The following is a 133,954-nucleotide window of genomic DNA, read 5'->3' as shown; positions in this document are numbered from 1 at the left end:
TTTTTTAAGACGGAGCCTCACTCAGTCGCCCAGGCTGGAGTGCAGTGGCGCGATCTCGGCTCACTGCAAGCTCCGCCTCCCGGGTTCACACCATTCTTCTGCCTCAGCCTCCCAAGTAGCTGGGACTACAGGCGCCCACTGCCACGCCCGGCTAATTTTTTGCATTTTTAGTAGAGACGGGTTTTCACCGTGTTAGCCAGGATGGTCTCGATCTCCTGACCTTGTGATCCGCCCACCTCAGCCTCCCAAAGTGCTGGGATTACAGGCGTGAGCCACTGCGCCAGGCCTAAAATAAAAATTTTTTTTTTTAAATTTTTTTAAAGGACAGGCTAAGTCCTTTGTAAAATGTCAGTTTGGGTTTGCTCTGATGTTTCCTCATGATTTTTGCATTTTTGGCAGTAACAATGGAAAAATAGTACTATATTTCTCTCAGAGCATTATATTATGAGGCCTATGATATTGACTTGCCCCATGAGAGGTGGCATTAACTTTCATCAGCTGACAGGCTTCTCCACTGTCAGATTAACTAATAATGGAATGTATTAATTAATATCAAATTAGTGAGCCAGGAGCAGTTCTGCACATCTGTAGTCCCAGCTACTCTGGAGGCTGAGGTGGGAGGATCCCTTGGGGCCAGGAGTTTGAGGCTACAGTGTGCTAAGATCATGCCTGAGAAGGGCCACTGCACTCCAGCCTGGGAGACAAAGTGAGACTCTGTCTCTAAATAAATAAATAAATAAATAAATAAATACTTTTTAAAAATCAAGTTAGTATTTGATATACTCACTATACCAAATATGTTAGTAGGATATACTCTGCAACTAGGTCTACATTTATTAACTGTAATTGTATTGTAAGGTAGCACGTTTCCTTTTCCCTTGTTTATTTATTCATGTATTATTTGTATTTATATGAACTCATGCATTCTACTTGAATCAACGGATTACAATCTGTTCTTGTCATTATCTATTCTGAGGCTCAAATAGCCCCAGATTTGGCCATAGGTAGTCCCATTGAACAGCTTCTTTGATCGAATCCAGAATAACACACCATACTCCTTGGGTGGCCAGCATCCATTTTTCCCTCTTCCCACCAACAGCAGCCCAGATTTTAATGTTTATTGTCAACCAAGTGATTGGGTTGAGATGGACCCCACCTCAGCCCCAGGGGTATGCCCTGCTTAGCGTGAGCCAATCAGTGTACCCCCATTATTCTCCAGGACACAGTGACTGGTCTGAGGGTGGGCAAATGACGTGTGAGAACTGGCCAATGAGAACTGAGGAGACAGCTGATAGGCCTTCTGGGAAAGAAGCTTCCTATCGCTTTCCAAGGGAGCTCTCTCTCCCTCTGATGGATGCGCTGTAAAGATGGTGAAGTGTGGACCTGATGAAGCCATTTCTGCTGCCAAGAGAGAAGCGAACCTGAACACAATTTCAATATACAGAGGTGGGGAGAACGAAAAAGTGCAATAAAACAGGACTGGGGCTCTAGTGACGCCACACATTTCTGGATCATTCTGTGCCTGAACATATCTGTGGACTGGTTTTTTGAACCAGTAAATTACCTTTTTTAATTAAGCCAGAATGGGCTGAGACTTCTGTTGCTTGCAACCAAAAGGGCCCTAAATGATACACTCCCCCGAAACAGCAAAGGAAGGCTGCCTGTGGCAAGAAGCAAAAAGATGGGTTTCTGTTCCTTTTCACCAAAAACAAAACAAAAAAAACCTCTAACGCTGCTGGTCTCCCCCACTGGTCTGAGAGCTTCTGGGGACATAGCCACTGTGTGCCCCGGCCTCTCAGAATAACGCATGGCTGTGGTGAGTGCTCAGTAAGCATTAACTGTGTAATGCTGTTAAGGTTGTCTCGTTCATCGCTAAATCCGTAGCATCTACAACAGTGTATGGGACACACGACAGACATTTATTGAAGGACTACACAGCCTACCCCAGCATGCCACTGACACCCAGCCCTCAAATCCACCAAAGGAGAAGAAGCTGCGGCTAAAATCTTGCTTGACACTTTATTCTCCTGAGACGGGAGCGCAGCAGAGGGAGTCGGGGAAGGGAGACTGGAGAGTGGATTCTGGACCGAGGAAGCGAGGAGCCGGCAGAGGTTGCTGAGGTTCCCGGGATCTGAGGACAGGAGCCTGTGCTTCTTCCACAGGACAGGGTGAGAGGGCTCAGAGGGAACCTGGAGCGGAGAGAACAGCCAGCTGTGGGCAGATGTGGTGGGTCCCCATGGGGAAGCAGGCACTCAGAATGTTACTTGCTTAAGGTCTCGCAGCCACCCGTCCCTACTGAACACACCCAGTGGCACATCCTGGAAGCCAGTCGGCAGCCTGAGCAGGTTGTGGGGCCTTGAATAGAAAAGCCACAAGCTCCAATGACAGGAAATGGTGGGGACCCCCGATCTGCTAGCACAGAATCCCAGAGCATTGGCAAGTGCCAGCTGAGCTGCCAAAGCCAATCACCAAGGCCCCTTTCTGGCCCCACTTCCTACAGCCCAGTCGTGTTCTCTCCAGGCACAGCCTGGGCAGTCATGGAGGGAAAGGCCTCACGCTCCCCTGCCTGAAGGGTTCCCTAGCCCAGCTCTCAGGACCCAGAATTGTGGGGGAGGGTGTGGCCCCAGTTCCCGACCCCAGGGGCCCATGCTGGGCTGGGGATTGGAGTTTGACTGAGGGTCTGATGACCTTGAATAGCCTCAGTCTGAGGACATTTCTCCAGGGTCAGGTCTACACACACGGTGACCTCCTTCAATTCTCATTCCAATCTCAAAAATCAGGATTGCTATCTCCCCTTCACAGATGAAGAAACTGAAGCTCAGAGAGGTCAAGTTATTTGCTTAAGGTCACACAGCCAGGGAGAGATGGAGACCAGATTTTACTCCACGACCACCTGTGTCTGAAGCCCAAGCTCTAATCAGTATTTCTCAAACATTTCTAGCTAAAGTCCATCTGCTCAATTCTCCACACTTTCCCGTGCTGGGAGATGGGGGAGTAATGTGTCCTAAGAAGGCAGCTTTGATGTATCCTGGGGGAAACTGTCTCCACCCCTCAGGAGGCATCCCTGCTGTCACCTCTGCACTCACCCATAGAAGGTTCACACAACCTGAGGTCCACACAGATCTTCTGGGCAGTTTCTCCGGCCAGGAGGCCCTGGGTAACTCTAGGCTGATACCTCCTCATGAAATTTTTGCAGACGTCGCGCCATTGTGACCTCACCATCCTACACACGCGGGCCTCAGCATTGGAAATGCTTCTCTGCAGCAGCAGAACCACAGTGGACATGGTTATAGGGTGAGTCCTGCGCAGCTCTGCCACCCTGCAGGTTCCAGCAGCCCTAGCAATGGGAGTACTAGGTGCGAGGAACTGGCACCTGGTGCCCATGGAGCCAGAGACTGTAGACACAGGGCTGGGCCCCTACTCCCACTCTCCAAGGCCTGGCCCAAGCCTGGTCAGGTAGGGCTCCTGAGACAAGGACAGTTAGCCCTGCTGAGGTCTCAGCCCCTTGTCCACCTGTCCCCTGCCTTCTGTGTGGAGAATGGTGCCCGTGGCTGCCAGGCACACATTAAATGCTCTGCCATGTAGCTACCTGGGTCCAGGACCTGGCTGGGGGCTACAGCCAGAGGGGGTGCATAGAGAAGACTGGTGGGGGTGGGAGGTGTGGTTAGAGCTTGGAGTCTTGGCTCATTTGGTTTTAAAGTCTCTTTTATGCCATCCCAGCGGGGGAGGATGAATCTGGGTATCCAGGGTTAAGTGTGAGCCTGCAGTGCCAGGATGCTAAGAAGTTTCGGGGAGCAGAGGAGAGGGAAGGAGGGAGAGTGAAACAGTAATTCTTGGTAGTAACACAGTCATTTGTTAAGCATTCACTCAGTGCTGGATGTGGAGCTAAGCACATCCCAGCCCTCAGCTCTTTTAAAAAGCTTCAGCAGCCAGGTGCAGTGGCTCACACCTGTAATCCCACACTTTGGGAGGCCAAGGCAGGTGGATTGCTTCAGCTCAGAAGTTGGAGACCAGCCTGGGCAGCACAGTGAGACCCTGTTTCTACAAAAGTACCAAAATTAGCTGGGCGTGGTGGCGCACACCTGGAGTCCCAGCTACTTGGGAGGTTCAGGCAGGAGAATTGCTTGGGCCAGGGAGGCAGAGGTTGCAGTGAGCCGAGATCACACCACTGCACTCCAGCCTGGGTTTAAGAGTAAGATCCTATCTCAAGAAGAAAAAAAAAAAAAAGAGCTTCGACAACTTGCGAGATAGGGACTATTATCCATCCCATTTCAAAGATAAGATAACTGAGGCTCAGAAAGTGGAAGTGACTTGCCCAAGGCCGTGCAGCTTCCAAGTAGCAGATCTGGGATTTATCAGTCCTGACTCAGGTCTCTTAGGGAACCAGCTTCTCAAAGCTCTGCCTTGGACACAAATGTTAGGGCTTTAGGGGAAGATTCCTAACTTCTCTGGGACAAGCCCTCTTTGAGTATACATGATGAAAACCGTGTATACTCTCTCTGACTTACACAGTTCCAGATAGTCACAAACAATTTCACAAGTTCTCTGAAATTCATCCACAGACACATGGGGACTCACAGATTCCCTTCTAGGAAGCCCTCCCCCAGGACCACTGTGCAAGGTGACCCCAGGCTCCCTGATCCCCGACCTGGTCACAGGCCGGCCCCTCCATTGAGCAGCAGACAGGAGGCTCTGTAGCCCCTCGGCCTCACCTGGGTGGGCTCATTCACCATAGCCTTCAGTGTCTGGATTATCCTCAGACAGATCTTGCAGTCGAAGCCCAGCTCCTGCATTTTGATCAACAGGTCACCCTGTCAGGAAAGAAAGCCCCTATCATGGTCTCTCAGACATTCTGGGAGTGCGTGAAAGTGACCAAGAAAGGGGCCCTTGGTGTTTCTGAGGCTGGCAGGAATGTCCGTGATCTCTTCCCAGAGCATGGATACACTGAAGGCCTGAACTGGCTGCCTGGACCCTGCCTGCCTTTTTGCTTGTCTTAGAGGCTCTGAGACACCCCAGAAACAGCCTCCCACACCCCCAGTACTTTCCCAGCCCTGCACTTGCCCCTCTCCTATTGAGGAACTCCCAGGGGAGTCTACCTATTTGGGTTCTGCAGCCCCAGGCTCTTTGGAGGGTGAGACCCCGGAGGATCCTCTTGGGACAGTCTACCAGGTATCTGTAACCCTCCTGGCCAGACATGAATTCGACAAAACCAGCATCGTCAGAAACAGCCCAGCCTCCACTCCCACCTCCTGACCATTAGAGAGCTCCAGCCCTCACCCCAGGAGCCACCCAGGGAGGAGGGAAAGGAGAGGGACTGTGGCAGGTAAGCAGAGAGCCAACATGTACCTGGGGGCCCTCCTGGGCCAGGCACGGGCAGGATTGCTCCTTGTCACACAGGTGGGCTGTTGCCACTTCATAGTACTCAGGGCTCAGACGAGAGAAGACCAGACCTGAGGAAGAAGGCACTTCAGCTTCCCCTCCGCAGGTGGAAGGAGAGGGAAAACCCATTCTCCTGGCTGGTGGGAGTCCAGGAGGTGGCCAGGGCCTCGGACAGGGGCTGGACCTTGCAGAGGGCCAGGATACCTGTCCACATGCTTTGCCCTGGAGCCGCTCTGACCCACTCTCAGCACAAACACATGTTCTCACTTTCCTTCTAGAAAGCCAGGAGGGCGGCAAGACTTTCTCTTCTCCTCTGTTCTGCCAGCAACACAGATTTGGGGGTCAATTTGTCTAGAAACTTCCCTCAATCTCCTTTCAAGAGATTTTCTTTTTTTACCTTCCAGCCAGATGGCCCAGCCAAATCCACTCTCCCTTCCAGAAGTGTCCTTGCCCTTGGGGTTCACACTGACCCCAAGGCCTGGGAGACAGCAGGGTACAGGGGGCAGGAAGTCTGCCTTGAGCAGGGAAGAGACCCCGTTCTCTCACCAGCCCTGCACAATCCTAGACAGTGTAGGCCTGAGGAAACGCAGATCCACCGATGAAGGCCAATGGCCTTCACCACACAGATGCGGAGGCAGGGCCTTGGGAGGGAAACGGGGGGGTCTCAGGCCACACAGTGTGGCCAGTAGAGTTAGGACCAGAATCCCTGGCCTGTCTCTCCTCCTTGGCCAGGCCACTGACAGGCTGGGCAACACACTGGGCTAAGCCTGGCTCTGAGGGGAGGGCCAGGTCTCCATGATGTGGGAGAAGGCTGGGGAGAGGCAGGGGCACCTGGGTGCCCACAGAGTCCATGCTCCGGGTTCAGCCAGCCTGAGAGTGCAAGGCTGGGAGGGCCATCAGGATCGATCCCGAGGGGAAGACCTTACCTGGGTTGCCCAGGAGCATGGCTGCAAGGAGAAGGAGGGCCCAGGTAACCATGGTGGGGCAGCTGCTCAGATGCCTTTCACACTCTGTTTTGTGGGCAGGGAGCCTGCAGCTTAACCTTTCTCAGGTCCTGCCCTTTTTGTATGTCATCTTCCCTGTGTCACTGGGTTTACCACAAATACAAATACTAATTTATGAAGAAGCAGGTCAGTGCAGTGGTAGCCCACAGGGTTCACGCCACACCCCACTCCCACACAACTAGAATGCCGGGTTGCTGGAGGCCAGCAGCTGCCTGGATGCTTGGGATGTGCTAATGGAGGGAGAAACCGCTTAGTACAAGTATGTTCCAAATACTGCGTGGGACATACTTATACTAAAAGTATAAGTGAGTCATCTCACTTGATCCAAAACCTATTTTTAAACAGCTTTTTAAATTTAACAATATATCACGAACATCTTTCCACATCTGTAAATATAGATCTTCTTTATCATTTCCACTGGTTACCTAATGGTTCCCTTTACACATGAACCATAGCTGGGGTCCTGTAACTCTGGGACTCATGTCCCCTGTAGTACTTCGGCTTGAAGAGCAGAGGCCGGGAAGCCTCTCCAGGGGCTCACCCGGTAGTCGAGTTGAGTGATGTGAAGGCCTTCTTCAGACAGGGTGCCTCAGCATCTCAAAATGGCAGCTGTAGCTCCTCCAGGCTACAAGGCCTGTTCATGTGGAAAATGGAAAGAGTGAAGCAGAAAGAGATGGTACTTGTATAGGAAAAACATCTTTCCCAGGGACCTTCAACCTCCATCTAATTGATCTGAACTGTGTCACATGATGACCCTGGCTGCAAAGGGCAATAGGAAGGGAGTCTTTTGCTGGACCTTCACTGACACTTCGTTTTTTGTTGTTGTTTGTTTGGTTTGGTTTGGTTTGGTTTGGTTTTTCTTTTTTGAGATGGAGTTTCACTCTTGTCACCCAGGCTGGAGTGCAATGGTGTGATCTTGGCTCGCTGCAACCTCCACCTCCAGGTTCAAGTGATTATCCTGTCTCAGCCTCCTGAGTAGCTGGGATTACAGGCGCATGCCACCACGCCCTGCTAATTTGTGTGTTTTTAATAGAGACAGGGTTTCACCACGTTGGCCAGGCTGGTCTCAAACTCCTGACCTCAGGTGATCCGCCCGCCTCAGCCTCCCAAAGTGCTAGGATTACAAGCGTGAGCCATCGCACGCGGCCTTCATTGACACTTTGAACAAAATTGGTATTCTGTTAGGGAGGATGAGGGAATGGGAATCGTATAGGCAATGGCAGTGTCAGTTACTGCACGACTTTTTTTTTTTTTTTTTTTTGATACAAGGTCTTGCTCTGTCGTTCAGGCTAGAGTGCAGTGGTACAATCACAGATCACTGCAGCCTCAACCGCCCAGGCTCCAAAAATCCCCCCACCTCAGCCTCCCTAGTAGATGAGACCATAGGTGTTTGCCACTATCACCCCTGCTGATTTTAAAATTTTTGGAAGAGATGGGTCTCCATATGTTGCCCAGGCTAGTCTCGAACTCCTGGACTCAAGCGATCCTCCCCGCCTCCAAAGTGCTGAAATTATAGGCATGAGCAACCATGCCTGATTTTGCAGGACTTTTTGATAAGGAAACATATTTCGGGAAGAATTGGTAGGACTTTGTAGCTATATGATTACAAGAAAGAAACAAGAGAGAGGTGAAATATTAGTGAAATATCAGGAGGCTGAGGGACTGGCTGTGCAAATTAGAAAAAGGAGCTTGTTGGTGAGAAGTTGAGTTTGAGGTATTGCATTTGTGGCTGGCTTGTTTCCCCAGATGTAAATCAACTGCTTGAGGGCAGGACTGCCTCTGCCTGTCAGGGTCTCCCCACCATGCCTAGAACAGCTCTCAGACCAACTGGCAAACTCCTTTTACCTCAGATGAGGAAAGCAGGACTCAGAGAGATCCAGTGAATTACCCACCAACACATAGCTAGGAAGGGAATGGTCTGTGGATATGAACCCAGACCCTATGACTCCAAAGCCCAAGTTTTCCCCCAGCCCTACCCTATCTCAGTCTCCAGGTTTTCAGTGCAGGGCCACAATCCTCTTGAGGCCAGCTCAGGCACTACTCCCCCGTCTCAGCAGGCTCCCTCTCTCCTGAGCACTTGTAGACCTTGGTCTCATGTGTGAAGACCATATTAATGGGCAGAAAAGGTCTTGAAAGGTGACTCATGTCTCTTTATTGTGGGAAACTTGGTGAGACCAAATATTGCAGTGAGTCCTTTTCTGAGGTGTTGAGGGGTACGTGACAAAGCTCACGTAGTTAGTCACAAGTCTCCACCCAGGCCTCTGGGGTCCCGTGTGATAAGAACCTGGGGTCTTACCCAGTTCCCACCCATGGTACCCCGGGAACTGACCCATTGCAAGTCAGGACCAGGCCCCAAAAAAATTCCTGTGTGAAATACTGCCTTCTGTATCTTCTTCAGAAAATCTTCACTTACCCTAAAGTCATAAAAATAGCCTCTATGTTTTTTTCTAGAACTTATAATTTTAACTTTGACATTTAGGTCTATGACTCATCTCAAATGAATGTATAATGTGAGTTGGGTTGAGGTTCTGTTTTTCAACATCAATTTCTTGAAAAGATTTTTCTTTTCCCATTGAATTGCTTTGGCATGTTGGTTGAATATCAATTGACTATGAGTCTGTTTGCGGACTCATTTTATCAACTACTACTGCAATAATAATAATATTATAATCATAATAAAGCAATCCAATTTTTTAAATGGGCAAAATATTTGAACAGGTAATTTGCAAAGGAAGATAAGAACAACCAAAACATTTGAAAACCTGCTCAACATCGTAAATCACAAAGAAATTCCTTTTTTTGAGCTGCAGTCTCACTCTGTCGCCCAGGCTGGAGAGCAGTGGCATGATCTTGGCTCACTGCCACTCTGTCTCCTGGGTTCAAGCAATTCTCCTGCCTCAGCCTCCTGAGTAGCTGGGATTACAGGCACATACCACCATGCCTGGCTAATTTTTGTATTTTTAGTAGAGATGGGGTTTCACCATCTTGGTCCATGGTCTTGAACTGCTGATATCAAGTGATCCACCCACCTCGGCCTCCCAAAGTGTTGGGATTGCAGGCACGAGCCACCATGCCTGGCCAAGAAATTCTGTATTAAAACTCTACTGAGATGATGTCATCAACATGACAGTAGCCAAAAGGCGGAAAGAGCCCAGGTGTCCATTGACAAATAAATGGATAAACAAGCCAGTCATCATGGCTCAACCTCTAATCCCAACATGTTGGGAGGCCAAGGTGGGAAGATGGCTTGAGGCCAGGAGTTTGAGGCCACCCTGAGCAACATAGTAGAACCCAGTTCTACAGAAAAATTTAAGAATTAGCTGGGCATAGTGGCATGTGCCTATAGTCCCAGCTACTCAGGAGGCTGAGGTGAGAGGATTGCTTGAGCCCAGGAGGTCAAGGCTGCAGTGAGCCAAGGTCATGCCACTGCACTCCAGCCTGGGTGACAGAGTGAGAGCCTATCTCTAAGAAAAATAAAAATAAAAATTTTTTAAAATGCATAAACAAAATGTGCTGTACATATACAATGGAGATGGAGTACGATCCAGCCAAAAAAGGGAACACAGCTCTGATACATACTACAACATGAATGAACCTTGAAATAATTATGCCAACTGAAATAAGTCAAACACAAAAGGATAAACATTGTATGATTCCACTTACATAAAATTTCTAGAATAAGCAAATTCATAGGGACAGAAAGTAGATTAGAGGTTACCCAGGACTGGAAGGAGTGGGAAATGAGGGACTTAGTGCCCATTGGTTACAGACTTTCCATTTGGTGTGATGAGAATGGTTTTGGAAATAGATAGTTCCAAATAGATGATTCCACAACTTTGTGAGTGTAATTAATGCCACTGGATTGTACATCTAAAATGGTTAAAATGGTTAATTTTGTTATTTATTTTTATTAGTATTATTTTTAATTGACAAATCATAATTTTATATATTTATGGAGTACAATGTGATGTTTTGATATATGAATACCACTTAGAATGATTAAATCAAGGTAATTAACATATCTATTACCTCCCCTATCAGTTTTTGTGGTACACATTTTATGTTATATGTATTTTACCACAATAGAAAAAAAAATTATTTTAAAAGGCTGTTCAAAGAAAATGAAAGAAGGAAGAATAAATAAGTAAATAAAAGATTGTTTGCAGAAGCTTTTTCATAAGAGCCAAAAATTAGACATAAACCAAATGTCCATCAACAGGTCAATGGATGAAGAAATTAAGGTAGAGCCATGCAATATTGTACACAACTTGGCAATAAAAAGGAATGAACTACTAATACATGCAATAAAATGAATAAATCTTAAAAAAAAAAAGAAGAAGAAAAAGAAGCCAGATATGAAAGACTTCATTCTGTATGATTCCATTTATATGAAGTTCTTGAACAAGCAAAATTCATCTATGGCAAAAGAAATCAGAGAAATGGTAGGAGGTGGAGGAGGATGTGAGGGTTATTGGGCTGGCACCGGGATTTTCTTAGGTAGTGAAAGTGTTCTATATCTTAATTAGCTTGTGAATTGTGTGAGTGTGCATCTATCAAAACTCTTCAAACTGGACATTTAAGATTTAAGTGTTTAGCTACATGTAAATTATATCTCAATTCTAAAATTATCCAAAATTTTCTTTTTTTTTTTTTTTTGAGATGGAGTTTTCCTCTTGTTGCCCAGTCTGGAGTGCAATGGCACGATCTCGGCTCACCGAAACCTCTGCCTCCAGAATTCAAGCTATTCTCCTGCCTCAGCCTCCCGGGTAGCTGGGATTACAGGCATGTGCCACCACGCCCGGCTAATTTTGTATTTTTAATTAGTAGAAATGGGGTTTCTCCATGTTGGTCAGGCTGGTCTAGAACTCCCCAACTCAGGTGATCCGCCCACCTCGGCCTCCCAAAGTGCTGGGATTACAAGCGTGAGCCACCGCGCCCAGACAAAATAAAGTTACAATTTTATGACTCCCAATGAACAATATCAAATACTTCCCCAAAGGATAGTATCCATTTACAACACTGCCAACATTGTATGAGAGTTCCCTGAACTCTCACCAGCATTCAATATTATCACACTGTGTATTTTACAAATGTAATGAGTGAAAATCACACCTATTTTTATTTTCATTTCAATTACTACGAATTAAGTTTAATATTTTCCCAGGTATTTGTTTACATTTACATTTATTTTGAAATTGTCTTTTTATGGCCCTTGCCCAGTATCTATTGGACTCTACTATGTTTTTTAATTTGTAAGAATTCTTTATTAATAAATACATTAATGTTTTGATATATTTGCTACAAATATTTTGTCACTTCTTGATTGACCTTTAAATTTCCATAAGGTTCTTATGCATAGAAAGTTTTCATTTTCTATAATCAAATATGAATATTTATTTGTGACATCTTTTCTCAGTTTAGAAAGTTGTGATTGCCTCTTTTTCCCTAGAAAATAATTATATTTTTGCTAATTTTTGCAGTTAGACATATTTTTTAATGTGACACTTTAATCCTCTGGAACTGATTTTAGGAAGGCATGAGGTGGGATGAAAATGTATTCTTTTCAAATTGCTATTCTCTTAATCTAAAGGTATTGATTATATACTTTCCCCTCCTCTCCACTGATTTGAAATTGTTCTTTTATTGTATATTCAGTTATACATAATAAGATCAAATTCTGAGTTATCCATTCTAATTGACCCAGATATCTAGTGTTCTATTAACATTATCCAATCCTGCAGTTTTCTTCTTGATATTTTCCTTTGATATTCCTTTACTTTTAAATTGTACTTTGAGTAATATTTTATATACTATACTTTATATGCTAAAAGTATATATAAGGTATAATATTTATATACTAAATATTAAATATCTACTAAATGCTAAATATAAATTATTTTGACCAATATATCAGATTGTAATTTTCACTTTAAATTTTATTATAACTAAAAACTAATATGTAAAAAATTCACTTCTTTATAGTCACTCTTTCAGCCATGATCATAGTATAACTTTTTTTTTTTTTTTTTGGAGACAGAGTCTCTGTCTGTTGCCCAGGCTGGAGTGCAGTGGTGCGATCTCGGCTCACTGCAAGCTCCACCTCCCAGGTTCACGCCATTCTCCTGCCTCAGCTTCCCAAGTAGCTAGGACTGCAGGCACCCGCCACCACGCCCAGCTAATTTTTTATATTTTTAGTAGAGACAGGGTTTCACCATGTTAGCCAGGATGGTCTTGATCTACTGACCTCATGATCCACCCGCTTCAGCCTCCCAAAGTGCTGGGATTACAGGCATGAGCCACCGTGCCCGGCTGTTTTTTGTTTGTTTGTTTGTGTGTTTTTTGAGATGGGTCTGGCTGTGTTGCCCAGGCTGGAGTGCAGTGGTGTGATCTCGGCTCAGTGCAACTTCCGCCTCCCGGGTTCAACTGATTCTTCTGCCTCAGACCCCTGAGTAGCTGGGATTACAGGCGCCCACCACCACACCTCACTAATTTTTGTATTTTTAATAGAGACTGGTTTTCACCATGTTGGCCAGACTGGTCTTGAACTCCTGGCCTCAAGTGATCTGCCCGCCTTGGCCTCCCAAAGTGCTGGGATTACAGGCGTGAGCCACCGTGCCCAGCAGATCATAGTATGACTTTCTATTTTTTCCAAGTCATCTTTTTTCTCTCTCAATAAAGTTTTAGGAAGAGTTCTCCAGTGCAGGGGAGCTGAGCATCAGCCAACCTGGGACTCAGACCATGACGCTCCTGGGTGGCCAGGGAGTTGGCGGGGGTTGACGGGGGGCATGAGACTTCAGAGGGATGTCCAGCTGGGAGCAGATCCCTCTTCTGCTTTCTCCCCAACTTGTGCAAATGACTCAGAGCTTATTCACGTGACATTGTGATATAACAAAACAAAACGCCAGGGACTCAAAATGAGATAATTAAAGGCGGTAAAACAGAAATAAAATAGGGAGATAATCAGCCAAGAAAGACCCATGGGAGAAAGCAGATGATGGAAAATAAAGTGAAGCAGCATTTTACGGTATGTGTTTCACCAGACTTTCTGAAATTTAAAACACGATGGCCCTTTATTTAGAGAACTGCTCTTCTCAGCACCAGTCACAGCAAACAAGCAGTCCTTAGATGTTAACTGTCTGATTGCACTTGGGAAAATATTATTAAATAGCCTCACCCTAAGAATGAGAAGAAAATATACCTATCAAATTTTATGGAACATTTTTACATTTCACCAGCATCCATTGATCTCTTAGTTTTGGTAAACATTTCCATTGTCTCCTATTTCAGGAATTCTGTACTTTCAGGCAGTAGGTTTACTAAATACCACATCTGCCTATTTACTCAAATGATATCCTTTACTTAAAGGCTTTTTGCATTATCCAGTTTTCCTAATAGTTTGTATAGATGATTGCCTGAATTTCTCGAAAACCACCAAATTTCCCTTAAGCATCAAAGTTATTTTTATTTCTTTGCAGTAATTTCAATTTAGATTTCAGTCCTTGCTTACGTTTTGGGAGACCCAGCCATCTGCCAAAGCCTGAAGGCACAGAATGTTTATTCTCATCAATGTCCTTTCTATGTCAGCATTCAGGGTTAGTGGCTGTCATTTTTCCTGAAGATTTTATGGTTTTTATAACCTCTTTGTTACATGAGTTTAGGATAACTTTCTATATGAATGAGACTATCCTATATCTTCTTCCCTTTCATCCCATTCTAGATATGCTGTGAGCTCTAAAAAATTACACTTGCCCAAACTCACTGTTTTCTTGGTACCTGGTTGCCATTTGTACCACTTCAAGTAATCATCCTTTTTCTTAAGGTACAGATTCCAGCATTGAGATGAGTTCCCTGGTTGTACTTTGTCAATAGTTTCCTCATAGCTACAATGTATTGGTTTAATCGTCACAAGCTTAATTTAGGAGACATCGAATTACCTGTGGATCCATTTGTCAACTGGAAATGCTGCTTCCTTCCATGTACAATTTATAATCTTGAAAATTTGCTCAATAAGAATCTGTTAATATGTTGCCATGTTAAAGTGAATTAAAATTTACAACTACAATAAGACTCATAATTTTATGATTGAAAAACGATGATGAGTCAGGATATATAAAAAACAAGCCGAAGCCTGAGGCAGTTGGGCACACACCTGTAGTCCCAGCTTCTCGGGAAGCCCCGGAGTTTAAGAGCAACCTGGGCGACATATTGAGACCCAGTCTCAAACAAACAAACAAACAAACAAAGAAATGGACGAAAGCCTTTCCCCTCTAACTTTCCCATCTCTTCAGAATGTATCTTTTGGGGATATGGTATTATTTATTAAATAGTATTTTATTTTACAAACAAAATAATTCCAGCCAATCATGGTGACTCATGCCTGTAATCCCAGCACTTTGGGAGGCTGAAGTGGGATGATCACTCAAACCCTGGAGTTTGAGATCAGCCTGAGCAACACAGACCCCATCTCAAAAAAAGTTTTTAAATTTAAAAAATAACTCCCAGAACATTTGTTGCGCCTGTTCAGGGACATTGTATATTATAAATATGAATTTGCTATGTAAATATAAAATTTACTGCCAACTTTATGATATAAACTTAAATGAACATTTTAATCAAATTGAAAAACAGAAAACAACTCCTCAGAAGCAGCTTGCCACCCAAAATATAAACATGAGTGAGAAAAGCAACACAACGAAAAGCCTTGGGCAACTCTCTCATGCTCCAATTACCTTCCTTCTAGCTGGACTCCCTCAGGCTGAGAAATCACTTCCATTGTCCTTGACTGTATTAATTTTCTATTATTGTCACAGCAATTACCACAACCCTAATGGGTTAAAATAACACCCGTGTATTATCTGACAGTTCCGTCGGTCAGAAGACTGGGTGTGCTCAACTGGTGATCACAAGGCCAAAGTCAAGATGTGGGCTGGCTGGGCTCTAACCTGAAGGATCTGAGAAGAATCTGTTTCTAGGTTCGTGCCACATTGTTGGCAGAGCTCAGTGCCGTGTGGTTGCAGGACTGCGATGCCCCTTTCTGTGCTGTTATCGGAGGGTCATTCTCAGCTCTAAAGGCTGCTGGTATCTCCAGGCTCATGGCCCTGTCCATCCCTTCGAAGCCAGCGATGGTGGCGTAAATCTTTCTCAGGCTTCCAGTCTCTCTGAAGGCCCCTCTGCCTCATTTTCCTGTCCCCCATTCCACTACACCCACACACACACACTCTTACATATACACGCAGACACACACACACACACAGACACACTCACATAGACACACACTCATATAGACACACACATAGACACATACATAGGCACGCACACACACATATGCATGCACTCAAACACACTCTCACATACACACATACACTCACATACACACACACACTCTCGCAGACACATTCACATAGACACACTCGCATAAACGCACACTCACATAGACACACACTCTCGCATAGACACGCTCTCACACAGAAACACATTCTCACATAGACACATACACTCACATAGACACACATACACACTCTCACATAGACACACACACGCTCTCTCTCTCACGTAGACACACAAGCCATTGCCTCCTCTGTCTTCTGCCTGGATCCCCAGTCCTTGCTTCAGTACCTACAGCTGGAGAGCCCCTTCTTTGCTTTCTCATTCATGCATTTATGATGAAAATTTGTGGGTTTTCCTCATGAACGTGTAAGGAAATATTTTACGTATTTTTGACATTTTTATGTACTTACGAAAAGCGTAAGAAAAAAGAATATAAGCCCCCACTAGTTCGTAGCCTCTCTCCTCAGAGGAAAGAAAAACTGTTAAAATTTTCTTTTCTGTACCTTTCTGTACAAGCATGTGTATATATGTTGCTCCATTTTAAATTACACAATGTAAAACATATTCAGAAATGCGCACGAAACACAATGTACAGCTCAACGGTTTATCATCAAGCACACATCCACGTAACCACCCAGGTCAAGAATGCAGCCAGCTCCCCAGAAGCCCTATCATCTTCCCTCCCAGGGACCACCCCTTCCTCCTTCCCTAGGGAGGACTTCATGGTAATTGTGTTCTTGTTTTTCTTTATAGTTTTACCACCTGAGCACATACTCTTAAACTCCATAGCTCTGTTTTCTCTGGTTGGTTGGTTGGTTAGTTAGTTGGTTTTGAACTGGAGTTTCACTCTTGTTGCCCAGGCTGGAGTGCAATGGCGCAATCTCGGCTCACTGCAACCTCCATCTCCCGGGTTCAAGCGATTCTCTTGCCTCAGTCTCCTAACTAGCCGGGATTACAAGCGCACACCGCCACACCCAGCTAATTTTTGTATTTTTAGTGGAGACAGTTTCACCATGTTGGTCAGGCTGGCCTTGAACTCCTGACCTCAGGTGATCCACCCACCTCAGCCTCCCAAAGTGCTAGAATTACAGGCATGAGCCACCATGCCAGGCCTGTTTTCTCTGTTTTTGAAGTGTATATAAATGGAACCGTACAGAATGATTGTTGCATCTGACGTCTTTTGATCAGCATTCATGTATGAGATGGTCCATGTTGTCGTATCTTTGAGCAGTCTGTTCCTTTCTACTGCTGAGCAGTATTCCATCATATGGATATTCCACAGCTTATCCATTGTCTTATCCATGGATATGTGGGGTGTTATCAGTTTTGACCTACTTACCTTCCTTTTTTCCAACTTTATTGAGATATAATTAAGGTACACTCACATGCACACATTTAAAGTATATCACTTTACCAGTTCTGACCCATGTACACACCCATAAAACCATCATAGCAGTCAAGACAGTGAACACATGCATCAGCCCAGAAAGTGTCCTTGTGCCCCTTTGGATAGATGGATGGGTAAGTGGATGGATGGATGATTGAATGGACGGAAGGATGAGGTCAGTCTGCAAGGAAGAAACAAGAAAGAAAATCTAGATGATGGGTGAATGGATGGATGGTTGGAAACAGCCCCCACATGCCATAGTTTTTGCTCATCATTTTGGATACATCCCCTGGGTGGATACATCCCCCGGGATGCCTTTTATTTTATTTTATTTTATTTTATTTTATTTTATTTTGAGACAGATTATCACTCTGTCGCCCAGGCTGCAGGGCAGTGGTGCGATAGCTCACTGCAACCTCCACCTCCCATGTTCAAGCAATTCTCCTGCCTCGGACTCCCGAGGAACTGGGATTACAGGCATGTGCCAGCACGCCCAGTCAATTTTTGTATTTTTAGTAGAGACAGGGTTTCACCATGTTGGCCAGGCTGGTCTCAAACTCCTGACCACCCGCCTCGGCCTCCCAAAGTGCTGGGATACAGGCATGAGCCACCACGTCCTGCCTGGATGCCCTTTAAAATGGATGTTACACAGTTATGCATCAGCTGACTCTAAGGGCCCATTCTGGGCCCAGGCAGCCTACTCACCCTGGAAGCTTGCTGGATTATTAAGAAATGACAGGCCAGCCAGGCTTTGTGTCTTGGACAGAAGCTCCTGAATACAGCGCTATGGTAAACTAAAAATAGATAAAAGTGTGAGGGCTGACTTGTTAAAGTAAAAATTGCATATATTAAGACATACAACATGATATTTTGACAAACATATACATAGTGAAGCATTAGTGGAAATGTAAATTAGTATAGCCATTATGGACAACGGTATAAAGGTTCCTTAAAAAATTAAAAATGGAATTACCATATGATTCAGCAATCCCTCTTCTGAGTATATACCCAAAAGAAATGAGGCTGGGCACAACAATTCACATCTGTATTCCCAGCACTTTGAGAGGCCAAGGCAGGAGGATCACTTGAGGCCAGGAGTTCAAGGCCAGCCTGGGCAACATAGCGAGACCCCCATCTCTACCAAAAAAAAAAAAAAAAACCACTCCTGACCACACGGCCACCACCATTTGTATCAGGCTTTGGAGTATGACACAAAGGAAAGTCAGTAGTTTCCAGTAGTTTCCCCGGGAGTTAGCAGACCTCATCTGAACTGTCCATAACTCATTTCTCAAGTTCCTAGGCTGCAAGAGAGGCTCAACCTTCACCAAAACCTCTGGTTTCAGAAGTTAACCCTTTACATCACCCTTTCTCCCTCATGCACAGGCTTTCTGCCACATAACTTCTCAAAACTCTCCCACCCCAGAACCTCCCCTACGTGGGTCCCTTCCTTTGGGAGGCTCCAAAGTCACTGGCAACTTCCCTGTCTGACTTTCATGGTTGATGACAGCTTGGATCCAGAGGTCTTAGAACTGAGGTTCATATATGCCCACTCTGAACCCTCACCTGGCTGTGAGCCCTACCCGCCTGCCTTCCCCACCCTCCCACATATCAGCTTCCATCCCAGAATGACCCACATGACTCTGGCCTCCGCTGCAGCCTCACTTGGCTGCTGGCTTCTGTCGCTGGGTGTCCTGGTGCCTGACCTTTACCACAGCCCTGTCCTGGTGTTTGACTCGTTCCTGATGTGAAAAGACTGGGCACTCTGCTCTCAGCTTCCAGAACTGCATTCCCCAGCCTGACCCTCCATCTTCTGGGATTCCTGCTTCCCCCTCAGGACTGTGGATCCACACCAGCCCCTCATCCTCACAACCAAAACAGGACAAAATCTACACCAGCGAGAATTGTTTTATAAGAGCTTCTTGTTTGCTAGTATATTTGACTGGGAAAGGAAGGTTGGTTTTTTTTTTTTCCTTTGGCTTAATTTTTTTCTTTGGCTTAATTTTTTTTTCAAAGTACAAAGACAATGAGTAATGACCACATGTAATTCTACCAAGAAATACCATTATCAACAAGCTAGTATACATCCTGCCAGTAGTTCTCCGGTGTTTCGTTTTGTTTTTTTCTTTTTCATTATGAACCTAAGTTTCCTGAGGCATACCAACCTGTGTGTAAATTCCGAGTGGTGACATTTACCCTTATTTTACTGTCTCTTACCCTGTGGGCCATTGCAGTACTTTACATCCCCAACAAATTGCCCTTCGATTATGTCTGCAACTTATTCACCAAATCAGACCAGTTGTACTGTGGCAGTGCCTGGCACCACCATCTGGATAGGCACCAGCCTATTTCCCAGGATAATTGGTCCCCAGGGTGCTGTTCTCTCTGCACTGCCACCAGGGCCTGCTGGATGTGGCCATCTCTGCCAGGGATGCAGAGCTGGGCTGTGTCCCCTAGTACCCTGGAGGCCCCAAGGCAGCTAGGGTCTATCCTGATATGAGAATGTCTCCCTCTACTCTGGTTTCCCAGTCTGTTAGGCCATTTGAACCTACATGTCCTGGAGCTTTTAGCTGAAGCATCTCCTTCAGCATTTACTTGCAGACATCCTGTCACTGGGACTTGGACAAGAGCCCCTGGGGGCTGGGCTGAGGGCAGACCTCCTGTCAATTTTCAGAACTGCCCTACTCCCTGCTCAGCCAGAACACTGGGGCTCTGCTACAAGTGGAGCTCCAGCCTGGTCGGAGTCTCTCTCAGCAGTTGCTCTGATAGCCTTCAGGATGGTGCTCCCAACCAGTCTGCAAAGCCTCTAGACCTCAGAATGCAGCCCTCGGTCATGTTCATTGATTGGGCAAATACTAAGTGAATGCTACTCTGTGCCAGGTACTCCACCAGGCACTGAGAACACAAAGATGAGTAAACACGAACATGGGGCCTGCCCTCATGGAACTTACTTTCTTGTGGGAGAGAAGACAATGATCAAATTACAAATAAGTGGGCCCAGCATGGTGACTTACACCTGTAATCCCAGCACTTTGGGATGCCAAGGCCAGCTGATTACTTGAGGTCAAGAGTTCGAGACCAGCCTGACCAACATGGTGAAACCCCACCTCTACTAAAAATGCAAAAATTAGTCAGGTGTTGTGGTGGGCACCTATAATCCCAGCTACTTGGGAGACTGAGGCAGGAGAATCGCTTGAACTTGGGAGGCAGATGTTGCAGTGAGCTGAGATTGTGCTACTGTACTCCAGCCTGGGTGACAAAGCAAAACTCCATCTCAAAAAAAAAAAAAAAAAAAAAATTACAAATGAGTGTAAACAGTAAGAAAGAACAGCTTGTCCGGGCATGGTGGCTCACGCCTGTAATCCTAGCACTTTGGGAGGCCGAGGCAGGCGGATCACCTGAGGTCAGAAGTTCGAGACCAGTCTGACCAACATGGTGAAACCCGGTCTCTACCAAAAATACAAAACTCAGCCGGGTGTGGTGGCTCATGCCTGTAATTCCAGCTACTTGGGAGGCTGAGGCAGGAGAATCGCTTGAACCCAGGAGGCAGAGGTTGCAGTGAGCCGAGATCGTGTCATTGCACTCCAGCCTGGCCTATAGACCTATAGAGCGAGATTCCGTCAAAAAAAGAAAAAAGAAAAAGAAAAAGAAAAATTGGGGGGGGGGGGGGGGGGGGGGGGAAGGGAGATTAAAATGTTGTAAAGCCCAGATACGCTGTGCTGCCGCCTGTAATGAAGGAGCGCCTTCCTCAACAGGTAGATGGGCCCTGGGGTGTCGAGAGACTGGACCCTCTGGTGTTCCTTTAGTTCAGCAGAAAAAGCTGCCCCAACTTCTTGGGGTGCAGCGAAGTCCGCGAGAGGCAAGGTGTGGGGATCGCGCTGCCCAGGTTGGTGCATCGCCACCTGGCTCCCGGGCGCCACCTCCCGGTCCTGCTCGGAATTGCACTCTCTGGCAGCCTTGTGTTTGGGTGTGAGGGTTAAGGCGCCCTGCCAGGGTACTTCCTGAGCAAAAGTTAAGCCTGTTCCTTCCCAACTGGAACATTTAACAGCCAGGGAGAGACCCCAGAATTCTCTTTTCTCCTGGCATGATGATGGGCAGTGTTCAAGATGACCACCGCAAGTCAGCCTGTGCCCCAGGGTGACTGTGATGAGCGGAGTCCCTGGCCATACGTGATGGGCCTGAGCCTGGGCATGGGACGAAGCTTTGTGGCCCTGAGCCACTACACTTAGGGGTTTCGTGGTAATTTCCTGGAGACAGAGGCTCCTGGTGGCTGAAGGAATGCCTTTGTTGTGTTTTCTCAGACAGGTGGCTTGGTGAGAGCAGGGCTGCTGCCCCTTCTGTCACCCACCCTGTGCCTGGAACAGTGCTTGAGCACAGAGCCACGGCCCTCCAGATTCAGCGACCTGACCCCATCTTCCTGGGAAAACACTTGTTCCTGCAGGAATGGCAGCTGGAAGCCTTCCAGTCAGAATCAGCTTCTCTTTTCCTGTTGAAGCCACCATCACTGCTCCCTTGTCCTAAGGCAGCTCAACTAACGAGGTGCCCACTGGGCCTTCTCTGCTCCTGCCTCAAGATGCCTTCCTCAGGATCCACATTTTCCCTCCACACTTTGCACCTGTTCAGGGCAAGCCCTCATCATGCCCCTCAGGACTCCACTTGAAGCCTCTTACTTCAGGGAGAGACCAAGAAGAGGGGCCTGAAGCATTTCCTGCAGAAAGGAGACCCAGCCCCTGCCAGAGGCCTGTGTGGGTCTCTTATCTCCTTAGACCCGAGCAGTTGGAGGCTGGGCCAGAAAGGAACAGAAAGGAACAGAAACCAACAATGGGCAGGAATGTCCTCCAGCTACAAACTATAGGCGCAGCTACAGCCAACAGGTGCAATTTTAGGGACATTTAAAAGGGTCACAATTCCACAAACAAAATGTGGTATATGCACACAGCCTTTAAAAGGAAGGAAATTATATGAGATGCATGATACCATGGATGAACCCAAAAGACACTCTGCTAAGTGAAATAAACCAGTCACAAAAAGACAAATACTATATGAGTCCATTTCCAGGAGGGACATAGAACAGTGAAAATCATAGAGACAGGAAGTCGAATGATTGTCAGGGCGTGGGGGAAAGGAGAGTTAGAGATGCGAAGTAGAATGATTGTGAGGGGATGGGAGGAAAGGAGAGTTAGCGTCTCATGGGCACAGAGTTTCTGCTTGGGAAGGTAAAAAGCATTCTGGAGATGGATGGTGGTGATGGTTGTGCATCAATGTGAATGTACCTAAAGCCACTGAATGTACACTTGGAAATGGTTAGGAGTCTCACTGTCTGTCGGCCAGGCTGGAGTGTAGTGGCGCGATCTCAGCTTACCACAACCTCTGCCTCCCAAGTTCAAGCAATTCTCATGCCTCCGCCTCCAGAGTAGCTGGGATTACAGGCGCCAGCTAGCATGCCCAGCTAATTTTGGTATTTTTAGTAAAGACGGGGTTTCACCATGTTGGTCAGGCTGGTCTTGAACTCCTGACCTCAGGTGATCCACCCACCTCAGCCTCCCAAAGTGCTGGGATTACAGGCGCAAGCCACCGCTCCTGGCCTAGGATGCAAAGTTTAGGTTATGTGTATTTTACCACAAATGAAAAAAGAAAAAGATTCACAATTCCAGTCAGGAGAAAGGCACTCTCTTCTACACTGCTCAGAGGAGATGAAGTCAACATGACATCTTGGGATACCTATTGGCAGTGTGCATTAAAATTTAAATATGCTAGGCCAGGCATGGTGGCTCACGTCTGTAATCTCAGCACTTTGGGAGGCCAAGGTGGGAGGATCACCTGAGGTCAGGAGTTTGAGACCAGCCTGGCCAACATGGTGAAACCCCGTCTCTACTAAAAATACAAAAATTAGCTGGGAATGGTGGCAGGTGCCTGTACTCCCAGCTCCTTGGGAGGCTGAGGTGGGAGGATCGCTTGAACCCAGGAGGTTGAGGCTGCAGTGAGCAGAGATCGTGCCACTGCACTCCAGCCTGGGCAACAGAGCGAGACTAGCACTAGAGCTACCAGACAAGTCCCACTGTCTGCTTGGACAACGTAGATGAAGCTGTGACGTCTGGAAGAGCTGTAGCCTTTTCACTGCTATGGAGGAAGACTTGGAGGGTCCAGACAGCAGAGGCTGAGCACAGGGAGAAGCCAGATCTTGGTGACATGATTTGCACCCATGGATAAACTTTGCCAGCAACTACTTGATCAACTTCCAGATTTTTCAATTACATGAACCAAAAATCCTGCTCCTGCTTTTCTCTTTGAGACAGAATCTCACTATGTTGACCTCGAACTCTTGGGTTCAAGTGAAAATTCTCTTTCCTATAGGTCAGTTTGCCTCAAGTTATCTCTGCTTTGTAACATAAAAATGCCAGATACACTTACTTTTGCAATCACAATTTAACTAATTAACACAAAAACAATAAATACATTCCCCAAGGTCAAATCTTCTCTTACCAGCTTTAAGAAAGCCTGAAAGTTATTTTTAGTTCTCCCTTTGCCCTCAGATATTTCTGGCTTTTGAATAAAATATGAAAGTGCCATGTTGAGCAAATTCTTACATTAAGCTTGTCCTGAATGGGGTTAATATATCAGGACTACTTGAATTCAGAAAATATTTCTGAGCCCCAACTATGGACAAAGTCCCATCAAGGGTGTGATAAGAGCTGAAGATATCGTTAGATGCAATTTCTGCTGCAGGGGTCAATGAGGAACAAACCTGTCTTCATGAACAGCACCCACTTAGGAGGGAAGCTCCTTGAAACGAAGCACATTATCTGGTTGGTTTACTGCCGTTTCTCCGGTGCCTGGATTAGTGCCTGGCACACTGCCAAGTATATATTTTTATAATTGAATAAAAACAATAGAAATAAATAAATGAATGGAACCATTACTTCTTCAGGTTATACCAATGTGGATTTAAAAATGGAGTCAATGCCAGAGTCAAACAACTTGAACTTCAGAAGGGTCCCTTGAAGTTGTTAGTGGAACAGATTTGTTTGCTCTCTCCTTTCTTGGAACCCAGGCTCTACTTGAAGGGGCAGGGCTGGGCTGGTAGATGACAAATGCCATAAAAAGGTCAGTTCCCGGGCCGGGCACAGTGGCTCAGCCCTGTAATCCCAGCACTTTGGGAGGCCGAGGTGGGTGGATCACCTGAGGTCAGGAGTCTGAGACCAGCCTGGCCAACATGGTGAAACCCCGTCTCTACTAAAAAATATAAAAATTAGGCTGGGCGCGGTGGCTCACGCCTGTAATTCCAGCACTTTGGGAGGCCGAGGTGGGTGGATCATGAGGTCAGGAGATCGAGACCATCCTGGCTAACACGGTGAAACCCCGTCTCTACTAAAAATACAAAATATTAGCCGGGCATGGTGGTGAGCGCCTGTAATCCCAGCCACTGGGAGGCTGAGGCAGAAGAATGGCATGAACCCAGGAGGCGGAGCTTGCAGTGAGCCCAGATCACACCACTGCACTCCTGCCTGGGCAACAGGGTGAGACTCCGTCTCAAAAAAAATAAAAATAAAAATAAAAATTAGCCGGGTGTGGTGGTGCACGCCTGTAATCCCAGCTACTCAGGAGGCTGAAGCAGGAGAGTTGCTTGAACCCAGGAGTTGGAGGTTGCAGTGAGCTGAGATCACGCCATTGCACTCCGAGAGCAGGTTCTCCCAAGAGGCTCCCAGGCTCCCATGCTCCTTCCCAGCAGGCTACTACAGCAGGAGGACACCGGCCAGAACCAAATGTGTGTGCATCCAGGAGGGGGCATGGGAGAGGCTCAAGTTGTAGCCTCCAGGCCAAATGGACACCCAAGTCAAAGTCTGGCAGTGCTAAGAGCTCTCCCAAAGGACAGATAGTACAATGGCAAGAGGGAAGAGATTGGGTTCCAGGTCAGGGGAAACTGGGAGACCTCCTGGAGGATGTGAAATTTAACCTGCACAAAAAGGATGCAAAGTACAAATTCACTTCCTTTCTTCCTTCCCTCCCTCTTTTCTTTTTCCTTCTTTCTTTCTGTCTTTCCTTCCTTCTGCCTTTGATTAAGATTATTTGGGCTGCACATAACAGAATATCCAAGTAGAAATTATATAAACAGAACAATAAGGGCTCGGGATTGGTTATATCAGCATCTTGGCCATGTCAGGGCTCTGAGCGCCTTCTCAGTACTTCTTCTGTCTCCCCCTTCTTGGGGCAAGATGGCTGCCATGGTTTCGACATCCCAGCCTTGCATGGGAATGTCCAAAAGAAAAAACAGGCACTTCTCCTCATCTGTCTGCTTTAACCGGGATGAAAACATTCCCCGGAAGGATCCCCCACCATGCTGCCCCCAGACAACTTGTGTCAGTCTGGCTGACCAGAACCCAAACACACGCTTACCCTAAGTAATTACCGGCAAACGGAGATGGCGTGGCCAGATCACGATGCGTCCACAGAGTGAGGCCACAGAATCAGCTCTCTGAACCAGAACAAAACTTGGGTTCCATTAACGACGAAGAAAGAAGGAATGGCAGTTGGTTGATTAGGCAGCCACTATGTTCCCAGCACCATGCTGGGGCCTGAATCAGCCATGAGCAGACAAGCACATTTCCTTCCTGCAGGGAGTGTCCAGTTAGGGACAGAGGGAAAGGACATTCCTGGCAGGGAAGATGAACAGTGAGCTTTCATCAGGGCCCTGGGGGAACGGACATCTGACAGATGGTGAAAAAGGACAGCCCTGATGCAGGAGCCAAATGTCACCCATCTGGGACACTTACTCAGAGAATATTCTGCACTGAGATTCAACACTCAGATCTTCCCCAAGGCCTCTACTGCAATCACACTTTTTGGTCATAGAACTCATGCACAGCAAGAGTGACTCGAACTGTGCCTGCCCCAAATCCAATACGTCCAGTGTTCAATTTGGATTTGGAAAACAGAGCCTCACATCTTGGTGTAGGGAAGGGGCAACACGGATGGGCTGCAAATATGGTGGGCAGCTGCATGCATTTCCTAGGGCTGCTGGAACAAAGCACCACAAGCTGGATGGCTTCAAGCAACAGAAACGTGTTCTCTAACGACTTTGGAGGCCAAAAGTCTGAAATCCAGGCCATGCACGCTCCGAAGGCTGTAGGGAAGAACCTTTTCCTGCCTCTCCTCGGCTTCTGGCGGTTGCTGCAATCCCTAGTGTTCCTGGGCTTGCAGCTGCATCACTCCAATCTCTGCCTCCATAGTCACATGGCACTCCCTCTGTGCCCCAATCTCCGTTTCTTTTAAGGACACCAGTCATTGGATTAGGGCCCACCCTAATGACCACATCTTAAATAGATTACACCTGCAAAGGCTCTATTTCAAATAAGGTCACAGTCACAGACGCCTGGGGTTAGGACATCAACATATCTTTTAGAGGACACAATTCAGCCCACAACAGCAGCATAAAGAAAAGGGAATTCAAGGAAGGTCAATGTCAACATTGCCAGTTCCTCCCACCAGCTGTTCTTAATAGAATCCAGCTGAGCTTGGGGAGACAGAGGGAGGAAAAGAGATGATCCCAGTCCCCAGAGATGTTCAGGGCCAAAGCTATTCGGGCTGCTCAGATACAGACCAGGGAGCAGGAGATGTGGGTTTGGCTGTCACTCTCTACCAAGCTCCCCAACACTCTGAACCTCTATTTGTGGTGCAGAGTGGTGAACGCTCCCTGTACCAGCCCCATGCTCTCTCTTTTCCTAGGCCTTTGCATGAACTATTTATCTGCTTGGAATTCCTCCTCAATCAATCCCACCCCACCATTTGACCGCATCAATTTCTACGTCTCCCCAAGTCTCCCCTTAGCTGCCCCATCTCCCCCAGAGTCTCCCCTCCTTCTGCAGGCCTGGGTAGTATTCCACTCTGATTACTGGTCTGTGCCCCCACCCCATAGATATTAAGTCCACCAGGGCAGTGACCGTTGTCATCCCAACTCCTAGCTCATTAACCATTTTTTGGTCAAACGAATGAATTGTGAAACTGTAAGTTTCATTGCCAAGGGCCCTACCTCCCTACCCCTTCCCACGGAGAAATTCCTTCTTTTGAAAGAAAGTAAGACATAAGATAGGGCTATGCTAGGAAAGGCTGCTACCATGAGGCCTCCCGAGGGCACTGGCCTTGTATTTCTCATGGGTTGGTTCTACCCCAGAAATAGAAATTACACTCAAATAAATTCAACTGTGAAGAGTGGGGATAGGAGAGGGGAGGAAAGTCATGGGCCCTTAGGCTCAGGCCCCGAGTAGTGTCAGAAGAATGCAGCCCAAAATACAACAAAAGGAACTAAAATGAATCTGCTCTTCCGTGCATCTCTGCAAGGACATAACAGAGATTTTAATACCAGCTGTCCCATTTGGCTGATCTCTTTTGTCCCGGCCCCAGGTGTCTCAAGTCCCACACTTGACAGCCTCACATTTTCCACAGTCAAGAAGAAAAACAAGACTCTTCTCCATCCACAGCCTGGCTTATTTCTCTCTCCTCCCCTTTCTTTTTCAATTGTGATGAAATATACAACTATAGATAACATAATACTGTCTTAACCATTTTTAAGTGTACAGCTCAGGAACATCAAGCACACCCCCACATTATGCAACCAAAACCACCGTTCATCTCCAGAACTTTTCATCATCCCAAGTAGAAACCCTGTTTCCATTAGCCAATACCTCCCTGTTCCCTCTTCCCCAGGCCCTGGTAACCTCTGACCTACTTTCTGTCCCTACGAGTTTGACTACTCTGCATACTTCCTATAAAGGGAATCACACAATATTTGTCCTTTTGTGACTGGATTATTTCACTGAGCATCATGTTTTCAAGATTCATCCATGTTGTAGCATGTGTCCAAATTTCTTTCCTTTTTTTTCCTCTCCCCACCCCCCGCAGAGAGAGTATTTGCTCTCTTGCCCAGGCTGGAGTGCAGTGGCGCAATCTCAGTTCCCTGCAACCTCCGCCTCCCAGGTTCAAGCGATTCTCCAGCCTCAGCCTCCCGAGTAGCTGGGATTACAGGCATGCACCACCACACCTGGCTAATTTTTGTATTTTTAGTAGGGATGGGATTTCACCATGTTGGTAAGGCTGGTCTCGAACTCCTGACCTCGTGATCTGCCCACCTTGGCCTCCCAAAGTCCTGGGATTACAGGTGTGAGTCACTGCCCCCAGATGAATTTCCTTCCTAAAAAGGCTCAATAATATTCCTTTGAGTGTGTTTACCCATTCGTCCGTGGATGAACATTTGAGTTGTTTCTACCTTTTGGCTATTATGAATAATGCTGCAATGAAAATTGACATACAAATATCTGTTCCAGTACCTGTTTTCCATTCTCTTCAAAATACATATGTAGGAATGGAATTGCTGGGTCTGAAGGTAATTCAATATTCAAACTTTTCAGAAACTGTTTTGTAGAAAGTCTTTTCCACATGAGTTTCCACATGGGTTTCCACAGTGACTGCACCATTTCACATTCTCAGCAGCAAAGCACCTAGGGTTCCAATTTCTCCGCATCCTCTCAACACATACTATTTTCTGTTTTTTCATAATAGCCGTCCTAAAGGGTGTGAGGTATGGTTTTGACCGACCTGGTCAACATGGTGAAACCTCATCTCTACTAAAAAAATACAAAAATTCGCTGGGCATCATCATGGGAGTCTGTACTCCTCAGCTACTCGGGAGGCTGAGGCAGGAGAATCCCTTGAACCCGGGAGGCGGAGGTTGCAGGAAGCCAAGATCGTACCACTGCACTCCAGCCTGGGCGACAGAGTGAGACTCTATCTCAAAAAAAAAAACAAAAGAAACAAAAACAAAAAGAAGGAAACATGTGGCCGGGCACAGTGGCTTATGCCTGTAATCCTAGCACTTTGGGAGGCTGAGGCAGGTGGATCGCCTGAGCTCAGGAGTTCAAGACGAGCCTGGACAACATGGCAAAACCCTGTCTCTACCAAAAATATCAGAGAAAAAATTAGCCGGACGTGGTGGCACGCGCCTGTGGTCCTAGCTACTCTGGAGACTGAGGTGGGAGGATCACCTGAGCCTGGGAGGCGGAGGTTGCAGTGAGCCAAGATCGCGCCACTGCACTCCAGCCTGGGTGCCAGACTGAGACCCCGTGTCAAAAAAAAAAAAAAAGAAAGAAAGAAAAAAAGAAAAAGAAACATGCAGGAGCCAATAGACTGGAGGGCTCTCTGTTATGGTAGTGGGACCACCCTGACGAATACACCCCTGGAGGCAGCCAGCCACAAATCCCCACTCTCTTGCGCAGCCTGTCCTGATTGTATCCAAACCAGATACCACTCACTCATTTTTTAAACACATACTGAATAACACGCATGTTTCAGTTCCACCTTCCTGAGGTTCTACCAAGGTCACTCAGTTCCCAATCTTTGGTTAGACATTTTTACACAGTCTTGGTGGACTCCCATGATGGCAGCTGTGTTTGTTGTACTGACAAGCGCTTGAGGCCAACAGAAACTACATAATCCTTGTGTGTCAATAGCCACCTTGTATCCAATTCCTTTTTTTGTTTGTTTTTTTTTTTTGAGACAGAGTCTCTGTTACTTGGCCAACATTGTGCCGGGGGACCGCGCATCCCAGGGACCAGGAGCCAGGACACCCTCAGCTCAGTCACATGTTTAATGGCCTCGCACTCCCAGACTGCAGTGCAGTGGTGTAATCATGGCTCACTGCAGCCGTGACCTAGTGGGCTCAAGCGATCCTCCTCCCTCAGCTTTCTGAGTAGCTGGGACCAGAGACATGCATCACCACACCTGGCTAATTTTTAAATTTTTTTTGTAATGATGGAGTCTCACTATATTGGCCAGGCTGGTCTCAAATTCCTGGGCTCAAAGGATCCTCCCTCCTCAGCCTCCCAAAGTGCCAGGATTACAGAAGTGAGCCACCATGCCCAGCCCCAACTCTTTTCATCATGGTACGAATTCCTGCCCTGTCCACCCCCAAGAGCACTGTAGTGCTTCTGAGTATAGGGGCCTGTGAGCCTCCACTAGGGAGAGGGTTCCTGCAGAGATCAGATAAACTGATCACAACAGCTGGGGTGATAGCAACGTGCTAACTTTCTCTTTCTTCCACTGAAGATATCCTCTGTCTCCCTCAGCCTGTGAGCTTTTTCTCCAGTATGCTCTGCCAGTGGAGGCCCTGCCTGAGAGCCCCTGCAGCTGCAGAGGACAGTTTCTTTCTGCTGAACCATCGAAGCTATGCCCCAGCCCCTACCCTGAAGGAGTCCCCAGGGTCCATGGGCAGTACTTCCTGTATAGGGCTGTCTGGGAGCCACTCCAGGGGCACAGAAATCTTGTCTCTGACTCAGGGTATTTTGTTTTCTGTTTTATGTAAATGTTCTTCTGACTAATGCAAATCTTATGTCCATAGAACCAGAAGATTTTTCCAGAGGCAAAGGTAAGGAGGAGGTGAGAGTGTCCTAGGTCTGCCCTTCCAGGGGTTAAGAGCCTGGGTTAAGAGCCAGGCAGGAAGCTCTCAAGAGCATTGCTCAAGAGTAGAGGGGGCCCCAGAGGCCCCGGGAGGGGATGGGAGGGGAACACCAAGGCTGCCCCCAACCAGATGGCCCCCACCCTCCTCAGCTTCCCTCCCACGGCCTGGAGAGGTGAGACCAGGTATGGAGGCTTGAAAGCCCCTGGTTGGAGGAAGCCACAAGTCCAGCAACATGGGAGTCCGGGCAGGGAGCAAAGGAAGCAGGAACAGTCCCATCAGCCAGGACAGGTGGTAAGGCAGGCAGGAGCGTCCCTGCTGGGAAAAGGTGGGATCAAGCACCTGAAGGGCTCTCCAGAGCAAAGACAAACACTGAGGTCGCTGCCACTCCCACAGAGCCCCTATGCCCCGCCCAGCTATAAGGGGCCATGCCCCAAGCAGGGTATCCAGGCTGCAGAGGTACCATGGCCAAGTCACACCTGCTGCAGTGGCTGCTGCTGCTGCTGCCCACGCTCTGTGGCCCAGGCACTGGTGAGTCTGCCCCAGCCTCCCCTGTCCTAGGCAGCTCCACCACTCACTGAGCACTGCTCTGTGCTAGGCATTATCCCAAGTCTGTCCTCATTTTAAAGACAAGGCAGCTGGGGCTCAGAGAGGGTTCAGAGCTTATCCAAGGTCACACAGCTGGTGGGTCCGGGAGCAGGTGGAACCCAGAGCTGTCTGACACCCACATGTTTAATGGCCTCACACTCCCAGCAAAATTGGGTCTAGAGATTGGGTGAAATCAGGATGCCAGGTATGTAGCCTGGATCCTGACTAAGGTCTGGCCCCGAACCGCAGCTGCCTGGACCACCTCATCCTTGGCCTGTGCCCAGGGCCCTGAGTTCTGGTGCCAAAGCCTGGAGCAAGCATTGCAGTGCAGAGCCCTAGGGCACTGCTTACAAGAAGTCTGGGGACATGTGGGAGCCGTGAGTACCACCAAGGATGCACAACAACTGGGGATCTGAGATGAAGGGTGCTGGGTGGGCTCTGAATGGGCAGGAGGGGAGTGGAGCCCCCATAAGGGATGGTTGAGATGGAATGGGATGAGATGAAATGAGATAGGATGAAATGGATTGGGATGGATGTGATGGGATACGATGACATAGAATAGATGGAGTCAGATGAATGGGATGGGATGGGATGGGATGGGATGACAGAATAACAATGGATGGATTGGGATGGATGAATAGAAGAGATGGATGGGATGGGATGAATAAAATGGAATGGATGAGTTGGGACAAGATGGGCTGGTGGGCAGCCGCTGGTGCCTTGGAGTGCTCTGTTGGCCTCTGCCTGAGAGAGTCTCCCCATTGGAGCTGGGAGCCTACCCCCCACTCATGTGTCCTCCACCTGGGGGTCCCCTCCCTCCCCAGGATGACCTATGCCAAGAGTGTGAGGACATCGTCCACATCCTTAACAAGATGGCCAAGGAGGCCATTTTCCAGGTAATGAGGCCCAGATCCTGGATGAAGGTTGGGGCCCAAGAGATGAGGGACAGAGCAGGGAAGAGGTGAGCCCCCTAAAGGGGCCATTTCCAGGCTGAGGAGGAGGCCTGGGTGCCTGAGAACTCCCAGCTCCTCCTGGCTGGGAGTAGGTCCTGGCCCTGAGCTCAACAGCACAGCCAGAGATGGTCCTTCCTGAGGGGAAGGGCCCCTACATGTGCCCAACTACTTAACTCCATGAAACTCTTGAACTCCAGTGCCCTGGGGGAATAGGGGTAGGTCTGCCCTGGTGGGGCCTTGTGTCCAGGGACTTGGGTGGCATAGACCTCAGAGAGGCCCAGCTGACAGCCCGCTCTGGCCTCCCAGGACACGATGTGGAAGTTTCTGGAGCAGGAGTGCAACGTCCTCCCCTTGAAGCTGTTCATGCCCCAGTGCAACCAAGTACTCGACGACTACTTCCCCCTGGTCATCGACTACTTCCAGAACCAGATTGTGAGGGCTGCAAGCTCACCTCCTGCCTGCCTCCCCACACAGGCCCCTGTGCCCACCCATGGGGAGTTATACACATAGCACCTCAGCCGGGTGGACACACACACACAGCACCCCATCCAGACACATACACACACACAGCACCCCAGCCAGTCAGACACATACACACACACAGCACACACACAGCACCCCAGCTGGTCACACACACACACACACACACACACACACACACTCTGCCCACAAAGGGCCCAGGAAACTAAGTGCCCTTCAGCCATGCACCCGACCACAGCCTCCCAGGTTCAGGTTCATAGGTGGGCTTGCACGCTCACACACCCTTACACTCTCACTCTCACACACATGCTTACACACTTACTCATGCTCACATATATGCTCATGCTCATTCACATGCAATCCCGGCCACCTCCCTTAAAGTCCCCACACAGCCCTATCTTTGCCTTTTGTCCCCCCACATAGAGTTCTAAAGCACAGCACCCCCACTAGGCCTGTTTCCTCCCATTCCAGTGGTCCTGGTCCCTGAGCCCTTGGGCCAGCATGAACAGGGGTGGGCTTCCCTCCCATAGCCTAACACTCCCACCCTGTGCTGTGCCCCAGGGCTCAAAGGGCATCTGTATGCACCTGGGCCTGTGCAAATCCCGGCAGCCAGAGCCAGAGCAGGAGTCAGGGATGTCAGACCCCCTGCCCGAACCTCTGTGGGACCCTCTGCCAGACCCTCTGCCGGACAAGCTGGTCCTCCCCGTGCTGCCTGGGGCCCTCCAGGTGAGGCCTGGGCCTCACACACAGGTGAGGGAGGCCCCCACAGCCAGTTAAGTGGGGATCCGGAGGGCTAGAGCCACCTCTGAAGCCCATGAGCACTGGGCCCTGGAAGAGGCAGAGCCGGGAAGGTGACGGGAAGCTCCAGGCAGGGCCTAAGGGAGGAGGGAGAGAAAGGGAGGGGAGGAGAGCCAGGAGGACTCTTCTCCCAGCACCCAGCCTAGCCTCCACCGGATTCTCTCCCCAGGATCTCTCTGAGCAGCAATTCCCCATTCCTCTCCCCTACTGCTGGCTCTGCAAGGCTCTGATCAAGCGGATCCAAGCCATGATTCCCAAGGTGAGGCATCCAAGGCCACACAGAGCCCAGGAGGGTCCCCTGCAGCTCCCACCTCCCTCCCAACTCACAACCCCATCAGGGCCCAGCTGGCTGCCAGAAGTTAGGAGGGGAGAGAACCTTTTGTGCATTGCCCCCACCCAGGGACCCTGGGACTCAGGCTCAGGCCTGGTAGGTACCAGGCCTACAGTTCATGCAACAAACATTAAGCCCCCCCTGTATGGAGGTGCCACACCAGGTGCCAAAGTACAAAAATAGACAAGATGCAGCTTTGTCCTCCAGCAGCTCACCAACTGATGGAGAAGGATCCCCAGAGGTCCCTGTAGAAAAGTTGCTTTGATCTTTCAAGAGGGAAATTTCCACAGATAGATTCCCCATCCCTGCCTGAGTCCAGTTTGGAGTCTTTCAGACCCGCAGTAGCTGTTGTCCAATGGCCCCACCAGCCCAGGGCTACCTTGCTCCAAAATGGGGCCCAAATGAGGAAAGGCCCTCCCCTCTCAGCCTTTCCCAGATGGGGTCGCATGGGCCACTGCGGACTCAAGGCAGCAGGTGAGGTTCCTGCTGAGGCAAGTGGTTCATGTGAGCCCAGGAGACCAGCTCGAGCAACATGGCAAAACCCCGTCTCTACTAAAAATACAAAAATTAGCCAGATGTGGTGGCGGGTGCCTGTAGTTCCAGCTACTCGGGAGGCTGAGGCAGGAGAATCACTTGAACCCAGGAGGCAGAAGTTGCAGTGAGCCAAGATTGCACCACTGCACTCCAGCCTGGGTGACAGAGCAAGACTCTGTCTCAAAAAAAAAGAAAAAAGAAAAAAAGAAAGATCACTGCAGAGATCACAGTGAGAGGTGATGGGACAGGGACGGAGCTGAGGGCTGGTCTGGGGACGCATTTGGGAGGTGGGCCCGCTGCACTTGGGCATGGATGCTAGAGTGTGAGGACCAGGGAGGACTCCACAGTGACTTTTACAGACTGGCCAGAGCAACCAACCCTCTGTAATACCAGCAGCTGAGATGGGGAGACTCAACAAGAAACGGGTTTGAGTAGAAAAAAAGAGCTCCCTCCTGGCCATGTTGAGTTCAAGATGCCTGTGTAAAGTGCAGGAGAGGAGAGTCAGGCAAGCAGCTGAATCTCAAGCCTGGGGGAAAGTCAGGTCCAGCATATCAGTCTGAGAGTCACTAGCTGTGGGCCACAGCCTTTGGGACCAGACGTAGGTCTGAAGCTGGCTCCTACACTCAGCGACCCTGTGTGAGTCCCCTGCATCCCTTGGACTCTCTGATCCCCAGTGTCCTTATTTGTGAATAGCCTTGCCCTCCCTTCTAGAAGAGAATGAGGGAATGTGTAGGAAGTGCCAAGCTGGGTGCTGGGCAGAGTGTGGAGGTTTGCCAAGTGAAGACCCCATGCTGGCTTCTCTCCGCCCCCACCCCAGGGTGTGCTAGCTGTGGCAGTGGCCCAGGTGTGCCGCGTGGTACCCCTGGTGGCGGGTGGCATCTGCCAGTGCCTGGCTGAACGCTACTCTGTCATCCTGCTCGACATGCTGCTGGGCCGCATGCTGCCCCAGCTGGTCTGCGGCCTCGTCCTCCGGTGCTCCATGGATGACAGCGCTGGCCCAGGTGAACCCACTGCCCCCTCCTTAGCCCAAAGCCTGCTCTCCTCCTCCCCCTACCCTGCCCCTGCATGATGCTCTCCCTCTCTGGTCCCGCTGCAATGCACCAAGGACAGAAACCGAACGCCTCTTCAGGGTGGCCTTGCCTGCTTTCCCCCTAACGCTCACGTCTCTGGGGTCGCCCACAGGACAATGGCTGCCACAAGACTCTGAGTGCCGCCTCTGCATGTCTGTGACCACCCAGGCCAGGAACAGCAGCGAGCAGGCCATACCACAGGCACTGCTCCAGGCCTGTGTCAGCTCTTGGCTGGACAGGGAAAAGGTACAGGGCAGGCACATGGGGACTTGTGGTCAGCGCCTGTTCAAGGTGGAAGCCTGAGCCCAGGAAAGGCTTTGCAGCCAGAGACACATAGGATGGGCGAGAATGGAGTGCAGACAGGCAGGCAGGATGTAGGGCAGACAATGGTGGGACTGTAAGTTAGGGCAGAGCCTGTTAAGGGTTAGGAGTCGCCTCTGGACAAAGGGCTGTGGGCTCCAGAGACCAGCAAGCCCCCTTCACGGGCTGAGTGAGCACCAGGCAAGCCTTCAGAGGCCTGGTTATCTACTAGGAAATGAGTAATGCCAGGGCCCGCTCAAGCCAGGAAAGGGACTGGCCTTCTCTCCAGGGTCCTGATCCCATTACTGCTCCCACACTCCTCAAGGTTTAACTCACTCAGGACAAACCCATCTGCAAAAGGAGAGGGTTGGGCTTGAAGGTCCTAGGGCCCCTGCCAATACTCAGTCAATGACAGGAAATCCCCTGCTTTTTTTTTTTTTTTTTTTGAGACGGAGTTTTGTTCTTGTTGCCCAGGCTGGAGTGCAATGGCGTAATCTTGGCTCACTGCAACCTCTGCCTCTGGGTTCAAGAGATTCTCCTGCCTCAGCCTCTCAAGTAGCTGGGATCACAGGCACATGCTATCATGCTCGGCTAATTTTTGTATTTTTGGTAGAGACAAGGTTTCACCTTATTGGTCAGGCTGCTCTCGAACTCTTGACCTCAAGTGATCTGCCCGCCTTGGCCTCCCAAAGTGCTGGGTTTACAGGCGTGAGCCACTGCACCCAGACAGGAAATTCCCTTCTTAAAGCAAGATCCTGTCCTCAGGCAAGCCAGTTGATGCTCTTCCTAGGAGGCAGCTGTCCACACTGTGCTCCCTGCTCAGCAACTCCCAAGCCTCCCCACTGCCCATCACGTCTGGTATCAAGGACCAGATGAACATTAAGGTTCCTTCTAGAACTGAAATGGAGGTGGAGGGAGGGGAGGGTGGTGGCTGAGATTCCACCCCTCTGCCTCAGTCCTCCGTCTCCAGCATCGCCTGCTTTTCTGATGGAAGTCCTCCATTTCAGCCAGCTCCGGTTTGTTAAGGGTTTTAACTGCAGCCAGAGCTGTTCAGTGAGGGCTGATGGAGGAGTCAGAAGGGAGTCCTAAAGCGATCCAGAGAAGTGGAGAGGCCAGGACCACAGGAGAGTCCTGCAAAGGGCCCGGGTCCCCTCCACAGCTATGTGTCTCCTTCCTCAGTGCAAGCAATTTGTGGCTCAGCACACGCCCCAGCTGCTGACCCTGGTGTCCAGGGACTGGGATGCCCACACCACCTGCCAGGTACATCCACCCCTCCCAGTTGGTCCTAGGACTTCCCTCGGCTCCGAGAACCCCCACCCTTTGGGCCCGTGATCCTCAGAGGCCCCACTCCCCTGGGTCCAAGGTGGTCCCAGGTGCATAGGCCAGAGACTGGGAGGCACCCCTCGCTGTTTCCATGTAGAAAATCATGACAGTATGGAAAAGGGGGATGGGAAGGGAGGGACGGCCTGAGTGCGGCTGGATGTCCACTATGGGATGGGGCTGTGTTCCCTGGCCAGTGTGTGCTGGTGGGGTAGGGGTACAAAGTAGGTGTTCTGGAGTTAAAATCTCACCTCCTCAGGCTCTAAACCCTAAGGCCTGTGGCTCAGGGAGTGACCCGAGGGGTCTCCAGAGTCACACTGGGAGCACCCGCTAGGCGGGAGGTGGCGTGAGTGCTGTTCTTTTCCGGAAGAGCTGAGTGTGGGGAGCCGAGGGGCCCCAGGCCTCAGCCCTGGTGCTGTCCCTGTGACAGGCTCTCGGGGTGTGTGGGACCACGTCCAGCCCTCTCCAGTGTATCCACAGCCCCGACCTCTGATGAGAACTCAGCTGTCCAGGTGAGTCCAGGTGAGTCCAGGGCCCCAGCTGCGGGGAGAGAAGGGGGCAGGTCCTGACCATCACGGCATGGGAGGCCCTTCTGCTCCCCAAGCAGGAAGAGGCAGCTACTCCTGTCGGCTGCTCCATCCTCCCTCTCACCACGCAGCTGGAGGCTCCTGAGGGCTTCTGGTGCGCCATCAGGAAAACGCCCTTTCCGGGACCCTGAGCACTCCCCTCCCCTAGAACCCTGGTAACCCCAACCCCCAGCTCCCCACCCACTTCCCCCACTCCCCTCCCCCTGCCCCGCCCTGTCCCAGGCCTCCCCCTCAGAGCTTGCCCCAGGGACTCTATGGCCCTCAGGGTTCAATGTATTCCCACCAAGGCCAAGCTTTCCTGGGCTCAGAGAAAATCACACTTTGCTACCAAAGCTATCTCCCCTCAGATGCCAGGAAGGCCGTGATCATCTGACTCCACCCTCCTGAGGCACACTCTCTCCCTAACTGTCATGTTCTAAGTCAGAGGAGCACTTTAGGACGGAGGGGTGGAGGCAGGGCCAGATGCAGCCTCTGTGAACAGGTGCCTGGGGGCTGGGAAATGGCCCTGAGAGGGCAGGACACAGCGACCGTGGGCTTAAGGTGACCCTGAGCACAAGCTTGGTCCACTTTACAATTCTGTTCAGAGCCAGCCCCTAATATGGTGGTCATTTATTCATTCGTTCCCTCATTTTAAAAAATGTAAGGCCAGGCATGGTGGCTCACGCCTGTAATCCCAGCACTTTGGGAGGCCGAGGCAGGCGGATCACCTCAGGTCAGGAGTTTGAGATTAGCCTGGCCAACATGGCGAAACCCCGTCTATACTAAAAATATTTTTAAAAATTAGCTGAGCATGGTGGTGGGTGCTCGTAATCCCAGCTACTCAGGACGCTTAGGCAGGAGAATCACTTGAACCTGGGAGGCGGAGGTTGCGGTGTGCCGAGATCGTGCCACTGCACTCCAGCCTAGGTGACAGAGCACAACTCTGTTTCAGGAAAAGAAAAAAAAGGTATTTCTTTGCCGGGCAAAGTGGCTCACACCTGTAATCCCAGAACTTTGGGAGACCGAGGCGAGTGGATCACTTGAGGTCAGGAATTCAAGACCAGCCTTACCAACATGACAAAACCCCATATCTACTAAAAAAGTAAAAAATTAGCCAGATGTGGTGGCACACACCTGTAATCCCAGCTACTTGGGAGGCTGAGGAGGAGAACTGCTTGAACCTGGGAGGCAGAGGTTGCAGTGAGCTGAGATCGTGCCACTGCACTCCAGCCTGGGCAACAGAGCGAGACTCCGTCTCAAAAAAAAAAAAAAAAAAAATGTAGTGAGTGCTTGTGGCCAGGCCATATCCTAGGGTATGGGCCATGGCTGAGCCCTGCCTTCCTGGAGTTCACAGCCAAGTCCACTTCTTCCATCTGAGGCGGGGGAGCCAGCCCTGTTCCTGAAACCCTGAATCACAAGCCCCTGTGGAAGGCAGTGGGGAGGGGAGGTCCTCCCCCACTCAGACCTGACCCACAGGAACCAGTTAAATGTGTCCTTGCCCCTCTGATGACAGCTGGGGACCTGGGGGTGGGGAGTCACCAGGAGCCGGGCAGTCACCTTTTCCCAGCTCCCAGGCTCCCAGCCTTCCCTGCTGAAACAGCAAGACCATTGGGTTGGCATGGGAGGCCTTGGCTTCAAACCCAACTCTGCTATCACCTGGCTGTGGGTCCCCAGGCAGGACACACGCACAGTCCCTCTCTGGTCCTCATCCTCCTCAGCTGCAAAGGAAGAGCCAAGTGAGACGGGCTCTGGGACCATGGTGACCAGGCTCTTCCCCCTGCTCCCTGGCCCTCGACAGCTGCCACACTGAAAAGAAGCCTCAGATCCCACACCACCCTCCTCGCCGCCCTTCCTCGGGAGTCACTTCCACTGGTGGACCACGGGCCCCCAGCCCTGTGTCAGCCTTGTCTGTCTCAGCTCAACACAGTCCGACGCCAGAGCCACTTCCATCCTCTCTGGTGTGAGGCACAGCAAGGGCAGCATCTGGAGGAGCTCTGCAGCCTCCACGCCTACCACAACCTCCCAGGGCTGGGCTCAGGAGAAACCAGCCACTGCTCCACAGGACAGGGAGTAGAAGCTGGGCCCTGCCTCACACCCACCCCCATGCACTCAAAGACTGGCTTTTACAGCTATTTGTAATTCAAAATTCAGAAGAATAAAAAATGGGAACATATAGAACTCTAAAAGATAGACATCAGAAATTGTTAAGTTAAGCTTTTTCAAAAAATCAGCAACTCCCCGGCGTGGTCGAGGGTGGACACTGCACACTCTGGCATGATGAGATGGCGACCAGGCAAGCTTTCTTCCTCGAGATGCTCTGCTGCTTGAAAGCTGTCGCTTTGTTAAGATATAAAAAGGGGTTTTCTTTTTGTCTTTCTGTAAGGTGGACTTCCAGCTTTTGATTGAAAGTCCTAGGGCGATTCTATTTCTGCTGTGATTTATCTGCTCAAAGCCCAGCTGGGGTTGTGCACACTAGGGACCCATTCCTGTGTAATGCAATGCTTGCACCAATGCTAATAAAGTCCTATTCTCTTGTATGAGAAAGAAAAAGACACCGTCCTTTAAAGTGCTGCAGTATGGCCGGACGTGGTGGCTCACACCTGTAATCCCAGCACCTTAGGAGGCCGAGGCAGGAGGATCACTTGAGGTCAGGAGTTCAAGACCAGCCTCGCCAACATGGTGAAACCCCGTTTCTACTAGAAATACAAAAAATTAGCCGGGTGTGGTGGCGCGTGCCTGTAATCCCAGCTACTCAGAAGGCTGAGGCAGGAGAATCGCTTGAGCGCAGGAGAATCACTGGAGCCCAGGAGGGGGAGGTTGCAGTGAGCCGAGATCACACCATTGCACTCCAGCCTGGGTGACAGAGCAAGATTCCATCTCAGTAAATAAATACATAAAAAGCGCTGCAGTAGCTGTGGCCTCACCCTGAAGTCAGTAGGCCCGGGCCTACCTCACTCTCTCCCTTGGCAGAGAAGCAGGTGTCCACAGCTCCTCTTGCTCACAAGGGCTCCCAGCCTGCCCTCCGGCTGCTGCTCTCCCCTCCCAGTCTCTACTCAATGGGATGAGGTGAGGTCGTGAGGACACCAAAAATCTAAAATTAAACAAAAACCCAAATAAGCCTTAGCTTTTTTAAAGACTGAAAAGCCTCAAAGTGTCCCTTTATTTATAAAATAACTTTTGTCATATTTCTTATACATGTTTCCTGTAAGAAATTCAGAAACTACAGACAAAAAGAGAGTGGAAATTATCCACTGTCAGGCCTCTGAGCCCAAGCTAAGCCATCATATCCCCTGTGCCCTGCACTATACATCCAGATGGCTTGAAGCAACTGAAGATTCACAAAAGAAGTGAAAATAGCCAGTTCCTGCCTTAACTGATGACATTCCACCATTGTGATTTGTTCCCGCTCCACCCTAACTGATCAGTTGACTTTGTGACAATACACCCTCCCCACCCTTGCAATAATGAACCTTGTGATATTCCCCCACCCTTGCGAATGTACTTTGTACTATACACCCTCCTGACACTTAAGGTACTTTGTAATATTCTCTCCGCCCTTGAGAATGTACTTTGTAAGATCCATCCCCTGCCCACAAAAAACTGCTCCTAATTCCACCGCCTATCCCAAACCTATAAGAACTAATGATAATCCCACCACCCTTTGCTGACTCTCTTTTTGGACTCAGCCCGCCTGCACCCAGGTGATTAAATAGCTTTATTGCAGGCTGGGTGCGATGGCTCACACCTGTAATCCCAGCACTTTGGTAGGCCAAAGCAGGTAGATCATGAGGTCAGGAGATCGAGACCATCCTGGCTAACACGGTGAAACCCTGTCTCTACTAAAAATACAAAAAATAAACCAGGCATGGTGGCAGGCGCCTGTAGTCCCAGCTACTCGGGAGGCTGAGGCAGGAGAATGGCGTGCACTTCGGAGGCGGAGCTTGAAGTGAGGCAAGATCGTGCCACTACACTTCAGCCTGGGCTACAGAGCGAGACTGTCTCAAAAAAAAAAAAAAGCTTTATTGCTCACACAAAGCCTGTTTGGTGGTCTCTTCACAGGGACGCGCATGATACCCACAATCCCACCAAGCCCAGGAGAGAGCTATTGCAGGGTGTGTATTTTGACACTGAGCTTGGGGCTTTTTCAGTCCTCTCCCCGCAGCCTCTGGCTCCAAGCCTCCACGGTTCAAGCACCAGGAAGAGCTGTCTATGCAGCCTGCTCTTGGGCTAGGGATGAGACACACAACTCATTGGCTCCTGGATTTTAACTTTTAAGTAGACATTTGTAAACCTATAGCTAACTACTGTCTTTAAAGCCATTGTTTCAATTATAAAATCCAACTCTCTGAGAGAAAAGGATGTTTTAAATTAAAAATTAATATTAAAATTAAATTCAAAAATAAAAATTAAAAAGCTTGATTGGGACAATGAAGAGCCAATCTTTGGAGAAGGGGAGGCATTAATAGTTTATCCCAAAAATAGGAGTGGGAATGAGTGCCTAATAGTGAAAAAGGAGGCTTCACTCAAAAGGAGGTCAAGAGTCAACAGATTTTGGGAGGCTGAGGTAGGAGGATCACTTAAGCCCAGGAGTTCAAGACCTGCCTGGGCAACATGGCAAAACCCCATCTCTATAAAAAATACAAAAATTTGGCTGGGCACGGTGACTCACACCTGTAATCCCAGCACTTTGGGAGGCTGAGGTGGGTGGATCACTTGAGGTCAGGAGTTCGAGTCCAGCCTGACCAACATGGTGAAACCACATGTCTACTAAAAAAAATACAAAATTAGCTGGATGTGGTGGCGCACACCTGTAATCCCAGCTACTCAGGAGGCTGAGACAGGAGAATTGCTTGAACCCGGGAGGCAGAGGTTGCAGTGAGTGGGGATTGCACCACTGCACTCCAGCCTGGGAAACAAGAGTAAAACTCTGTATAAAAGAAGAAAAAAAATAAAAGATACAAAAATTAGCTGGGCGTGATCGCATGTGTCTGTGGTCCCAGCTATTCAGGAGGCTGAGGTGGGAGGATTGCTTGAATCCAGGAGGTCGAGGCTGCAGTGAGCCGTGATGATGCCACTGCACTCCACCCTGGGCGACACAGAGAGATCCTATTTCAAAAACAAATAAATAATTTTTAAAAAGAGTTGACCGGCTGGTAGGAGGACAGAATTGACAGGAAGTGGCTACACTTGAGACTCCTAGGGTCCCTGAGAAGTGTCCAACATGCTGCACCCCTGCCCTTAGGAAGGCAGGGGAAGAGAAGTCCCAGGAGGGGAGTAGCCCAGGAGTAGCCCAAGAGGAGGGGACTTATTCTTCACTTTCCAGGGTGTGGGCTTCTAAGAGAAGCCTGCCTCTCACAGGACATCAGAAAGGGTGAGGACGCTAGCCTGAGGGATGAAGCTAGGCAGCTGGCCTGAGGTCTGCTTCACAGAGAGTGTCCCCAACATGATGTGGCTGCAGAAGAGCAACCTCAACCTACAGACCTACAGGCAGTCAGAATTGGCTCTAGACAAGATGGTGCGCCCGTAAGAGCCCATGGCTGGGGATGAATCTGTGACAGATTTAGTGGATCTTGAGATGAGCAGAAATCAGATGTATAGCAACAATGGCACAAGAAGATGATGATCAGGCAAGACGAGAGACACTCCAGAGAAACCTGGACGGCCAGGGAATGCTTAGTCCCCAATGCCTCCTCTCACCACAGGGCAATCTGTAAATCATTCTCAGGGAAAGGGGAAGGAGGATTCAGTGGTGAGTCAGCCAAGAGAGGCTGAGCATTAAGAAGGGAACGAGTTATTCCGAAATGGAAAGAATATGTTTTGAGGGCTCATGAGCCAAAATGAGTTCAGCTACAGAGAAATAAAGACTATTACATTATGTCCCCATAATGAATAACTGAAATTTTAAATCCTCAACATAATCATTATTAACACGTTATCTATAATTCCAAAGCTTTCTGCGCACATATACAAAAAGATACAGCAGATCTACAAAACTGGAAACATCCTACACATGCTGCTTTGTAACCTGCACTATCCATTTAACAATAACCTTTTCAGGTCAATAAATATAAGTATCTATTATTATTGCTAATTGCCACATGACAGCTCTGTCTCCCAGGCTAGAGTGCAGTGGTGCAATCACTCTGGGGTTCAAGCAATCCTCCTGCCTCTGCCTCCCTAAGTGCTGGGACTGCAGGCTTCACATACCATGGCTGGCCCTTTGTTTTTTTAAGCAACTGTTATCAATGATTTGCGAAGAATAAAAATGCTTGCACTTACATCTTTGTCTGACTATCTTCTTAGAATCAATTCCAAGACGTGAAATTTGGGGGGGACACCTTTACTTTTTTTTTTTTTGAGATGGAGTCTCACTCCATCGCCCAGGCTGGAGTACAATGGTGCAATCTTGGCTCACTGCAAGCTCCGCCTCCCGGGTTCATGCCATTCTCCTGCCTCAGCCTCCCGAGTAGCTGGGACTACAGGTGCCCGCCACCACGCCCGGCTAATTTTTTGTATTTTCAGTAGAGACGGGGTTTCACCATGTTACCCAGGATGGTCTCGATCTCCTGACCTCGTGATCTGCCCGTCTCGGACTCCCAAAGTGCTAGGATTACAGACGTGAGCCACCGCACCCACTCTGACACCTTTACTTTTAACAGAGGCTGGATTATCAATCTGGGCTTCTGTGCCAGCCATACCAATTTCTATCCCAACAGAAAACAAGTGCCTCTTTCCACTCTCACCAAACTGGGGAATTAATCTTTCAAACTTTGCTAATCCCAAAATATATATATATAAAAATATATATTTTTATATATAATACATATTATAAATATATATATATTTTATATATATATATATATATTTTTTTTTTTTTTTTTTTTTTGAGAGAAAGTCTCACTGTCGCCCAGGCTGGAGTGCATTGGCACGATCTCAGCTTGCTGCAGCCTCCACCTCCCAGGTTCAAGCAATTCTCTTGCCTCAGCCTCCAGAGTAGCTGGGATTACAGGGGTGTGCTACCATGCCTGGTTAATTTTTGCATTTTTAGTAGAGACGGGGTTTCACCATGTTGTCCAGGCTGGTCTTGAACTCTTGACCTCAGATGATCCACCAGCCTTGGCCTCCAAAAGTGCTGGGATTACAGGTGTGAGCCACTGCACCTGACCTATCCAAAATATTTGTTTTGTTTTGTTTTGGCTTGGTTTTGTTCCTTTTTTTTTTCCCACTAATCCAAAATATTTTTAAATGATGTCTCATGGTTGTTCTAATTTGCATTTCTTTAGTTACCAAATAAACACCTCGTCACATGCTTACTGGCTATTTGTATTTCATCTTTTGTGAAATGCCTACTTAGGTTTTTTTGCCCACTTTTCTGTTTAGGTTTCTTTTTATTGTTTTACCAGTAAAAATAAACTAGGTATATTCATTTATTTACTGTCCTATACATTGCAAATTTTTCTCTATCATATATCTGGGGTATTTTTTCCATATCTATCTTTTCCTCTGTGATTTCTGGCTGTGGGGTCACGCTAAGAAAACATGAATTGAATTTAACTTCTTCCCCATGTGTCGTTCAAACTCTGGTCAGACCTTGAGGTCTCCAAAAGAGGAAGGGCATGCTGGGACCAGCTTTGAAGACATGCAGGCCAGGCCCCCAGCCCAGACAGCAGTGGTGGAAGCAAGCCATGTGTCACCCACAAAGGACCTCAAGATCACACAGGATATGACAGTCCCCAGAAATATTCCCAAGAAATAGTCCCTAAACTTTTAAGTGACAATACCTATTTTCACCATCTTGAAAGGGTAGAAAGAGACAAAATCATTTGTGCAAAAGGACAACAAAGAGAACACAGGCTAAGTACTAAAGCATTTACTCAAAAAATATGGGTGATTGGCCAGGCACGGTGGCCCATGCCTATAATCCCAGCACTTTGGGAGACCGAGGCGGGCAGATCACTTGAGGTTGAGAGTTCAAGACCAGCCTGACCAACATGGAGAAACCCCATCTCTACTAAAAACACAAAATTAGCCAGGCATGGTGGCGCATGCCTGTAATCCAGCTACCTGGGAAACTGAGGCAGGAGAATTGCTTGAACACAGGAGGCGGGGGTTGTGGTGAATCGAGATTGTGCCATTGCACTCCAGCCTGGGTAACAAGAGCAAAACTCCATCTCAAAAAATAAATAAATAAATAAAATATGGGTGATTGACTTCCAAGTGCCAAGCATTTCCCTAGGGCGGGGCACAAAAGTTTCTATCTATCCTTTGTAACTTGAGAGTTTAGTTGGAAAAACAGGCCTTAATCAAAGAATCACAGAAAAAACAAATTTTTCAGGTGCAATAAGGGTCATCAATTAGAGATATACAGGGTATTAAGGGTATGAGAGGTCATGGAGGAGAAAGAATTAAAAGGGAAAGGAGGAGCATCCCTCACAGAGGAAGCAGATGGTATAGAGGCCTCATGTCATGTGGCACATCTGAGCAATAGAATGAAGCTCAGTGAGCCTGGGGTCAAGAACAAGCAGGGAGCCGGGCGCGGTGGCTCACGCCTATAATCCCAATACTTCAGGAGGCCAAGGCAGGCAGACCACTTGAGCTCACAAGTTTGAGGCCAGCCTGGGCAACATGGTGAAATACCATCTCTACAAAAAAATCAAAACAACTAGCCCAGTGTAGTGTAGTAGTGCAAGCCTGTGGGCCCAGCTACTCAGGAGGCTGAGGTGGGAGGATGGCTTGAGCCCAGGAGGCGGAGGTTGCAGTGAGCCAAGATCATGCCACTACACTCCAGCCTGGGCGACAGTGCCACACCCTGTCTCAAAAAAAAAAAAAAAAAAAAAGGTAGAAACTTCCTGATAAATTAGGCTAGCAGCTGAGGATTTCACTTGCTATCCTAAGAGCCAATGAAGTGTCTTTAAGCATGAGATCAGAGTATGGGGGAGAAATGACTCAGGTTTGTGTTTTAAAAGATTATTCTGACTAAAGCATGGATAAACTGGGGGTAGGAGGCAAAAAAATGTAAAGAGACCTATTGAGACCACTGCAAACAGAAACTGGCAATAGCTTAGACTAAAATAAGAGTGGCAAAGGGCCTGTGCAGAAGTCTGATGGATCTTGGAGAATGACTGTGGACTATCGTAAACTTAATCAGAGTGACTCCAACCGAAGCTCCTGTCCCAGATGTATCCTTTTTTTTTTTTTTTTAACTTTTTTTGAGATAGTGCCTTGCTCTGTCACCCTGAGCTCAAACTCAGCTCACTGCAGCCTTGACTCAAGTGATCCTCCTGTCTCCCACATAGCTCGGACCACAGGTGCATGCCACCATGCCCGGCTAATTTTTTTTGTAGGGATGGGGTCTCACTTTGTTGCCCAGGCTGGTCTTGAACTCCTGGGTTCAAGCAATCCTCCTGCCTTGGCTTCCCAAGCTGCTGGGATTACATCTGTAAGCTACCACGCCCGGGGCCAGATGTAGCATCTTTATTGATAAAGAACAGCTCTTGGCACTTGGTATGTAGCTACTAAATTAGAATCAAATTGGTATTTCTCCATATCAATTTATAAGGATCACCAGAAGTCGTTTGCTTTTATCTGGCAGGGCCAACAGTATACCTTCCCAGTGTTACCTCAGGACTATGTCAGTTCTGCTCTCTAGCATAATACAGTTCACAGAGATCTTGATCATCTTGGCAATCCACAAAATATCACACTAGTCCACTACAGTGATGACACTACGCTGTTGGATCCAATGAGCAGAAAGTACCAAGCGCTTTAAATGCCTTAGTAAGACATAAATAAGAAGTTGGGAGTTAAACCCAAAAACAATTCAGGGGCCTGCCACCTCAGGGACATTTCTGGGAAGTCAACAGTATAGAGTTATGTCAAAATATTCTCTCCGAAGTAAGACAGGTGGCTGTACCTCATACCACCTCACACACACACACACACACACACGCACAATGTTTGATAGGTTTTTCTTGGCTTTTGGAGACAACATATACATTTGGACAGCACCAGTAGCTTCAGCTGGCACTCTCTCCTCCCTGGACAGTTTTGTAGCAGAGGCCTCCAGGGAGACACCTGTGAATGGCTTTCCCAAGCACACTACAAAGCAGATTTTTAATGAGGCTCAAAGAGCATACTTTTAGCAAGGTCTGGATCTCAGCTTTGGACACTGTCAGCCCCAGAGGTAGTGGCAGCTCTTTGTATCTGTTATTTCTACATTCTTTACTTGTTACTAACTAATCCCCTGTCAACTACAAACCCCTGTTGTAGTTAATAATTACTGAAATTAAACTTTCCCTGATTATAATACATGAATTTCTAGGCCGGGCGCGGTGGCTCAAGCCTGTAATCCCAGCACTTTGGGAGGCCGAGATGGGCGGATCACGAGGTCAGGAGATCGAGACCATCCTGGCTAACACGGTGAAACCCCGTCTCTACTAAGAAATACAAAAAATAGCCGGGCGAGGTGGCAGCGCCTGTAGTCCCAGCTACTCGGGAGGCTGAGGCCGGAGAATGGCGTGAAGCCGGGAGGCGGAGCTTGCAGTGAGCTGAGATCCGGCCACTGCACTCCAGCCTGGGCGACAGCACGAGACTCCGTCTCAAAAAAAAAAAAAAAAAATATATATATATATATATATATATAAAATACATGAATTTCTGTAACTGGATAGTATAATCTTCAAGATAGTATAATCTTAAAAATAGTCAAGTTTAAAGGTAAACTCACGGCTGGGCACAGTGGCTCATGCCTGTAATCCCAACACTTTGGGAGGCCGAGGTCAGTGGATCCCCTGAGGTCAGGAGTTCAAGACCAGCCTGACCAACATGGTGAAACCCCATCTCTACTAAAAGTACAAAAATCAGCCAGGTGTGGGGCACACACCTGTAGTCCCACCTACTTGGGAGGCTGTGGCAGGAGAATCACTCGAGCCCGGGAGGCAGAGGTCGGCAGTGAGTCAAGATCGCACCACTGCACTCCAGCCTGGGCAACAGAGTGAGACTCCATCTCAAAAAAAAAAAAAAAAAAAAAAAAACGGGGGAGAAACTCACAAGCTTAACTTTTTTCTTTTTTGTAATGACAAGGTCTTGCTCTGTTGCCCAGGCTGGAGTGCAGTGGTGCAACCACGGTTCACTGCAGCCTCAAATCTTGCGCTCAAAGGATCTTCCTGCCTCAGCCTCCCAAGTAGGTGGAACTACAGGCACACACCACCATGCCCAGCTAACTTCTGTTGTTGTTAGAGATGGGGTATCGCTATGTTGGCCAGGCTAGTCTTGAACTCCTGGTCACAAACAATTCTTCCACCTCAGCCTCCCAAAGTGCTAGGATTACAGGCAGAAGCCACACCTTGCAAGCTCAGTTCTGAACAATGTTAAGTTTGAGTTTACTTTAAAACACCCCAAAATAGGGCTGGGCACCATAACTCATGCCTGTAATCCCAACACTCTGGGAGGCTGAGGCAGGCAAATCACTTGAGGTCAGGAGTTCGAGACCAGTCTGGCCAACATGGTGAAACCCTATCTCTACTAAAAATTTTTTAAAAATTGGCTGGACGTGGTAGCTCACATCTGTAATCCCAGCACTTTGGGAGGCTGACAGGGGTGGATCACGAGGTCAGGAATTCGAGACCAGCCTGGCCAACATGATGAAACCCCGTCTCTACTAAAAATACAAAAATTAGCTGGGCACGGTGGTGGGCGCCTGTGATCCCAGCTACTCAGGAAGCTGAGGCAGGAGAAACACTTGAACCCAGGAGGCAGAGGTTGCAGTGAGCTGAGATCGCGCCACTGCACTCTAGCCTGGGAGAAGGAGCAAGACTCCATCTCAAAAATAAAATAAAATAAAAATAAAAATACAAAAATTAGCCGGAAATCACTTGAACCTGGGAGGTGGAGGTTGCAGTGAGCTGAGTGCCACTGCACTCCAGCCTGGGCAACAGAGTGAAGTTCAAGAGTTTAGAGAGATCTGGGATTAAGATGTGTTTATGAGTCATTTCCATAAAAAAGGTAAGTGAAGCCCTAGGCATAGCCAAAATGGCCTAGGGAAAAAGTAAACAGCAAGAAGACTGATGCTAGGACTGAATCTTGAGAAATCTCAACATGTAATAGCTGGATAAAAGAGATAAGCTTGCAAAGGAAATACTGGAGCTTCCAGAGAGGTAGAGGAAAGTGAGGACAGGGTTGTGTCCAGGTAAAGGGTGGCACCACAGGAGTGCATGGCTCCTGTCTCCCTTCAAGAGAACTTGCTGAGGCTGACTGGCTGCCTCCAGCTGCTTCCCACATCTTTGGACCTGCCACAGTGCTCATGCCAAGGTCACCCTTCTCCTAGGCTGCTAGAGCCCACTACAGAGCTGATGAATTGTCTGACAGGGAATCTTTGCCCTGGGGCTCCACACTGGCCTGGTTGAGACCTTCTCAGAATTGCACTGTAGTGAGAAGAACTTCCTATTTCCTTTCTTTCCTCTTCCCTTACTCATTCCTGCACTGCAGCCGGAGACTGCCCACCTCTGGCCTTCTAGTTAAGCACAATAATAATGTATCCCCCTGACTCAAGCATTTTTTTACTTAGAAACAAATGCATCCTAACTGACACACCACCCACAAGCTGACAGGAAAGGGCAAGTGTGGTGTCTGCCAGATGTCAGACTGTAGGGTAGTTTGTGAAGATTAAAAAGGAAAATATTTTCCTCAGCTAACCACCAAAGGAAAAGATATAAAACAAGAGGTTAGTTTAAAAACAGGAGAATATTTAATCCATCTAAAAATACACATCAGGAAATGAGGGGAACCATAGGAAAATCCTCCACCTCTAACAGACAAGAGTGAGGTTACTGGCTTTCTGCTTGCTCCAAGAATCCCAAGGCTTGATGTTTGGAAGAAATTATCTGTTCTTCAGCTACTCCCAGATACTCAGACATAAGTTACACACATCTGGAGAAGGGTTCTGCCCTGCTGAAGCTAGAAGGGAGCTCGATGCATGGGAGAAAGGAGCATCAATCTAGAAAAAAATGATCAAAGAACAGCTGGGTGACAGTGTGGGGCCATCCCAGGCAAGTGGGCTCCTGGTGCTCTGGTGTAGCCAGAATCCATACAAGCTGGGCTGGCCCAGGGAGGCCCCCAGTCAGCCTGTAGCTGAATAGCTACAGCTTCTGTGTTCTTATTTACCATCATCAGCCACAGCCCTCGGAAGCAAAGCCCTAGACGCCTCCTTCAAGCCCCCTGCTGGTTGGTTTCATCATTATCTCGCCTCTTCCAAATCTGTAAGAAATGAAAACACAAACTGAAGTCTAGGAGGCATTCAGTCAACAGATACTTGTCAAATACCTATTCTGTGCCAGGCCATGGATAACTCGTCATGCCATTTACAAACCTGCTATACTCCATCTGGAAATCTGCTACAGTGGCTACAGTCACTGAAGGGAAGAAACAGTTATCTCTAGGAGAGGTATCACTTTCTTCTTACAAAGCTATGGCTTTTGTCTCAATCTTCCTTCTTTTGTCAGGTACTAGGGCAGTTACATAAAGAGAAGACAGAGATGCTCTGTGCTCCACGGGTCAATCCAATGGAGGACAGACAGGCAAAGCAATATGGTCGGCACTAAAACAAAAGGCAAGTAGAAAGTGCTGTGGGGTCACAAAGAGAGCTCTGCCTGGGGCTCTTGGGGAGTACTTCACGGTCGACTTCTAGCCAGCCTCCCTTCCTCCTTGAAACTAGACTGCATGGCCGGGCGAGGTGGCTCACGCCTGTAATCCCAGCACTTTGGGAGGCGGAGGCGGGCAGATTACGAGGTCAGGAGATCAAGACCATCCTGGCTAATACAGTGAAACCCCGTCTCTACTAAAAATACAAAAAATTAGCCGGGCATGGTGGCGGGTGCCCGTAGTCCCAGCTACTCGGGAGGCTGAGGCAGGAGAATGGCATGAACCCGGGAGGCGGAGCTTGCAGTGAGCCGAGATCGCGCCACTGCACTCCAGCCTGGGCGACAGAGCCAGACTCTCTCCAAAAAAAAAAAAAAAAAAGAAACTAGACTGCACACTTCCGCAAAACTAATCTAGCCATAATCACAACTTTCTTTGCTCACTCATACATTTTCTTATAACTATTTTCTGAAAATCTCTGCTTGACTTTCAGGGCCATATATTCTGGCCCCAACTCACTCCTAAGTACTTCCCAACAGGTACCTGGCCCTCCAACCAAGGTCCTAACTCTATCCCTCTTCCTGCCTTGGCCCACTCCTCTCACTGGCCCCATACCCCACCTATTTGTGGCTCACTAAGCCTGTGGCCAACCCACCTGAATGTAAGCCTCTGACAGTGTGATCATCTGGGGAAGGATGTCAGTCACCTGGAGGTCTTGTAATTCATACCATTTGCCTGTCCCCTGCAGAAAGTATGAAGAGCTGGGTTAGTCTGCTCTCTAAAACCAAAAGGGTGTAGAAGGAAATGATCATAGCCAAGGTTAGAAAAATTAGAATAATAGCCACTAGACATCATCCAGCAAGAATCATAAAGAAGAGAGTACATGGGCCGGGTGTGGTGGCTCACGCCTGTAATCTCAGCACTTTTGGATGCAGGCGGATCACGAGGGCAGGAGATCAAGACCATCCTGGCTAACACGATGAAACCCCATCTCTACTTAAAATACAAAAAATCAGCTGGACGTGGTGGCGGGCGCCTGTAGTCCCAGCTACTCAAGAGGCTGAGGCAGGAGAATGGCGTGAACCTGGGAGGCGGAGCTTGCAGTGAGCCGAGATTGCACCACTGTACTCCAGCCTGGGTAACAGAGCGAGACTGTGTCTCAAAAAAAAAAAAAAAAAAGGAGGATACATGACTTCTGTGGGCCTGATTCAATTAACAGGACTTTTGATGTGTCAATCATGGCAAACTCAATTTTTTAAAGTACAGTTTTGTTTGTTTGTTTGTTTGTTTGCTATTTGGTTTGTTTTTTTGAGACAGGGTCTCACTGTCATTCAGGCTGGAGTGCAGTGGTGTAACCACAGCTCACTGCAGCCTCGACCCTCTGGACTCAAGCAATCCTCCCGCCTCAGCCTCCCAGGTAGCTGGGACTACAGGTGTGTGCCACTACAACTGGCTAATTTTTTTTTTTAAATAGAGATGGGGTTCCACTGTGTTGCCCAGGCTAGCTCCTGGTCTCAAAAGATCCTCCCACCTCAGCCTCCTAAAGGGCTAGGATTATGGGTAAAAGCCACTGTGCCTGGCCCCTTAAAGTACAATGGAGTCTGAAACACTTCTGTACATCTTTTTAAAAGGAATTTAGTGGACACTAAGGTGGAGAAAAGAGGAAGCCCTCTAATCATCACCTATGTCTCCTTCCTGCTCAGAAATGACAGGCTAGACATTCTCACTTATGAGGTACACAGTGTCAACCACTGAGAGAATCTAAATATGGACATTCCTGGCTGGGTGCAGGGGGCTCACGCCTGTAATCCCAGCATTTTGGGAGGCCGAGGCGGGCAGATCACTTCAGGTCAGGAGTTTGAGACCAGCCTGGCCAACATAGTAAAACTCCATCTCTACCAAAAATACAAAAATTAGCCAGGCGTGGTGGCAGGGGCGCCTGTAGGTCCCAGCTACTTGGGAGGCTGAGGTAGGAGAATCACTTGAACCCAGGAGGTGGAGGTTGCAGTGAGCCAAGATCATGCCACTGCACTCCAGCCTGAGTGACAGACGGAGACCCTGTCTTAAAAAAAAAAAAAAAAAAAAAGCAACAGGTCATCAAGAAAAGGTGTCCTTGGTGGACACTGTCTATCACACTAACCTGATTCCTTTGGCCTAAGAAACCAGTGCTGCAAATACAGCAAAACATATCTCACTTCATGCTTCCACGAACAAGGGAAAAAGGTTTCTAGATTAAGGCAGAAGCACCTCTGGCCGCCCACCCTGCCTTATCCAACCAAAGTTCTAAGACATGCCAAAAACCACTATTGTAGAATACAGATATTCCAGATCCTCTGGATATTACAATAGTTGAGAAAATAGGAAACAAGGAAAGCTCAGGATCACATAAGCAAGTTCCCATTCCTGCTTCAAGGACGAGTTAAGACATGAGCTTTGAAGCAGAGTACTTGGGTTCAAATCCTAATTCTACTGACTTGAGGTCAATTACTGAAACTCGGAGCCTAGGTCTCCTCCTCTGTAAAAAAGATGATACTAACACCTGTCTTGGAATTGTGTTTTAATGAAAAAAAATGAGATTTATGTACATTAAGTAACTGGCGTACTGCCTAATCACAGTAAAGCACTTGATAAACAGAAGCTAGTTAAGATTAAACCCACAGTTCCAGAAGAGACTAATCAAATGAGAACAATTTATGCTAATAATCTATGTGATATCAAATATATCAAGTACATGTTTTATCTGTTTTCAGCTTGAAATAAATTCACAAAATTTTTAAGATGAAAGGGAGCCCCTAAACCAGTGCTTCGCGAACTTTAATTTCTTTTTCTTTTTTTTTTTTTTTTTTTTTGAGACAGAGTCTCGTTCTGTCACCCCGGCTGGAGTGCAGTGGCACAAGCTCGGTTCACTGCAAGCTCCGCCTCCTGGGCTCATGCCATTCTCCTGCCTCAGCCTCCCGAGTAGCTGGGACTACAGGCGCCCGCCACCACGTCCGGCTGATTTTTTGTATTTTCAGTAGAGACGCGGTTTCACCATGTTAGCCAGGATGGTCTCGATCTCCTGACCTCGTGATCTGCTCGCCTCGGCCTCCAAAAGTGCTGGGATTACAGGTGTGAGCCACCGCGCCCAGCCACAAACTTTAATTTCTTACAAATCAGAGGGTCATGTTAAAATCCAGGCTCTGATTTAGTAGGTTTGATGGGCCTGAGAGTCTGCATTTCTAACAAGTTGATTTCTTTTTTTTGAGATGGAGTCTTGCTCTGTCATCCAGGCTGGAGTCCAGTGGCGTGATCTCGGCTCACTGCAAGCTCCGCCTCCCGGGTTCATGCCATTCTCCTGCCTCAGCCTCCCCAGTAGCTGGGACTACAGGTGCCCGCCACTGCACCCGGCTAATTTTTTGGTATTAATTAGCAAAGGCAGGTGGATCACAAGGTCAGGAGTTCAAGACCAGCCTGGCCAAGATGGTGAAACCCCATCTCCACTAAAAATACAAAAATTAGCCGGGCATGGTGACGGGCACCTGTAATCCCATAATCCCAGCTATTTGGGAGGCTACGGCAGAGAATTGCTTGAACCCAGGAGGCGGAGGTTGCAGTGAGCCAATATCACACCACTGCACTCCAGCCTGGGCTACAGAGCGAGACTGTCTCAAAAAAAAAAAAAAAAGAAAAAGAAAAGCTCCCAAGGTGAGTCCAATGTGTAGCCAAAATTGAGAACCACTGCCTTAAACTAACTACTGACAGCACTATTACTTGCAAAATCCCAAAGCCAAGGTCAAGCAAAGACAAACTGAAGGGAGCTGCCCTCTGAGATGCCAAAGAAACACCTGTTTTTGCCACTCTGTGCCATGAGACTGGGTCAGCAGCCACTCACATGATGAAGCACATGGATCCGGTAGGAGCCCTCGGAGGGCTTGCCATCATGCACGATGTTGGCAATGAGGTCATAGGTGGTATTCTTGTGTACTGCTTGTACTTCTTCAGACAAGTATTCTCTGAGATCCACATTGCTGTTAATGGTGAAAATAAAGCCGGAATAATCAGACAAAGGCTGTGCAGCTAAGGAAGCTGTCCTACACAAACAGACCACAAAGGCTCTGGGTAGGCCTGCAGAGTCAAGAAGGTCCAGGTGTGTTGGAATTCACAAAATATGCCAAAATGAATGACAGGGTTACACAGCTTCCCACATGACTAAAAAAATAAATAAATAAATAAATGACAGGAAGTGGCTTATACCTATAATCCCAACACTTTGAGAGGTCAAGGTAGGAGGACTGCTTGAGCCCAGGAGTTCAAGACCAGCCTGGGCAATGTAGTGCGACCCCTACAAAAAAAAAAAATCAGCCAGACATGGTGGTACATGCCTGTGGTCCTAGCTACTCAGAAGGCTGAGGTGAGAGGATCACTTGAGCCCAGGAGATTACGGCTAAAGTGAGCCCAGGACCACACTATTGCACTCCAGCCATGGCGACAGTGAGACCCTGTCTCACAAAACCCCCAAAAAGAAGAACTTTCAAACAGTTAAAAAGGAAAACATATAGATAGTTAACAAGATTATTAAGAGACTATTTTAAACACATAATTTTAGGAAAATATATCATTTTGGAGCCTACAAATATTTATAAAAACTTAATACGAAGTAAAATAAAAAAGATATTACATCATAAAAGTTGTTTGATGTGCTACAACTCATTACATGAAACAAAACCATGTTATTACTGAAGAGTTCACAAGAAACAGCTAATGGTGGTCACGTCCAGTTATATATCTCCCTTTGAAGTCAGACTGTGAACCTACTAACTTTTCAAATTACAGAGTTTAAAATGTAAACCATGTGGTAATAAACAAACATACAACTTTGTTGTAATTATTATATGTAGCTTCCTATGTATTGGTGACAGCTATTTGTTTCTACAGACTGACAGTGTCCCATATATGATGCAGTCAGACTGCAATAAACATTCACCATTAAGAAAATAGAGGCCAGGTGCGGTGGCTCATGCCTGTAATCCCAACACTTTGGGAGGCCAAGGCGGGCAGACTGCCTGAGCTTAGGAGTTCGAAACCAGCCTGGGCAACATGGTGAAACCCTGCCTCTACTAAAGTACAAAAAAAAAAAATTAGCTGGGTGCGGCGGCATGCACCTGTAGTCCCACCTACTCAGGAGGCTGAGGCAGGAGAATTGCTTGAACCCGGGAGGCAGAGGTTGCAGTGAAGCGAGATCACACCACTGCACTCCAGCCTGGGCAACAGAGTGAGACTCCATCTCCAAAAAAAAAAAATGGAGGTATGAGTCCTGAGTCCACGCTCTAGATAGCCAACCTGCCTTCCTGCTGCCAAAAGCTGACTTCTCATTTTCTCTTCAGCTTGAACAAAAGCTGACTAGACTTGTCTAAATGAGTATCAGAGAAGTCTTTTTTTTTTTTTTTTTTTTTTTTTTTTGAGACAGAGTCTCACTCTGTCGCCCAGGCTGGAGTGCAATGGTGCTATCTCGGCTCACTGCAAGCGCCATCTCCTGGGTTCTCGCCATTCTCCTGCCTCAGCCACCCCAGTACCTGGGACTACAGGTGCCCGCCACCACGCCCGGCTACTTTTTGTATTTTTAGTAGAGACGGGGTTTCACTGTGTTAGCCAGGATGGTCTCGATCTCCTGACTTCATGATCCACCCACCTCGGCCTCCCAAAGGGCTGGGATTACAGGCGTGAGCCACCCGCCCAGCCCGGAGAAGTCTTTATATTCAAGATTTCATGACTGAACCAAAACTGTCCATGTGGCAAAAGAGAAATACTACGTTTAATCATTTTGTTTTAGTAAACAGGAAAAGGAGCAAACTATTCATTTTTTTTTTTTTTAGTAGAGATGAGATCTTGCTATATTGTCCAGGCTGGTCTCAAACTCTTGAGCTCAAGCAAACCTCCCACCTCGGCCTCCCAAAGTGGTGACATTACAGATGTGAGCCACTGCACCCAGCCTAAAAGAGCAAACTATACTCATCTCCCAGCCACAGCAACAGACCAGTTAAGAGAATGGCTAATTACCTGAAAGTGAAACTTTAAACCTGCCCTCAAAAATCTGTCTCCAAATAAGCAGAGGGTGCCTAATCACTGTAAGTCTGATAACTCTGACAAAAATAGGATGTGTTATGAATAAATCACAGGAGAAGACAGGTATGAAAAGGATCCTTTTCAAGAAGTATGGACGATGAAATGATCCAGAATCGTATTACTCGAAGTAATTACAGCACATAAAATATTTAAAAGTGCAAGTTTCCAAAATTAGTCACAATTTGATGTTCTCTAAAAGACTGCCTAGTTAAGAACCAAGTTTTCTCTTAACTTCTCTGAAGTAAGCTTTCTGAAGGACAAACTTTTATACTGGGCCTACTCTAGGCCCATAAAAGAAAACAATGGGACAAGGAAATTTCTGTGGCAACTGAGCAGGAAGTATCATTGATACACAGTCTTCCTCCCTCTGGAGCTGCCCTTGGAATCAAGACTGCCCCTACCTACCAGGAACAGACAGATGACTGGTAATTCACAAGAGGCTAGTGCTGAAATAAAACCCTGATGCACAGACTTTCAAAGAAAGCAGCTCTGTCATCCTAATCAAGGAGGCAGAGAACAAACCTCCATGTCTCCCTATTTAATTCTACTGTCTCACAAACAAGATGTTAGTGGAGAAAAGTGGGGGAAAAGAGAAAAGAGAAAATTCCCCTGTAATTCTCAACTGCAAATGTTCTCTCTCCTCACCCTCCATGGTTCTAAGAGTCCTAGCAATACTATAATAAAATGTTACACCTGGACAAACCCCTAGGGCTCAGGCCCATCTACTCCAAGCTGCTCATTTTATCTTTGAGAGAACATATCCAGAAAACATGCAAACTACAGGTCTGAGGGCCCACCACTAAGGCAGCCTAAAACTCGGGCCTCTTAATTTTAGATACTACCTTCTTAAATGCTACGTAGAATTTAAAACTGACACTACTTCTTTCTTTCCTTCTTTTTTTTTTTTTGAGCACAGTCACAGTCTATCACCCAGGCTGCAGGGCAGTGACACCATCTCACCTCACTGTAGCCTCAATCTCCAAGGTTCAAGCAATCCCCCTGCCTCAGCCCCTCAAGTAGCTGGGACTACAGGTGTGCACCACCACATCGGGCTAATTTTTTGTATTTTTTTTGTAGAGACGGGGTTTTGCCATGTTGCCCAGGCTGGTCTTGAACTCCTGAGCTCAAGCGATCCATCTGCCTTGGCCTCCCAACGTGCTGGGATTACAGGTATGAGCCACCATGACCGGCCCAACATCTTCTTAAGTGTGAAAAACCTTGTCTCTTGAGAACTGAAAACCAACAGTCTACCCCCAAAAGGATTTTGCAGAAGTTTTCTGAGTTAGAAGGAAGCAAATTAAAAGCATCTAGTGGGCCAGGCGCAGTGGCTCACGCCTGTAATCCCAGCACTTTGGAAGGCCGAGACGGGCGGATCACGAGGTCAGGAGATCGAGACCATCCTGGCTAACACGGTGAAACCCCGTCTCTACTAAAAAGTACAAAAAACTAGCCGGGCGAGGTGGCGGGCGCCTGTAGTCCCAGCTACTCGGGAGGCTGAGGCAGGGGAATGGCATAAACCCGGGAGGCGGAGCTTGCAGTGAGCCGAGATCCGGCCACTGCACTCCAGCCTGGGCGACAGAGCGAGACTCCGTCTCAAAAAAAAAAAAAAAAGCATCTAGTACAACTCCAGTGTGCAAAAAGGTGTGATGGCCAGCAAATAGATGGGCAGACCCTCACTACTCAGGACATCTTCCAAACCAGGCAGAATTCTACTTGTCCTATCCTACTTGCATCATTTCTTCTTCTCTACGCAGGAGGACTATAATTTCCGGCCAGCAACAGGAGAGGAGATAAAACAGGGATTGCCTCCTAGTAAACATCCATCTTTTGTGGTCCCTGAAGTTAAGTGTATCCTTCCAATAAAAACTGTTATCTACTGTAGGTAGGCTCTGTTAATTGTAATCCCCAACTAAGACAGTCCAAAATTAATACTGGTAAAAACATAAGAGAAGAAATCCAGGTTCACTCCCCGTGAGAGGAAGTGAAGCAGGGTGTTACTTACGTAATAGGGAAATTGACAATAGTTGGATTCTTCTCAACAAAGAAGTTGTTCTTAGTGAATCTCTTGATACAAAAGATTAGATATGGAGGTAGCTTGGTAAGCTGGAAGCGCTTCAGAAAGTTCTCCTTATAAGTCTTATATTCCTAGAGAAAAAAAAGAAAATTATCAAATTAGTGCTGAAGTTCAGTAGGTATTAGAGCAGGGGCATGAGGTTTTCATTTTGGTTTTTGAAAATGTAATTTTGCCTCACACCGAAAGTTCACAAGACTCTTGGTCCCAGAAATTATGTATGAAGCTTAGGATGTGCAGTTTGGCTAAGGCTGACTTAAAAAAAAGGCCGGGCCTGGTGGCTCACGCCTGTAATCCTATCACTATAGGATGCCGAGGCAGGCAGATCACTTCAGCACAGAAGTTCCAGACGAGCCTTGACAACATGGTGAAACCCGATCTCCACTAAAAAAGAAAAAAAAGAAAAAAAAAAAAAGGCCGGGTGCGGTGGCTTACGCCTGTAATCCCAGCACTATGGGAGGCCAAGGCCGGTGGATCATGAGGCCAGGAGATCGAGACCATCCTGGCTAACATGGTGAAATCCTGTCTCTACTAAAAATACAAAAAATTAGCTGGGTGTGGTGGCGGGCGCCTATAGTCCCAGCAACTCGGGAGGCTGAGCCAGGAGAATGGCGTGAACCCGGGAGGCAGAGCTTGCAGTGAGCCGAGATCGCGTCACTGCACTCCAGCCTGGGCAACAGAGTGAGACTCTGTCTCAAAAAAAAAGAAAAGAAAAGGAAAAAAAAAAATATATATATATATATAAATATATGTATGTAAAGAAAGCAAGCTAACCAGGCACGACGGTTCATGCCTATAATCCCAATATTTTGAGAGGCTGAGGCAGGCAGATCACTTGAGGCCAGGAGATCGAGACCAGCCTGGCCAACATGGTGAAACCCCATCTCTACTAAAAATACAAACATTAGCTGGGCATGGTGGCATGTACCTGTAGTCCCAGCTATTCAGGAGGCTGAGGCAGAAGAATCGCTTGAACCCGGTAGGCGGAGGTTGCAGTAAGCTGAGATCACACCACTGCACTCCAGACTAGGAAACAGAGTGAGACTCCATCTCAAAAAAAAAAAGTATGTCTCCCCACTTTTTGGAGTTTCTTGTCTCCTAAATGACCTTCCTTTCTCTATACTACCCAGAAGCAGGCAGAAAGCTGAAAAAAGGATATATGAGAAGTACAAGAGGGGGTACTGTGGTTGGGCACTGGTTCACATCTATAATCCCAACACTTTGGGAGGTCAAGGTGGGAAGATACCTTGAGGCCAGGAGTTAAAGACCAGCCTGGGCAACAGAGTGAGAGCTCTCTCTACAAAAAAACTTAGCTGGGCGTGGGGAAGCGTGTCTTTTTTTTCTTCACAAAATAAAAAATTGGCCAGGCACAATGGCTCTCACCTGTAATCCTAGCACTTTGGGAGGCCGAGGCGGGTAGATCATCTGAGGTCGGGAGTTCGAGACCAACCTGACCAACATGGAGAAACCCCATCTCTACTAAAAAGTCCCAGCTACTCAGGAGGCTAAGGTGAGAGGATCACTTGAGCCCAAGACTTTGAAGTTGCAGTGAGCCATGATCATGCCACTGCACCCCAGCCTGGGTGACAGAGCAAGACCCTGTCTCAGAAAATAATAAAAAGATGGGCACTGTAAGTTAAGAGTTGGGGGTGACCAGCTAGAAATACCAAGGAGTCTGGGAGGCTCAATAAAGTCAATATACTTTAAAATAAATACATTACATACATGTGGTGATCCTTATGTATAAAATGAAAATGGGCCGGGCGTGGTGGCTCACGCCTATAATTCCAGCACTTTGGGAGGCGAGGCAGATGGATCACTTGAGGTCAAGAGTTCGAGACTAGCCTGGCCAACATGCTGAAATCTCATCTCTACTAAAAATACAAAAAAATTAGCTGGGCATGGTGGTGGATGTCTGTAATCCCAGTTACTCAGGAGGCTGAGGCAGGAGAATCACTTGAAACTGGAAGGTGGAGATTGCAGTGAGCTGAAATCATGCCACTGCACTCCAGCTTGGGCGACAACAGCAAAACTGTCTTGAAAAAGAAAAAAAAAAGAAAATGAAAAAGTCGAGAGCACAAAGATAAGTATAGGCAGGGCAGGTGTGTTAATGGGCTACCTTCTCAGTGATGCCATTGAATTTGGCCAGGATGTTGAAGAGTGGCACTTGGGGAATGATGAGCTGCTCCTTCTCGTCCTTGTAGAGGGGGGCAGTAGGAAGGTCAAGTGTCAGGTACATAAAAGTGGACTCCACCATCGTCTCCTGGTACTCGTCATTATGGAGCAACTGCTCTTTTTCTTCTGCTGGCTAGAAATGAATGAGAAGAAAAGAGAGGAAAGAAGTGTGAGTGGTATAGGAACAAACACAGAACCGGTGTTTTGCTATGCTGACATTTCCTTCATCTCAAAGAACAAAGAGAGGTGCCTGAGAGATTGGGCAGTTGGCATGCACCACCTGGTTAGATTAACTTAAGAACCAACAGGTTTCCTTCTTTAAAGAGATTTTGCTTATATACCAGACTATCTAAAAAGCTCTGAGGCCAAGTGTGATGGCTCACGCCTGTAATCTCAACACTTTGGGAGACAAAGGTGAGAGGACTGCTTGAGTCCAGGACTTCGAGACCAGCCTGGGCAACACGGGGAGACTCCATCTCTACAAAAAATAAAAAACTGGCCGGGCACGACGGCTCTCATCTGTAATCCCAGCACTTTGGGAGGTAGAGGGAGGTAGATCACCTGAGGTCGGGAGTTCGAGACCAACCTGACCAACATGGAGAAACCCCATCTCTACTAAAAATACAAAATCAGCTAGGCGTGGTGGTGCATGCCTGTAATCCCAGCTACTTGGGAGGCTGAGGCAGGAGAATCACTGGAACTTGGGAGGCGGAGGTTGCAGTGAGCCAAGATCGTGCCATTGCACTCCAGCCTGGGCAACAAGAGTGAAACTCCGTCTCAATAAAATAAATAAATAAATAAATAAAACTAAAATAAAAATAAAAAATTAGCCCAGTGTGGTGCTGTGCATCTATAGTCCCAGCTTCTGGGGAGGTTGAGGTGGGAGGATCACTTGAGCAGGGGAGGTTGAGGCTGCAGTGAACCATAATCACACCACTACACTCAGCCTGAGTGATAGAGTGAGATCTTGTCTCAAAAAGAAAAAGAAAAAAAAAATCAATTAAAAAAAGAAAGAAAGTGGGCCAGGCACAGTGGCTCACGCCTGTAATCCCAGCACTTTGGGAGGCCGAGGCGGGTGGATCACCTAAGGTCAGGAGTTTGAGACCAGCCTGACCAACATGGTAAAACCTCGTCTCTACTAAAAATAGAAAAATTAGCCAGGTTTGGTGGCACATGCCTGTAATCCCAGCTACTTGGGAGGCTGAGACAGGAGAATTGCTTGAACCCGGGAGGTGGAGGCTGCAGTGAGCCGAGATCATGACATTACACTACAGACTGGGCAACAAGAGCAAAACTCCATCTCAAAAAAGAAAAACTCTAAGACCATCTAAGAAGTTTAGCTGAGGGCCAGGCGCAGTGGCTCATGCCTGTAATCCCAACAGTTTGGGAGGCCAAGGCAGGCAGATCACCTGAGGTCAGGAGTTCCAGACCAGCCTGGACCAACATGGTGAAGCCCCATCACTACTAAAAATACAAATAGGCATGGTGGCAAGCGCCTGTATTCGCAGCTACTGAAGCGGCTAAGGCAAGAGAATCGGTTGAACCCAGAAAGTAGAAGTTGCAGTGAGTGGAGATGGCGCCACTGCACTCCAGCCTTGGCGAAAGAGGAAGACCGTCTCAGAAAAACAAAAAGAAAGCTTAGCTGAGCTTTCTGAAAAAACACAGCAGCACCACTTAGTTGGCCAGAACACTTCAACCAGCAAAGTACATCCAACCACTAACTCCCAAACTGAAAAGTGAGCTGCCACTAGGCAGGTGCTTTGTTGAACCTCTTCATGGAGCAAGCAGGCTTGTCAGTTCTCTAAGCATCTCTTCATCTCCCCTACGTCCCCTCAAGCAATATAAATCAGTCCAAGACCCAGGCTCAGCTAACTCACCAGATCAGGATGGGGAAGCTTTTTAGTGAAGATCCTCATGGACCCCTGGAATACATCAGTCACAATAGCTGCACAAACAGGAAGCAAGAGACAAATTCCATGAGGATGGAAAACATGTCTAAAATATATTTCCAGCTTCTAAATTTCTGAAATAAACCAGCATCTTCCAACAAAAGACCCAGAGCTCTCACTAAACACAGAAGTTTCCTTTTGTACCATATACCACCAGGGTACCTTTATAATTATTTGTGTAAATAATTACTTTATTTCTCTTCCTTAAGACAACTTTTGATCCTCCATCACAGGGCCTGGTCCATAAAAGAAAAGGTAAATGTATTCAAAATGAAGGAATGATTTACAGAGCCCGGCAATACATGAATTACAAAAAAAATTCACAAGCGAAACAAGAAAAACCAAGGAACTTCCCATAACCATAAGCTACTTTCAAAGGGAGACAATGTCCAAACTGTAATGAAGACAAGAGGACAATGACAGACTAAGAGATGGGCCAGAATAGGATCAAAGCAACAAGAGAGAAAGCACAACCAAGTTCTAGAATCCTGCCAAAACGTAAGTTTGAGAGCTCACAGGGTTAACACAGGCTGAAGACACCTGGTAGAGAGGACAGGGCCATCCAGTGGGAAGAGCAACAGGCCACAATCCCACATCAAGACACCATCACGCCTATAATCCCAGCACTTTGGGCAGATCACCTGAGGTCAGGAGTTTGAGACCAGCCTGGCCAACAAGGTGAAATCCCATCTCTACTAAAAATACAAAAATTAGCTGAGCATGGTGGTAGGTGCCTGTAATCCCAGCTACTCTTGGGAGGCTGAGGGAGGAGAACTGCTTGAACCTAGGAGATGGAGGCTACCATGAACTGAGACCGTGCCACTGCACTCCAGCCTGAGTGACAGAGCAAGACTCCGTCTCAAAAAATACATAAAATATCATTGTGACTATAACCATATTCTAGCAAAAACTATGCAGAGGGGCCTATTCGGAAAGAACATTTAGTTTATGTATAAAACAGATACCACCCTACCCCAGATAAAGAGTTAACAAAAGAATGAGAAGTTGCCTCAGCCCCACAAGTCGCTGGGACTACAGCCACCACACCTGGCTAACTTTTGTATTTTTGGTAGAGATGGGGTTTCACCATGTTGGCCAGGCCGGTCTCAAACTCCTGACCTCAGGTAATCCACCCACCTCAGCCTCTCAAAGAGGATTATAAGCATGAGCCATCTCGCCCAGACGCAAAGTTTTTGAAAGGGAACAAAAGAGCTGCTTTTTTTTTTTAATCAGTAAATGACTTACTCTTCTTTTTCTTCTTTGTGCCCCCCAAAGCTGAGTGCAGAGCATTCAGAAACCAAGACAGAAAGTCGACTCCATCTCCTGGAAAAAAAGGAAGGATAGAAAACGTTGAAGCTAAGTGGCATTAGAGTTAACTGAAACCATGCACTGGTTGGCATTCCTGATTCTCCCCCTTCCTCTCTGGCCATGCCATCCCATCACAACTCCTGTGCATCCTCCTCTATCTCATCATTAAATGCTGGCACTCCTCAAGGTCAAGCTCTAACTCTTCTGATCTTGACTCTCTCCATAGGCTATCTGATTCATACCAGGACTGTATTGCATCACTCAGGGATGACCAAAACAAATGAATATGACCTTTTAACATCCACTTCTCTCCAGAGTGAGCTCACACTTTCTTCTTCCCTTCTGTAGCTCACAAAGATTCCTATCTTGTAGGAAAGTGACTAGCATACAGACTGAAAAGGCATACAGAACAAGGGGTTCTGGAAACAAGCAGATTGACAATATTCCATGAAAATGCTGTCTACAGAGCCTGCCACTCAGACATTTCTGGGATAATGGCTACTTTTTTTTTTTGAGACAGAATCTCGCTCTGTTGCCCAGGTTGGAGTGCAGTGGCATGATCTCAGCTCACTACAACCTCCCCTCCAGGGTTCAAGCGATTCTCCCACCTCAGCCTAATGTTTACTTTCTCATCAACTAAGATTTGCTTCTATTTAGTTCCTCTTTGCTCACCCAATTAAAATGTCAAAGACTATAGTATATCTTCCTCGATTTCATTTCCCTAAACCCAGAGATCCCTGACAACTCCATAGATGATTTTCTTTTTATTCCATACATAGAATGCTTTTACATGACAACAAACTACCACAGCAAGAAACACTTCACACATCTAAACGCTAGGCAAGTAATAACCTACTAGGTCTCAGAGATGGAGGAAATCATGTTTATGTGACATCGTAACTATCATAGCCAACAGTGGCTGTGATAGAAGAAACTAGACATATTCATTCTCAACTGATTTTTCTGCAACTCTACAACCCAATTATGCCGTAACTTTCCAAACTGCCAAAAGCTGATAGGCCCCACTATCCACCTTCAGGCCAGAAGTCACCTGTGGAACACAGTGAATGCTGACATTGATCCATCCATTCACGGTCCACAAAAACATCATTCTCAGCAAAAATTGTTTCCTTTGTTGCAGCCTTAATATAAAACCCTGGGAGCTCAGAGAGTTGGTCCAGAAACAGAAATGTCCCTATAAACACAAGATAACCTAGCCACCTAGTTCCTGGGAATTAGATGGTCCTACAAAGCACACAAACAGGCTGTCAACTGTTTAGAAGGGTGAGGCACCCAGATTTTTTTTTCCCGACACAGGGTCTCACTCTGTCACCTAGGCTGGAGTGCAGTGACACAACCTCAGCTCACTGCAAGCTCTGCCTCCCAGGCCCAAGGAATCCTTCCACCTCAGTTTCCCAAGTAGCTGGGACTACAGGCGTGTGCCATCATGCCCGGCTAACTTTTCGATTTTTTGTCAAGAGGGAGTCTCCCTATGTTGCTCAGGCTGGTCTTGAACTCTTGGGCTCAACCAATCCTCCCACTTCGGCCTCCCAAAGTACTGGGATTACAGGCATGAGCCAGGGTGCCTGGCCCCAGATTAAGATTTTATTGGCCATGTTGTAAACTACTAAACACCATCAATTGCCAAGCCCAAATAGCTTATAACTTCTGCTCGGCTGAGACTAAATCATAGGGCTTCTGATCAATATATATTATCCAACCCGAAGTGTATCTTATTTCCTACTAACCCTGAACCAAGTGCTCCATGGGCCCCATTCCTTATCATTTTTGATTCCTCCTTAACTAAGGAGAAATAGGCTTTTAAGAAACTCTTAAAAGCCACTACTCGACTTCCCCTCTAAGTCAATCCTCAGCCAGAATAATGTTTTTCTTTTTATTTTACAGATAGAGGTCTCACTCTGTTGCCCAGACTGGAGTACAGTGGAGCTAACATGGCTCACTACAGCCTCTACCTCCTAGGCTCGCGCGATCCTCCAACCTCAGCCTCTCAAGTAGCTGGAACTACAGGTACACACCACCATGCCTGGGTAATTTTTAAAAACTTGTTATAGATACAGGGTCTCACTATGTTGTGCAGGATGGTCTCGAACTCCTGGGCTCAAGCGATCCACCCACCTCGACCTCCCAAAGTGCTGGGATTACAGGTGTGAATGACCATGCCCAGCTAGAATAATGTTTTTAAAACAAATTAAGTCTGATGTCACATCTTTGTTAAAAGCCTTCAATGAGGCCGGGCATAGTGGTTCACGCCTGTAATCCCAGTACTTTGGGAGGCCGAGGCAGGCGGATCACCTGAGGTAAGGAGTTCAACACCAGCCTGACCAACATAGTGAAACCCCGTCTCTACTAAAAATACCAAAAAATTAGCCAGGTATGGTGGCAGGTGCCTGTATTCCCAGCTACTCGAGAGGCTGAGGCAGGAGAATTGCTTGAACCCGGGAGACAGAAGCTGCAGTGAGCCGAGATCACACTACTGCACTCCAGGCTGGGCAACAGAGTGAGACTCCCTCTCCGGGGGGGGGAAAAAAAAAAAAAAAGCCTTCAATGACTCCAGCTATTGTCAGGATATAATCCAAGCTCTTTATGGTGGCTTAGAAACCAGGCCATCTGGTCCCTCCCTCAGGAGCTACACCTTGGCTCTCCATTGACCCCTGCAGTCCAAGGGTCCCGCTACTTGCAGTCTGTCTATGCCAGGCACTTTTCTCTTCTGCCCACCATGTCCTCTCTACCTGGAATGTTCACTCCCCATCCCAACCTGCCTCCACATCTACCTAAAACTCAGGGTCTCTTCCTCCACTCTGACCTCTTATCTACCTCCCACATGTTCAGTTGAGGGGGTCCTTACTCCATGCTCCCCTCCCATAGCACAGCACTTAACACCTGTAATTACCTTTTCTAAAAAAAGATAGTTGAGCCAGGCGCGGTGGCTCACGCCTGTAATCCCAGCACTTTGGGAGGCTGAGGCGGGCGGATCACGAGGTCAGGAGATTGAGACCAGCATGGTTAACACCGTGAAACCCCATCTCTACTAAAAATACAAAAAAATTAGCCAGGCATGGTGGCACATGCCTGTAGTCCCAGCTACTCAGGAGGCTATGGCAGGAGAATCACTTGATTCTGGGAGACAGAGGTTGCAGTGAGCCAAGATCGTGCCATTNGTTTTTTTTTTTTTTTTTTTTTTTTTTTTTTTGAGACAGGGTCTCGCGCTGTGTCACCCAGGCTGGAGTGCAGTGGCGCGATCTCGGCTCACTGCAAGCTCCGCCTCCCAGGTTCACGCCATTCTCCTGCCTCAGCCTCCGAGTAGCTGGGACTACAGGCGCCCGCCACCACGCCCGGCTAGTTTTTTGTATTTTTAGTAGAGACGGGGTTTCACCATGTTAGCCAGGATGGTCTTTTTTTTTTTTTTTTGAGACGGAGTCTGGCTCTGTCACCCAGGCTGGAGTACAGTGGCGCAATCTCGGCTCATTGCAAGCTCCGCCTCCTGGGTTCACGTCATTCTCCTGCCTGAGCATCCCAAGGCGCCCGGCACCACGCCCGGCTAATTTTTCTATTTTTAGTAGAGACGGGGTTTCACCGTGTTAGCCAGGATGATCTCGATCTCCTGACCTTGTGATCCACCCGCCTCGGCCTCCCAAAGTGCTGGGATTACAGGCGTGAGCCACCACGCCCAGCCTGCTTACTTATTTTTAAAGAGAGGGTCTTCCTCCATTACCCAGCTGGAGTGCAGTGGTGTGATCATAGCTCACTGTAGCCTTGAACTCCTGGGCTCAAGCAACCTGCCTCAGCCTCCCAAATAGCTCAGACCACAGGCTTGTGCCAGCACACTCAATCTTTCTACATAACTTTATTTCCCCACTAGACTGTGAGTTCTTCAAAGAGAAAAATCTTGTATTTTATCCCTGCCGCTCTAAAACCTAGCACCATGAGTGAACGTTGAACAAACTAATATGGATGCTAGACGATATGATATGAGATTCAGGTACAAAGTTACACTGTCCGCCTTACTCATAAGGCAGTAACACATTGGGTCTGGAGAGATAAAAACAGTCAAAATAGTTCATCAGAGGCTGGGTGCAGTGGCTCACACCCATAATCCCAGCACTCTGGGAGGCCAAAGCGGGTGAATCACTTGAGGTCAGGAGTTCAAGACCAGCCTGGCCAACATGGTGAAACCCCTTCTCTACTAAAAATACAAAAATTAGCTGGGCACGTTGGCGGGCATCTGTAATCCCAACTACTTGGGAGGCTGAGGCAGGAGAATCCCTTGAACCCGGGAGGCAGAGGTTGCAGTGAGCACAGATCATACCACTGCACTCCAGCCTGAGCAATGGAGTAAGACTCGGTCTCAAAAAAAAAAAATCATCAGAATACCCTAATGCGGGACATGAAAAAATGAGGATAGGTGACAGGTGTTTAATAAAAGCTAGTGTCTTTCCCAGTCTCCTGGTATTCCCCTAAGCCATACAGTTTAATTTACCAAATAAGACCGACTTTCTATTCAGCTACAATCTCCTGGGACTCTTAGCAGGGCAGACTGGTCAGAGAAGAATGAGGAACCTAACCACACAATCCACTGGACACTCCTGGCTACTCTCAAGATTCACTGCAGCTGGGTACAGTGGCTCACGCCTATAATCACAGCTACCTGAAGCTGAGGCAAGAGGATCCCTTCAGTCCAGAAGTTCAAGGCTGCAGTGAGCTACAAATCCCACCACTGTACTCCAGCCTAGTCAAAAGAGCAAGACTCTGTCTCTTAAAAAAACAAAACAAAACAAAACAAAAAAAGGCCAGGCGCAGTGGCTCATGCCTGTAATCCCAGAACTTGGGAGGTCGAGTAGGGTGGATCACGAGGTCAGGAGTTCGAGATCAGCCTGGCCAACATAGTGAAACCCCGTCTCTGCTAAAAATACAAAAATAAGCCGGGCATGGTGGCACGTGCCTGTAGTCCCAGCTACTCGGGAGGCTGAGGTGGGAGAATCACTTGAACCCTGGAGGCGGAGGCTGCAGTGAGCCGAGACCATGCCATTGTACTCCAGTCTGGGTGACAGAGTGAGACTCCATCTCAAAAAAATAAAATTAAATTAATTAATTTAAAAAAAATTCACTGCCAAGTAGAAATAAATTTGTTCATCAAACTAGTTTTGTTGTCCTGAAACACAGATGACTTGTTCTTACCTTGTTTGGTGATCTGAAAAGTCTTCTTACTGCAAAGTACAACCGCCTGAAGCATCTCATGGGGAGACACATGTGCTTTGAAATTTCGAGGGTTCCAAAGCTTTCTCATCAGCTCTCCAAAACGCTGGACCAACAAGAACATGATATCCCCTGGAGGACGCTTAATGTTCTTATAATTGTCTTCTTCCAGAAAGTAGTTCCGGAGAGGAGGAACATTAGATAGAGCCTGAAAATCAAACACTCCGATTAACCCAAAGTCCCTTTGTAGGACCCCTTGAGCCAAGCTCTTCCAACTAAAGTTCTAACAGAATCTTGTGATGTGCCTGTGATGGCCTTAAAGAGCCAAAGTAAATCGACCCTTGGAGAATCCTACCCAGGCTCACATTACAGAAATATCATTAATATTGAGTTTCATATGACCTACAGTTCTACTGACACTTTGCTGATGTGGATACCACAAAGAAGGTTAAAACAAAACAAAAAAAAACCCACAGGTATTCAAATCTCTATCAACTTATTCAACAATTTCCTTTTGTTACTCTAATTATGCTGTGACAATACTTAAATTCATAGAGTAGAAAGGTAAAATCCAAATACCCTTTCCTTAATCATCCATTTTGGCTGAAGCAAAAATAACTACCTAGGAAACACAGTTCTCCCATCTCTCAACTCCACACTAAAATAATATGAAAATTATCTTAAAATTTGATGTTTTCCCATAATAAAACCATATAATTGTACATAAAAGTAAATATAGGGAGCTGTGAGGACGCAAAGGAGTAAGAATGATACAACGACCTTTGGGGACTTGGGGGAAAGAGTGTGAGGAGGGGTGAGGGATAAAAGACTACACATCGGGTACAGTATACACTGCTCGGGCGATGAGTGACCAAAATCTCAGAAATCACCACTAAATAACTTATTCATGTAACCAAAAACCACCTGTTCCACAAAAACTTATTGAAATTTTTTTTTATTTTTGGAGACAGAGTCTTGCTCCATCCCCCAGGCTGGAGTGCAGCGGCATGATTTCGGCTCACTGCAACCTCTGCCTCCAGGCTTCAAGCAATTCTCATGCCTGAGCCACCGTGCCCAGCCAAAATTTTTTTTAAAAAGTAAATATACTGTTATGATGGAAAATGGTCGGCCAGGCGAGGTGGCTCATGCCTGTGATCCCAGCACTTTGGGAGGCTGAGGCGGGAGGATCACCTGAGGTCAGGAGTTCAAGACCAGCCTGGCCAACATGGTGAAACACCCTCTCTACCAAAAATACAAAAATTAGCCAGGCGTGGTGGCAGGTGCCTGTAATCCCTGCTGCTTGGGAGGCTGAGGCAAGAAAAAATCACTTGAACCCAGGAGGCAGAAGTTGCAGTGAGCCAAAATGGCACCACTGCACTCCAGCCTGGACAACGACAGCAAAACTCCATCTCAAAAAAAAAAAAAAAAAGAAAAGAAAAAGAGAAAATGGTCAAAAGGTTTAGGACAATAAAAGCAAATTGGATCTCATTAAGCAGAAAGATAAAAATTAGCCGTATTGGTTTCAGGAAGAAACACAGGCTCATTAGCCTGAGCTACAAAACTGGGAGGCAGGGTCTGGGTGTGGTGGTTCATGTCCACAATCCTAGCACTTTGGGAGGCCAAGGCGGGTGGATCATTTGAGGTCAGGAGTTTGAGACCTGCCAGGCCAACACGGTGAAACCCCGTCTCTACTAAAAATACAAAATTAGCTGGGCATGGTGGTGAGTGCCTGTAATTCCAGCCTGTCGGGAGGCTGAGGCAGGAGAATCACCCGGCGGGGGCAGAGGTTGCAGTAAGCCGAGATCGCTCCATTGCACTCCAGCCCGGGCAAAAAGAGCGAAATTCCATCTCAAAAAAGCAAAACAAAACTGGGAAGAGGAGGACCAAGCAGACCCTAAATAAAAATGCAGTATCCCCACAGATCCTTCCTGACCAGCACTGTGCTTACCATGAACACATTTCTTCCTTAAACAAGGTCATCTATTCAGGGAGTCAGCTAGAAGGGCTTCTGCTAAACGTAATAAACTCAGGCATCTCTAAGGAAGACAACTCAAAACAGAGAGCACTGGCCGGGTGCGGTGGCTCATGCCTGTAATCCCAGCACTTTGGGAGGCTGAGGGGGGCAGATCACGAGGTCAGGAGATCAAGACCATCTTGGGTAACATGGTGAAACCCCGTCTCTACTGAAAATACAAAAAATTAGCCGGGCGTGGTGGCGGGCACCTGTAGTCCCAGCTACTCGGGAGGCTGAGGCAGGAGAACGGCATGAACCCAGGAGGCGGAGCTACTAGCAGTGAGCCGAGATCGCGCCACTGCACTCCAGCCTGGGCGACAGAGCGAGACTCTGTCTCAAAAAAAAAACAACAACAACAAAAAGAACACAGAGAGCACTTTAACCGTAGAGGGGATTAGGAAAGCCCTGACGAGCTGAGCCCAGCTAAAGAAACAAGGACTTCCAACTTGTAGAATAATTACTTCAAAGAGAGATTTACTCTCAAAACAAGAGGATGCATAAAGTTTATCCTAATTCTCAGTTGTCTATCTTATGGAGAAATGTTGCACTCTGGCTTCAGCAACAATACAAATAATATTGGACATCCTCAGAGAATTATCCACCCTCCAGATAGATGACCTGGTCCAGTCAACCCTATTTTAGCGGAAACATCATCACACAGGGTTTGTTCATCCATTTATTTTTATAAAGAGACGTTCCTACACGAGCTAAAATTCATCAGAAAGCCAAGACTAACAGCTCTGACCAAATCCAAATTCTATCTGTCCATCCTATAAGTTTTCACTCAGCGGGGCATGGTGGCTTACACCTGTAATCCCAGTACTCTGGGAGGCCGAGGGGAGCGGATCACGAGATCAGGAGATCGAGACCATCCTGGCTAACATGATGAAACCCCATCTCTACTAAAAATGCAAAAAATTAGCCAGGCGTGGTGGCACGTACCTGTAGTCCCAGCTACTTGGGAGGCTGAGGCAGGAGAATCGCCTGAACCTGGGAGGCAGAGGTTGCAGTGAGCTGAGATTGCGCCACTGCATTCCAGCCTGGGAGACAGAGCAAGACTCCATCTCAAAAAAAATTAGTTTTCACGCAGCCATGAGAGGATTTAAAGGGAACAATCTGATGAAAAGTCTCTCTCTACCTAAGAATTTGACCTTTCCACAGACTAGGCATGACACCAAGAGCAGACACCAAATGTAAAAACTACGCCTTTACAGTTTTTTGTCCAATTCTTCATGACAAAAATATCACTTAGAAAAATTTAAAGGCCAAATAAGTACTAGCAGAAAACATTTGCAACATATCCAACAGAAAAGGGCATAACTTCATTATATATTTCTTAAAGCTCAGTAAGATGAACCCATAGGAAAGGAGTCTGTAAGGTGCAATAACTCAAGAAAAAAATATAAATAATCAACTTTAGAAGTGAAGCAAGTTTGGGTGCAGTGGCTCACACCAGTAATGCCTGTACTTCTCAAAGTCCTCAAAATTCTCCAACAGCCTCGAATTCCTGGGCTGACAGGATCCTCCCACCTCAGCCTCCCAAACAGCTAGGACCACAGGCATGCATGCACCACCATGCCCAGCTAATTTTTTTTTTTAAACAGAGACAGGGTCTCGCTATGTTGCCAGGCTGGTTTCAAACTACTGGCCTCAAGGGACCCTGCCACTTTGGCCTCCCCAAGAGCTGGGATTAGAGGCATGAGCCACTGTACCCAGCCCCTCACAATTTATACATTTTTTCCCCAGTAAGCCTGTGTTTACAATTACAATTTTTTAATCATGTTCTTGGTGAAGTAGAATTATTGTTTTCTTATTATACTTACCAACATTTAAAAATTGGCCGGGCGTGGTGGCTCACACCTGTAATCCCAGCACTTTGGGAGGCTGAGGCAGGTGGATCATGAGGTCAGGAGTTCAAGACCAGCCTGGCCAAGATGGTGAAACCCTGTCTCTACTAGAACTACAAAAATCAGCCAGGCGCAGTGGCAGGCGCCTGTAATCCCAGTTACTCGGGGGGCTGAAGCAGGAGAATCGCCTGAACCCAGGCAGCAGAGGTTGCAGTGAGCTGAGATCCCGCCACTACACTCCAGCCTGGACAACAGACTGAGACTCCGTCTCAACAAAAAAAAAAAAGAAAAGAAAAGAAAATAGGACAACTTTGGTTTTCTGTCTTTTCCATTTCAGGGTTATGAGCATATGGGCAAGAGAAAGTCATTGATCAGCCAGCATGACAAACATCTACACCATTTAAAAAAAAAAAATGCATCTGGCATGTTTCTTACTTGACACTGCAAGGCAACACAGACTTGGTCCCGCATTCCCTGGAAGTTACAAAGGCCATGAGCCAGAGGCATGAAAAAGCCTCACCATTTGACAGCAGCCCAGTGAGCAAAGGAATGCTCTGCCTGTTGCAGAACAATTACTCAAGTAGAGTCCTTAGCAAGACTTGGTGTCTGAGGATCATCTGACTATACTCTATAAGAAGGCAGTAATTTCTTTTTTGAGATGGAGGAGTTTCACTCTTGTTGCCCAGGTTGGAGTGCAATGGCATGATATCGGCTCACTGCAACCTCCACCTCCCAGGTTCAAGCGATTCTCCTGCCTCAGCCTCCCGAGTAGTTGGGATTACAGGCATGCACCACCACACCCAGCTAATTTTGTATTTTTAGTAGAGATGGGGTTTCTCCATGTTGGCCACGCTGGTCTCCAACTCCTGACCTCAGGTGATCCTCCCACTTTGGCCTCCCAAAGGGCTGTGATTACAGGTATGAGCCACCACGCCCGGCCAAAGGCAGTAATTCCTTGGCCAGTATACATACTATTTCCTGTCCCTCTCTTTTTTATTTTTTCTTGAAACAGAGTCTCACTCTGTTCCCCAGGCTGGAGTGCAGTGGCACGATCTCGGGTCACTATAACCTCTGCCTGCCGGATTCAAGTTGATTCTCCCACCTCAGCCTGCCGAATAGGTGGGATTACAGGCTTGCACAACCATACCTGGCTAATTTTTATAATTTTAGTAGAGACAGGGTTCCGCCATGTTGGCCAGGCTGGCTGGAACTCCTGACCTCAGGCAATCCACCCACCTTGGCCTCCCAAAGTGCTGGGATTACAGGGGTGAGCCACTGTGCCCAGCCTTCTGGGTGTCCTTCTCTTCCTCAGTGTTCCCGTCTTGATCTTACCTGAAGAACGGCGTTGGCATAGTCATTGGCCTTTATGTTATTCAGTCCCACGATACCCGGCAGGTAAGTGGTACCATCATATGCCCGGGACAATTTGGCTTGCTTGTCCAAGTTTGCAATTTGCTGCTTTGTGAAAGTGGGCTTCAACACATACTGCAAAGCAAAAGAAAATGCTAAGTTGCTTAAGAGCTGAGTTCACAAGAAATGTCTACAAAGAACAGCAATTTCTACAAAAACAAAGAACACTTTGGCCATGAACATCCCACCACACACAGAAAAAGTCCCAATCAGTAGGTGTAAAGATTGAAGTAACACAGGGTAGATCATCTCCCATGGCTAATCTACAAGGGGATCTCTGTGTCTAACCCAAAATCACTGAATCCCAGGTCTTTTCATAGACCTCAGATCTGGTCAACTCATGAAAACTGACTGTCAGAAACTATTAAGTTCCTAAAGGCAGTCTAGGTCTCAGAGAGAACCTCCCGGGAGCAGCACATGTACCTAGCTTTGGAGCAGGAGAGTTTCCTCCATTCTGGGTGAGACTGAGGATCTCCACGAGTCCCTGGTACTGGAAGAGCAGGATCAGACTCTTCTCAGGCAGAGTTACCAGAGTCATTATGTTACAGACTGGACAGAGGTCATCCCAAACTCATTTTGAAACACTGAATTGAGCCCAGTTTCTCCCTCTATAAATACTGTCCATACTTTTTTTTTTTAGACGGAGTTTCACTCTTGTTGCCCAGGCTGGAGTGCCATGGCACGATCTCGGTTCACTGCAACCTCCCACTCCCAGATTCAAGCAATTCTCCCACCTCAGCCTCCCAAGTAGCTGGGATTACAGGCATGTGTCACCATGCCAGGGTAATTCTGTATTTTTAGTAGAAATGGGGTCTCATCATGTTGGTCAGGCTGGTCTCAAACTCCTGACCTCAAATGACCCACCTGCCTCCGCCTCCCAAAGTGCTCAGATTACAGGCTTGAGCCTCCGCACCCAGCCTGTCCATAACTATTTTAATCTCAACTACTAATAATAGGCTTATAAAATTTTTACAAGTAGAAAAAGCAGTATTTCAAAGACTAAATACCACCATTTCCTTAAAAATAAACAGAACATGACCAACCTGGGCAACACAGTGAGACTCCATCTCTACAAAAAATTTTAAAAATTTATCTGGCCATGATGGTAATGCCTATAGTCCTAGCTACTTGGAAGGCTGAGGTGGGAGGCTGAGGTAGGAGGATCACTTGAACCCATGAGGTCAAGGCTGCAGTGAGCTGTGATGGTGCCACCACACTCCAGCCTGGGCGACAGAGCGAGACTCCGTCTAAAAAACAAAAACAAAACAGAGCACTTGGCACCATGAATATGCCCCAAGTGCTGAAAAGGAAAATAATAATCAAAAACCCAACACTAATCAAAGCCCATGCTCAGCACAATGAGTGTCTCTTGGTACAGGTCACAAACTAGAGCCCAGAGATGAGACATATGTGGCTGGATGCTCTGGTCCCATCATATGTTAAAAGCAGCCAGAAGCTGGTGTGCAGCTTGGTAAATATTGTCCTACACCAGGACCAATTCATATCCCTGCTTCAAAGTGTGGAAGAATAATTTCACAAAAACACTTTAAACCCCATCGGAATACACCCATATTTCTTCAGTCCTAGCCCTCAATGTTACAAGTAGAAATGACAGTTAAGTTATAGACTACAGGCTGCAATTATGAATTCTGACCTTACTCAGTTTCCCCAGTTCTTCCCAAAAGGGAAAGCAGCCTCTCGATGCCCAAAAGGACTGAGATTCTTCCCTGTCCTCAGATGGGGCAGTCCCCTGGGAGCCCTGGGATGGCTCATTAAAGAATGGACCCCAAACCAACCCTCTTAGACACACACCGTGATATCCTCCAATGAGGAATCGATGATCTCATAGTTGTCTGGAAGGCAGTAAAACTTGAGGGTATGGAGGTTGAGGAAAACATGGTGGCTAAATTGGACACTGTGAATGTAGGCGTGAGACTTCAAACCTCGGCCTGTAGGGAAGGGTGAAAGGCTGTAATAGAAGGGCAGATACTAGAAGGCACAGATCAGGTTTGCTTTTCCTTTCATTATTTTCTACCAGAACATGTTAACATCCGCGAAAAACAAATATTACGTCATTCATAAAATGAATCCTCCACATGAAGTTCTCTCATAAAAAAATTAGCAAGAAAGACTAGCACATTAGTTACTTCTTTCTCTAGATGGCATAAGACATTGACTGGGGAAACAAAGTTCACTATTTTTTGCAAATATTTGTAAAATACATATCACATATAAAATATAGATAATCTCTATATATATAACTATATATTCACATACATAGTTTCCTATATATATGAAACTAGAAACATCTATGCATATGTGTGTGCATAAATACACATATACATAAATATATACATATCCTATGACAGTCCATCATCACTCAGTCCTGAATTTCCAAATGCCCATATTCAGGACAATGCTGTATCTATGTAACTTTTCTCATATTGCTACTCCTTTCTAGAATCTCTCTCTCCTAACCATTCAAACTCCTATGTCCTGCCAATTCAAGTCCCACCTCCACTCCTTCATGAACTCAACATCAACACTCCAGCTAACAATGATTTTTGCACATTTTAACTCCTACTGCACTTATTTTTACTCAGTGCCACGGTCCAGCAGTAATCTTTATGGTCTAACAGAACTCGCTCGTTGTTTCTTTTTTTTTTTTTTTTTTTTTTTTTTTTTTGAGACGGAGTCTTGCTCTGTTGCCCAGGCTGGAGTGCAGTGGCCGGATCTCAGCTCACTGCAAGCTCCGCCTCCCGGGTTCCCGCCATTCTCCTGCCTCAGCCTCCCGAGTAGCTGGGACTACAGGCGCCTGCCACCTCGCCCAGCTTGTTTTTTGTAGTTTTAGTAGAGAGGGGGTTTCACTGTGTTCACCAGGATGGTCTCGATCTCCTGACCTCGTGATCCGCCCGTCTCGGCCTCCCAAAGTGCTGGGATTACAGGCTTGAGCCACCGCGCCCGGCCTCGCTCGTTGTTTCACATGTCAACCTTGACTCCTTAGAAGCTCCTAATAAGAGCAAAGAATATAGTTTTTATCTCTTTTTTTGAGACAGGGTCTTGCTATGTTAGCCAGGTGGATCTTGAACTCTTGGCTTTACACAATTCTCCTCCTCAGCCTTCCAAAATGCTAGGATTACACGTGTAAGCCACTGTGCCCAGTTGTTTTTACCTCATTTGAATCCTCCACTATACTATGTACATGGCATCTGCTTGGTGTGAATGAGTTGAAATGACACATTTTCAGAAAAAAAAAAAAGGTATAAAAAAAGTCCTCTGAGCTAAAGGATACTTCAAAAAAAAAAATTGTAGCCTGGGTAACATAATAAGGCCTTGTCTCCACAAAAAAAATAAAATAAAATATTTAGCCAGATAGCGGGGTGCAATGGCTCACATCTATAATCCCAGCACTTTGGGAGGTACAGGCAGGCACACTGCTTGAGCTCAGGAGTTTCAAGACTAGCCTGGGCAACAGAGTACAATCCCATCTTTTAAAAAAAAATGTGGTTGTGCGCCGTGGCTCACGCCTGTAATCCCAGCACTTTGGGAGGCCAAAAAGTGTGGATCACTTAAGGTCAGGAGTCCAAGACCAGCCTGACCAATATGGTGAAACCCTGTCTCTACTAAAAAATACTAAAATTAGCCAGGTGTGGTGGTGCATGCCTATAATCCCAGCTACTCGGGAGGCTGAGGCAGAAGAATCGCTTGAACTTGGGAGTCAGAGGCTGCAGTGAGCCAAGATTACGTCACTGCACTGCAGCCTGGGTGACAGAGTGAGACTCCATCTCTTAAAAAAAAAAAATTAGGCTGGGGGCAGTGGCTCATGCCTGTAATCCCAGCACTTTGGGAGGCCAAGACGGGTGGATTACCTGAGGCCAGGAGTTCGAGACCAGCCTGGCCAACATGGTGAAACCCCATCTCTACTAAAAGTACAAAAATTAGCCAGGCATGGTGGCGGGTGCCTGTAATCTCAGCCACTCCAGAGGCTGAGGCAGGAAAATTGCTTGAACCCAGGAGGCGGAGGCTGCAGTGAGCCAACCTGGGCAACAAAGTGGGACTCTGTCTCAAAATGATTTTTAAAAATTAAAACTTAAAAAAATACATATATTAGAGATTCGAGAACCCAGAGTCTTTGAGATTACAATCTTTCATATGACTAGCTCTTTCTCCCTTTCAGATATATCCAGGTTCTGATCAGTCAGAGAACCTCTTATTGGTTTTCTAAGAATATTTCAATTTCCTGGGAACAAATAGAAATTATTAGATATGATTCCTGAGAACAGTTTACTTTCTTTTAAAAAAAAAAAAAAAAAGTCCCTCTGGAGCAGAACTGCAGCTAGCTTGAAAAACTTAAGTTTATAATTCCTAACATTCATTTACCTTGAAAGTACTTGCCACACACCAGACAGGCGTAAGCATTGATGTGTGAGAGGGAGATAGAACACAGTTTCTCAAAGTCAAAGTCCAGCACACTCCTAAGGAAACAAAACAGAAAAAAATAAATAGGATGGACACGCAGGAAGGCACTCAAATGAAGCAGTGTTGGCTCTATGACCCATGATACCACACAACATCCTTCAGAAAACAGTTCCCAACCATATATACACCATGGGGGACACTGATGATTCCTCACCTCCACCCGCCATGCTCCAAAGCACCGTTGAGGTGTCTCCATCAGACACACAATACCCAGGAGCCTCTCTCTCATTACTGTTTGTAACCAGTTCAGGACTTTTCATTGCAGTCACTTTCTCTAGAGGGAAAGCTACAAGTCAGACTAAGGTTAACAGTACCCCAAAAGCATTCTGGAGGTGGAGAGCACATAAAAAGGGTGAAAAAATCCTTGCATAAAAGAAAAACATATTACTTAAGCCCAGGAGTTTGTGGCTACAGTGAGCTCTGATCCACCACTGCACTCCAGACTGGGATACAGAGTGGGATCCTCTCCTAAAAACAAATAATTAATTTTTTAAAAATGTATTTTTATCCACAGAAACAAATGAAAAGCCTGAAGAATTTTAAAATACCTACACAAATAGACCTATTTATTCAAGTGCAAAGTGAGTACTGGGCAGTAAGGAACAAAAACCTTACCTCCACTGAATCCACAAAGAGATTTAGTCTCAAATAGTAACTCTTAATTAACTGATAATGATCCCAAAGAGCTATGGTATCTAATTTATTAGAGGCCAATAGACAAAGTGACTATTGACAATTAAATTTAAAATACAGCTGTCCCTCAGTAGCCACACGACACTGGTTCTAGGACACCTTCAGATACCAAAATTCAGAATGTTCAAGCCCCTTACAGTTGGCCCTTTGTATCTTCAGGTTCCATATTCTGATACTGAGGCTGACTGTAATTCAATTAAATAAAATTTAAAATTCAGTTCTTCAATTGCAGGAGCCACTGAAGCCACAGGTAGCTCATGCCTACCATAATGAACAGCCCTTATAACTTTTTTGGTGTTTTTTTTTTTTTTTGAGATAGGGTCTTACTTTGTCATCCAGGCTGAAGTGCAGTGGCACAATCTCAGCTCACTGCAGCCTCAACCTCCTAGGTTCAAGCAATCCTCCTGCTTCAGCCCCCCAAGAAGCTGGGACTACAGGAGTGCACCACCACACCTGGCTAATTTTTTGTGTTTTTTGTAGAGATGAAGTTTTGCCACGTTGCCCAGGATGCTCAAACTCCTGAGCTCAAGCAATCTGCCTGCCTCAGCCTCCCAAAGTGCTGGGATTACAGGCACGAGCCAGAAAACTCAGTCATAACTTTTTTTTGTTAAGTTTTTTTAAAAGATGGGTCTCGTTGGCCGGGCACGGTGGCTCACGCCTGTAAACCCAGCACTTTGGGAGGCCAAGGTGAGTGGATCACCTGAGATCAGGAGTTCAAGACCAGCCTGGCCAACATGAAGAAACCCCATCTCTTCTAAAAGAAAATACAAAAATTAGCTGGGCGTGGTGGCAGGCACCTGTAATCCCAGCTACTCAGGAAGCTGAGGCAGGAGAATCGCTTGACCCTGGAAGGCAAAGGTTGCAGCAAGCCAAGATCATGCCATTGCCCTCCAGCCTGGGACAAAAAAGAAAATCCCCCTCAAAAAAAAAAAAAAAAAAAAAAAAAGGTGGGTCTCGTTATGTTGACCAGGCTGATCTCAAATTTCTGGCCTCAAGTGATCCTCCTGCCTTGGCCTGCAAAAGGGCTGAGATTACAGGTGTGGGCCACCACACCCAGCTCTTACAAGAGTAATTATATTATTATAGAACATTCCCCTACAATATAGGTTGAAAAACATTCTACAGGCCACCTGGGAATCAGAGAAAAGAATGCTATGATAAGGTAAACTACCTCATCTTTCAAACAAATTTCTGTGTTTTTTTCTGCTGAATCCCAGGCACCCAAAAGAGTATCCAGTACATACTAGATACTCCATAAATATTTCAATGTGCTACTGTTATTTTAGGATACTATGCATCCTATTATCCCAACATACAAATGCAAAATAAGCTAAAAGCTCTTTAACAACATGTGTTCTAGCACTTACAATCAAAGAATAAAGAGTAACATGGCAAGAAGCACAACTCTCTAGACAGGTTTAAATTTGGGAGGAAGGGGGATGGATAGCATTAGGAGATATACCTAATGTAAACGACCAGTTAACGGGTGCAGCACACCAACATGGCATATGTATACATATGTAACAAACCTGCACACTGTGCACATGTACCCTAGAACTTAAAAGTGTAATAAAAAATAAATAAATAAATAAGCTAAAAAAAAAAAAGAAGTAAAATTTGGGAAAGTGTTGTTCAATGTACAGTCAAAAAACTTTCTATATAGATTCCATTGTTCTTGTGCTATCCTCAGCATCTCCGTCCTACTGACCTATTAATGGTGTCCAGGTATGGGCAGTGGCGGCTCCTCCGGTCCTCAGAATCCACTCGGCCATTCTTTGCTGAAAGGAAAATCATCACAGGCTTTGAAAATGGGAAACCTACACTCAGTGCCAACTAGCAGTACGAAAAGAAATAGAAATGGGAAAAACTAATCAAGATGAGTTCCTATTGTTTGGGTGGCAACATCGAAAAACAAGTCCACTAGCCAGGCATCGTGGCTCACACCTATAATCCCAGCACTTTGGGAAGCCAAGATGGGCGGATCACCTGAGGTCAGGAGTTTGAGACTAGCCTGGCCAACATGGTGAAACCCCATCTCTACTAAAAATACAAAAATTAGCCAGGCATGGTGGTGGGCGCCTGTAATCCCAGCTACTTGGGGGGTTGAGGCAGGAGAATCGCTTGAACCTGGGAGAAGGAGGTTGCAGGGGGCCGAGATCACGCCACTGCACTCCAGCCTGGGGATGAGCAAAACTCTGTCTCAAAAAAAAAGAAACAAAAAAAGTCCACTAACAGAACAAGCCACAAACTAGGAGAATACATTTGGTATACATAAAATCAACACAAGATCTGTTTGCATTTTACATAAAGAAATCCCATAAAGCATGAAAAATATGAAATGTCACAAGCACTAAAATAAACTAATTGTAATACAAATGTACTACTATATAGTTGTGTATTTGTTTTGTTTTGTTTTGTTTTTTGAGACAGAGTCTCGCTCTGTCACCCAGGCTAGAGTGCAATGGCGCGATCTCGGCTCACGGCAACCTCCACCTCCCAGATTCAAGCAATTCTCCTGCCTCAGCCTCCCGAGTAGCTGGGACTACAGGTGCATGCCACCACATCCAGCTAATTTTCATGCTTTTAGAAGAGATGGGGTTTCAACATGTTGGCCAGGCTGGTCTCAAACTCCTGACCTTGTGATCCACCTGCCTCAGCCTCCGAAAGTGCTGGGATTACAGGTGTGAGCCACCACGCCCGGTCACAAATGTACTACATAGTTTAAAGAGTGGCTGGGGCGGGTGGCTCATGCCTGTAATCCCAGCACTCTGGGAGGCAGATGCAGGCAGCTCACCTGAGGTCAGGAGTTCGAGGCCAGCCTGACCAATATAATGAAACTCCGTTTCTACTAAAAATACAAAAATTAGCCAGGTGTGGTGGCATGCACCTGTAATCCCAGCTGCTTGGGAGGCTGAGACAGGAGAATCGCTTGAATCCGGTAGGCAGAAGTTGCAGTGAGCTGAAATCGTGCCATTGCACTCCAGCCTGGACAACAAGAGTGAAACTGTCTCAAAAAAAAAAAAAGAAGAATGTACATGTGTATCTATAAATCTACCACTTGTCAAAAAACTTAAGGGGGTCTCAGATCTTACCCTACTTGCAAGCTAACAAGTTAGCCTGTCACAGTTTTACGAATGCTGATGGAAAGCATGTCACTACCTGGCCCGAAATGAAGGGCAATTTATTACAGCAATGACAGTAGCCAGAATATAGCCTTGGTATCAGTTTCCCAAGTGAATTTCTACAAGGCAAAGTGAGGAGAACCCATGCACACAGTGAGTTGCCTTACAGGAGAGTAACCCTGAGCTTAGAGAATCTGAACCATTAACCATTTTTTTAAACGAGGTCTCACTCTGTTGCCTATCCTAGTCTTGAACTCCACCTCATCCTACAGAGTAGCTGCGATTACAAGTGTGAGCCACCACACCCTGCTCCAAATCTTTTATAATGGATTGTGCCCTTGTCTCCTCCTTGTTTTGTAGGGAGACACCACTTCTATCTTCCAAGGCTGCCCACTACACGAACATCCTTAAGGAGAGTCTAGGAGCAAAGGCAGTCAGGCAATGATCGCAGTATGTGCACAAACTCAAGAGACTAATGGAGAATTGTCTCCAGACTTTATTCAGCTTAAAAAGTGCTACATAATTCATACTTTAGTGCAGGTGCCTATTGCTCAGGCATTCTGAATATCTTGATTACAGAAATTACAAGACCTTAGAGGTTTTGTAAAAACTGAAGGAAAGCTGTGCACAGTGGCTCACGCCTGTAATCCCAGCACTTTGGGAGGCCGAGGCCAGTGGAAAACTTGAGCCCAGGAGTTCGAGACCAGCCTAGGCAACATAACAAGACTTGCCTCTATTTTAAAACGAAAAAAAAAAATTCTTTTTTAAAATGGAAGGAAGTAACACTTGTAAAATCAGCACTGAGCCCCCACATCAGGCATTCGATGAAGGGAAACTGCTATTGTTATGACTGTTATAGTTAGAAATACCATACGGTTGGCCGGGCACGGTGGCTCACGCCTGTAATCCCAGTACTTTGGGAGGCCGAGGCGGGAGGATCACGAGGTCAGGAGATCAAGACCATCCTGGCTAACACGGTGTAACCCCTTCTCTACTAAAAATACAAAAAATTCGCCAGGCGTGGTGTCGGGCGCCTGTAATCCCAGCTATTTGGGAGGCTGAGGTAGCATAATCGTTCGAACCCGGGAGGCAGAGGTTGCAGGAGCCGAGATCGCGCCACTGCACTCCATCCTGGGTGACACAGTGAGACTTCATCTCAAAAAAAAAAAAAAAGAAAAGAAAAGAGAAATAGAAAAATAAATAATATACGGTTGAGATGAATACTGTCTTCATCAGAACAAGTCGAACAGCAGAACCATGGAGTCTGGTTCCCTCCTCTTCTCCCCTCCAACCCCACCCCTCCCGCGCCAACCCCACCCTTCCCCCGCCAAACCCGGCGCAGGGACCTGGCGGAAGATTAGAGAGACAAGAAAAAAGAACGCGAAAAAAAGAGGCTCTCGCGCCTAGCCCGGCCCGGCCCCGCGCACCTCGCACCTCCCGCTCAGGCTCCGAGTCCTCATCGACCTCGCGCTCCCGCTTCACCCGCACAAACGGGACAACAGAAGCCTGGGCCTCGCGCACGCTCGCCGACTCGACCTCTCGCTTCACGCGCACAGGGCTGCCCCGGGAGCTTGCCGCCTCAGGCTCCCGCTCCCGATCTCGCTCCCGCTTGACGCGACCGGAGCTGCCCCGCGACTCGGACTCTCGCTTCCCGCGGGTGGAACCGCGAGACTCCCGCTTAGACCTGCCGGACATCGCCGCTATCGGCAGAGTCTTCCAGCGCAGGCGCCAGGCACGCTCGAGCGCGCGGCACACGGCCAATCAGGAGAGGGGCTGGTAGGGAGCCCCGAACGCTCTACGAGTCGCCGCTGGGGACAAATCACGCTGCAGGAAATTTGTGGGCGGTGCTGTTCCTGTAGCGGTTTTCCCGCCCCTGAGAACCTTCTGTGGGCCTGCCGTCGTTTACAGTTTACTGACGCAGGAACCTTTACTGGCGACAGTAAAGTTTTATCCAGTTTTCTGGATAAAAGTTGTCAGGCCGGGCGCGGTGGCTCACGCCTGTAATCCCAGCACTTTGGGAGGCCGAGTCGGGTGGATCACCTGAGGTCGGGAGTTCAAGACCAGCATGACCAACATGGAGAAACAACATCTCTACTAAAAATACAAAATTAGCCAGACGTTGTGGCGCATGCCTGTAATCCCAGCTACTTGGGAGGCTGAGGCAGGAGAATCGCTTGAACCCGGGAGGCGGAGGCGAAGGTTGCAGTGAGCCAAGATCGCGCCATTGCACTCCGGCCTATGCAACAAGAGCGAAACTCCGTCTCAAAATGAAATAATAAAATAAAAGAAAAAGAAGCTGTCATTCGGCCCCAGATTTGTGCCTGGAAACCACCATCGCGAGGTCGTTTCCCACAGTCTCCGCGGCTTGGAGGCTGACAATCCTGCGCAGGAAAACTAGGCAACATTCCCAAATCATCCCCTTGACGGCCCTAATTCTACTGTTAGAGGGTTCTTGCTACCATGAAAACGCAAATGCCCGGTAGGAGCGGATTTACCATGAAGCTAATAAAGCTCTAACCTCAGGACCTGCCTTGAACTTGTTTGCTTGTTTGAACTGTTCCATTGAGGTATAATTGACATACAACAAACTACATGTTTAAAGTGTGGAATTTAGGCCAGGCGCTGTGGCTCACGCCTGTAATTCCAGCACTTTGGGAGGCGGAGGCGGGCGGATCACCTGAGTCAGGATTCGAGACCAGCCTGGTCAACATGGCGAAACCCCGTCTCTACTAAAAATACAGAAATTAGCTGCGGTGGCACGAGCCTGTTATCCCAGCTACTCAGGAGGCTGAGGCAGGAGAATCGCTTGAACCCGGAAGGTGGAGGTTGCAGTGAGCCGAGATCGCGCCATTGCACTCCAGCCTGGGCAACAAGAGTGAAACTCCGTCTTAGAATACAATACAACACAACACAACACAGCAATTTACTGAATTCTGACTTGAGGTATATGTCAGAGGCGTTAGAACCAGACCAACTCCACTGAAGGTTAGGAAAATGAGGCTGGGACTTGACAGGCTGCATTCCTAGGAAGTTAGATATTCCTAGCCTCTAGATGTCTCCGGTTAAGGGAACAGAGAGATAATGTTTACTAAACAGATCCAGACTTGGGAGTGTCCTAATATCCTAATAACTGGAGAATACAGGCATTCCTAATTTTGCTTTAAAGATAATATTGCTTCTTGCAAAATATAGTAATTAATAAAATTAATCCTTTATCACAAACCCTTGTAGCAGAGCACATCTCCCCATAATCTTTTTATCCTATATGTAAACAAGCATTGTAGCCAGGATGGACGCGTTCCTCCTCTTTCAGGAACACCCTACTCTGTCTATGGAGTAGCTGTACTTTCATTACTTTATTTTGTGTGTGTGTGTGTTTTTTTTTTTTTTTTTTTTTTTGAGACGGAGTCTCGCTCTGTCACCCAGGCTGGAGTGCAGTGGCCGGATCTCAGCTCACTGCAAGCTCCGCCTCCCGGATTTACGCCATTCTCCTGCCTCAGCCTCCCGAGTAGCTGGGACTACAGGCGCCCACCACCTCGCCCTGCTAGGTTTTTTTTTTTGTATTTTTTAGTAGAGATGGGGTTTCACCGTATTAGCCAGGATGGTCTCGATCTCCTGACCTCGTGATCCGCCCGTCTCGGCCTCCCAAAGTGCTGGGATTACAGGCTTGAGCCACCGCGCCCGGCCTTGGCTACTTTACTTTCTTAATAAACTTGCTTTTACTTTGCACTGCGGATTCACCCTAAATCCTTTCTTGCACGAGATCCAAGAACCCTCCGTTAGGGTCTGAATCCGGATCCTTTCCTGTAATATATACACCCATGAAGCCATCACCACAATCAAGAGAAGAGATCTGGGCCCAGCATGGTGGCTCACACCTATAATCCCAGCACTTTGGGAGGCCTGAGGCAGGAGGATCACTTGAGGTCAGGAGTTCAAGACTAGCCTTGGCAACATAGAGAGACCACATCTCCACAAAAAAAATTTAAAAATTAGCTGGGCATGGTGGTGTGCTATTCAGGAGGCTGAGGCAGGAGGATTATTTGGGCCTGAGAGGAGTAGTGATTGCGCACTACAATCCAACCTATGCGACAGAGATCCTGCCTCAAAAAAAAAAAAAATTTTTTTAAAGAATCTACCCAGCCCCAAAGATAACCTCTTCCTCCCAGAGAACCCCCACAAAAATCAACTGATCTCTCAGTCACTATAGATTAGTTTGCACTTCTTAGAGTCTTATATAAATGGAATCATACAGAGTCCCTGGCCTCTTTCACTGGGCATATTTACTTTATGATCCAGCTATGTTGGGGAGCTACAGAGCTTCCCTTGGATTGCTCAGTAACACTCCATCATGTGGTTGGACCACCATTGGTCCCTGTTTTTTGTTTTGTTTTGTTTTGTGTGTGTGTGTGTGTGTGTCTGTGTGTTTGAGATGGAGGTTGGACTGCAGTGGCTCGATCTCAGCTCACTGCAACCTCCGCCTCCCAGGTTTAAGCGATTCTCCTGCCTCAGCCTCCCAAGTAGTTGAGATTACAGGCGCTGGCCATCAAGTCCAGTGAATTTTTTGTATTTTTAGTAGAGACGGGGTTTCGTCATGTTGGCCAGGCTAGTCTCAAACTCCTGACCTCGTGATCCGACCGCTTGGGCCTCTGAAAGTGCTGGGATTACCGGCGTGAGCCACCGCACCCGGCTCTTTCTTTCTTTTTAAATGTATTTTTTTTCTCGTAGAGAGGATGTCTCACTGTATTGCCCAGGCTGGTCTCAAATTTCTGGCTCCAGCGATACTCCCACTTCGGCATCCCAAAATTTTGGAATTACAGGCATGAGCCACCACACCCAGCCGTTTGTCCCTGTCCTAATCATGAATTCCTGATTTTGACTTTTGTAAAAGGACTTGAGAATTTTACACACTGTGACGTGAACCCAGTGGTCAGAAAAAAATAGAAAAAAAAAAAAAAAGGGCTGGGCGCAGTGGCTCATGCCTGCAATTCCAACACTTTGGGAGGCCGAGGCAGGCGGATCACCTGAGGTCCGGAGTTCGAGACCAGCCTGGCCAACATGGTGAAACCTCATCTCTACTAAAAATACAAAAATTAGCCGGGCCTGGAGGCACGTGCTACTCCGGAGGCTGAGGCAGGAGAATCGCTTGAATCCGGGAGGCGGAGGTTGCAGTGGGCCGAGATCGCGCCAATGCACTCCAGCCTGAGCAACAGAGTGAAGACTCCTTCTCAAAAAAAAAAAAGAAAAAGAAGTAAACAAGAAAATAATACACCCGTAGGTCCCTCAAAAACCCTGGGTCATCCCGCGGCGACAGTTAAGCCGTTGGCGCCGAGGGTACCAGGCAAGCCAGGCCAGGAGGAGAGCCTTCGCGGAGCCTGCGACCTGGGCGCCGCTGTGTGCCCTGCCTGAGCATTTCAAGGCCTCACAATCTATTTGCGGTAGGTGCTCTAGGTGTTCCCATTTACTAATGAGGAAACTGGGGCGTAGTAGGGTTACATGGTAAGCCAAAGTCACGCAGATGGTGATGGATTGCACAGTATCCTATTACCAGAAAGAAAGACGGGAAGGCACCGCCGTAAGCATCGAGTTGTGTTAATAGATGATTTGCATTTTGCTGAATGTTCTGCTATCAGCTGTAAGCTGACTTGCTTCCTATTGATGTGTTACGAAAAAACAAAAACGAAGCAAAACCAAAAGCTCTCTAGAGGTTCGGGCGGTGGAAGTCAAGCATACTCTACTCCACCCGACCCGACTAGACCCGAAAACTCCGCGCGCCGCATCGCTTGGCCAGGCAGGGCCTCCCAGACCGGAAGTCAGGATGCGGGGCCGGAAGCTGAGCGAGGGGCGGCGCGGGCCTGTGTGGGCGGGTGGCTGTTGTTGGGGCCGTCGAGGCGGCGGCGACTCTGCGCCCCCCGGCTCCGGATGGAGGCGGGGCCGCATCCCCGGCCGGGGCACTGCTGCAAGCCTGGTGGGCGGCTGGACATGAACCACGGCTTCGTGCACCATATCCGACGGAACCAGATCGCTCGGTACCGCCCCGCCCTGCGCTGTCGCCGCCACTCCTGGCCTGGCCTGGCCTGGCCCGACAGTGCCTGACTCCCGCTCGGCTCCCCGCAGGGACGACTATGACAAGAAGGTGAAGCAGGCTGCCAAGGAGAAGGTGAGGAGGCGGCACACGCCCGCGCCGACGCGGCCCCGCAAGCCAGACCTGCAGGTGTACCTGCCGCGACACCGAGGTGAGGCCGCCCGCCCCGCCTGTCTCCAGCCCGCGCGCTCTTCCTGCAACGCACTCCCCTTCTCTGTAGGGAAAAACCACTTCTTACTCCTAAGGTTCAGTTCACCTCGTCTCTTCCCGGAACCTCCACCTCAACGCTCCCAAATCTCTGCTGAATGATTCTCCCCAAAAACTGGGAAGACTCATAAGACCCCAGTTAAGCATCGCTGTCACAGAGTATCCGGGAGCCAGCAAGACGTTTATCTGCCGGTTTGCCCCTTCGTGCTGTATTTTAGTAAGGTGCTCCGCTACCTAGCAAAGAGAAAGTCTGGCACAGCGATGAGCGACCAGCACATAATTGTGGAATGAACCCAGTAAATGGCCTTTCCCCAGCTTCCCTGCTACCTAGAGATCACACTGGTTAACATATGACACTCAATTTTTACTAAGCATTATTACTTCTTTTTTAAATTTTTTATTTTATTTTTGAGACTAGGTCTCTGTCGCCCAGGCTGGAGTGCAATGGTGCGATCTCGGCTCACTGCAGCCTTAGCCTCCCGAGTATCTGGGACCCCAGGCCTGTGCCACCACACCCAGTTAATTTTGGTATTTTTTGTAGAGAAGGGGTTTCCCTCACGTTGCCCAGGCTGATCTCAAACTCCTGAGCTCAGATGACCTGCCTGCATCGGCCTCCCAAAGTGGTGGGATTATAGGTGTGTGCCACCACACCCTGCCTTTGTTAGGCATTATTTAAAGTGCTTTCAGATCTTACGTATATTAATTCATTGAGTCTGTTGTTTTTTTTTTTTTTTTTGAGACGGAGTCTCACTCTGTCGCCCAGGCTGGAGTGCGGTGGTGTGATCTCCACTCACTGCAAGCTCTGCCTCCCGGGTTCACGCCATTCTCTTGCCTCAGCCTCCCGTGTAGCTGGGACTACAGGCGCCCGCCACCGCGCCCGGCTAATTTTTGTATTTTTAGTAGAGACAGGGTTTCACCCTGTTAGTCAGGATGGTCTCGATCTCCTGACCTCGTGATCTGCCAGTCTCGGCCTCCCAAAGTGCTGGGATTACAGGCATGAGCCACCACGCCCGGCCAATTCATTGAGTCTTTATACAACCTCATAAAAACACTTATATCTGTTTCACAGTCAGGAAATAGGCACAGAGAGGTTAAACAACTTGCCCAAGATCTCAGCTAGTAAATGGCAAAGCCTAGATTTGAACCCAGGCAGAGCTCTATCCACCCTTCTGCTTTCCAGTACTTTTTGCTAGACAAATGTGCATTGTGTACCTACTGTGTGACAGGACTGTGCTGGCCTCAGGGCAGGGATGCAAAGGTAAATAAGTGCTTGACTGGCAGCACACCAAACACTTACATTGGGCCGGGCACGGTGGTTCATGCCTGTAATCCTAGCAGTTTGGGATGCCGAGGTGGGCGGATCCCTTGAGGCCAAGAGTTTGAAATTAGCCTGGACAACATGGTGAAACCCCATCTCTACTAAAAATACAAACATTGGCCAGGCATGGTGGCAGGCAGCTGTAATCTCAGCTACTCAGGAGGCTGAGGAAGAAGAATCGCTTGAACCTAGGAAGCAGAGGTTGCAGTGAGCCGCGATTTAGCCACTGTACTCCAGCCTGGGCGACAGGGCAAGACTCATCTCAAAAAAAAAAAACCCACTTACACTAGACCCCTAAGAAGATTGGGGCAGCTGGGCGCAGTGGCGCACGCCTGTAATCACAGCACTTTGGGAGGCCAAGGTGGGCAGATCACCCGAGGTCAGGAGTTCGAGACCAGCCTGGCCAACATGGTGAAACCCCATCTCTACTAAAAATACAAAAATTAGCTGGACGTGGCAGCACTTGCCTGTAACCCTAGCCACTGGGGAGGCTGAGTCAAGAGAAACGCTTGAACCCCGGAGCGGAGATTGCAGTGGGCCAAGATCGCACCACTGCACTCTAGCCTGGGTGACAGAGTGAGACTTCATCTCAAAAAAAGAAGACTGGGGCTTAACTGTATATTTTCCTGCAGCATCTCTATGGGCAGGGCCTTCAGCAGCATCCCCCTCTTCTTTCTTACTGTGGTTCATCCTTCCAGATGTCTCTGCCCACCCACGCAACCCAGACTATGAGGAGTCCGGTGAAAGCAGCAGTAGTGGAGGCTCTGAGCTGGAGCCTTCTGGCCATCAGCTCTTCTGCTTAGAATACGAGGCAGACAGTGGAGAGGTCACATCAGTTATCGTGTATCAGGTACGCCTGGTGGAAGCAGCTGCAGCCTGAAGGTCCTGGGCCATGGTAGTAATCACTGTCAGACCCTGAGCGCTGTTTTCCTCAGGACCCCCAGTGGGAAGTGTCTGCTCCATGTGTGAGCCTAGGCCTGGCGGGCAGTGCTTTTGAACACAACTCACTCCCATCTCACAGTGATTCTCAGTAGGGGAACACGGAGGGCTCTTGGCCCCCAGTGGAGAGTCACTATTACAGGGGACACCTGGGAAATGACAGGTGCTGGCAAAAAGCCTTGAGCTAAACGGAGTTCTGTGAGAGTGTTTAGGGACAGGGCAGGTCACCTTTCTGGAAGAAGCCAGGCCCTGAGCCTCCTGACTCTTCCTCCATGTAGGGCGATGACCCAGGAAAGGTGAGTGAGGAGGTGTCGGCACACACGCCTCTGGATCCACCCATGCGAGAAGCCCTCAAGTTGCGTATCCAGGAGGAGATTGCAAAGCGCCAGAGCCGACACTGACCATGTTGAAGGCGTTCTCTCCAGGCTGGATTCACTGCACTCGGAAGAATTCTGCCCAGGAAATTTAGTGTGGGGGTACCAGGACCAGTTTGTCTGATCTTGAGACCCCCAGAGCTGCTGCATCCATAGGGTGTTGCAGGACTACACCTGGCCTGCCTTGCAGTCATTCTTTCTTGTATGTTGACCCATTTACCCAGCCTGATACTCTGGAATTTTTTTTTTTTTTTTTTTTTTTGAGAATTTTGTGTGGCTAATGTGGTGTTCTAGAAGCAGAGACTCCAGGGAGAACTAGAATTTATGAAGCCTTGTGCTAACATGGTGCTTTCTCACCGAGGTCATATGCCTGGCTGCTGCTGTTCCACTCAGCTGCATGAACCATGTTTGTTATTTTATGGTTCTTCTGTGCTTTTGCTCATTTCCACCCATGTACTCATAGACCTTTTTTCAGCCCTTTTTCTTTGTTCCTTTCCCTCATCTTTTTGCCTCAGGTAGAATCCATCAGTTCTCCTCCCCCTCCAACGTGACTGTGTACCTCCAGCTGCTCAGGACTTTGGAGGTGGGGAGGTCTAGGGATCTATCCTTCTAAAAAACTCTGCAAGTAATTCTGATACCAATAAAGTGGGAGACCTCCATTTTTGAGGCCTATTTGCAAGCATGTCTCCCTCCCTTTCCATGGCTTTTTCGTTTCTCGCATGTTCCACTGCTTTGCACTGTCTAGATAGCAAACCCAGGAAGATGTTGGTGCTAAACTGCAAAGATTTCTTACAGCAAAACCTGCCTTGGCCAGGGCTACAGAATTCCAACTTTCAGCTTCACTCCTAGCTGTGAACAGACTGTCCTCTGCTCAGACTAAAAGGGAATTATCAAAACAAGTGGGAACTCACTCTCAAGTTGTGACTTAACAGTTCTGAACATACCTACAAAGGGAAAGTCAATATTAGCAATAATTGCCTGATTGACAACACGCCAGAGGGAATGAAATGAGACCTTCTTTCCTACCTCCCAGGAGTATATAACTCAGATCCTTAGCATAAAGATCCCCAGGAATACCACTGCTCTCATCCGGTGAACATTTTTTCTAATGCAGGGTTAGGCTTACGTCTGAATTCCACAAGACATCCTCCCTCTCCAGTACGGAAGTTCCAAGGCACTTGTTTTCCAGCATATCAGGCTAACCTCAGTGCCCTGAAATGTGGCTTTAAGCCTTTGAGAACTGAGATTTCCTGAAACCATAGCCCCTTGCTCCAGGGGTTTCTCCACATCCGGGTGTTAAGACACCTGATGGCACTGTTGGTTTGTTCCCTATACCCCAGAAAATCTATCCTGCAAGGTAGCTACTTCAATCATGTCATTAAAATATGGCAAGTCACAGCTCGCAATGCCAAAGGAATGCTGGGGCAGTAAGTCAGGTGGATAAGTGAGAAGGGCCTGGTAGTGAAAGCAGCCAGACACCAGAATGCTCCAGACCTACAGAACTGGTCAAGGTTAAGTGCCTTAAACTTGCCAATCTTAGGCTCAGTTCTCCTTTTAAAGCAGAAAGGCTTTTTCCTCTACTTAGGCAACTGGGCTAGAAGTGCCTTTTGACTTCTAATGTTAACTACCCTCCAAAGTCTCCTGGGTCAAGGAGGCTCTCCCAAACTCCACCCTGTTCTTCCTGGTCAGAGAACCAGTCAGTCATTCTAGTCTTCCAGTCCTTAAACTGATCTGATGACTTAGAACATAGGATTTCACTGGAAGTCTTTGGCTTTTTAGTCTGGAAATACTTTTGAGGTCTGTCTTCTCAGCTGGATCACCTGTTTCCTGGTTTTATTACACAATTCAGAAGGCTAGAAGAGGAGTTTGGGGATTTGGCACCTGAAAATTTAGACCCCATTCTTGTTAAGTAAAGGAAGAGGTAGGGAGGCCGAGGTGGGCGGATCATGAAATCAGGAGATCCAGACCATCCTGGCTAACACAGAGAAACCCCGTCTCTACTAAAAGTACAAAAAATTAGCCAGGCATGGTGACATGTGCCTATAGTCCATCCCAGCTACTCGGGAGGCCGAGGCAAGAGAATCGCCTGAACCTGGAAGGCGGAGGTTGCAGTGAGCCGAGATCACACCACTGCGCTTCAGCCTGGGCAGCAAAGCGAGACTCCGTCTCAAAAAAAAAAAAAAAAAAAAGGAGGTAAAAGGCAAGGCAGCATTTAATAAATACCTATTGTATCCTTTTAAGTGTTTGTTGTGGTAATCCTCACAAAGACCCCTCTCACGTAGGGGACTGATGGAAATTCCTTGCTATTAAACTTTTTTTCTTGAGGAACTTTGCTTATCAAGTGCATATACACTATTAATATTTTCCACCCAAGAGAGCACCGTAAGCTAATTTATGCAGTGTGACTGTATTAAGCACTAAGCTTCCTTCAGAGCTGGCCTATCGGAGATGCTACTGCCCTTTCTCCAGGTGTGTCTGAAATGCCTGCCCAAGGATGGCCCTTAGCCAGTTAACAGCCTTATAGCCCATCCTCATTGCTTACTGCCACCCCTCAGCTGGAGTCCAAGGCAGTACTATCCAGCTTATTCACCAGACCTGCCTCCAGATATCTACTTCTTTCAAAAATTAGTGTTTCCCATGAAGGAACAAGTTCCAGAACATTTCCCACAGATGTCCCAAAGAACAGTGTCCGATGAGACTAAGTGGAACTTCCCAGCAGGCTGCTTTAGAATCCGCTCCTTTGACTAGATACAATGTAATTGGCTGTCTTTAAAAAAAAAAAAACCACACAATCTGATAGGCGTATCTCATGCCCATTCAATATGGAATGTTCTTCACTCACTGAATTTAAGCCTGTATTTTAGGTTTTGTGGTTCCTGGGCCACAATGTGTGATGTCACTGATAGAAGGAAGCTGGGTTTGCAAGGGTTTTGGGCTGTGCAAGAGTAAACACTAGAGCTTGAGTTGTATCCAGCTGGCAAGCACGGAAGTCTTTGAAGAATGTAATGTAAGACGGGAAAAGAATGTAAAGCTTTTTGTACCAAATGAGAGTTGGAGCCCAGCCAACAAATGCTTTTCCCTGTGTAAAAGTCTCTCTGGAAGGGACATTCCATCTCCATGATGCACTCTGAGGGTCATTGTCAACTAGAGATTGGCCCCATCCAGGTGAGAGGAACCCCTTTGGGATGGGGAGTATCCAATCTGCTGTGCATTTGACAGGATCTCTGAATGGCTAGGTAATGGATCCCCAGCAGGCTCACAAATTTAAATGAAGCCTTTGTGTGCACAAAGAGGAATAAGTACAGATTACTTTCCTACCACTAGATTTTTGGGGAGAGTCACCATGGAATGTTGACAATTAAAATATTTTAAGCTGGCCGGGCGCGGTGGCTCAAGCCTGTAATCCCAGCACTTTGGGAGGCCGAGACGGGTGGATCACGAGGTCAGGAGATCGAGACCATCCTGGCTAACACGGTGAAACCCCGTCTCTACTAAGAAATACAAAAAACTAGCCGGGCAAGGTGGCGGGCGCCTGTAGTCCCAGCTACTCGGGAGGCTGAGGCAGGAGAATGGCGTGAACCCGGGAGGCGGAGCTTGCAGTGAGCTGAGATCCGGCCACTGCACTCCAGCCTGGGCAAAAGAGCGAGACTCCGTCTCAAAAAAAAAAAAAAAAAAAAATTTTAAGCTCCCTTGCTGAATTCCTGTCCTGTCCATGAGGAATCAGATGGTCATACAGCTCTAGGCACCCACCCGCAATTTCCCTAGGAGTTGGAGTATGCCAGAATTGAAGACCTTCTGAGTAAAGGGCTTCTCTGCCTTCTCAGAGCCAGGAGAATTTGCACTGGTTGTGTTAAATGTATAAAAAGCTATATGTTCACCAGTTTACTCATTTCCAATGTGTGGATGAATAAAATGTAGTGCAAATTATTTGAAAATCCCAGAAGGAAGGTACTTTTCAAATGCAGTGTTTTTTTTCAACAAATAAACTTACTATTTTTACAGCACTGTTTTTGCCAAGAGTTGTGAAATCACTTGTGTACACAGGGAAGTGGAGGTTAAATACCTGCCCTAAAGTCATTCCACCACCAAGTCAGCACTGGAAATCTCATCTCTTGCTTTGCCACACTATTTTAAGAGCTGTCCCTGTTGGAACATAACAACTAGACAGACTCATGTAGCATTAGAGTTGGAAGGCCTTTTTAAAGACATCTGGTCCTACTTCGTACATGATACACAATTCCCCCTACCAACTACCTATGAAGAGCCCTTCTGTCATACGGAGCTCTATCCTGGGATAATTCTATTTTAGGAACTATTAGATTGTCATATTAAGCCAAAAGCTGCCTCATGTCCCGGATCTGGAGTACTATGCCTTGCCCCCACATCATGTTAGAACTTGAATAGTCCTCTCAGGACTTCATCTTGATTGGATAGGGACTCAAACCCAGCTCAAGAAGATACAGTGTTAAGAATTGCAAAGCTTCCAGTTAGGGTTCACAGCCCCATTGGGCAGATAAGGTGCCTAGTCAATGGGAATGCAGTTGGGCAGGAAGATGGTTCCTGTCAATTAGCAAGGAAGCACACCTTGGTCCTGAGGCACAAAGCATACCCAGCGGCAGGTGGCCTGGATTTTATCCCCCACTGGTTCATTCAGCCAGGTGTGCTTGTACAGTGATCACTACACAGCCATACTTCTTAGCCCTGTTTTAACTACTTGTCCTGATGTGATTAAGGAAAGGGCTCTCCTGCTGGGCACGGTTGTTCACATCTGTAATCCCAGCACTTTGAGAGGCCAAGCGAGCAGATCACCTGACGTCAGGAGTTCGAGACCAGCCTGGCCAACATGGTGAAACCCCGTCTCTATTAAAAATACAAAACTATTAGCCAGGTGTGGTGGCAGGCACCTGTAATCCCAGCTACTCTGGAGGCTGAGGCACAGGAATCACTTGAACCCAGGAGGCAGAGGTAGCAGTGAGCCGAGATTGTGCCATTGCATTCCAGCCTGGGCAACAAGTGAAACTCCGTCTCAAAAGAAAAAGGGCTCTCCAACAGGTTTTCTGCTTTCATTTCTACTTTCCACTGGGTCCAAGAAGGTTGATCCCTCTTCAAGTCATTGTGCGGTTTATTCTGCTCTACCTTTCTAAAGCACAGGGTCCTGTTGTTGCACATAGCTTTTGCCTCATCAGTGTTGCCAAACTTCAGCTCCCCACACCTGGCAGCCTGAGCCCGTGCACCATTCAGGTGATGATCTGCCCAAGTGTCATCTCACAAGGGCTCCAACAGATGCTGGGACCGCCTTCGAGACAGAATGCCAGGTACAATTCTGATATGTGAAAGTATTTCCACCCTTGCAATAATTTAAGCAACATCCAGGAATGCACTCATAGCCTGTAAGTTTTTGGTGAAGCTGGTCAGTAATTTTTCCCACACTATCCTGTTTCCTTTTCCCAGAATCCTCCGGGTCTCTCACCTTCCCCTCTTTGCTTACCAACACTGGCCATGTTAATCCTTACCTACTCTACACTGACACCTACATGTGTGGATGTCCTCTGGTCTCTGCCGCCTTATTTCAAATACGTGTTGATCAGTCGAGAAACACGTCTTGGGCACTGATTTCTGGCTAGTACGCTGTGTACTTGCACGCAGGAAAGCAAAAAGTATCTAATGAAAGCAGCCCTCCTCCGGAGTTTGCTGAGCCACAGGAACCATAAGCCAAATCCCAGGCGCTTGGATTTCTTAAGAAACAGCCAAGGCTTTGTGTCTGCTTCTCTGGACCCGCCGCAGCCCTGGCCAGAGGCAGGCATGGGGCGCCGAGTTGAGAAAGCTTCCTAGAGGACTCACCGTTGGCCGGTGCAGGCTGCAAAATATGCGCAGCGGCGGAGAGACGCTCCTCCAGCCATGTGCACGGCGACAATCCCAGGTAGAGCTGGAATGCAGGCTGCCCCGAGGTCCCCAACTGCTGGCGCTTCCCCCGCAGGAACCGGTTAAACCAAACCTCTAGGCATCTCGGTTTTAGAGCGGTCTTAACGCCACAGCCCTCCGCGCCCAGATCCTCCGAAGTTGGGACACCGCCCACGTTTCCCCCGTGACATGGGCGCGGGGGCTCGGGAGTTGTAGTCTTGGGCAGGGCGCGGGCGCCGAGGACGGGGCTGCGCGGACTCCACGTCCCGGCGGGCGGCGCGGCGAGGCCTGGGGCCGCCAGGGGCGGGGCCGCTCGGCCCTTTAAACCTTTCAGGGCTGCTCCGAGGGCCGCAGCTAGAGTCGGCGCCACGAGGGGGCCGAGCAGGGTGCGGCGGCGGCGGGGCGTTCCGGGGAGGTGCGTAGTGGGCTCCTTGCCTTCCTCCGGGCTTCCAGGAATCACCTGGGGAGTCTCGCGTCCCGGGTCCGGGGGAGTAGCTGGCCGCAGGCTCCGGCCCCAGTCGGGGTCCCCGCGCCCAGGCGAGCGTGGGCCGGGCCGGGCTTTCTCGTGAACCTGCCCCTCGCCCAGGGCGCCGATGGTCAGGTGGTTGCCTGCGCGCCGCTGACTCGCCACCGCTCCACTGGGCCAGCACCCAGCCTCTCCTTGGCGTGGCCTCTTCGGTTGTCCAGCCCGTCTCCCAGCCCTGGTCCCTCAGAAGGAGGGTAACTCCCTTCCAGATGTTACGGTCCGCCTGCGTCTCTCAGCACGCCGGTGGCATTTGGGTTGACCGCGGAGGCCCCCAATGCCAGAGGGTGTCCACGTTCTGCCTTGGGCTCAGCCCAAACTTTGGACGCTCAGAGACCCAACGGGAGCCCTGGATAAGGTGTTGACCCCCCTTCCCCTCCCCCTTCCCGGCCAGTTACCCACTCCTGGACTTTGCTCTCTCTCCACCAGGCCAGGGCAGCTGATGGTTGTGGCAGAAACATCTCAAGGTAGCTGGTCCGCCCCCACTTCCCCATCTACCTCTTGTCCTCCCCCCCACACCACCACCACCCTGGCTCCCCTCCCTCATGACCGCCTGGATCCTCCTGCCTGTCAGCCTGTCAGCGTTCTCCATTACTGGCATATGGACTGTGTGAGTAAAGTGGGGTGCGGGGGCAACAGGAGCTTGATGATGCACACAAAGTCCCTTGTCCTGTTGTAGGCTTCAGGGTGGTACCCAGGGTCACTCTGGCTGTCTCAAAAGCCTGGCCTGGTGCCTGGGCACACAGCCCCTTGGGACAAGCTGGCAAAACTGCTGTCCAGCAGGGTGGCCCTGACAAATATACTTCTAGCCAGGGCAATCTCCAGGGGGCCTCTAGCTGGGGGACATGCTGCAGCTGCTGGTATGGCATCAAGCTTCAGGGACCCCAACTTGAGTCCCCAGGAACAATAATGAGGCTGAATGAGGCCAGAAATCAAGGTTGAAGAGAAGGGTCGTGGGGTGGGTTGATGGGGAGCTCAGGAAGGCTGGCCAGGGTGACAGTTCTGTTCCCACAGGTATGCCATGGCTGTGATGAACCACCATGTATGTCCCGTGGAGAACTGGTATGAAGGACTCTGCAGACAGCCTCGCTCTAAAGTTTCCTTCATCTCTGTCCCCTCTTGGGCCCGAGGGTGCCACGAGCCAGACTGCAACCCAGAGCCTCACTGCTCTTCTCTGAAATTGGTCCCCAGGCATGACTTCATGCCTACGCACTTCCCACCATCCCTTTGCCCCTTTGGTTACTGCTTCAGGCCAGCACTGGGGAGTGTGATCTTCTGTCCCTGTGGGGGAGGTCTGGGAGAGAGTCCTCTTTGAGGCCTGAGGCTATAGGCCAAGGGACTGGGGGCAGTCCCTTCCCCCAGTCTACTCCCTGTCCTGCCTGCCAGGTCCTACAACGAGTCCTGCCCTCCTGACCCTGCTGAGCAAGGGGGCCCCAAGACCTGCTGCACCCTGGACAATGTCCCCCTCATCAGGTAAGGCCTAGATATTGGGCAGGGGGAGATCCGAGGTCCTCCCAGACAGACCCTCAAGCAAAGAGCTGTCCTTGGGTCTCAGGAATAATAAGTATCCTAAGAGCCACTTCATAACAACACTACTTGCCAGTTACTATGGGGCAGGCACTCTGCTGAGCGCTTTATATGCATTGTCTCTTTTCATCTTCCCAGGAGTGAGGCAGCTATGGTTTTCACCATTTTATAGGTGAGAAAACAGGCTCAGTCTTACTCATCCAGGTTACACAGCTAATAAGTGGAGGCACCTGGATTTAAGCTCGAGCCCTCCGATTGCCCAGCCCGTGTTCTGGCTCAAGGATGGCCAAACCAGCTGCAAGGCTCAGCAAAGAGTGTCAGGGTTGCCTGAACACTCCTGGGCACTCCCTTCTCTCTCACACACGAGCTCTGCTTTGGGGGCCCAGCCTGGAACCAGTTGTTCATGAGGGACCCTGGCTTTTCACATAAATCAGTGGCCTGCCTGCTAAGGAGCAGGTGCAGGTAAACGAGGGGAGAGCCAGTGAGCCAGAATGGGGGCCCCCTGGGCCTCCTGCCGCCCTCTTACTTTGTCCTTCCCCCTCCTCGCAGCAAGTGCGGCTCCTATCCCCCAGAAAGCTGCCTCTTCAGCCTCATTGGCAACATGGGTGCTTTCATGGGTGAGTTGTACCCTTAGCCCTGACCCTGCCTGCCCAGCCCAGTGCCCCCAACACAGAAAGGCCCAGGAAGCCCTTCCCCTGTGCAGCCCTCCCCACCAAAGGCTGAGGCAATAGAAGCAACATCTCTCCCCTTCCTTGAAGGCCAAAAGCTGACTCCCACACAGCCACCCTGCTGGCTGGAGCCTAAGGAAACCTAGTGCACCACCCACCTGTCCATTCTGAGGGGCAGGAGCACCACAGGGTCTGGAGGAAGCTGACAGGCTCACTGGGCAGGGCCAAGGCTGGAGGAAGGCCTCAACTGTGCTCTCCTCCCCCAGTGGCCCTGATCTGCCTCCTGCGCTACGGGCAGCTCCTGGAGCAGAGTAGGCACTCTTGGGTTAACACCACAGCACTCATCTCAGGCTGCACCAACGCCGCGGGCCTCCTGGTGGTTGGCAACTTTCAGGTGCTTCCCCTTCTCCCCCGCAAACCTTGAACTTTACCTAACAAGACCTGGCTGCCTGTAGGGTGGCACCTCAAGGTTGGGGCTGGAAGGAGGGAATGAGAAAGGAGGGGGAGGAAGGAAGAGGGAGAGAGGAGATTCACTGAAGGAGGGGTGGAGGGGCGGGGCCAATGGCCACATCACCAACTGGCCCTTCTCTGGGCCCAGGTGGATCATGCCAGGTCTCTGCACTACGTTGGAGCTGGTGTGGCCTTCCCTGCGGGGCTGCTCTTTGTCTGCCTGCACTGTGCTCTCTCCTACCAAGGGGCCACCGCCCCACTGGACCTGGCTGTGGCCTATCTGCGAAGTGTGCTGGCTGTCATCGCCTTTATCACCCTGGTCCTCAGTATCCTTTCAGGACGGGGCAGCCGGGAACTCATCCTCTAGCTCAACCTTTCTCCCTCCCAAGAGGATGGGGGATGGCGGCCTAACACTGCCATGTGGGGGAGAGGCCTAACACCTCTCCCTTTGGAGAGGTGAGGCCTGAGACTGCAGAAGGCGTGTTGCCAGGTTTCCATACGTCCTACTGAACATTTCCTTAGCCCCATTTCAGGTGGAGTCTTCTTTGTCCATGAGAGTTCTCAGCTGCAACATGGGGCAGCCCTGTGTGAGTGGGTGTGTGTCATCGATATCCTCATTTTCTATGGCACCTTCAGCTATGAGTTTGGGGCAGTCTCCTCAGACACACTGGTGGCTGCATTGCAGCCTACCCCTGGCCGGGCCTGCAAGTCCTCCGGGAGCAGCAGCACCTCCACCCACCTCAACTGTGCCCCCGAGAGCATCGCTATGATCTAAGGTCTGGGGAGGGTGGCTGGCCCGGCCTCTGCAGCACCCCACCCCATATCTTCTTTGCATTTATTTTGTACCAAAAACAATTTTGAGAAAGTATTCTGTTGGGATCCGGGCTTCCTCACTTCTGAAGAAGTGGCCATCCCATGTCCACCTGTGCCATAGAGGAGTGGGCCCTGCCAGCTGCCATAGCTGCATGACCTGCTTCCCCACCCCACAGTGTTGTTTTGTTTTTAAAGGTCACCTGTCCTCACTCACCCAGCCAGCCCTTCAGGTGCCTTCTACTCCCAGTGCCAAAGCCAGACCACTGGGGTTTCCTGCTGCAGGAATTGGGGGCTGGGAACAGCAGAGGGGATAGAAGTCTGGTGGAGGTGGAGTGGGCACGCCTTAGCCTACGGAAAGGCCCATTTCTGGGCCCACTGAGCTGCACTGGGATTCTTCACTCTGCCCCTCACTTCCGTTAGGGCAAATAACACAGCAGAACCACGTGGGTATTTTAGTACTTTTTTTTTTTATATTAAAAGGATTCTAATTTGCATGTTTGTAGTCTGTTCTGGAGAGTCGGGGGGCCTGATCTGGGATGGCTTTCCATAAGCCAAGGAGGGCAAGCCCTTGCCCCCAGGAGAGTGCTGAGTGCACTCTGTTGCCAGAAACAAAGGATGCCAGGTGCCATCCAAATACCCCTTCAAAGGGCTTGAAACCCTTCTGGGCCTCTAAGCAATCTAAAGAACTGCCTTGGTCTGATCATCTCACCCATCCCCCACTCAGAGTCTGCTTTGAACTTTGATTCCTTAGGAGGCATGGGGGGAAGGTGGGGGTGGTACAGAGAGCAACTTTAAAATATTAAACGTGGCTTTCTCAGTGGAGAGAAAGAAAACCTCTGGGATTACAAAGTTAACTAGACATTGCAGTAGGAGGAGGGTGCAGGCTAGTTTATCAGCTTTTTTTTTTTTTTTTTTTTGAGAGACAGTTTTGCTCTTATTGCTCAGGCTGGAGTGCAATGGCATGATCTCAGCTCACTGCACCCTCTGCCTCCCAGGTTCAAGCAATTATCCTGCCTCAGCCTCCCAGGTAGCTGGGATTACAGGTGTGTGCCACCACGCCCAACTAATTTTTGTATTTTTAGTAGAAACAGGGTTTCACCATGTTAGCCAGGATGGTCTCGAACTCCTGACCTCGTGATCCACCTGCCTTGGCCTCCCAAACTGCTGAGATTATATGCGTGAGCCACTGCACCCAGCCTAGTTTATCAGCTTTAAGTAATTAATTGGGTACCAGACCCTGGCACATTTTGCCTTCCAACCATGAACACATAGGCCCAAGCCCTGGCTGATGCAGTAATCCAGTTCTTTACCACTGCCATGAGTCCAGATGGGCCAGCAGGGAGGAAAACCGCAGCCTGGTGCTTTCTGTGGTTTAGGATCACCTTCCCCAACAGGAGTAGAGACCTGATGGAGGATGCAGAGCCCCTGGCCAGGTCTGTGATCAATACAGCCTCAGGGTGGGTAAAGAAGCCTTTAATGAGGATTCAAGGTTAGTAAGGAAGACGCAGAGGGCCAGCACTCAGCCCCAGCCTCCTCACGTGTACATGGCTCCATGGAGGTTCTCCAGTCGGTGTTGCTGCTGCTGTTTTCGAGCCTAAAGGAAAGAAGGCACTCTGGGCAGGGGCCCAAACTGAAGGCCTATGGGTGAGGGGATGGGAAGCTATCATGGGGCTGACTCTCTCTGGCATCTGCACTGCTTAGGCTCTTACCACAAATCAAAGTCACTAACAAGGCAGCCGGAGCCAGGGATTCTGAGGCCTACCCAGTCCTGCTGAGGTGGGAAGTGAAGGCAGCGGGGGGACAGGACTGAGGGGGAGTCCATTACGACCCCTCCACTTAACCATCAGCCCCTACCTTATCTCGTCTGTGCTCCTCATAAGTGTCGTCATCAGTGGGCAGCTCATGGCGGCACAAGGGACAGGAATTTGTCTGAGAAAAGTAGAGCAGTGTTCTAGCCTTGGTCTGATCTTCATAAGCTGATAACCACCCTCCCCTGTTCCCAACTGCCACTCTTCTTCAGTCCCCCAGCAGTCCATGAACAGAAAGCAGCTTGAGTACTGGGCCCAGGGCAGGGTGAGAGCTGGAAGAAGAGAAGCAGTACCTTGCTTAGCCAGGGCAGAATGCAGCTGGAATGGAAAAGGTGATGGCAAGGCATCTCAATGGCAGTCTCCTCCTCCTCAAATTCCAAAAGACACACGGGGCACTTGAGCTCTTTAGGAAGGAGCGCTGGTCAGGAGAGCTGCTACAGGCTGTGCCTCCCAAGCTCCCACTCCTGAAGGATACTTGCCCCCACCTGACCTGGAAAACTGAAGGACCCAGACCACAGTCTGGCTTGGGGAAGGGGTGGGTCTGGCCCAAATAGCAGAAAGAATTAGTGTCCTCACCAGCCTGAGAGCCTCTGATGACTGTCCTGGGGAGGTTCTCAACCACATTCTTGGCAGCTGGTGGAGGCAGGTGGTGGTCCCAATCTACTACCAACCCCAAGTCTTCAAAGTCCATTCTATTGAAAAGTGACCTGATCAGGTACAAATGTAAAGTCAGAACAAAGGAAAACTATGCTTTTTCTTTGACCCCCATAATCCACTGGACATTAATAAACACCCTGCCCAGCTAGTAGGAATAATAGCTACCCTTAGTAGTTAGTAGATGCTCACTAGATAAAAAACACGATGGGAAAGTTTACAGCTGCTATCAGACCGCTCCAGCACGTAAAGTGTTTATTCCCATTTTACAAATGAGGCAACAGGCTCAGAGAAGTTACTCAGGCCACGCTGAATAACCTGGTAGAGCCAGATTCCAAGTCAGCAGTACCTACTATTCCTGATGAATATACCCACTCACAGCACACGGCCCCAACCCCGCCCCCATGCCTCAACTTCCGCTCCCACGCCCACCACTCTCCAGCTCCAATCTTTCCCGCAATCCCCTTGCCCAGGCCAGCCCAACGGACGGCCCAAATTATCGAGATGCTCATTCCCACACCCCTTAGTCTCGCCGCCCGGACTAACTCCAGATTACTCATCTGTCCTCCCCAGAATCCACTGCCCCTGGTAATCCGTCTTCTCCAGCCAGCCCCAGCCCAGAAACCTGCGGGCTGGACCCCATCCCCAAGCCCCGCGCACCCACCTTGCGAGCTCCAGCAGCATGTTGGTTCGCGTCTCCCGCTCGGGGTCAGACGGCTCGCAGTCGTGTTCATCGAAATAGGACGCCATGGCTGCCCAACCTCCTGACACAGCCCTCGCACCCGGCTCGATAGTGGTCTAGCGGCGCTGCCCAATAAACTGAGGAGCTGAGAGAGGCTGGCCAATCAGAGTATCCGAAGGACGGGCATAGTGGCTCGTTAAACCTCACGGAAAGCGGAAGTACTAATTCGGCCCCCTCTCATTGGCTTGAATAAGTCAGGTGACCAGAGACCAACGCCAATGACGGAGATCCGGCTGGTGAGGAAACTTTTGTTTTGGAATCGGAGCCAACACTGAATTCCCTGGAATTTCTGGCGCGGTCGCGTCCAAATGTCTGGTCTGTTAGGGTCCTCAATCTGCCCTGAGGCTCAGAGGGCTTCGACTGTGCAGATGCTAGAGGCCTCTGCGAGAAAAGGCGGCGCTGGCCCAGGAGTTCAGGTTCCTGCGAGCTTTGGGCCATGGCGCTTCCCGATGCGCTGTCCAGATCCCCGCCGGACACTTCTGCCCCGCGGCGCTCTAGTTGGTTCAAGAGTTTGCGTTTGATTCCTCCCCAACCCCCGAAAAAAAAAAAATCCTGCACATTTCTTATGTGTTAGGCATAATAATAAAGGGTGGGGCAAGCCTCCCCAACCGAGAGAGAGAGGTCTCTCTGCCAGAGAACCTGGGGCCTCAACCAGCTCATGGGACTGTTACCTACAGCCCATTGCTATCCCTAGCTTCTGTAAAACTAGTGGCTTGTACTAAGACCTTTTCATTCCTGGCTACATATGAATTCCCAGAGAAGAGAATGGGCGCGGAGGAGCTTTAGAAACACCCGTGTACGATACCTTCCAAGAATCTGATTTAACTGATCTGTGGTGGGGCCTGGGCAATGGCACTTGTATAAATTCTGCACGTGAGGCCGGGCGCGGTGGCTCAAGCCTGTAATCCCAGCACTTTGGGAGGCCGAAACGGGTGGATCACAAGGTCAGGAGATCGAGACCATCCTAGCTAACCCGGTGAAACCCCGTCTCTACTAAAAAAAATACAAAAAACTAGCCGGGCGAGGTGGCGGGCGCCTGTAGTCCCAGCTACTCGGGAGGCTGAGGCAGGAGAATGGCTTAAACCCGAAAGGCGGAGCTTGCAGTGAGCCGAGATCCGGCCACTGTACTCCAGTTTGGGCGACAGAGCGAGACTCCGTCTCAAAAAAAAATTAAAAAAAAAAAATAAATTCTGCAGGTGAAGCAGGTTTAAGAACCACCGCACTCTTGGCCGGGCTTGGTGGCTCAAGCCTGTAATCCCAGCACTTTGGGAGGCTGAGACGGGCAGATCACGAGGTCAGGAGATCGAGACCATCCTGGCTAACATGGTCAAACCCCGTCTCTACTAAAAATACAAAAAAAATAAAAAATCAGCCGGGCGTGATGGCGGGCGCCTGTAATCCCAGCTACTTAGGAGGCTGAGGCAGGAGAATCGCTTGAACCCAGGAGGTAGAGGTTGCAGTGAGTTGAGATCGTGCCATTGCACTCCAGCCTGGGCAACAGAGCAAAAACTCCATCTCAAAAAAAAAAAAAAAAATTGTTGAAGTGCTTTCTTCTTTGTCATCCCATCTACAGTCTCATTGGTCCTCTAAGCATCCCCAAGATGACAGAAAAATAATAGATTAAGATGACAGAAAAATAATAGATTTCATTCTCAGAGAAACAGGCTCAGATGAGGAGGACTGGTTCAAGGGTCTGGTTTGGGGGCCATTGTATTCTTGCACCCACACTCCCGGTCTGTGTAGGGTTGGATCAAGTAGGGAAGGGAGAGGAAGGAGCCATCTCCCAGGGGTGGAGTCCTTTGGGTGATAGGCTTTCTAAGGAGCCCGAGGGGTAGAGACAGATGGGATTAACCAAACTGGGGACCTTCACACACAGATACCAGCTTTTAATCAAACAGCAGCTTTTACTGAGCTCCAGGTAGGGCTGGCCCAGCATGGCCAGTACAGCAGGCTGCCCTCGAGGGCCAGTCTGTGGCATGACAGGAAATGCAGGGGTGCACATGTTGGGGCTGCCCTTTGGCACTCACTGGGGTGGGTCAAGGGAGAGCAAACACCAAGGTCCTCTGGAGACCAGAACCGGCCAGTGCAGCCGTTTGGCTTCTGCTTCAGGACCAGCTGGCTCAGTCCCCAGGCCCTGAGGCAGTGCCTGCATCCTGGGTCCGTGGGGCACTACTGCTGTCACTGTTCTGAGGGAGAAAGACGGCCAGCAGCACAATCAGGATGATGAGCAGGCCACCGACCACCACCAGCCCCAAGCAGACCCGGCTACGGATGTTCTCCCAGCGCTTCTTCTGGGCCAGGGTCTTTGTAGTCTTGCTGAAGGTTGAGCTCTGCGGATACCCCCAGACACAAAGTGAGAGTTAGCTGGCACCCCCTTTGCCTGGGAGCCAGCTCCTCCCAGTCCCATCTCAGTAAGGCTTAGTCTCCTCCTGCATCCTCCCCATCTTGTCTGCTTTCTTTCTTGTTTTTTTTTTTTCTTTGTTTGTTTGTTTTTTGTTTTGTTTGAGATGGAGTCTCTCCCTGTCACCCAGGCTGGAGTACAGTGGCACAATCTCAGCTCACAGGAGAATTCAAGAAATTCTCCTGTCTCAGCCTCCCTAGTAGCTGGGACTACAGGCACATACCACTGCGCCCAGCTAATTTTTGTATTTTTAGTTGAGACAGGGTTTCACCATGTTGGCCAGGCTGGTCTTGAACTCCTGACCTCATGATCCACCCGCCTCGGCCTCCCAAAGTGCTGGAATTACAGGCATGAGCCACCATGCCCGGCCTTGTCTGCTCTCTTTCTATACCACCTGCCGTGGAACCCTCCCCACCTGACTCATCTCAAACACCAGTGTGGCCCCTTGACTTTCAGCCCTAGTGTCTCACCCTCTGTTAACAATGCCAGTACTCAGGCTGGACACAGTGGTTCATGCCTGTAATCCCAGCACTTTGGGAAGCCGAGGTGGGAGGATCTCTTGTATCTAGGACTTCAAGACCAGCCTGAGCAACATGGGGAGACCTCATCTCTACAAAAAATCAAAAATCAGCCAGGCACGGCGGTGCATGCTTATAGTCCTAGCTCCTCAGGAGGCTGAGGCAGGAGGATCGCTTGAGCCTGGGAGGTAGAGGCTGCAGCAGATGTGATTGAGTCACTGTACTAGCCTGGGCAACAGAGTGAGACCCTGTCTCAAAGTAAAAAAGAAACAAAAAACAACGCCAGTCTTCTACCTTTAGGAAGGTCCACAGCTTCAAACCAAGGTCGCCTTATTTTGTGGGGTCTATCTGTTGCATGTCTAGGCTATGGGTGCCTGAGGAAACCCAGAGGCCCCACACTGGCCCTGAGTAAGGCCTCAACCCCACCAATGACCTGGAGATCCTGAATACAGCCCAAAAGAGCCTTTCCCAATCCTCTCCCCTCCCCTCCATGCTCCCCCAGGCCTCACACCATATCCAGGAGTTGCTCTGAACGCTGCTCCAGTTCGGCCAGCTTCCCATCACGCTCCAGGACCTTGTCGAAGTTGTTAAGCATAATTTCCGTCACCTCGTTCGCCTGCCGCTGGCACCGCTCCAACTCTTTTCCTGCCTGGGCACCAAGCCCGAGGTCAGGGATGCATGAGGCCCCCACCTGACCCTCATCTGCCCCTGAGATCTAGAAGCCTCCTTCTCCCCCTGTAGGTGGGTACAGCATAAGAGTAACAGCATCCTTCATGTGAGGGTGTGATGTGTGTGGAGTGAAGGGCTGGCCTTCGGGGTGAGTGCAGCATACCTTAGGTCTCACAGGCTCCTCCCCTTGCACATCAAGGCAGGGTGACCTAGGACCTAGGTCGGCCCTGGCTTCCAGCACCTCAGCTTCCTCTAAGCTGTCCCAAGGTGGGATCTTCCCAGGACCCCACCCTCCCACAAAGCCGATTCTTTTCTCACCTGCTCCAGAATGGCCTCTACCCAATAATGCACAGCTGCCCTAAGGTTTCCCACTGGCCTAAGAAGGCAGCAAAGAATGGGTAACCAAGCTACCTGGCTGGAACACACAGGGAGGAGACCTACCCTACAGGCTAGAAAGGTAATTTTGAAGCAGCACACATCATAGTCTTTGCCTAACCCATCTCGCCCCAAACTGAGAAGCTCAGATCTCCCTCCTTGGGCCTCTGACTGGTCAGGCCAGTTCTGCCTCCTGGCCTGATCCTGCTCCCTGTGTCACTGCCCCAACTTCCCTCTCTGCCTGGGAACGTCAGTGGTACCAGCCCCTGGCCTCCAGCCTTCCAGTCAGCTGGGGTCCTCACTGGGGTCCAACTTACAGAGATGAGACCAACTCTTAGATTTCCCAGCTTGGGCGGCAGCTTTGCCTCCCTTCCCAGCTCATTTCAGAGGACTGGGAAGGGAGGTCTTGGATCCAAGCTGGGGAAGGTTGAAACGACAGGGGAGAGAGAAAATCTGGGTCATGTGCAAGAAAGGCACTGGGCTTTGGGTGCACGTAACAGAGACCCCAAGCAGGAGGCCCTAGTATAAGCCAGAAGCCTAGGAGCAGGGACATTTCAGGGAGATGAATACCAGTGGATTAGCAAACCACAGAAACTCCTTCCTCTTAGCCTAGTTCCCCACAGCCCATCCCTGTTCCCTTCCCCTCCTTACAAGAAAGGCAAGCTTCGTTTTCTGCCAGCCCACGTTACCCATTGTCTACAACAGACATTTTGGCACTTGACTGAATTCCACTTAAAACCAGAAAACTTAAGTGTTAGAAGAGATCTGGTGGTCACAGAGGGCCACCTCCTACTCAGGCAAGAATCCTCCTTTAGGTTCCTTGCAGCTGCTTGGTACACAGCCTCCAAGAATTCCCAGTGTATGAGTCCTATCTCCCCAGCTGGACCACAAACTCCCAGAGGGAGGGCAGGGAGCAGTGCCCTGCCTTTGTCCACCACCATCCCACCAGGAGGCCAGCACAGTGCTGACCATTGCAAGCAAGGACTCAGTGAGTGGGCCAATTACGATACAGCCTAACCAAAAGCAACTCTTATTCTCAAGAGATGTTCTCCCAGCATGTTTTTCTAGCCCTGCATGAGTTTCGAGGGGCAGGCATTTGAAACCCAAATAGGTCAATATTTACCCACGAGCTAGAAAAGCAACCTGCTTCAAGAGAGGTCAGGCAAACCACTGTAGGGGAGGGTGCACTCATAGGCTGGAGGAAGCAGTAAGCAGGAAACACAGAGGAACAACAAAGAGAGCAGGGAAACTGCACTCTCACCTTTTCTTGAGTCAACCATCATCACTATTATTACTACTATAGCATTCAACAAGTCTCTGTCATTCACTCCTTTGAACTTCCCCACATTCAAATACTCCAAGGCAGGCTGGGCACGGTGGCTCGCGCCTGTAATCCCAGCACTTTGGGAGCCTGAGGCAGGCAGATCACTTGAGGCCAGGAGTTCGAGACCAGCCCAGCCAACATGGTGAAACCCCCTGTCTCTACTAAAAATACAAAAATTAGCCAGGCATGGTGGTGCGTGCCTGTAATCCCAGCTACTTGGGAGGCTGAGGTGGGAGAATCGCTTGAACCTGGGTGGTGGAGGTTGCAGTGAGCCGAGATCACACCACTGCATTCCAGCCTGGGCAACAGAGCAAAACTCCGTCTCAGCAAACAAAACAAAACAAAGCAAAAAATAAAATTAAATAGTCCAAGGCCAGGCGCGGTGGCTCACACCTGTAATCCCAGCACTCTGGGAGGCCGAGGCAGGCAGATCACGAGGTCAGGAGATCGAGACCATCCTGGCTAACATGGTGAAACCCCGTCTCTACTAAAAAATACAAAAATTAGCCGGGCGTAGTGGTGGGTGCCTGTAGTCCCAGCTACTCGGGAGGCTGAGGCAGGAGAATGGTGTGAACCCGGGAAGCGGAGCTTGCAGTGAGCTGAGATTGCGCCACTGCACTCCAGCCTGGGCAACAGGATGAGACTTCAGCTCAAAAAATAAAAATAAAAAAATAAAAATAAATAGTCCAAAGCAAAAACTTGAGAATGGATAAAGACTCGAAAATAAGAGTCACTGCTAGAGACAGGAAAAATACTGGATATTATCTTTTTTTATATATACATATTCTAAATGCTACAGCTGTTGTTACCTTATTCTTCAACAAGGGGTGATATTGGGGTCACATTCTCCAGAGGGCTTCCAGCTGTAATCTAGACCAGTCTCCCCCAGTGCAAAGCCAGGCCTGCCTGGAGCCAAGATGGACCCAGGCCTAAAGAACACATTCACTCCAGGGAACACAGAGGCCTTAGACTCAAGTCTCGGGCCCTCTTTGGCCCCCACTCAACCAGAGGAAAAAGGACCCTGCCTATATCCACAGGTCTCTGCTAGCACTGTGAGAAATAAAGCTCCAGGGACCCTGGAAGGAGGTAAGCAAGAGGACAAGGGTCACACTGCCTTATGCCACACGGTAACTCAGCATAATGTCCGCAGACAGCAGATATGTGATAAACAGTTCCTGAATGAATTGTGCCTATATTTTTTTTTTTTTTTTTTGTTTTGTTTTGAGACGGAGTCTTGCTCTGTTGCCCAGGCTGGAGTGCAGTGGCCAGATCTCAACTCACTGCAAGCTCTGCCTCCCGGGTTCCCGCCATTCTCCTGCCTCAGCCTCCCAAGTAGCTGGGACTACAGGCGCCCGCCACCTCGCCCGGCTAATTTTTTGTATTTTTAGTAGAGACAGGGTTTCACCGGGTTAGCCAGGATGGTCTCGATCTCCTGACCTTGTGATCCGCCTGCCTCGGCCTCCCAAAGTGCTGGGATTACAGGCGTGAGCCACCGCGCCCGGCCAATTGTGCCTATATATATATATATATATATTTTTTTTTTTTTTTTTTTTTGAGACGGAGTCTCGCTCTGTCGCCCAGGCTGGAGTGCAATGGCCGGATCTCAGCTCACTGCAACCTCCGCTTCCTGGGTTTACGCCATTCTCCTGCCTCAGCCTCCCGAGTAGCTGGGACTACAGGCGCCGCCACCTCGCCCGGCTAGTTTTTTGTATTATTTTTAGTAGACACGGGGTTTCACTGTGTTAGCCAGGATGGTCTTGATCTCCTGACCTCGTGATCCGCCCGTCTCGGCCTCCCAAAGTGCTGGGATTACAGGCTTGAGCCACCGCGCCCGGCCCTGTGCCTATATTTTTAAAGATGGGGTCTTTCTATGTTGCCCAGAATGGTCTTGAACTCCTGGGCTCAAGCAGTCCTCCCACCTCAGCCTCCCAAAGTGCTGGGATTACAGGCATGAACCATCATGCCCGGCCTAACTGTGCCTATTCTTTTTTTTTTTTTTTTTTGAGACGGAGTCTCGCTCTGTCACCCAGGCTGGACTGCAGTGGCCGGATCTCAGCTCACTGCAAGCTCCGCCTCCCGGGTTCACGCCATTCTCCGGCCTCAGCCTCCCGAGTAGCTGGGACTGCAGGCGCCCGCCACCTCGCCCGGCTAGTTTTTTGTATTTCTTAATAGAGACGGGGTTTCACCGTGTTAGCCAGGATGGTCTCGATCTCCTGACCTCGTGATCCGCCCGTCTCGGCCTCCCAAAGTGCTGGGATTACAGGCTTGAGCCACCGCGCCCGGCCAACTGTGCCTATTCTTAAAGAGACCACTTTGCCCTGGAGAAAATACATATGTAATACAATTAGAGAAGAGGAAAGAGTTGCACTGTGTGATACAGATAGTAAGTGTCGGAGCTGCCACAGAGAGGGTGCCATTGCGGGGGGTGACCCCTTGAAGGATGGCATGGAGCTGGGACATTCTGGCACTGAGAGATAGGGATACACCCTGACAGTGAGGACCAGGCAGAGGATGGGCGGGACAGGGTGGGGCTACAGAAGGCAGAAAAGGTCAGGTAGAGAAGACTGGCTCCAAGTGAGTGATAAAACTTAAGAGCTAGTGTGGGTTTTTGAGTCAAGGGTGACAGTCAAGAAGTGCTTCAGGATAATTTCTCTATTGGTGGTAGACAGGCACGGATAGAAGTAAGAAAACGGCAGAGAGGCCAGCCAGAGGGGTGGAGAAGTACCATCAGCAAGGCTGTGAGGAGATGCCCACCAGGACAGAGACAGGTGACGAGCAGAGCGTGGAGAAAGGAAGAAGGGTGAGAGAGGCATTTCTGAGACCTGAGGCCAGAAGCCTGCAGGGCTTGGAATTTTGAGCCAGAGCAAGCGGGGAGCAGTTGTGTCATTGCCAGAGAGTGGCAGTTACACAGGAAATGTTCTTGACAGACTGTTGCCCCCTGTACAGAATATCCCCTCTATGACACTCAAACCTTCAGGTTTTTCTGGGCTCAATCTCTTTGATTCCTGCTTTGAAAATGCAGTTCTCAAAACCACACCATCTGGGCCAGGCATGGTGGCTCATGCCTGTAATCCCTGGACTTTGGGAAGCCAAGGTAGGCGGATCACGCCTCTACCAAAAAATACAAAAATTAGCCGGGCAAAGTGGTGCCTGCCCGTAGTCCCAGCTACTGGGGAGGCTGAGGCAGGAGAATTGCTTGAACCTGGGAGGCAGAGGCTGCAGTGAGCCAAGATTGCACCACTGCACTCCAGCCTGGGCGAAGAAGTGAGACCCTGTCTCAAAAAAAACAAAGAAACAAAACCAAAAAAAACCTCCCTATCCTAACTCTCCTTGTCTCCCTGTCTCCTATCTAGTATCCAAGAAACCCTGTTCTAACTGTCGTCAGATAAATGGGCGCAAGTACTGGTATAACATCGCCTCCCTAAGTCAGCACTCAGCTCAGAGACTAGGAGTAGAGCTCTGCTTTGCACCCCTCTGTTGAAATCCTGCTTCTGCCACTCACTAGCTGAGTGACTGAGACTGAAGATATGACCTTTCTGACCTCCACTTCCTCTCCTGTAAAGTGCTGATAATAATGACTTCTCTTACAATGTTAGCTAAGGATTATGTGACATATTCATTTGTGATGTAAATCAAAAGCTTAGCACAACACCTGGCACATACTAAATGCTCAATAAATAAGGGCTATTATTATTGATGTGGCCCACATTTCCCTAGCTCCGTTTTTTTTTTGTTTTGTTTTTGTTTTTTTTTAGCAGTCAGATCTCAAGAATTGTACAATATGGCCAGGCGTGGTGGCTCACGCCTGGAATCCCAGCACTTTGGGAGGCCGAGGTGGGCAGATCACAAGGTCAGGAGTCCGAGACCAGTCTGGCCAATATGGTGAAACCCCGTCTCTACTAAAAATACAAAAATTAGCCAGGCGTGGTGGCAGGCACCCGTAATCCCAGCTACTTGGGAGGCTGAGGCAGGAGAATCACTTGAACTTGGGAGGCGGAGGTTGCAGTGAGCTAGATTGTGCCGCTGCACTCCAGCCTGGATGCAGAGCGAGGCTCTATCTCAAAAAAAAAAAAAAAATTGTGTAATACATGTGGTCAATAAAACCTCTTCGTTTTACAAAATGCACAGCCAAGCAAGCTCTTCCCTATGGCAAACTTGTACACATAGTACACATAATTGTTTCTAACCCATAGCTCAGAACTTTACATGGGCCTTTGGTAACCAGCATCTAGTTTATTTTCATCTGGCACTGCAGGCTGTTGAGGTTTTACATCTTGAGCAAGAATAACAGCCACCATTCAATGGGCATATACTCTGAGCTAAGCACTATGCTGCTTGCTGTTCATTTGCTCTGCCTCATTTAATCTTCACCCAACAACCCATTGAAGACCATATTATTAACCCAGTTATTTTGTTTGCTTGTTTGTTTTTGTTTTGAGACACAGTCTTAACTCTGTCACCCAGGCTGGAGTGCAATGGCATGATCTCAGCTCACTGCAACCTCCACCTCCCGGGTTCAAGTGAGTCTCCTGCCTCAGCCTCCCGAGTAGTTGGGACTACAGGCACGTGCCACCACACCCGGCTATTTTTTTATATTTTTAGTAGAGACAGGGTTTCACCATCCTTGCCAGGCTGGTCTTGAACTCTCGACCTTGTGATCTGCCCGCCTTGGCCTCCCAAAGTGCTGGGATTACAGGTGTGAGCCACTGTGCCTGGCCTTTTCCCAGTTTTATAGGAAACTTTGGCTCAGAGGTGTTAAATCACCTGTATAAGATCACAGAGCCAGTAAGTAGATCTGGGAGTTGAACCAACACAGACTCCAGGCATCACATTCATAACCGGTGTGCTAAATTAGATACAGGTACAAGGAGGTCAAACACTTTAGCTGACTGGCTAAAGAACCACCAAACCTTTTGATGCTACCAACTTAATTTGTGTGCATATGAGGGAGGCCCGTGGCTCAACACACACATTCTTTGGAGAGAGGATCATCTACAAGATTAATGAATTCAGGTAATTACTCATTCCATTTCCATCTTTCCTATCCTACTTTGTTCCTGCTCTGTCCCCTATACTTGTCACCATGCTGGCATGAAGGACATGCCCAAGAAATCCTTGTTGGTTGAATGAGTCATAGAGAATAAAAGAAAAGTAAAAGGAAGAAGGACCAGGGAGGGAAAGGGGATGGGTGGAAGGAAGGGAAAGAGCTAGGGTGAGAAAGGGGCAATAGTGAAAGAAGAAACAGGAAGAGGCTAGGAGATGGATGGGTGGAGGAGCAACCTCCCTAGGCTCTCCTCCACAGACTGCCTCAAATGTACCGGTGAGAATCCCCAGGTTTCCCAGTACCCTCTTCCCCCAATAAATTATCCTGCCTTCACCTTTCACTTCAGGAGCTTCTCCCCAAGAGCTAAGCGCCGACTGAAGCCCACCCCTACCCCTGCCTGACCCCTTGCCCTGCACACCCTGAAGTGGGCTCTTGGCTCTGCCCTATTCTCAGAGCCTTCCTCAGCTTCCCGGCATGGCCTCAGAGCTCAGTGCTACCTTCCTGCCCCACTTCCTCTTCCTGCCTCCAAATTCCCTGGAGATGAGGCCATCCAGGCATTGACCCCTAGCCAGGCCACATCCATCACACCTCTGTCAATTTCTCCAAGGCAAAATCTTAAAGCACCAAGCCTACTTCCTGCCCAGTCCATCTTCCCAGGAGCCCTAGGGAAAAAGGGAAACTGGCACCAGCTGTTCCTGACATCTTCGCCTTGGAGATGGCAAGTGAGGACAGAGGCCAGGATATGCAGCAGGAGTGGGGGGTGACTCAACTCAGGAATGTGTCACTAGGTAGAGGTTAGCAGGGAGTCAGGCCTGTGCCACACTCTGATAACTTCAGTGGAACTTTCAGAGTAAACATCTCCCTTTCTCTTTCTCTAGGGGAGGAGTTAGGCCTCCAACACCCTGCCATGGGGCTGGAATGGCCTCTGCCACCCCATCTGCTCAAGTTTCCAACTCCTGAGCCAGGCTTGGCTCCTCACAGCTGCGGAAAGGGCTGACGAGGTCATTACATTTCCTACCACTTCTTAGCAGTGGGTTCTGAGTGCCAGGCGGGTCTCTGCCATTGTGTCTCCTTTAACCTCGCAAGGACCCAACAAGGCAGGTATTACTGACCCCACTTCACAGATGCGGAAAAGGAGGCTCAGGGAGGTTAAGTGACTCGCCCCGGGTCACAGAGCTGGGATCCCAGCCCGGAGTCCTCCAAAGTCGGTGCTCCTAACCGCTTCGCTTCAGGAGAATGGGGAGCCCGGGCCCCGCTCGCTCTGCGCGGTGCAGCCAGGACGGGGCTCAAGCATTTCCCTCCCAGGCAGCCCGCGGGGAGTGGAGGGTCCGCCCCATCCTGCTCCGGCCGTGGTCACCGCCTCGGGTCTGACCCGCATGGGCCCTAGGGTACGCCCCGGCCCGTGGACTTCGGACTCCTTTCTCCCACCCTCGCCACTCGCCCTCTGCCCGTCGCAGGGCTGGCCGGCCCCGCCCGGGCCCTCACCATCGCCGCTGCCGCCGACGCCTCGCCCGCTCCCGGCTTCTCTGCCGGCTGAGCGGCTGCAGTGCCAGCGGTCCCGGAGGAAGCGCAGGGGCGGGGCGGGGCGGGCCGCCGAGAGAGGGCGGGGGGCGCGCCTTCCGCGAGTGGCGACCGAAACTGAGTCAAATCGAAAGCGATGGGCCACAGCGACCCGGGTCCGTAGAGTCGCCTCCTCCCGGGCCCCAGGAGCCTGAATTCGAGTGACACCTCAGCCTGGTGAACGGGCACACCTCGGGGCCGGATCTGTGGAATGGGCACAGTGGAGTGAGCCCTGGAGTCTCCTAGGTCGGGTTTAGCTGAAGAGGCATCATTCATTCACTCAACAAACACCCTATGAGTGTCACGGTCAGGCACCACGCTGGGTCCTGGAGACGCCATGAACAAGCCAGGTAGGGTCTTTGTCACCTTGGTGAGTGCATCTCACCCAGAATCAAAAACAGGCCCCCCCAAAGTTTTGAAACTAAAGACAAGTGGTGGTTGCACAACATTCTGAATACATGTTTCTGATTTGTACACTTTAAAATAATAAACTGTATGTTATGTGACTTTCGCCTCTATTCAAAAAGAAAGCAGCCCCACATGGGCAAAGTACTAGCTCTAGCCTTTCTGTATGTCTCTCCTCACCATGAGGGCAAGTGCAGCTCTGTGCTGGCATGCACCTGCTCCTCAGTCAGAAGATGGGGGAGGGTGGTGTGTCTGCTACCACTTCAGAGCCTTCCTGAGCCAAATCTACCCATCCTCTCCTCTCACTGCTGCAGAGAAACCACCAGCTACCTGTTCTCCACTACTCCAAGCTGCCTCAGACATCTTAAAATAAGGTCCCTCTTTTTTTTTTTTTTAAGAGAGAGAGAGACAGGGTCTCACTATGTTGACCAGGCTGGTCTCGAACTCCTGGCCTCAAGCAGTTCTTCTGCCTCAGGCTTCCAAAGTGTTGGGATTACAAGTGTGAGCCACTGGGCCTAGTCCCTCAAATAAGGTCTCTCTTGACCAACAGAGTTGAAAGTTTCCCTCTCTGGGGCTAAGCCTCTGTGAATACAGAAGTCCCAGACCAAGAGGGTTTCACAGACCCTCACCCCCACCTTGGACAGCCTGGGTCCCAAGGCAGAAGCTTCACTTCAGTTCCTTACACCTTGAATCCAGGAGAGAAAGGATTAATATATGTAGCAAAGACTACCCCAAGGCCGGGCACGGTGGCTCCCACTTGTAATTCCAGCACTTTGGGAGGCCAAGGCGGTAGGATTGCTTGAACCCAGGAGTTTGAGACCAGCCTGGGCAACATAGTGAGACCATGTCTCTACTAAAAATACAAAAATTAGCCAGGTGTGGTAGCACACACCTGTGGTCCCAGCTACAAGGGAGGCTGAAGCAGGAAGATCTCTAAAGCCCAGGAGGTGGAGGTTACAGTGAGCCATGATCACACCACTGCACTCCAACCTGGGCAACAGAGTAAGATCCTATCCCTGAAAAAATAAAAATAAAAATCTCATAAGGGTCTTTTCTGACCTTTCCTCCTCCCTGCTGATTCTTCCAGAGCCTGATTCTTCCAGAGCCTGACTTGCCAATCTAGTCCCAAATCCTGACTCTCAACCCTTCCCCTTCCTCCTGACAATAGGTTGTTTCCAATGCTGGAAAACCTGTAGAGGAAACAGGAACAGAGATAGCAAGAACCCTCCCTGCAAACCAAGGCAGACTGGGCACTGGAAAAAGTAACAGTGATAGTGGAACCTGGTAGGGAGGAGGGGGGCCTGAAGACAGAAAGGCTCATTGTGCACGGAGGGGAAGGAGGGCCATTGGCCCTGTCCTGTGACACTGACTGACTATGCCCAGCCATGGGATGCCGAGGAGAGATGCTTGCCCCCTTGGGATAACTAAGACCCAGAGGCCTTGCTAAGTCCCTGAAGACAAGGACAGAGAAAAGACAAATAGAACATGCAAAGCACAAGGAAAGGAATAGCAGTCCATTTCCTCCACCCCTCGGCTCTAGACTACACGGTCGTTGAAGAGAGATGGCTCTGGTGGAAGAGGCAGGAGGCCTTCAAGCAGCTCTTAAACACCCTGTCCGGGTAGGCTTCATGCCTCAGCTAACAATTCCAGAAGAACAGTACTACAGGGCCATGGCAGGACCCAATGGGAACACTTAAAAATCTTGCGTACCACCCCAAAATGCTATGAAGGTTTTGAATTTTCCATATGCCAAGACTCCCAGAAAATTCTTGTTCTTGAGACCTGTGACAATGAATGGAACCGGGAGGAATAAAGAAAGACATCTTTCTTCTCCAAACATACACTCTTTGCCCTTCAAACCACTTGGACCTCAAACGAGAGAATTTCAGCCAGAAGGTATCCTTGGGAAGAAAAGAAATAGAAAAGCCAAAGGCAAAATGAGAAGAGAGAAAGTGACTCACACATATAGGGATACTGAAAGGTCTTTATTGCCCACTGGCCACCAGCAGTTTCCCAGCCACATGCTGGGCCCTCTAGGTCTCTCCAGCCCACTCTAAGGACCCATGAAATGCATCCGCAGTCCAGCTCTCTTTTTTCTCTCCTTCTGGGGGACCAAGTTACCCTCTGGGGCATACAACACGGCAGCAGGGCCTCGGGAAGAGGGGTAGGAGGACCGAGCAGCATTCTCTGCAGAGGAGGACAGGAAAGGAGACCCTCTTGGCACCCATTTACGGAGGGTTGTCCCTGAAGAGAAGGGCAGGTGGGAGAGGTTCCCTATTACTTAAGAGAAGGCACCAGTGGCAAAGAGCACAATGAAGAGAATGATGATAAAAACAATCACGCAGATAAGGACAATCATCTTCACATTCTTCCACCAGAATTTCCGAGCCACCTTCTGCGATGTCGTCTTGAAGTGCTCAGACTGTTGAGGAAAAGGCAGAGTGAGTGACCCAGTGGCTCCTCCCACTGGAACAAGAGTATAAGTACAAGTACAACCCACAGGCCAAACTTTCTTGTTTTTGTTTTTTTGAGATGGAGTCTTGCTCTGTTGCCCAGGCAGTGGTTCGATCTTGGCTCAGTGCAGCCTCCACCTCCTGGGTTCAAGTGATTCTCCTGCCTCAGCCTCCTGACTAGCTGGGATTACAGGTGCCCACCACCACACCCAGCTAACTTTTGTATTTTTAGTAGAGATGAGATTTCACATGTTGGCCAGGCTGGTCTTGAACTCCTGAACTCAAGTAATCCGCCCTCCTGGGGTGGGATTACAGGTGTGAGCCACTGTGCCCGGCCTACAAGCCAGACATCTGTTTGTTTGTTTGTTTGTTTTTGTTTTCTTGAGACAGAGTTTCACTCTGCTGCCCAGGCTGGAATGCAGTGGCGCAATCTCAGTTCACTGCAACCTCCACCTTCCGGGTTCAAGCGATTCTCCTGCCTCAGCCTCCTGAGTAGCTGGGATTACAGGCGTGCACCACCATGTCCAGCTAATTTTTGTATCTTTAGTAGAGATGGGGTTTCACCATGTTGGCCAGGCTGATCTTGAACTCTTGACCTCAGGTGATCCACCTGCTTTGGCCTCCCAAAGTGCTGGGATTACAGGCATGAGCCACGGCACCTGGCCTTGTTTGTTGGTTTTTTGAGACAGGGTCTCGCTCTGTCGCCCAGTGCAGGCTGGAGTGCAGTGGCACAATCTTGGCTTACTGTAGCCTCCATCTCCAGGGCTCAAGCAATCCTCCCACTTCAGCCTCCCTAGTGCTGGGACTATAGGCACATGCCACCATGCCCAGCTCAAGCCATACATCTTAATAGTGACACTGTAAGCTGAGGTAGCAAACTGCTAAATAAAATATGCTCTGGCCGGGCACAGTGGCTCACACCTATAATCCCAGCACTTTGGGAGGCTGAGGCAGATGGATCTCCTGAGGTCAGGAGTTCATGACCAGCCTGGCCAACATTGTGAAACCCCCTCTCTACTAAAAATACAAAAAAATTAACCAGGCATAGTAGTGGGCGCTTGGGAGGCTGAAGCAGGAGGATCACTTGAACCTGGGAGGCGGAGGTTGCAGTGAGCCAAGATCACACCAATGCACTCCAGCCTGGGCAACAGAGCAAGACTCCATCTCAAAAAAAAAAAAAAAATTGCTCTATCTTGCCTACCTTGACAAATGTACCTTCCTAAAAATCTGGAAGGCCAGGTTGAAATTTAGAATTCTCAGGATCCTAGGAGGTCTCCACCTAGATATGACTAGGGGTCCCCTTTCTCTTCTTACCCCTGCACTGTCATGCACACTGAGGGGTCCTTGACACCTGCTTACACCCAGGGGTACAACACTGGCAGCACAATCTGCCCTCCCAATCTGCCCTTGGGAGGGCAGATCTTGGGACTGAGGGATGCAGGCTCCAGGTGGGCACATCTCCCAGCTCCAGGACTCCTTGCCCCATCGGGACTGCTGAGGCTGGAGGAGGGACCAGGACAGTACAGAGGGTTGGAAGTAAGGGAACTCCTCCTCCTCCATGCGCTCTTCCCCATGCCCAGCAATTCGAGTTATAGACACTAAATTTCCTAGTGCTTGTCCAGGCATGGTGACTCAAGTCTGTAATCCCAGCACTTTGAGAGGCCAAGGTGGGTGGATCACCTGAGGTCAGGAGTTCGAGACCAGCCTGGCCAACATGGCAAAACTTCGTCTCTACTGAAAATACAAAAATTAGCTAGGTGTGGTGGTGCACACTGTAATCCCAGCTACTCAGGAGGCTGAGGCAAGAGAATCATTTGAACCCAGGAGGCGAAGGTTGAAGTGAGCCGAGATTGCACCACTCTAGCCTGGGCAACAGAGTGAGGCTCTATTAAAAAAAAAAAAAATCCCGGGGCCGTGCTCCCCAAATTAAGCTACAATTAAGCTACAGAAACAGGCAATGAGCCCCAGGGAGACAAGAGAGCAATACCCAAGAGCCAAGAGTTCACACAGGACTAAGAAAGCCAGAGCCAGCTTCCCAGCTGGACACAAAACCTGAGGCTCCAGACTTTGCTCAACTTTGGAGTTACTTCCTCCCTGAAACAGCTGGCCGCAGCCCCTGGCTGGAGAGAGAGAAGAATGAGGTCTAGCAAGATGTGTGGGAGATATTATTTTAGCCTTCATCTAGCAGGGGACCCTGGGATCAAAGCATTTCTCTGCTCTTTCCTCCTTCTTTTTAAAGCCAACTCAGCAAGATGCCAGCAATTTCCCACCCCTTGTCTAATAGCTCCTAGAGAAGGCTAGAGGCCACGGTGGGGGGGTTTCCTCAAAGCCAATACTTCTGCCCTGGGAAGGTCAGATCCAAATGATTGTCATGGGCAGGCTTCAAAGGGAAAACAAGTTTCCTGGGAGAGAAGCCTGAGAATGCATGGGCTGACTGAGCTATCGGTCTCAGAATATGCCTCTATGGGTGAGCTGCCACCTCAAGCCCCAGTCATGGGATCCATTCCCTGGGATCCATAACAATCTATGGAGCAGAGCAGATTCAGAAGTGGAGACTCAGCTCACATCAGCTCCCAAACCAGGTGAAAGGCAACAGAAATGTTACACTTCTGACCCTCCTGTTCATTTTGCCCCACCAAAAAGAAATTCCCTCCCTTCCTCTTTTCCTCCAGCCCCCAGTGGGCTCCCTGTCTCACTGTGGCTTCCAGATCCTCTGTCTTGTTGCGGAGATGTTCCAAGTTTTCCCCTCGGGCCAGGATCCGCTCCACATTCTGGGTCATAATATTCTTAACTCCCTCCACCTCACTCTGCAGGTTCCGCACGCGATCATTTCCTCCACCTTCACTGGCTTCCTCCTGCACAGCAACACGGGGTTAATTAGACCAAGTGGTGGGGGAACTGGAGACTTGGCCTCAGAGGCCTGGGGAGGGTAAGGCCTCAGGCAGACTTCAGCTTTTTGTAAAATGCTTGAAATGTTTACAAAGAGAATGTTTTCATGTATTACTCGTGTAATCAAAAATAAATGCATTTGTAAGCCCCAGAAGGTAAGACGTGATGCTAAAGAGACTAGATCAAACTTCTTTTGGGATTGTTAGGACCCCTGACAAGGAAAAGCAGCGCATCACTAAATCCCTCCCCCACTGCTTCCTGGCTCCCTAGAGAAGGCCGTAGAATACAGCAGAGCCCGCATCTCACAATGTTCCCTTTCCAGGGCAGAGCCCACCACTATTTACAATTCCTGGAGCCACCCCCCTTTCCTGATTTCTCGGGATCCTCATTGAAAGTGTCTGTGCTGGCCAGCAAAACACCCTCACCCAGCCTCACCCATCTGCCCCTCTAAATAGCTGCTGGAGCATGGCCCTGGCCGCAATGCCATTGCTGCTGTGACCCAGAACAACAGGCAACCAAGTACCCCAGAAGGCGCCCAGAGCCGTTGAGCCACACACTTCTGCTTTCCCTACCACTGGGCACCACGCGCAGGCACCAAGCAACCACCTGCTTATGCAGACATTAAATAAAAATACCCGCCTGGGTGTTGGGGGAAATGGAGGACTAGTCCTCCCTGGCTGATGTCTCATCTCAGAGGCTTCATGACAAGGTTTTTGAACAAGGAGAGAAAAATATTATTAAGCTCCTCCCTCCTTGACCTCCAAAAACAGGCCAGTGGCATGGGTCAGAACTAGCTTATCACAGAGAACCAACTTCTGGTTATCTTATAAACCCTTAGTTCTCTTCTTCATGTTAATGGAGAAAGGACACCCAAAGGACTCAGTGGACACACAAATCCTTTGTGTTTCTGTGTAGGGATAAAGTGAAAGGCCAGAGAGGAGAGCTCCTGCCGCTGGGCTGGAATCTGAACTGGAAACTGCCCAGGCACTGCCTGGTGGTGTCACAACACCCGCCTCGGGCTGCCTGGAGGAGGAAGGCACAACAACACTTTGCCTGGAATTCGGAGCCCCCATTGGCACTGGCACGGAAGCCCAGCTCCCCACCAGCACAGAGGTCAGGGGAGGGAGGAAGAAGGAATAGAAACACCTGCTAGGACGGTTCAGCGCTATTTGCAGCCAAGTTGTCAAAGAGGAGAGGCCACAGGCAGCACTGGCCCAGCCCTCTAACTTTGCCGCCAACTCTCCTCCCCCCACATAGCCAACCCCGAGTCCCGAGCCCCTTCTGGCTCCTCTTTAAATCAGCCCTTTCCTAGTTTCCAGTTTGCTCACCATGTCTCAGAGCAGCCCAGGCCGATCAGCAGGTGAATTCGCCTAGTCGGCTTCCTCCCAGGGTGGCCGTCAGCTCACTTCCTGCTTGCTCCAGCTTTCAGCCTGCCCCCGCCCACCTCGCATCTCGAGTCGCTCCAGCCACACCTAACTCAGGTTTCCCCAGGTAGGCGGGCACTCTTCACTGTCCACCCAGTGGCTTCCCAAACAAGAGCTTAAGCTTAGAGTAATAGGGCTCTCAGATGTTAAAGGTCTTCTAACTTTTCAGGAATTAGAAAAGAAAGATCAAGCAGCCCTCCAAGGTTTCCTGAGGCTGGACCTCCTGATCTAGAAAGGGCAGCCATCTCTCTTTCTCTCTCTCTTTTTTTTTTAATAGAGATGAGGTCTCACCATGTTGCCCAGGCTGGTCTCAAACTCCTGGGCTCAGACGATCCTCCCACCTCAACCTCCCAAAGTCCTAGGAGCCATGACGCCCCACCAGCCATCTCCTTTTAATGTCTTGAATATCTGACTCCAGTTTCTAGAGACAGAGATCAACCATGCCAGGCCTGGCTCACAGGGAAACAAAATGCAGTTATGAAAATTTCTTGCTGGATAACACTTGTTCTCAGGTCCCTCAGTGACAGAAAGCACTAAAACCCCTGAAGTCTGGAATACTGTGATCCTGGGCTCTGATTCAGAAAGCTCTGGGTTACTAGTTACAGGCCCCTGAGTGAACCTTTTCACCTCTGTGGAGTTTGCAGATGCTGATGCTTAGTTCAGACAGTGCTGGTAAGAAGCAAAAAGAGGCTGGGCATGGTAGCTCACGCCTGTAATCCCAGTACTTTGGGAGGCCAAGGCAGGCAGATCACTTGAGGTCAGGAGTTCGAGACCAGCCTGGCCAACATGGCAAAACCCCGTCTCTACTAAAAATACAAAATAATTAGCCAGGCATGGTGGCAGGTGCCTGTAATCCCAGCTACTCAGGAGGCTGAGGCGGGAGAATCGCTTGAACCTGGGAGACAGAGATTGCAGTGAGCTGAGACTATGCCATTGCACTCCAGCCTGGGCAACAAGAACAAGACTCTGTCTCAAAAAAAAAAAAAAAAAAGATAGCGTGTGCAGTGCACTGCCACTAGCACAGTGTCTGTAATGATGGCTCACCAAACCCCTCCTTCCCTTCCAGAGTTCAGCAATTCTGCATTTCCCTTCAGGGACCACCACAGAGGTAATTGATCCCAGTCAGTGATCAGTGATCAGAAGACTGCCCTGGTATACCAGAGCAGGGGCCCAAGGCAAAGGACTTTTCCACTAACCTGGCTCCAGGCCGGAGAAAATCTGTTCTTCCTTGACAGTGTTTATCAAGACAGAAGAACAATAACAGGGACATTCAGAGGGAACGAACATTCTTGACCCATTCCAGAAGATATCAGTTCCAAGGAGGAAATGTCAACTTTTCCAACAAATACTTTTTTTGTTTGTTTATTTTGTTTTGTTTTCTTGAGATGGTCTCCTTCTGTCACCCAGGCTACAGTCCAGTGGCATGATCGTAGCACACTGCAGCCTTGAACTCTGGGGCTACAGCGATCATCCTGCCTCAGCCTCCCCAGTAACTAAAACTACAGGTGCAAACCACCATGTCTGGCTAATTTATTTTAAAACTTTTCATAGACATGGGGGTCTTACCATGTTGCCCAGGCTGGTCTCAAACTCCTGTTCTCAAGTAATCCTCCCTCCTCGGCTTCCCAAAGTGATGGGATCATAGGTGTGAGCCACCACATCCAGACACAAAACTTTTTTTTTTTTTTTGAGACGCTTCTCTCTTGTCACCCAGGCTGGAGTGCAATGGCGCTATCTCGGCTCACTGCAGCCTCTGCCTCCCAGGTTCAAGTGATTCTCCTGCTTCAGCCTCCCTAGTAGCTGGGACCACAGGTACATGCCACCAGGCATGGCTAATTTTTTTTTGTATTTTTAGTAGAGACAGGGTCTTACCATGTTAGCCAGGGTGGTCTCAAACACCTGACCTCGGGTGATCTACCTGCCTCGGCCTCCCGAAGTGCTGGGATTACAGGCGTGAGCCACCCGCCCAGCCACAAATACCTTTTTAAAGGCTTTAAATAAACTTCGGACCCCTGTAGCTTTTTTGTTGTTGTTGTTTTTAGAGGCAGGGTCCCACTCTGCCATCCAGGTTAGAGTGCAGTACAGTGTGTTCAAGCTCACTGCAGTCTTGAACTCCTGGGCTCAAGCAATCTTCCCACCTCACCCTCCCCAGTCAGCTGGGACTACAGGCAAGGGCCACCATGTCCAGCTAATTTTTTTTTTTTTGGAGACAGTGTCTTGTTGTGTTGCCCAAACTGGTCTCAAACTCCAAACCTCAAGCGATTCTCCCACCTCAACCTCCCAAAGTGCTGGGATTATAGGCATAAACCACCATGCTCAGCAAATATTATATATAAGCCCGGGCAACATATCAAGACCCTGTCTCTATAAAAAAAAATAAAACTGCTGGACGCAGTGGCTCACGCCTGTAATCCCAGCACATTGGGATGCTGAGGCAGTGGATCACCTGAGGTCAGGAGTTCGAGACCAGCCTGATCAACATGTCGAAACCCCATCTCTACTAAAAATACAAAATTTGCTGGGCATGGTGGCGCATGCCTGTAATCCCAGCTACTCAGGAGGCTGAGGCAGGAGAATTGCTTGAACCCTGGAAGCGGAGGTTGCAGTGAGCCGAGATTGCACCCTTGCAATTCAGCCTGGGTGACAGAGTGAGACTCTGTCTCAAACAATAATAATAATAATAATGATGTAAAAAATAAAAATAAATAAAGTAAAATAAAAAAATAAAATTGGCTGGGCGTGGTGGCTCTCACCTGTAATCCCAGCACTTTGGGAGGCCAAGACGGGCAGATCACCTGAGGTCGGGAGTTCAAGACCAGCCTGACCAACATGGAGAAACCCTGTCTCTACTAAAAATACAAAATTAGCCAGGCATGGTGGTGCATGCCTGTAATCCTAGCTACTCGGAGGCTGAGGAAGGAGAATTGCTTGAACCCAGGAGGCAGAGGTTGCGGTGAGCCAAGATTGCACCATTGCACTCCAGCCTGGGCAACAAGAGTGAGACTCTGTCTCAAAATAAATAAATAAATAAATAAATAATAAAATAAAATTAGCCAGGCATGGTGGTGCATGTCCATAGTCCTAGCTGCTTGGAGAGCTAGCACAGACGGATCACTTGAGCCCAGGGGTGTGAGACAGCAGTGAGCTATGATAGTGCCACTGCACTCCAGCCTGGGTGACAGAGCTAGACCCTGTCACTAAAAATGATAATAATAATAATTTTATATATTGATTATGTAGTGCAATAATGTTTGGCTATATTGAGTTGAATAAAGATTAATACAATTAATTTCGGCCAGGGATGGTGGCTCACGCCTGTAATCCCAGCACTTTGGGAGGCTGAGGTGGGCCGATCATGAGGTCAGGAGATCAAGACCAGCCTGGCCAACATGTTGAAACCTCGTCTCTACTAAAAATACAAAAATTACCTGGACGTGATGGTGATTGCCTGTAATCCCAGCTACTCGGGAGGCTGAGGCAACAGAATCACTTGAACCCGGGAAGCGGAGGTTGCAGTGAGCCGAGATTGCACCACTGCACCCCAACCTGGGTGACAATCATAGTTCATTGTAGCTGGTTTCAAGCAATCCTCCTGCCTCAGCCTCCCAAAGTGTGGGCATTTCAGGCATGAGCCACTGCACCCAGCTCTGTTTCTCTTACTTTTAAAATTTGGCCAGTAGAAAAATGTAAATTGTGTGATTAGTAAAAAACGTTAAAATACATATTGTAATGTGGCTTATTGCTGGGCATGGTGGCTGATCCATACCTTAATATTTACATGACCTGGGACAAACTCGCATAACAACTGTAAGCCTCAGTTACCTCATCATCTGTACTTAGCACTCAAAAAACTCAGTAGACCAGGTGCGGTGGCTCACACCTGTAATCCCAGCACTTTGGGAGGGTGAGGTGAGAGGATTGCTTGAGCCTGGGATTTCAGGACCAGCCTGAGCAACATAGTGAGACCTTGTCTTTTTCTTTTTGCTTTTTCTTTTTTTGAGAAGGAGTTTCACTCTTGTTGCCCAAGCTGGAGTGTAGTAACGCAGTCTCAGCTCACTGCAACCTCCGCCTCCTGGGTTCAAGTGATTCTTCTGCCTCAGCCTCCCAAGTAGCTGGGAATACAGGCCTGTGCCACTACGCTCAGCTAATTTTTTTTTTTTTTTTTTTTTTTTGAGACGGAGTCTTGCTCTGTCGCCCGGGCTGGAGTGCAGTGGCCGGATCTCAGCTCACTGCAAGCTCCGCCTCCCGGGTTTACGCCATTCTCCTGCCTCAGCCTCCTGAGTAGCTGGGACTACAGGCGCCTGCCACCTCGCCCGGCTAGTTTTTTGTATTTTTTAGTAGAGACGGGGTTTCACCGTGTTAGCCAGGATGGTCTCGATCTCCTGACCTCGTGATCCGCCCGTCTCGGCCTCCCAAAGTGCTGGGATTACAGGCTTGAGCCACCGCGCCCGGCCTACGCTCAGCTAATTTTTATATTTTCAGTAGAGATAGGGTTTCACCATGTTGGGCAGGCTGGTCTCGAGCTCCTGACCTCAAGTGATCTGACCACCTCAGCCTTCCAAAGTGCTGGGATTACAGGCGTAAGCCACCACCCCAGCCTCAAACATTATATATATATATATATATATATATTTTTTTTTTTTTCTGTAAAGTGACTTTGTAAGGAAAAACTGCTGAACTGCTAGGTCGTAGGAGTTGTAGCCCAAGAAGCAATGGACCAAATCCTGGTTTATTCTCGGTCATGCCTCTCATATACACCTCCTCCTTTCCATGCCAGCCCCTTCCTCCTAGTTAATGCCAGCATGATCTCTTCCCTGGACAGTTCCAATTCCCTCTAAACTCACCTTTCTTTTCTCATCTACTCCTCTGTGACTGATTGCTATCTTCCCAAAACAGGTATTTAAGTATGCTCCACCCTGCCTCCAGGATAAAGCCCCAACTTCCTAGCAATTCCCTGTGTGATCAAAAGACTAGAGTGACATCTGACCTCCTACTCTTCTACACTACTACCCCTGGCTGTGCAGTTTCAGGCAAGTCACTTCATTTGCAAAATGGGATTAAGAATAGGCTGGGTGCGGTGGTTCATGCCTGTAATCCCAGTACTTTGGGAGGCTGAGGCTGGCAGATCTCTTGAGACCGAGAGTTAGAGACCAGCCTGGCCAATACTGCAAAACCCAGTCTCTACTGAAAATGTAAAGATTGGCTAGGCGTGGTGACACACACCTGTAGTCCCAGCTACTTTGGGAGGCTGAGGTAGGAGGATTGCTTGAGCCTTGGAGGTGGAGGCTGCAGTGAGCTGAGATCGTGCTCTACTGCACTCCAATCTGGGTCACAGAGCCAGGGCCAGACCCCATCTCAAAAAAAAAAAAAAAAGGTGGGGCACAGTGGCCCACACCTGTAATCCCAGCACTTTGGGAGGCCAAGGCAGGTGGATCATCTGAGGTCAGGAGTTCAAGACCAGCCTAGCCAACATGGTGAAACCTTGTCTCTACTTAATACAAAAAAATTAGCTGGACGTGGTGGCACATTCCTCTAGTCCCAGCTACTTAGGAGGCTGAGGCAGGAGAATCGCTTGAACTGGGGAGGTGAAGGTTGCAGTGAGCCGAGATTGCGCCATTGCACTCCAGCCTGGGCAACAAGAGCAAAACCCCGTCTCAAAAAAACAAAAAAGAAAAAGAAAGAAAAAGGAGACTAATGGAGAAAACTGAATGAGAAACTAAGAGAAAGGGACTATTACCACCTGAAAAGGGAACCAAGCAAACTTTCAGGTACATAACCCTTGGCATATATCCTAGTCTTCTGATTTATGCCTCAGTTGGGCAGTTTACTCCTATATCTCAGAGGAAAAAGGCTGGAAAACAAGGAAAAGGTACATTCAGGAGACTCAACCGAACCTGCTTCCTGAAGGATCATGAAGTTCTCACCACTGCCAAGGTTTATTTCTGTTTCCAAACCTTTTCTCTGTAGCCTGTTACACTGCTGGCCATCCCACCTGTCTCCTAATGTGCCCTTTTACTCTCTGAATGTGCCCCTAGAACCCAGAGATTCTGCCCTTGGCCATCTTTCTTTTTTTCCTTCCTTCCTTCCTTCCTTTCTCTTTCTTTCTTCCTTCCTTCCTTCCTTTCTTCCTTTCTTTCCTTTTTCCTTTTCCTTTCCTTCCTCTCCTTCCTTCCTTCCTTTCTTTCGATGGAGTCTCGCTCTGTCACCCAGGCTGGAGTGCAGTGGCACTATCTCGGCTCACTGCCACCTCCGCCTCCCAGGTTCAAGTGATTCTCCTGCCTCAGCCTCCTGAATAGCTGGGACTACAGGCACGTGCTACCACACCCGACTAATTTTTTGTATTTTTAGTAGAGACAGGGTTTCACCGTGTTAGCCAGGTTGGTCTTGATCTCCTGACCCCATGATCCGCCCGCCTCGGCCTCCCAAAGTGCTGTGATTACAGGCCCGAGCCACTGTGCCCGGCCCCTTGGTCATCTTCCGACTTCTGAAGAGAACCAGCTCCGTTTTAGAGCAGTGTTTCTCAGTGGGGTGATTTTGCCTTTCAGGTGTCATTTCACAATGTCTGGAGACATTTTGGGTTGTCACAGCTGCGGGTAGGGGTGCTACTAGTGTCTGGTGGGTTGAGGCCAAGGATGTTGCTAAAATATCCGACAATGCAAAGGACACCCTCTCACAAGAAAGAATCTGGACCAAAATGGCAATTGTTTTGAGGAGGAGAAAACCCTGGTCTCCCTATAGAGAAGTGCAGTGCCTCTACGGCTTCAATAGCCATTTGTGGACAATCCCCAAATTTATTATGTCTAGCCTGGGCCTGTCCCTCAACTACCAATGCTGCTTCTCCAATGCCCTGGACAGTTCACAGACATGTCCAACACCCAAACCAAACCCTTTATCTTTTCTCCACATTCCTCCTCCTGGGTGGGATCCCATTCTACCTGTTTTTCAAGCTAGGAACCACAAAGTATGCTCCACATGCAAGGTCATCACCAAGCCTTAGTTCATACTTTATTTATTTATTTATTTATTTACAAGGGCACAAAAATCAGGCAATTGGTTCATTCTTGGTCATGCCTCTCATATCCACCACCTCCTTGATCCACCAGCTCCTGCCTCCTGGTTAATGCCAGCAGCATGATCTCCTCCCTGGACAATTCCAATCCCCTCTAAATTCACCTTTCTTTTCCCATCTATTCCTCTGTGGTTGATTGCTATCTTCCAGAAACACATATTGTATGCTCCATCCTGCCTCCAGGATAAAGCCCAGACTTCTTAGAATGGCATTCCAAGACTGTTCTCAACCTGCTTTTCTAAACTTCTCTCCCATTAGATTCACCTCCCAGCCCTCCAGTCAACCAAATTACATGTCCTTTCTCAAACATCATACACCATCCCCCTTCTATATCTTTGCCTAAAGCCTTCACTCATCACTGCTTATGACAATTCTATTCACATTTAAGACATAGCCTCCATGAAGCTTTAGAGATTTCCCCACTGAAGCTACCTTGTTCCTGTTCTGATCTCCATCACATTTTATTTCTTTCAAAGAATCTTTCACACACTTTGTCATACATATTTGACCCCCTCCAACACTTTAAGTCCTATAAACGCAGGCAGGGACTGAGTCCTCACTTTGGTACCCTTTGTAGTATATGACATATGTCCTATACATGTAGGCAACTCACTAAAGTTTTCAGATATTGAACTGAGCTAAGTCTGAAAGAAAGCTTCTTTCTCCACAGTGCAGAGAAAGATGATTTTTGTTGGAAAGCATTTATTGAGAAATTTCTTTCCTAAACTTTGGCCTATTTTATGGATAAATGAATGCTAAATATCACAAATCTTTGTATATTGGTCCTGAAAGGAAAAACTGGAGGTACTGAGTTAGCAAGCTCATTTATTAGCTGTATTTTTCTTTTTTCTATACCTTTTTTTTTGAGATAGAGTCTCACTCTGTCACCAGGCTGGAGTGCAGTGGTGCAATCTCAGCTCGCTGCAAACTCTGCCTCCCAGGTTCAAGTAATTCTCTGCCTCAGCCTCCCAAGTAGCTGGGATTACAGGCACCCGATGCCACGCCTGGCTGATTTTTGTATTTTTAGTAGAGACGGGGTTTCAACATCTTGGCCAGGCTGATCTTGAACTCCTGACCTCGTGATCCACCCGCCTCGGCCTCCCTAAATGCTGGGATTACAGGTGTGAGCCACCGCGCCCAGCTATTAGCTGTATGTTTCCTACACAGAATACTCTCGTTCACCCAAGAGTATTAAGAACTTTTGATTTCCAGCTGGGTGAGGTGGCTCATGCCTGTAATCACATCACTTTGAGAGGCCAGCAGGAGGATGTCTTGAGGGCAGGAGTTCCAGATGAGTCTGGTCAACATAATGAGACCCCATCTCTACAAAATATTTTTTATTTTATTATTTTATTTTATTTTATTTTTTTATTTTATTTTTGAGACAGAGTCTCGTTCTGTCGCCAGACTGGACTGCAGTGGCGTGATCTCAGCTCACTGCAAACTCTGCCTCCAGGGTTTAAGCGATTCTTCGGCCTCAGCCTCCAGAGTAGCTGGAACTGCAGGCACCTGCCACCATGCTCAGCTAAATTTTATATTTTTTTTAGCAGAGACAGGGTTTCATTATGTTGGCCAGGATGGTCTTGATCTCTTGACCTCATGATCTGTCCACCTCGACCTTCCAAAGTGCTGGGATTGCAGGCATGAGCCACCGCGCCCGGCCGATTTTATTTTTATTTTATTTTATCTTATTTTAGAAATGGAGTCTCACTCTGTCACCCAGGCTGGAGTGCAGTGGCACGATCTCAGCTCAATGCAACCTCCACCTCCTGGGTTTAAGCAGTTCTCCTGCCTCAGCCTCCCAAGTAACTGGAATTACAGTCATGCACAACCATGCCTGGCTAATTTTTGTATTTTTAGTAGAGATGGAGTTTCGCCATGTTGGCCAGGCTGGTCTTGAACTCCTGACCTCAGATGATCCACCTGCCTTGGCCTCCCAAAGTGCTGGGATTACAGGTGTGAGCCACCGGGGCTGGCCAAAATATTTTTTAAATTAAAAAAATTTTTGAAAAGAACGTGATTTCCCTCTCTCCTTTCAAAACTGCACTCATCCTTCAAAGCCCAAGTGAGACCCGAAGACCCTGTCTCAAAAAAAAGCTTTCCTGATTTCTCTAGTGTAATTCATTTCTTCCTCAATGCTCCCACAGCACTCATTTAACAGTATTTATGACTTTCTACATTCTATTACTGTTATTACTATCCTATTATTTTAAAATTCTTTTATTATTATCATCTGTTTCCTTACCCTTTAACTCCTAGAGGACAGAGGCTACAATTTAGTCATTTTTCCCTCTCTGTAACTTGTTCAGTCCTTAGC

At 48.6% G+C, this 133,954-nt stretch overlaps 7 protein-coding genes and 1 pseudogene across 17 annotated transcripts; 4 read left to right on the top strand and 4 right to left on the bottom strand.

Annotated features, from left to right (window-relative positions):
- Positions 1 to 13,445: 13,445 nt before the first annotated feature.
- Positions 13,446 to 14,430, top strand: LOC112604520 (annotated as a pseudogene).
- Positions 14,431 to 30,440: 16,010 nt separating this feature from the next.
- On the top strand, positions 30,441 to 41,199 carry SFTPB (surfactant protein B). Its single transcript, XM_025354796.1, has 12 exons — positions 30,441 to 30,508; positions 30,935 to 31,069; positions 31,376 to 31,503; positions 31,951 to 32,022; positions 32,386 to 32,511; positions 33,121 to 33,309; positions 33,527 to 33,616; positions 35,040 to 35,221; positions 35,391 to 35,538; positions 36,772 to 36,852; positions 37,343 to 37,424; positions 39,153 to 41,199. The coding sequence occupies exons 2-11, from the start codon at positions 30,967 to 30,969 to the stop codon at positions 37,403 to 37,405; spliced, it is 1,182 nt and encodes a 393-aa protein (XP_025210581.1). The 5' UTR covers positions 30,441 to 30,508; positions 30,935 to 30,966; the 3' UTR covers positions 37,406 to 37,424; positions 39,153 to 41,199.
- A 9,004-nt stretch (positions 41,200 to 50,203) lies between these two features.
- Positions 50,204 to 98,495, bottom strand: USP39 (ubiquitin specific peptidase 39). Of its 8 annotated transcripts, none has more exons than XM_025354707.1 (14): positions 84,925 to 85,296; positions 82,084 to 82,153; positions 79,584 to 79,678; positions 77,016 to 77,152; positions 75,126 to 75,278; positions 69,915 to 70,140; positions 64,656 to 64,733; positions 63,339 to 63,406; positions 61,406 to 61,594; positions 59,218 to 59,360; positions 54,985 to 55,120; positions 51,769 to 51,855; positions 50,640 to 50,732; positions 50,204 to 50,497 (listed from the first exon to the last, which is right to left on the bottom strand). In XM_025354707.1, exons 1-13 carry the CDS (start codon positions 85,190 to 85,192, stop codon positions 50,685 to 50,687), a joined length of 1,698 nt encoding a protein of 565 aa, XP_025210492.1. In that variant the 5' UTR covers positions 85,193 to 85,296; the 3' UTR covers positions 50,204 to 50,497; positions 50,640 to 50,684. The 8 variants fall into 8 exon arrangements, with proteins under 8 accessions (XP_025210492.1, XP_025210491.1, XP_025210493.1 ...); XM_025354706.1 differs by having other exon boundaries at positions 50,204 to 50,472; XM_025354708.1 differs by having other exon boundaries at positions 50,204 to 50,732; positions 84,925 to 84,961; positions 85,034 to 85,227.
- On the top strand, positions 89,344 to 94,748 carry C13H2orf68 (chromosome 13 C2orf68 homolog). Its single transcript, XM_025354720.1, has 4 exons — positions 89,344 to 89,526; positions 89,615 to 89,733; positions 91,806 to 91,957; positions 92,325 to 94,748. Exons 1-4 carry the CDS (start codon positions 89,420 to 89,422, stop codon positions 92,445 to 92,447), a joined length of 501 nt encoding a protein of 166 aa, XP_025210505.1. The 5' UTR covers positions 89,344 to 89,419; the 3' UTR covers positions 92,448 to 94,748.
- A 148-nt stretch (positions 98,496 to 98,643) lies between the features above and the next one.
- Positions 98,644 to 102,796, top strand: TMEM150A (transmembrane protein 150A). Of its 2 annotated transcripts, XM_025354714.1 has the most exons (8): positions 98,644 to 98,736; positions 99,274 to 99,454; positions 99,859 to 99,906; positions 100,231 to 100,317; positions 100,921 to 100,988; positions 101,306 to 101,433; positions 101,638 to 101,815; positions 102,023 to 102,796. In XM_025354714.1, the coding sequence occupies exons 2-8, from the start codon at positions 99,390 to 99,392 to the stop codon at positions 102,262 to 102,264; spliced, it is 816 nt and encodes a 271-aa protein (XP_025210499.1). In that variant the 5' UTR covers positions 98,644 to 98,736; positions 99,274 to 99,389; the 3' UTR covers positions 102,265 to 102,796. The 2 variants fall into 2 exon arrangements, with proteins under 2 accessions (XP_025210499.1, XP_025210500.1); XM_025354715.1 differs by lacking the exon at positions 100,921 to 100,988.
- RNF181 (ring finger protein 181) lies at positions 102,751 to 106,006 on the bottom strand. 3 transcript variants are annotated; one of them, XM_025354717.1, is made up of 5 exons: positions 105,429 to 106,006; positions 104,687 to 104,817; positions 104,404 to 104,513; positions 104,157 to 104,231; positions 103,755 to 103,896 (listed from the first exon to the last, which is right to left on the bottom strand). In XM_025354717.1, the coding sequence occupies exons 1-5, from the start codon at positions 105,512 to 105,514 to the stop codon at positions 103,837 to 103,839; spliced, it is 462 nt and encodes a 153-aa protein (XP_025210502.1). In that variant the 5' UTR covers positions 105,515 to 106,006; the 3' UTR covers positions 103,755 to 103,836. The 3 variants fall into 3 exon arrangements, with proteins under 3 accessions (XP_025210503.1, XP_025210501.1, XP_025210502.1); XM_025354718.1 differs by lacking the exon at positions 104,157 to 104,231 and having other exon boundaries at positions 102,751 to 103,896; XM_025354716.1 differs by lacking the exon at positions 104,404 to 104,513 and having other exon boundaries at positions 102,751 to 103,896; positions 104,157 to 104,382.
- A 1,369-nt stretch (positions 106,007 to 107,375) lies between these two features.
- VAMP5 (vesicle associated membrane protein 5) lies at positions 107,376 to 117,402 on the bottom strand. Its single transcript, XM_025354719.1, has 3 exons — positions 117,323 to 117,402; positions 108,937 to 109,074; positions 107,376 to 107,836 (listed from the first exon to the last, which is right to left on the bottom strand). The coding sequence occupies exons 1-3, from the start codon at positions 117,323 to 117,325 to the stop codon at positions 107,627 to 107,629; spliced, it is 351 nt and encodes a 116-aa protein (XP_025210504.1). The 5' UTR covers positions 117,326 to 117,402; the 3' UTR covers positions 107,376 to 107,626.
- A 2,366-nt stretch (positions 117,403 to 119,768) lies between these two features.
- Positions 119,769 to 124,631, bottom strand: VAMP8 (vesicle associated membrane protein 8). The gene is made up of 3 exons (XM_025354722.1): positions 124,473 to 124,631; positions 122,952 to 123,110; positions 119,769 to 120,224 (listed from the first exon to the last, which is right to left on the bottom strand). The coding sequence occupies exons 1-3, from the start codon at positions 124,473 to 124,475 to the stop codon at positions 120,084 to 120,086; spliced, it is 303 nt and encodes a 100-aa protein (XP_025210507.1). The 5' UTR covers positions 124,476 to 124,631; the 3' UTR covers positions 119,769 to 120,083.
- Positions 124,632 to 133,954: the final 9,323 nt, after the last annotated feature.

Source organism: Theropithecus gelada, chromosome 13 (genome assembly GCF_003255815.1).
Source record: "Theropithecus gelada isolate Dixy chromosome 13, Tgel_1.0, whole genome shotgun sequence".
In the NCBI taxonomy this organism is placed as follows: domain Eukaryota; kingdom Metazoa; phylum Chordata; class Mammalia; order Primates; family Cercopithecidae; genus Theropithecus; species Theropithecus gelada.
The sequence above is the reverse complement of the archived record's forward strand: the minus strand, read 5'-3'. Positions and strand labels throughout refer to the sequence as shown.

Coding starts and splice junctions, on each gene's coding strand:
- SFTPB (XM_025354796.1), top strand. CDS start 30,967: ATGCCCCAAGCAGGGTATCCAGGCTGCAGAGGTACCATGGCCAAGTCA. Junction 35,539..36,771: donor CTTGGCTGGACAGGGAAAAG/GTACAGGGCAGG, acceptor CTCCTTCCTCAG/TGCAAGCAATTTGTGGCTCA. Junction 36,853..37,342: donor ATGCCCACACCACCTGCCAG/GTACATCCACCC, acceptor TCCCTGTGACAG/GCTCTCGGGGTGTGTGGGAC.
- USP39 (XM_025354705.1), bottom strand. CDS start 85,192: ATGTCCGGCAGGTCTAAGCGGGAGTCTCGCGGTTCCACCCGCGGGAAG. Junction 79,679..82,083: donor TACCTGGACACCATTAATAG/GTCAGTAGGACG, acceptor TTGTTTCCTTAG/GAGTGTGCTGGACTTTGACT. Junction 64,734..69,914: donor TTTTCAGATCACCAAACAAG/GTAAGAACAAGT, acceptor CTTTTTTTCCAG/GAGATGGAGTCGACTTTCTG.
- C13H2orf68 (XM_025354720.1), top strand. CDS start 89,420: ATGGAGGCGGGGCCGCATCCCCGGCCGGGGCACTGCTGCAAGCCTGGT. Junction 89,527..89,614: donor CGACGGAACCAGATCGCTCG/GTACCGCCCCGC, acceptor GGCTCCCCGCAG/GGACGACTATGACAAGAAGG. Junction 89,734..91,805: donor GTACCTGCCGCGACACCGAG/GTGAGGCCGCCC, acceptor TCATCCTTCCAG/ATGTCTCTGCCCACCCACGC.
- TMEM150A (XM_025354714.1), top strand. CDS start 99,390: ATGACCGCCTGGATCCTCCTGCCTGTCAGCCTGTCAGCGTTCTCCATT. Junction 100,318..100,920: donor GACAATGTCCCCCTCATCAG/GTAAGGCCTAGA, acceptor CCCTCCTCGCAG/CAAGTGCGGCTCCTATCCCC. Junction 101,816..102,022: donor CTTTATCACCCTGGTCCTCA/GTATCCTTTCAG, acceptor GCCCCATTTCAG/GTGGAGTCTTCTTTGTCCAT.
- RNF181 (XM_025354716.1), bottom strand. CDS start 105,514: ATGGCGTCCTATTTCGATGAACACGACTGCGAGCCGTCTGACCCCGAG. Junction 104,383..104,686: donor CATCAGAGGCTCTCAGGCTG/GTGAGGACACTA, acceptor CTCTTCTTCCAG/CTCTCACCCTGCCCTGGGCC. Junction 103,897..104,156: donor AGGAGCACAGACGAGATAAG/GTAGGGGCTGAT, acceptor TCTTTCCTTTAG/GCTCGAAAACAGCAGCAGCA.
- VAMP5 (XM_025354719.1), bottom strand. Junction 107,837..108,936: donor CAGAGCAACTCCTGGATATG/GTGTGAGGCCTG, acceptor GGGTATCCGCAG/AGCTCAACCTTCAGCAAGAC.
- VAMP8 (XM_025354722.1), bottom strand. Junction 120,225..122,951: donor CAGAGGATCTGGAAGCCACA/GTGAGACAGGGA, acceptor TTTCCTCAACAG/TCTGAGCACTTCAAGACGAC.